This window comes from Dendropsophus ebraccatus, chromosome 1 (assembly GCF_027789765.1).
Source record: "Dendropsophus ebraccatus isolate aDenEbr1 chromosome 1, aDenEbr1.pat, whole genome shotgun sequence".
Lineage (NCBI taxonomy): Eukaryota > Metazoa > Chordata > Amphibia > Anura > Hylidae > Dendropsophus > Dendropsophus ebraccatus.
This window is the reverse complement of record NC_091454.1, coordinates 141,961,423-142,079,368: the sequence shown is the minus strand read 5'-3', so window position 1 is coordinate 142,079,368 and position 117,946 is coordinate 141,961,423. Positions and strand designations below refer to the sequence as shown.

General features: G+C 43.1%; 1 protein-coding gene and 1 long non-coding RNA gene across 4 annotated transcripts; one reads left to right on the top strand and one right to left on the bottom strand.

The window, feature by feature from the left end:
• Positions 1-6,397: 6,397 nt before the first annotated feature.
• Positions 6,398-110,498, bottom strand: HERC1 (HECT and RLD domain containing E3 ubiquitin protein ligase family member 1). The gene is made up of 79 exons (XM_069980563.1): positions 110,270-110,498; positions 91,184-91,306; positions 87,709-88,667; positions 87,483-87,578; positions 86,660-86,854; positions 85,917-86,228; positions 85,734-85,830; positions 85,331-85,474; positions 85,108-85,235; positions 84,872-85,016; positions 84,468-84,639; positions 82,902-83,036; positions 82,513-82,678; positions 82,289-82,414; positions 80,011-80,232; positions 78,860-79,012; positions 78,080-78,212; positions 77,087-77,278; positions 76,702-76,923; positions 76,258-76,431; positions 76,051-76,165; positions 75,351-75,471; positions 74,558-74,729; positions 72,582-72,906; positions 71,278-71,398; positions 70,920-70,968; positions 69,601-69,863; positions 68,474-68,692; positions 66,546-66,666; positions 65,977-66,214; positions 64,266-64,435; positions 63,129-63,284; positions 62,931-63,037; positions 61,543-61,653; positions 61,273-61,449; positions 57,612-57,851; positions 57,399-57,482; positions 56,436-56,941; positions 53,693-54,444; positions 51,998-52,196; positions 50,781-50,941; positions 44,070-44,186; positions 40,756-40,963; positions 39,240-39,364; positions 37,503-37,723; positions 36,429-36,697; positions 35,959-36,011; positions 35,646-35,846; positions 35,000-35,174; positions 34,596-34,869; positions 33,192-33,405; positions 32,896-33,101; positions 31,145-31,272; positions 30,585-30,697; positions 30,214-30,414; positions 29,277-29,407; positions 28,990-29,189; positions 20,932-21,043; positions 20,045-20,191; positions 19,839-19,940; positions 18,872-19,045; positions 18,028-18,321; positions 17,559-17,624; positions 15,925-16,050; positions 15,338-15,476; positions 14,844-15,025; positions 13,037-13,192; positions 12,697-12,819; positions 12,511-12,613; positions 12,210-12,379; positions 11,633-11,771; positions 11,344-11,513; positions 10,978-11,147; positions 10,717-10,882; positions 10,511-10,587; positions 9,520-9,772; positions 9,206-9,358; positions 7,138-7,443; positions 6,398-7,002 (listed from the first exon to the last, which is right to left on the bottom strand). The coding sequence occupies exons 3-79, from the start codon at positions 88,639-88,641 to the stop codon at positions 6,817-6,819; spliced, it is 14,502 nt and encodes a 4,833-aa protein (XP_069836664.1). The 5' UTR covers positions 88,642-88,667; positions 91,184-91,306; positions 110,270-110,498; the 3' UTR covers positions 6,398-6,816.
• Positions 35,705-63,369, top strand: LOC138799428 (uncharacterized). 3 transcript variants are annotated; one of them, XR_011364265.1, is made up of 5 exons: positions 35,705-35,855; positions 38,030-38,166; positions 54,209-54,320; positions 61,286-61,451; positions 62,660-63,369. It is a non-coding gene; the product is annotated as an uncharacterized lncRNA (long non-coding RNA). The 3 variants fall into 3 exon arrangements; XR_011364262.1 differs by lacking the exon at positions 54,209-54,320; XR_011364264.1 differs by lacking the exons at positions 54,209-54,320; positions 62,660-63,369 and adding an exon at positions 62,381-62,468.
• Positions 110,499-117,946: the final 7,448 nt, after the last annotated feature.

Below are 117,946 nucleotides of genomic sequence, written 5' to 3'. Positions count from 1 at the left end.
TTTTTTCTGTCTATCCCAGTCAACAGGTGATGTTTCTTGTTTATTTTAACTCTGTGTTGTATGTGAAAATGCATTAATAAAATCATTATAAAAAGAAATGGGGGCAACCTTGCCTGAGCAGACGGGCACAGAGTCTGTGTTTCTACATTTGTGTTCTTGTGTTTTTTGTTTTTTTTTACATATTTAGAATCTGTCGTCTGGGATGTGATCAGTACGACCAGGTGCCTCATGCTTTTTTCTGCAGTCCACAAATGCAAATGGGGAAACACGTTGAAGTGAAAAGAGCATCTTTAAAGTGTCACTGTCATTATAACTTTCAAAATCTAAATCAGCAGTAGATGTGACAAAGCAGGTTTGCAATTTACATTCATTATCTTTTTTTTTAATTATCATGGAAAACACAGCACTTGCTGTTTTCTGACTCTTTTTCTCAAAAAACAGGAAACAGTCAGAAAACAGGAAGCCCAGTGTGTCCCAGGTCATCTGGCGCTCACATAGAGAAGGCAATCATGTGATTGATGGACACATTGAGCCGTGACTCTCTGTACTGGCTGGAATTCCTGTGTTTAGTCTGTTTTTTTTCAACCAGCACAAGTCAGAAAATCTGCCTTCAGGAGACTGGACCTGGATTTCTGGTAAGTTCAGATTTGTTTTACAGCATGACAACAACAAAAAAATAATGAATGTATATTACAAACTTGCTTCATATCACATCTACTGTTGATTTCGATTTTTAAAGTTATAACAACAGTGACACTTTAAGGTCCACATACTTTTTTACTCATTAACTAATATTTTTAACTCATTTGTTTAGAGCAAAATCTCATTCATCTGAGGCACGATGTGTGAGGTCTCCGGAGTTCAGGCGCAGAGCGGCTTTGCCATGGCTAGTAGTCCGATGGATGGAAGGAGTCGTAGTGTAAAAATTATATACACCTTTATTGGAATTCCAATAAAGGTGTATATAATTTTTACACTACGACTCCTTCCATCCATCTGACTACTACCCATGGCAAAGCTGCTCTGCGCCTGAACTCCGGAGACATCACACATCGTGCCTCAGATGAGTGAGATTTTGCTCTATTTCCTCCACCGAATTCTTCGGACCTCCGGACGGGCAGCGGGCAAAGAGTTGTAAAAACCAAGCTTCAGGCGGTGTCGTGCTCGTAGTGCGGTCACAAAAGGTGAGCAACACCAAATCTTAGCTACTTTATAGCACAATCTGCTGCAGCATTACTCTATGTGCACCGGGCGCTGTCTCTTTCTTTTTCTAGTAACTCATTTGTTTGATTCATTTCTCTTTAACAGCTCTTAGAACATGCTTAGATGCTGCAAGGATGCAGGGTTTCTCTTCTAAAAGCACTCGTTATTGGGAAAATCTCTGTCTACACACAACATTCTTTAACCCCTTCCCCCAATATGACGTCCAGGGACGTCATGAAAAGCAGTGGCAGAATGCATCATGACGTCCCTGGACGTCATGCTTTCCCTGCCTCCCCCCTCTGTCCCTGGGTGAGATCGGACAGCAGGAGGAGGCTGTGTCACACAGCATCCTCCTGCTGCCACTGCCCGGAGGGGAGCCGCGCTCCCCCACGGGCAGTTAACCCCATAAACGCCGCGGTCAATGCGACCGCAGCGTCTATGGGGAGATTCAGTGTCCCGCGCCGATCGGGCAGCGGGGGGAGGCTGCAGAACGCTGCCTCCCCCCACCGCCACTCAGTCTGTGTCCCCCGGCCCCCTCCCCTCGTCCTCCGATACCGGCGGATCGCCGCTACCACCTCTTTCGCGGCGATCCGCCGGTACCGGGCATTACCGGCGCCGCCGATAGTTTTCATCTCCCCCCACCGTGAATCCACGGTGGGGGGAGATGAAAAATGTCCCCTCAGACCCCAGATCAGCCCCCCGATCACCCTCCCCGGGCGGCCATCAGATCCAAGATGGCCGCCCCCATCCCTGCTAACAAACGATGTTTGTTCGCAGGGATGGAAATGAATAAGTGATCAAAGCCCCATGCTCTCCGCCACCGGAGGTAGCGGAGAGCATGGGGCAGTGATCGGGGACCCCCCCGTGTGGTCCCGGAGCAGGCGATCGGCGGTATATACTATATACCGCCGATCGCCTGTTCCCAGTGCTGATCAGCACTTTTTATCCCCTGTCACCATAAATCATTGGTGACAGGGGATAAAAAGTGTCACCGTGCCCCCCCCCAAGTCGCCCCCCACCCCCCCAGTCACCCCCGTCCCCCAGTCACCCCCCCCTTCCGCACATACGTTACCTGATCCACGGAGCTCCGTCCTCCTCGACGTCCAGGCTGATTCTGAAGTGCGCATGCGCTCCAGAATCAGTTAGCTCTGAAAATTTAAAGTGACAGAGACCAATTTGGTCTCTGTCACTGAACTATGATTACTGTGATAGAAAATATCACAGTAATCATAGTAATACAGTGATAATTAATGTATAAAGTACAAAAAGTGAAAAACATACAAAAAAATAAAACACACACTTTTTATTATAGTAATAATTGCAGTTTACTCCCAGATTACCCCTAGCCCCCCCAAATTACCCGTAACCACCGCAGGTTGCCCATATCCGCCCCAGATTGCCCGTATCCACCCCAGATTGCCCGTAATCACCGCACGTTGCCTATAACCACCGCACGTTGCCCATAACCACCGCACGCTGCCCATAACCACCGCACGCTGCCCATAACCACCGCACGTTGCCACTAACCACCGCACGTTGCCACTAACCACCGCACGTTGCCACTAACCACCGCACGTTGCCTATAACCACCGGACATTGCCTATAACCACCGCATGTTGCCTATAACCACCGCATGTTGCCCATAACCACCGCACGTTGCCACTAACCACCGCACGTTGCCACTAACCACCGCACGTTGCCCATAACCACCGCACGCTGCCCATAACCACCGCACGTTGCCACTAACCACCGCACGTTGCCCATAACCACTGCACGTTGCCACTAACCACCGCACGTTGCCACTAACCACTGCACGTTGCCTATAACCACCGGACGTTGCCTATAACCACCGCATGTTGCCTATAACCACCGCATGTTGCCTATAACCACCGCATGTTGCCCATAACCACCGCACGTTGCCCATAACCACCGCACGTTGCCTGTAACCACCCCAAATTGCCAGTGAGCCCCTCCAGATGGTCCGTAATCAGCCCCGATTGCCCGTAACCCCGCATATTGCACGTAACCACCGCACGTTGCCTCTAACCACTGCACGTTGCCTCTAACTCACACACGTTGCCAGTGACCCCCTCCAGATTGCCGTAACCACCCAAAATTACATGTACCCACCCCTGATTACCTATAAGCACTTTCGTTTATCCGTAACCACCCCAGATTGTCTGTAACCACCCCATGTTGCCCGTAACCACCGCAGATTGTCTGTAACCCCCCCAGGTTGCCCCTAATCACATGTAATTCCCCCCAGATTGCCTCTGACCACCACACGTTGCCTCTGACCACCGCACGTTGCCTCTGACCACCGCACGTTGCCTCTGACCACCGCACGTTGCCCCCGACCACCGCACGTTGCCCCCGACCACCGCACGTTGCCCCCGACCACCGCACGTTGCCCCCGACCACCGCACGTTGCCCCCGACCACCGCACGTTGCCCCCGACCACCGCACGTTGCCCCCGACCACCGCACGTTGCCCCCGACCACCGCACGTTACAGGTTCCCATCCCAGATTACCTATAAGCACTTCAGTTTATCCGTAACCACCCCAGGTTGCCCGTTACCACCCCACGTTGCCCGTTACCACCCCTCGTTGCCCGTAACCACCGCAGGTTGCCCGTAACCACCCCACATTACCTGTAATCTCATTTTTTTTTTGTATTTTAGTAACTGCGCTATTCTAATAACCATTACTAGCTGCGGTTTTGCTCCAGCAAATTGGCGCTCCCTTTCTTCTGAGCCCTCCTGTGTGCCCATACAGTGGTTTATGCCCACATATGGGGTACCGTTGTACTCAGGAGAACCTGCGTTACAGATTTTGGGGTACATTTTTTCTCCCATTCCTCGTGAAATTGAGAAATTTTAAACTAAACGAACATATATTGGAAAAATTCGAGTTTTTCATTTTTACTGTCTTATTTTGAATACTTTCCTCTAATACCTGTGGGGTCAAACCGCTCACTGCACCCCAAGATGAATTCTTTGAACGGTGTACTTTCCTAAATGGGGTGACTTTTGGGGGGGTTCTATTCTGCTGACACTACAGGGGCACTGCAAACGCACCTGGCGCTCAGAAACTTCTTCGGAAAAATCTGCACTGAAAATGCTAATTGGTGCTCCTTCCCTTCTGAGCCCGGCTGGGTGCCCATACAGTGGTTTATGCCCACATATGGGGTACCGTTCTACTCAGGGGAACCTGCGTTACAGATTTGGGCATGCAGCTTCTCTCCTGTTCCTCGTGAAATTGAGAAATTTCAAACTAAACAAACATATTATTGGAAAAATTCAAGTTTTTCAATTTTACTGTCTTATTTTGAATACTTTCCTCTAATACCTGTGGGGTCAAAATGGTCACCACACCCCAAGATGAATTCTTTGAGGGGTGCACTTTCCAAAATGGGGTGACTTATGGGGGGGTTCTCTTCTGCGGACACTACAGGGGCTCTGCAAACGCACCTGGGGCTCAGAAACTTCTTCAGCAAAATCTGAACTGAAAATGCTAATTGGCGCTCCCTTCCTTCTGAGCCCTCCTGTGTGCCCATACAGTGGTTTATGCCCCCATATGGGGTACCGTTGTACTCAGGAGAACCTGCGTTACAAATTTTGGGGTGCGGATTCTCTCATGTTCCTTGTGAAATTGAGAAATTTTAAACTAAACGAACATATTATTGGAAAAATTCGAGTTTTTCATTTTTACTGTCTAATTTTAAATACTTTCCTCTAATACCTGTGGGGTCAAAATGGTCACCACACCCAAAGATGAATTCTTTGAGGGGTGTACTTTCCAAAATGGGGTGACTTTTGGGGGGGTTCTCTTCTACGGGCACTACATGGGCGCTGCAAACGCACCTGGCGCTCAGAAACTTCTTCAGCAAAATCTGCACTGAAAATGCTAATTGGCGCTCCTTCCCTTCTGAGCCCCGCTGTGTGCCCATACAGTGGTTTACGCCCACATATGGGGTACCGTTGTACTCAAGAGAACCTGTGTTACAAATTGTGGGGTGCAGATTCTCTCTTGTTCCTTTTGGAAAGGAGAAACTTTAATCTAAACATATATATTATTGGAAAATTAAAATTTTCGATTTCTTTAAGGCCTAATTGTGAATACTTTCCTCCAGCCCCTGTAGGGTTAAAATGCTCATTATACCCCTAGATTAATTCTTTAAGGTGTCTAGTTTCCAAAATGGGGTCACTTATGGGGTTTTACAGCATACAAGCCTCCTAAATCAACTTAAAAAAAGAACTGGTCCCTAAAAAAAAATCAGTTTTGGAAACTTTCACAAAATGTGATAATTTGCTAATAAATTTCTAAGCCCCATAACAGCCTAAAAAAGTAAAATATGTTTCCCAAATTATGCCAGAATAAAGAGGACATATTGGTAATGTGATTTAGTAACTAATTTATGTGCTATGACTTCCTTTTTTAGAAGCAGAGAATTTCAGAAGTTCATAAAATGCAAAATTTTAAAATTTTTCATGATATTTTGATGTTTTTCACAAAAAACACACAAAGTAGTGACCAAATTTTGCCACTAATATAAAGTGCCATATGTGACAAAAAAACAATCTCAGAATCGCTAGCATACGTTAAAGCATCACTGAGCTATAAGCGCATAAAGTGAGACAGGTCAGATTTTGAAAAATGAGCCTGGTCATTAAGGCCAAAACAGGCTGCGGAGGCAAGGGGTTAAAGGGCTATCCAGGCTTAGAAAAACATGGCCACTTTCTTCCAAAAATAGCCCAACTCTTGTAATCTGTTTGGGTGTGGGTTTTGCAGCTCAAATCCAAAACAGTGAATGGAGCCGAATTGTAATACCACACACAACCTGGGGAAAGGTGTGATGCTGTTTTTGTAAGAAAGTAGATGTGCTTTTTCTAATCTTAGATAACACTTTTAAAATCGGGCCCTTGCACGCGGATCAGTCATTGTTAAAGGTACCCTTTAAGCTTGACATAGAGCTTGTGTGACTCTGTACTAGGGAGCTATACTGTATCCAATCTCCCTGCCTAACCTTTACTCCATGGAGGCCACACAATGTGAAAATAATCTTCAAAATATCTTGGTTTTGTTCTGTATGTTTTTTGATTACATGTAATAACTCCTCGTATTGGAATAGGAATGTAAATATTATGTGAGAAGTGATCTTACACAAAGACATGCATACAGTAAAAACCACACAATCATTCTGTTGGGTTTATTACTTTTCCTGCATAACTAATCCTGCACAGGCAACTTCCAAATTAAAACAAAATAAATAGGAATAATCATGTAAAACTGTTTTGGAGGTGAACAATAAGTGCACCAATATACAATATTCAAGTACAGCACTGACCAGGGTTGTCTGGAAAACTTTACCAAGTCCCTTGGCCACTTACCCTGTCCCTCAACAGAATATCTGCTCTCCATGCAACTTCCAATCAGCGAGTGAGGGAAGGGCCAGTTCACTTTATCTTAATTTACAATGAAGCGAGGAGAAATTAAATTAAAATGTTGTCTCTGTTATTAAAAAAAACAAAAAAAAAAACCTTGCAAGTGTGCAAAATGCCTGGTGGAACTTCACACCTTTACTTTTGGAGAGGCGGTATTCAGAGTTGGAACTTAGTAGTCTGTGTCTGATCCTTCAGTATTATCCACATTACGGGATAGCATATAATTGTCCATGTCAATAGATCGGCAGTTGTTGATTGCATAGCGCAGGCGTTCGGCCATCACTGGCTGACTCGAGTACGGAGGGAGTCGGAGTTGAAAAAAGCATGTCTGTGAGGTAGGCAGACTGTCGTGAGGCTGTAGACAGAATAGCAGACAATAGTAATTCTGTTTGCTACAACCTTCTGAAACTTTTTATACTTCCACTTCTGCTTTGATCATAGCAAGTTATCAGAGCAAATAGCTTAAATATCTATGAATAGGTGTACTTACCCTATCAACCTTCATGATCTGGAAGCGCTGTGAAATGTCCGCAGTGTTAGCTGGAAGTCGGGACCTGCCAGAAACAAACCTCATAAACAAGACTCTCTCCTCATTAGAAAATTCATCTAACGTCTGCCAGAACCACTGCACCAGCTGGTGTTGTTCGTCGACCTCTCGGTATCGCACCACTTTCTTCAGAACTTCCACAGAGATCTCAGGCATCCCGCACACCATCTGTTCTAGTTGCCTGGCAGTGAGAAGGGAGAGGAGGGGAACTGGCACAATCCATGACATTCCCTCTCGCACAGCTGCCACCTGGCATATAAAAACAAACGCGTATGAGTACAACATGGGAATATTTCTACTCTACACCTGACCCACAATGCTTGCACAAAAGTCCGTATAGAGACAAAATGCTTTTTAATCAGGTAATAGAGAGGAGTTTGTTTCTCTAATGTAAAAAAAAATAATTAAAGGACCTGTCATTTCAAAAGATTTTTTTATCAACCTGTATGGTTTTAATCAATCATATTAACCCTTCAGGTATGACAAGGTGACTTTAAAGCTTTCACTGTTGTTACTGAGCCCCTGAGGGCCCTATTAAACAGAGGGATAATCTGCTGAATAAGTCGATTCGGCAGATCATTGTTCCATGTAATAAAGACAACAATTAGCTGATGACAACCATCATCGGCTGATTGTGTTTTTAGGTCCTGACTTGAAATCATTGGCTGACGACTGCGCATCGCAACAGGTAATAGCAATGCATGGCTGGCGAATGTGTAAAAAACAAACAAACAAAAAAAAAAACGACACCTCTCTGCTCTCCCTAATGTCCTGCCGCTCCCGGCTGTATCTGAGAGAACAGGCAGCTCAGCCAATCACTGGAAGTTGAACTATCCAGGTGAATAGACATCATCAATGTCATTGTTGGTGCCAAAGGGAGAGGGGATATGGGAAGTACACGAAGGACAGTCGTCCTGAGCTTTATGGGTGGTGAGTGAGGAGTAAGAAGCCTAGTTTTATCTTTAGAGAGGTTGTCCAACATTTTTCTTATTGGAAATGTGAATAATATGTAATCTGTCTCTTTCTCTTAGTGGTTTTCTCTAACCTTTCCTCTCGCCTCTGTGCCCCTGGGCCTGCTCCTTTGTTGCTGCTTTTTGGATTTGTGTTTGTTTACATAAAGAACTTCCAGGTCACAGGGGTCAGCAGTGACATCACAGCTCTGCACGCCTATAGCTCCACACCCTCCTCTCTGACTATAGCGTCTCCTACTCTACCCATAGGCAGGAAATGTCTGTATTACTACAAGTGTCTTTTGATCAGCATGGTGGCTCAGTGTCTGCCAATTACTTATATTATCAAATCAACTAGTTTTTTCACTCTTATCTGTTGTAGGACTACAACCCCCAGCACACCTTTACATGATAGGAGTTGTAGTCCTGGATTACACATACACTACAGTAGCCATCCTACAGGTGGGTGGCGTCTCAATGAGGCAGGATTCTGCTACCTCAGCAATAAATGGATATAATGGTGACTGCCATGAGGTGAAGTCTCCTCTCTCCTCTCCACATTACACACAGCAGCAGCTCTGCCCTAACACTGTACATCCTTACACTACAATAGTAACAATATAGGGGAAGATTTATCACAGCCTGTGCAGGGAAGCAGTTACCCATAGCGACCAATCAGATTGCTTCTTTCATTTTTAAAAAGGCCTTGGAAAATGAAACCTAGAATCTGACTGGTTGCTATGGGCAACTGCTTCCCTGTTCCTCTGCACAAGTTTTGATAAATCACCCCTCATGGTTCCTTTATTTACTGTTTATACCTCACCCCACTTTCTATAATTTGTCCTGTTCAAGCAGTTACTAACTAGTGACAATTTTCCCCAAACAAGTAGGACTAGCAGATTGATGTGAACTAGAACACCTAGTTGTGGTAAGAGGTGTATCACAAATATGTTAGGAATGACATTGGCTATTAAATAGAGAGAAATTGTTTGAGACAACTATTTAATAACCAATATAAAAATGTCATCTCTAGCTTATCTATTAAATTTTCAGTGTCTAACCTGACGGTCCATTTCATGCAGTCTGTAATCAATTGCTCTCTCTACGTATTCCTTGCGATTAGAAAAGGTCAGGGGTATGCTGTTCCCTCCAGGGATAATGGGCACCATTTTTCCATCAGCGCTTTGACCCACAAAGGAATCGAGGGGTATCATCTACATGGAGGTAAAATAATAAAAATATAAATCACGTGTATGAACTAAAGTCTGTTTCTAAAGTACATGACATACATAGGTTTACACACTTAATAGATTGACACACAGAACTGCTCCTATAATAACCATACTAATTTACCAGTGTTCTAGTCATATGGTACCTCATGGAAGGTTTCCTCAGTGATGCCACTGTCTTCAATGTGAAGAATGCTATTAAGAGTCTGCACATATAGCAGGTCGACCTCCTCAAGGTCCTCTAGAGTTAGTGGGATACAGCACAGCTGTTTCCATACCAGGGGGGCCAGGTGCAGATCAAGAGGCTTTTTTGTACGGATAGCCACACCCATAAGGATGCCAAGGAACTTGAACTGCATAAGGTGTTCATCCAATCCAGCAGATGGGTTAAACAAGAACCTTTAGAAGGATGACAGAGCTGTATTAATCTCCCAGTATGTGTAGAATTAAAATGCAACAGACATAAACATGCTAAAAATATTACATTAAGAAGAATAAACTGCAAAAAACTGTAAGAGTGTCGTATACTACTGATTCCTGATTCGGACTAACTTAGGGTTCCAATTACATTCTAAGTGCATATATAGGCTCTGCCTGGAAACTTCATTCAAAATTTATCTAACAAAACTAATCTAGATATGTATCAGTCATCAGAAAGACTAGGTCAGCTTACAGATTAATTTGCTAAAACAAGGTTTACATTCTGCACTGTAAAGACCAAATGTAAAGCCATTGTGATGACAAGTGTTCATCTGAAACCATGCTTACAGGTTTGATGCAGTAATTTGAGCTAAAAGCACTTTTGGCATTTACCTAATAAATTACATAAAAAATGCATGTGTGATTCCAACCGTCATTGCTGTGGGTCAAAGGGGTAGTGATTCTCGTTAAGGAGAGCCAGTCATAAAGACGTGTGAAGACTTACAGAGGATTGCATTGAGAGTTCTGGGAAGAAAGGATATGCAAAATAGCTCCTACATCTCTTGAGCAAAAAGATGTCCCTTTGCTCAAGAGGTGTGAAAAGCTATTTTGCATATCCAACCTTCATTGCTAAAAGCCACAAAAAAAATAAATAAAAAAAAATCTTATATTGAAAGTTGTAACTGAAATAAATAGAAGGTACAGTATGCACATTACCTGTCTCTGTTATAACCCACTTCAGCTGTTGCATTAGGTGAAGGAATAAGAAGTTCAACTACTCCGGTTTCCAGCTCCTAGCAAAGGGACAACAGGAAATATTGATGCACAACACATATAAAATGTGTGATAGTACAAGATAGAACATGCAGTTGTGAACAATGGGGCCTAGATCGTAGACATTCAGTTTAGGGTAGACAGCTCACCTGGCACATTTCAGTGATAGTATCATCAAACACTCCCCCTGCATCATCTGCACCCTCTCCTACCAACTTCACTTTCCAGGCACGAGATGGCAGGCGCAAGTCAGATGCATTCAACTTTACCACTTGGCGAGCAATCTGCACAAATATGGGTTTACACTTTCTACCCCTGAGAAAAAGATGAATTAGAAGGAAGATACATGAATGTCAGAGAGAAACAAACAAGATGCTTAGGGTGATTGTAAGTAAAAGCAGTGAACAAACCTGGTAGAAATCCTCTTTACAGTAATTTGAGGTCCATAGTTCTTCCCTTGAACCATAGTTTTCCCAATAGATCGGACCATAGGAAGTGTATAAACTCTGGGTGCCAACAGGGGCCTAAGCTGGCCCTGTACTATACCCCATGTCCCAGCATTGTAGTGGGATGTACTACTCTATATAAAGAAGAAGAAAAAAAAAACATAAAAAGGTAAGATAAATGTCATATATAAGTGGCAAATAAATAATTAATATAAATATCATTCATTACTTATTAAACTCATGACATCTATGAAACAAAAGAATTTTATGTAAACCACTCGGAAAATCCTGGTATAATTTGGCATTGTTAGCAGCGAAATGTAAGATTACCTGGTTGTTGGGGCTTAGGTTCAATAACCTCCAGGATGAATACATAAGATCAGAGAAATGATATAGTAGTCGTAGTCTTGCTCTGACTGTGTGAGTACAGATGTCCTTCAGAGAACTGTATTGTGGTGGGATAACATCAGGAAGACCCAGTTGCAATGGCACCGACACACCTGAAGATCCAATAAAAGCTAATTAAAGTTGATAAAATTGCAAGAAAGTATCAATGAAGCCAGAAAGATCTGGAAGGAAAGCAAACTAAAGCAGGATCTGTGTCATAGTGACATGTTACCTGGGGCACGTGGTGGTACAGGAGTAGCTGTCCAGGCAGCACTGTGACACCGTCCTGCTGAGATCTGACGAATGTTCTTGCCTTGCAATGCTGTGGCCAGTGTAGGCTCACGTACATGATTGGTGTGACCAAGGCCAAGCTGTCAGGTGATAATGGTAAAAGGCAAGATAAAGTTTGATGGTATTTCTTTTTTCAATAGCCTTTCCGATGCTCCAGTGATAAATTATACTATGGCTATATAACTGTTTAAAAGATCTATTCTATGGATTATAACAATCTCGGTTTTATTAAGCAGTGCCTCAATAGACAATTCTTAAGAAAGTGGCCATCTTTATTAAAATAAGTGACAACAGTAATTTTTATAATTTTCTACCCAAATGCAAACCAGAAAGACGTGAAGTCTAGATATATGATTAACCAAAGGTTAAACAGGCAGAGTTATTATTGCTTCTGCAGAATAATATTACTTGTTACTAATACAATAGTAACAATAGTGTATAGATGATACAGAGTAAGAGAAAATAAAAATCTAACTAAGAAAGGCCATTGATAAAGTGTCAGAGATGTCATCACTTACCTGACCCTCTGAGTTACTACCCCAGGCATACACTTCACCAGCAGATGAGAGAGCTAAAGTGTGTTCTGCTCCCACTGCTATGTCTTCAATGAAGATGCCCAAGAGACCTGGAACCAGCTGTGGACGATTGTGATTTCGAGCTCGACCCTCAGGTAAACCTATTAGACGGTCTGGAGAACAATCACACGTATTGTAAGTAAAGTTTTGTAGTCATTCAAGATGAGTAAATATTTAAGATTGAATAGTATTTTGGCAGTATTTTAATGTGTAAATTAGGGATATTTATCATAAAAACTATTACCTTGTCCAAAAGTGTAAACATGTCCGTCTTTTGTCAGTGCAACTGAGAACTGTGTCCCACATGCTACCTTCTTGATGCCAATCCCACAGAGAATGTCCACTTTCTGAACAGAAACAGACTATTAGGCACATTGTCAAATCAAAAGACAGAGAGCAGGTTCCACATAGAATGTCAGGTTCAATGTACCTGTGGTGAAGACTTTGCAGTCGAGTTTCCCAAACCAAGTTTTCCATAATCTCCATCTCCAAAAGCCCAGACCAACAGCCCATCAGCAGACACAGCTAACGTATGGTTCAGCCCACAGGCCACCTAAAATATAAACATTCCTGATGCACACCATTTACTTTTCCAAGCTTATGAGGATTACAGTCTTGTAAACACAGAACTGGCAGACAATACAGGTTGCAGAGATATAGCTAAAAATCTGTTTGGTAATCTTATACTAAAATTTACTTTGTTATTAAACTACAAACAATATTGTCTAAGGGAGATCAGGAAACGGTATGAATTATTCCTGCCACTTTACCTGTCCAATGTGAAATCCTTCAAGGGCTGTCACACGCTCAGGCAGTTTCTTGTTGGAGGTATTTCCCAAACCCAGGCGACCATAATCTCCATTACCAAATGTGAAAAGTTTTCCATCTGCCGTCACCACAGCTGAATGTTTGAAGCCACAAGACATCTGGAATTTGGTTGAAGATAGACATAAAAAGTTGGTTTAAAAAAAAAAAAAAAAAAAAAAAAAGAAGTGTATGAAACTAACTTATAGGTCCTGTTCACATTGGCACTAGCTTCCTATCTATTGTGTTCCTGGTACCTTATACTGACAAGTGCACAATCTGCTGTGCTTTTCTTGTCTTACATGGGGAAGCTCATTAAAACAAAAAAAAAACAAAAAACAACAACAAGCTTTTGACATATCACAGGGACAAGTCAAAAGTTTGATGGGTCTGTGTCTCAGTGCCAAAACCCAATGATCAGGAAAATCAGCTGGGAAAAAGTGCATAGTAGTTTTTACTTCCTAGCTCACAGTGAATTCTGATCAGGCTCCATAAGAAGATGATTGACAGCGGAGAATTGATGCATGCTTTTGCACGCATCTCTCTGCCTGTTTTCCTGATCAGTAAGGGTCTCAGCACTGAAAGCCTGACCAATGGAAACTTTTGACATGTTGTTGTGACATGTCAGAAGTTTTTCTTTGTGATAAGTATGCCTAAAAAAATTATGAAAGTAATAAAGTTGGTTGAAATTTAAGAAATCCATAATAAGTCAGACAGACGCAATAAAAATGGAAGCCAAGATGCTAATGTGAACCAAGCATGCGTATATGCACTGACATTGATAAAGTAAATAGAACTGACAGAAAAAAGGCGGCACTGGATAGCCTTGAACTGGACAATAATTTAAGCCGTTTATACAGTTAGGCTACGTTCACACAGAGCAAAAGGGGCGGATTACGCGAGGAAATATTTCCGCCTGAAATGAACTGACGCTGAATTCCGAGCAGAATATAAGCAGAATGTAAGCAGAATCCCTGCGTATTCCGCTAGGAAAGTGTTCAGCTTGTAATCAGCTCTTGACAAATTCAGCGCAGAATACTCGAGGAATCCGTGCTGAATCCGCATGCATTCAGTGCTGAAATTCAGCGAGTAAATTAGACTATACCAGAATATATACTAGAATCCTCCTCCCCCCTTTTTTCCCCATTTCCGCACTGATTCAGTGCGTAATTTCCGCTTGTATTACGCTTGTATTCCGCGCTGAAACTGAAAATCAGAGCCCCATTGATTTGTATAGGCTTCTGCTAGCGGAAGAATGAACATGTTCATTCTTCTGGCATAGAGCGGATTAGTTCAGTGCGGAAATTCCACCGTGTGAACTGCAGAGCAGAATTTCCATTCAACACAATGGAAATTAGCTCTGCACCTATTTTAACGGCTGAAATTTCAGAGCTGATTCAGCGCAGAAATTCAGCTGCTTTTGCTCTGTGTGAACGAGCCCTTAGTGACAGGCCCCTAAGTTCCTCTGGTCATGGCTGTAAACTGAATTTAGCGCTCTGCATGAGGAAAAGAAAAAAGAAAAAAAATTTCTTATATAAAGATATATTATAAAAGTAATCACAATATATTTGTAAAACCATTTATTGGTACATAGAACATGCCCCCTGCCTGTGAAAAAACACATGGCTGAATAGAAGATTTAGCCATGGATCAAAATGAAGCTATTGGGGGAAAATAATAAAAAAAAAATCCCTCAAACTTTAAACTAAGACAGTAATGCATTTATTTAGTAAAATTGCATTGTTGTGAAAACTCTGTAATGATAAAGCTTACCTGCACAACCTCCTCTCCTTGTAATGCTTCTATCTGCCTTGGTCTTCTTTGCCTGTCACTGTTTCCATGTCCCAATTTGCCATAATCTCCATCTCCCCAGCTGAACACTTCTCCACTTTCAGTCAGTGCCATAGAGTGTCCATCTGAACCGCAAGAGGTCACCAGCTGTGTCACCACAAATCCTATAGAAAGGAAACACAAACATTAACTAAAACAACCAGCAAGCTAAAAAACATTTTCACAATATACGTTTTTACAATTCATTGGCTTGTCAGAACTGGGATTTAACAATTAGCTGGACTCTAAACTATTTGCAATAGCAATAGGAATATAAAAAGAAGTAAAAATAAACTGTTTATGAGACAATGTGACATTAAACTCAGAAGAACTAAGCTTCCCCTTGTTTTCCTAATACTAGATTTTATTTTCCCCATAAATGTTTTACTAAGCTGAACAGCAATTGCTTGGTTTATACATTTTTAGTTCTACTTTACCTTGAAGAGCGGAGATGACTGTCAGTACATGAAGGTCATCCGAATTACCTTGACCAAGACGACCATAACTACCCTCACCACAGGCTAACACAGTGCCATTAGCTTGGATGACAAATGTACAATTTTGACCACAGATGACCTGGGAACAAATTTAGATAGATAACTAAAATAACTATGAACACTACAAAAGTTAAACTTTATAGTTCATTAAATTATAAGGCATGTAATAAAAACACTATTGGTATCTATGAACAGTTCTAGTAACTAGAGATGACTGAACCTTCAGCATACTCTGGTTCGGCCGAACCATCTGCATTTGATTAATGGTGGCTGAAAAAGTTGGATGCAGCTCTAAGGCTGCCTGGAAAACATGAATATAGTCACAGGCTGTATCCATGTTTTCTAGGACTCCTTAGGGCATGCAACTTCTTTAGATACAAGTAATCAAATGCAGACGGTTCGGCCAAACCAGAGTATGCTCAAGGTTTACTCATCTCTACTAGTAACACAGACTACTTCTACATACTGGTTCTTTGTATCACCTGTACCCTCTCTACACTCACTCTTTCGCTATGCCTAAAATATACCTGCTGTGCCTGAGAGAAAGAGGTTGCTGCAGATGGAATCATCACATTTCTGCCAGCCTCTGCTAGTTGTCCATGCCGGCCAGCTCCCCACAGATATACGTCACACTTGCCTCCAAGATGCCAATCCTGTGAAAAACATGATATTTACTATACTGGTTAAAACAACAATTTATGCAATTTTTAAAATTGCATTCTGTTTTTAAAGCAGACCTTTGTGCTTACTAAAGTAAGTGTATAATAAAGCGTCTTACCCTGGATCAGATATAAAGCTTATTTTAATTTGTTGACCTAGACAACAAAAGTCCAGCAATCTCTTATCACAATGCCTGCACATAAATGCCCACTCTATTTAGTCTGACAGGTCCAACATTGCTAGGCTGGTGCAGCTCAAGGGAACATCTTTTGAGTTTTATCTTGTAATTTGTATAAAATTCTAAAGATTACATCTTAGCACTGAAACAACAGGTTGAAATTAAGATTTTTCTCTGTTGATTCTGGGCAAGAAATCCTAATCATTGGAAAGGGAATCAAGAGGGCAGACAACCAATTAATGGCACAGCAACTAAAACAGGTATACACAAAGCACATGATAAGCCTCCCCATTATTTTAAAGCATTACTGTCACACAGACATGTCCAAAAGTTTTGATCGTTAGGGGTCTGGGTTATCAGAACCCATCAACTACTAGACAGAGCAAGGAGAAGCACTTCACTTCCCAGCTCACAGCCATCCAAGTCTTGCTGCGTAAGATGGGCTCCATTTCTAAGTCTAAGGGTCCTATTCTACGGGCCGAGGAGGGCCCGATCAACGATGTAAACGAGCAGCGATCTGCTAGATCACCGCTCGTTTACTGGGCCTATTCCACGGCCCGATGATCGTTGAGCGAGGGCTGCAGGGACATCGTTACCGATGTCCTTGCAGCATCATAAATTACCTGTCAGGTCTTCTGCTCCGCTCAGTCTTCCTCCCCGGGTCCCACGCGCTCTATCTTCAGAATGGCCTGTCAGCTGACAGGCCACTCAGCCAATCACAGGCCGCGGGGGTCCCTGCCTGTGATTGGCTGAGCGCTCCGTCAGCTGACAGGCCATTCTGAAGATAGAGCGCGCGGGACCCTGGGAAGAAGACAGCGCGGAGAAGAAGACCTGCAGGTAATGAATTACTGCTGCTGCTGTCAAATCGTTGGTCGGCCGCTGCGCACTGCTATTCAACCGTAGCGATGCGCGGTGGGGGAACGATGATTTTAGGTCTGGCCCTAAATGAACGATCAGCCGATGACACGATCATCGGCTGATCGTTCTCTCTATCTCACCGAACGATAATCGGCCGAATCGGGCCAAATGGGGCCGATCCGGCAGATTATCGTTACTGTGGAATAGGGCCCTAAGGGTGCGTTTACATAGAGATTTATCTGAAAGATTTTTTAAGCCAAAGACATGAATGGATATGAGAAGAGGACCTGTTCCCTGTTTATAGTCTCTTCCTGGCTTTGGCGTAAAAAATCTGTCAGATAAATCTCTCTGTGTAAACACGCTGTAAGATGCCTGTTTTATGTAACGAGATGGATACAGAAATTTAGTAACTGGCAAATTTCATTTTTTGCTTATATAGTGCTTCTTTAATATGGGTTAACTGACCTCTGGCCTGGAGATGGCCCAAGACATAATTTGTTCATCTGTCCCATTGATCCACTTGCTGTTATCCTGCAGACAGAATAATACACCCGAATAAAGCTCAGAAAATGGCTAACAAGCATTGGCATATGTAATTATATAAAAAAAAAAAACACACAACTTTGATTTTATGCAATAATAATTCTAAATCTGAATTATACAAAATTTCTGACACTTCTAACAAAGTTAGTTGTGTCCTATTACAATAGAATTAATTATTATACTTTGGATAACAAGCTTTAAAAAGATGTATACAAACTGAAGGAATACAAGTGAGCTTTTAAGAACATGGCTCTGGTATTGTACACTTTTATAAAGGTATTTATGGCTGCAAAAAAGTTGGCCTAGTGTAGAAACATGTTATTGTAAGTATAACCATAGTATTATAGTGCAACTCCATAATGGTTACTGACTCCCACAGCATCTTCCATACCATTAAAAGTCTTAGTTCTTCCTCTGGAACTGGTTCCAAATCAGGTACAGCAAAGGATTCTGGGAACTGTGCTCCCCTAGCTAGAGCTTCAGCAGCTTTAATGGTGGTAGAAAAGCACTCTAGCCATGCCCATTCCGCAGGGTTCCATGAGGCAGGTTCTGGTGGTGATAAGCGGTGATGTGGAGGGATAGGGGGACTGCACAGAAGCTGGTCCAGATTCAGTCCCACAGCCAGTGATGCCAGGCACTGCATGTAGGGGCTGTGCACCAACTGATCCCCGCATACAACGTGAGGCTGCAAAATGAGACCAAAAATATGAAAAGAGAAACAGTATGATGAAAGATATATGTATAGCTGCATTAATAAAGACTGATAAATGTAATCTCTATCACACATGTAAAGATGACAACATTTTCCTTTACTTAGCCTATTAGCTCAATACAACGGCCCAGATGTACTAAAACTGTCTTAGACAGTGTACACTTAAACAGGCTTCACATGTTCCAGATCTATTAAAGTGTATTAGGCTGATTAATAAATCTGGCCCATCTAAAGGCTGCCTGGTTTAAGTTGTGACCAACTATTAGTTGGTTTAAACCCGTGCCAGAGTATGCACCAGAATTGGGTGTCATCTTCAGTCATAAGCCAGGCCCACTATTTGGGCCAAGGCAGAAAAGTGTTCAGTGGTGGAAGTTTGTGGCAACATTGCAATAGCAAATCTGGGCCAGAATGTTAGTCTTGTTTACTAAGCAGAGACTGCTAAATAAGAGTAAGCTATAAAACAGATGTGTAGGATAAAGAGAGAAAGGCTTTACAGTACAGATGTTGTGAGGAGCTGCAATACCTTCTCATATGCATACTGTTCCTGAAGCATGATTGGGAGGCGCTCCAAGAAGGTCTGCATACATGGTGCCATGTTAAGTCCAGCAATTCCTTGGTTCTTCAGTGCTGATCTGCAGGTAGCCAAAACATGATTGGAGGCCATCCACTCTGGTGTACAATTTACCACCAGGACATCCTGCAAAATAGTAGACACAGACTCTTATTTATCCAGAAACTCAGTTATTCAAAGATGCTACAAAATGTTCCCAGAAGAATGCCATATTAAAAAGACACACATTTGGAGGACCTACACGCAAGCTATATAAACAGCATTTTCCCCACTAAGAAAGCTAACACAAAAACCGAACTCTTTACAGCCAGGAGCAGCTCAGTAACAGAAGCAGTGAGGTACTTTACTGCACAAGACTGTGAACCTGATTTTCACAGATTTTATTCTGAAAAGGCCAGAATTCCTAGTACATGCATTTATAGCTCTTTAATGGCACAATAATCTAGTTGTGTTTCTAAATGTAGTTTCATTTATGCACCACCAAAAGTGATCCTGCTTCTACAGTCAGACAAACTAAATAGACCAGCTGTTTTTTTTCTGCTGACAATCTTCTGTTTCTATTTAGGCAGGGAGGTGGCAGGGCATTCCAGTGCGCAAAATGTATTAACATTTTCGCCGGGAAAACAGACTAAAAATCTACGCCAGCTCAAAGTGTGCACCTCTTCATAAATACAGCAGCAAGAAACCAGGAAATTTTAAATTAATGTTGCGCAAAAATAAAAGTGCACCGGAGTGTCTGGTCATGTAGGGAGAAAACTGTGCCAGTGTAGAAGAGGTTAAGGAATATATACCTAGAAAGAGGTCAATAAATATTTACTCTCAAACACTTGGTTCATATTCAACAGTAAGGAGAAAGATTTTGCTACAAATGTAATGTTTACATGTAACCACTCAAATTACAGAAGAATGAGAAACCTACCTTGGAACGATTAGAGCAGGCAGCAACTCCTACATCAGGAATCCAAGCTGTGTTTGTAACCGCTCCAGAACCAGTCACAACAGACTGCAAAACAGAACCATCCTAAAAAAATAAAAATTAGTAAATCAATAGACTGATAAATGTGGCATGCGAAATGCATATGCAGTGCAAATACTTTTTACAAATTAAAGATTATGTGGCCTTACCCTTAAAGACCAAATATTCAATAGGCCACCAAGTCCACCAGACACCAAAGCTAGCCCATCATGGCTAAAGGCCACAGTACGAACAGGAGTAATGTGACCTTTTAACTTGTAGGCACAGCGGATGTCTTCAGGCTTCTTGCAAAACTCCTACCACACAGAGAAAGGAGTCATTATCATTGAAAAGACGACAATTTATAAAAGGTGCTTTTATTTTAGATCACGGTGATCAGATTCCAGATTTTATTTCACGTTATGTCCTTATTGACATGCTTACCCAACACAAACAAAAAGACTAAGGATACAACACTGGCCTAGTTAGACAACCCAACAGATCCGAGCAGTATGATATGATAATGCATGTTGGTTTAATAACCGTAGGCTCTCTCTCTCACACACAGTAATGCACAGATTTTTTTTTTTTTAACTGGCAAGGTAAATAGAACTTTCTTGGATGCCAACAGAAACCAAAAGCGCAAAATAAAACAAAAATAAAACAAAAAACTAAAGATGCACACAGAGAATCTCAAGGCACACTGCTTACCTGGCTCCTGGGATATGTTAAAGGTGTTATCCAGGTTTATAATAAGAGTGCGTTCTCACGTACAGGATCCGCAGCAGATTTGATGCTGTTCTTTAGATCAGATCTGCTGCAGATCTGTTGCGGATCTGCAGCATAAAATCTGCTGTGATACAGTGTGTGTGGAGCTACCCTAAGGGCCTATTCATCATCGTCTGATAGGTGGACAGTGCCAGAAGCACCACTGTGTAGTGTGTGTGTGTGTGTGTGGGGGGGGGGGGGGGGGGTTACTGCAGCTCAGCTCCTATTGAACGGAATTGGAGCTGTTTGTGTAAATAATAGGAACGGCCTAATCATTCTGATCACTGACCTTGCTAGCCATTTGCTCCTTCCAGTCTTCTGTAGTTGCTGCCCTTGACTGAAATGTTTCAAGGGGGGTCTGTGGAACTGCCCACACACACACTAGACCATTTTGGCATCCACTGCAATTAAAACATCTGTATTAGTTCTGAGTAACTCATTTTTCTTACTACATGGAAGCTGAAACAGAAATGCTATAAACATTTGACCACATAAAACAACTGAAAAGAGTCACAACATACTACTAGAAACTCTTTCAAGTTCCATATTTTTAAGACTACACAATGCACTTTTTTTTTTAGCAAGCAAACATCTTGCTAAAAATTGTCTGTCTTATAGTCCACTGCCCCAACAGCAGGCCTGAATCAGCACCTTACCCAATCACTGAGTGAACTGTGCATATATGTGTGCAGCAGAGTTTGTGTTTGTAGCAGTGCTGTGTGTGTGTTTGTTTGTGTGTGGGTGGGTGGGTGTATGCGTGCGTGCGTGCGTGTGGCAGAGCTGTGTTTGTGTATGTATGTTGAGCAGAGCTGGGTACGTGCAGGTATACACAGTAAAGCAGTGTTCCACACCCTGGTAACTTCTAGTTGTTGCAAAACTACAACTCCCCTCAGCTGTCAGGGGAAGATGGAAGTTGTGGTTTTGCAACAGAAGGACAGCCACAAGTTGGAAAACACTGAAGTAAAAAAATACTGTCTTCAACATCAAAGTAATTTAGGGAAATCACAAAACTGGAGAAACATTAAAGGCCCTATTACACGGAGGGACTATAGTTTAAAAATTTACTATAAAGACCAAAAATGTGCGATTATCTGTCCGTATAAAAACACCCAACAATTAAACGACAAACTAAAAGTCGTTAATCGTTGGGTTTCAACATGTTGAAAAATTATCGCTGGTATTTCGCCGACCGTTTGCATATCTGTACAATTAGTGACCATATAACGACACAGAGATAATTGTTCATGACAGCCATCGGTGAATGTAATAGTTAGTGACATTGATCCCTCCACTGCCTTAGCCCACCAGAAGGTTTTAAATTGGTATAAAATATTTTTCTTGTGTGTCTTATTGGGGGACACAGACACCATGGGTTATAGGCTGCTGCCACTAAGAAAAAAACAAAACAAGAAGTCTGCTCCTCCCAGCAGGCTATACCCGCCCACTGGCACCAAGCTAATTCAGTTTTAGCTTAGTGTCAGTAGGAGGCAGACATAGGTCTGGTAGCTCCAGATCAGTTCTGCCTGTGTCCTCCTTTTATCTGTTTTTCTCTTTTGTTTACAGGTTTACTATGGATGGACACGGTGGATATCCTAGACCCACACTGATCCCCCCTGCAATGCGTACAGGGAGCAGACCCTGAATATAGAGGGTCTATCTACCCTCGGACGCCAACGGCCGGACTCAGCGCCCAAGAGACAAATCAGCCCCGCTGTCTGTCTCTGCTTTGTAGACTATCCTCCGCCAGCCCCTGCCCGCCCAGCCTCCCAGAGTTGGGCAAGTCAGCGTGGCACCGTGCCGGCGAAGACTTCGGATGGTGAGTATTTCCTCAATCCCCATCCATCCCCTTTTTGTCCCTCTTTTTTCTTCCACTTATCTCCTGGGACTCCTGGTGGGCAAGATGCATCACTCTTCCTCTCACCCCCTCCTCTATCCCCCTTCTTTCTGCTCACCTCCACCCTCCTCTCTCCTGTTTTTTGTGGGTGTTAGGGACTTCTGCAGGGCTTATGCTCAGCTCTGTTTTGCAGGGGGACGGGGCCTCCGGAGCCGCAACCTCCTAAGTCTGCGGCCTCCGGTTTCTCTCTGCAGCTCTGCAGCATCTGACCTGGCCGGGCCACTTGCACTGGAGGCCTTCTCTGTCCTCACTGGCGTCCCAGGCCTGGTCCCTGGCCGGCCCGTTCTGCGGCCTATTCCGCCATTCGGGCCCGGCTTGCAGTACTTCCGCCCGCGTGGTCTTCTCATCTCCCGCACTTTTCTCATGCCCTGGCCACAGCCTTCTGCTTCTGGTCCTCGCTAGTCCTTTCCCTGTGGTGTGCGCTCCGGACCTGCTGCTCTCCCGGTGCTCACCTTCTCCTGCAGCACTCCTCCTGCTGGTGTGATTTTTTCTGCCTCCGGTCTCTGGTTCCCCGGTAAGTTCCCCCTGGGGGCCTCCCATGCCGTGTATGTGTTTTCCCTGCACTGCAATTCTGAATGCTCCCTTTTTCTTACAGTGTCTCAGCCAGTGTTGGACTGGGGTACCTCGGGCCCACCAGGGAAACTGACTCTAGGGGCCCACCCTACATACACAGATTTAACCAGCGCCATACCTATACGTTAGTACAGCGACTTTGAGCGAAAGTGAGGCCTAATGTCAACCATGAAAGGCATAGAGTGGTCATTAAAACACTGTCAGACTGACGTAAAAAGTTTGATCAGCCAGGGTTTCAGTGCTGAGACCCCCAACAATGGCTGGATCATTGCTCACCTGTCATATTGCAAGGGACAGGTTCCATTATAATGTATAGAGCCCATTACTTACAACATAACAGACTGACTAATGATCCAGCCATCAGCACAGTATATACTATGAGATCAGTGATAACTGGTAACACTATATACAGCATGAGATTAGTGATAACCAGTAACAATATGTACAGTATACACCATGAGACCAGTGATAAGCGGTAACACTATATACAGTATACACCATGAGATAAGCAATAACAGGGGGATATATACAGGGCTGGTGGTAGTGGGGATATATACAGGGCTGGAGGGAGGGGGTATATATATAGGGCTGGAGGGAGGGGGGGGATATATACAGGGCTGGAGGGAGGGGGGGATATATACAGGGCTGGAGGGATGGGGGGATATATACAGGGCTGGAGGAGAGGGGGAATATACAGGGCTGGAGGAGAGGGGGAATATAAACAGGGCTGGGGCTAGTGGGGATATATACAGGGCTGGAGGGAGGGGGGATATATACAGTGCTGGAGGGAGGGGGGATATATATACAGGGCTGGAGGGAATATATACAGGGCTGGGGAGGGGGAATATATACAGGGCTGGAGGGAGGGGGATATATACAGGGCTGGAGGGAGGGGGATATATACAGGGCTGGAGGGAGGGGGATATATACAGGGCTGGAGGGAGGGGGATATATACAGGGCTGGAGGGAGGAGGAGATATATACAGGGCTGGAGGGAATATATACAGGGCTGGGGGAGGGGGATATATACAGGCCTGGAGGGAGGAGCTATTGTGCTGTGGGGAAGGAGTATTTGCACAGTGTAGAGGGGACAGACCTCTGCACTCTGGATGCCAGCAGGACGGCTGGAGGCCATTAGATGACATTACACATCCTCTCACCTCTCTCTGTGCCGCCTCCAGCCGTCCTGTGTCGGCCCTTCCTGCTCTTGGTCCATACAGATAACAGCACCCAGAGCCTTCCTGCTGCCCTAAGACACGCCCCCTGCACAGAGGAAGCCCATAGATGCTCTGTATGCAGGAAGTGCCGTGGCTTCTTCTCTTCAAGGCAGTTCAGGGGAGACACATGGGGGCCCCTGACAGGATAGTTAGGAGGTGACAGGAATGTCCTAGGGGCCATACTCTGCAGCAGCTTATGTTGGGCCTGGAGCTGCTGAACAGGGAGCCTCCTGTTCAGGGGCCCACCAGGGGGAAGAAAGGGGGAGGGGCTCCCCGGTGGCCCAGTCCGACCCTGGTCTCAGCTCTCCGCTGCAGCACCACTGTTTGGCACAGACTGTCCGCTTTCCTCAGTTCCTGGCTCACTAGGGGGCAGATTCTAAGTTTTATTCATTTTTTTGCTCTAATCTCACATCATGTCTGACTCAAGGCCTGAAGCTTCTTGTCGCCAGCAGCTGGCTCCTACTTCTATCACTTATTACTTATGTTCTTGCTGTAACAGCAAGTCCTCATCTGGACACTCACAGCCCCTCTGCGCTGCTTGCTCCTCGCGATCCGCTTAGTCACCACCGACTGCTCAGGATGACGCACCGGTCCAGAACTCTGAGGAACCCGCCCGGACTGGGCTCTCTCTCTCTGCCGTTCAGTCTCCCAGATGGTGCAGCTCTCTGTCAGTCGCGGCGGCCTTGGATCGCCTCTCTGCTCCTACTTCAGGTACTTCTACCTCTTCTCAGGGCCGGCAGGTAGTTTAAGATGATCGCGCCAGTCGGGGCCACCCTCATAAACGCGGCCGGACCTCGTCCTCCCGTTCCTCCGCGGCCTCTCGATCTGTTGGGGTTTTAGGCTTGTGGTTCTGCCTCTCCTCACCACTCCCGCTCCTCAGCCGAACTTAAATTCGGACTCAGCTCACATGGCCTCCATGGTGGACAGTCTGGTAACTGCTATCCATGACACCTTTCAGCTCAAGGACCCTTAGGATCCGCCCTCAGATGAGGTCTCCTTTAGTAAGAGCGCTGGGCGCGTCGGTCGTTTCTTCCCCAGTCATAGGGAGTTTGACAACATATTTTCAAAGAATTGGAAAATCGCCAGACAAACTGTTTTCCAAGCCTAAACGCATGGACGTCCTTTACCCCTTTCCTCAGGAAAAGTTTGCTCTTTGGTCGGGATCCCCTTCCGTGAACCTGCCCGTTTCCTGCCTGTCTAAGTCCACCATTCTCCCTTTGGGCAATGCGGCCTCCCTCAAGGACTCCACGGACAAGTGTGTTAAGACTCTTGCCAGGTCAGCCTTCGAAGTTACTGGTGCCTCCTTGCTTCCCACTTTAGCCTCCACGTGGTTGTCAAAGGCTGTTTCGGCTTGGGCGAAGCAACTAAAGGAGGGTATCCTTTCAGGCGCCCCTGCTGATGAGCTAACAGACCTCGCGCAGCAGATTCAGGATGCCAGTCAGTATCTTTGCTCCGCCTCCTTGGACTCCAGCAGCTCTGCCTTTGCTGTGGCAAACATTGTGGCCATTTGACGTTACCCTCTGGCTACGTGAGTGGCGGGCGGATCCGGCCTCCAAGCGTTCCCTTACCGGTCTCCCCTTTACTGACGACCGCTTGTTTGGGAAAAGGTTGGACGAGATAATCTCTGACACTACTGGGGGTAAAAGTTCTCATCTTCCCCAACAGCGACCCAAGCATCCAGAGACCTGTTGCAAGTCGGGTCCTTTTTGCTCCTTTCGGACTCTACCGCCTTCCCGTTCAAACAGGTCGGCACCTCAGAACAAACCCCCTGCCTTCTCCAAGTCCAGATCAGCCTGGCAAAGACGGTCCAATCCTAACCGTTCCTTCAAGGCAGGTCCTTCCAAGTCTGCAACATCCTGAAGGTCTTCCACCCCCCCCCCCCCAACTCTGTTAAAGTGGGGGGGGGGGGCGCCTTTTGGAATACCGGGACCTCTGGCTCCATCATGCCCAGGATGCCTGAGTTTGAGACGTCGTCTCCTGGGGCTACAAAATCGAATTTTCCTCCCTCCCCCACAAGCGCTTTTTTCTTTCTCGGGCCCCCCGTTCGCCTTTTCTGGCGGCCGGTTTTTCACTGGCTCTTCTCTCCCTCCTCGACAAGGGGGTCATCATTCCCGTCCCGACTAATCAGAGGTTTTTACTCCAACCTCTTTGTAGTCCCCAAGAAGGATGGCTCTGTATGCCAAATCCTGGACCTCAAGCGCCTGAACCGCCATGTGCGTCTGTCCCATTTTCGGATTGAAACCCTGCGGGCAGTGATACCGTCCCTGGAACCGGGAGAGTTCATCTCCTTGGTGGGCATCCAAGACGCATATTTGCACATTCCCATCCCACCCCCACCAGCGATTTCTGCAGTTTGCGGTTGGGTCGGACCACTATCAGTTTGTGACCCTCCCCTTTGGTCTGGCCTCGGCTCCTCTGGTTTTCACCAAGACCATGGCGGCGGTCATGGAGCTCCTTCGAACCCAAGGGATTTCAGTCACTCCCTACCTGGACGACTCCTCATCAAAGCTGGAGAGTCTTCACATTACCCTGGACACGTTGGCTCGGTTTGGCTGGCTTCTCAACCGTCCCAAGTCGTCCCTGACACCCTCCCAGTCTATCCAATTTCTGGGGATACAGTTTGACTCAAGACAAGCTCGGGTTTTCCTCAAGCAGGACAAACTGATCTCTCTGTGTTCGGGTGTCCAGACCCCCTGCAGTCGCTGCCCGGTCCCCATATGCTTTTGTTCTGGGGAAGATGGTGGCCTCCATGGAGGCTGTTCCGCTCGCCCAGTTCCACTTTTGTCCCCCTCCAGCTCTTCTTACTGTCTCGGTGGGACAGATCTCTCCCCGCCCGAGCGAAGGATCAGGATTCCGGCTCACTTTCAGCGGGACCTACAGTGGTGGCTTTGGTCTCAGAGAATATACCAGGGATGCTCGTTCCTTCTCATTCGTTGGCACATTGTGACCACAAATGCCAGCCTGCAGGGTTGGGGCGGTGTCTGGCAGGGTCACGCGGCGCAGGGCACCAGGTCCCCTCAAGAGGCTCTTCTCCTCTCTCTCCTCCATTAGCAGGCGCAGCTCCAAGGTCTTCCTGTGCAGACCGACAACGCCACAGCCGTTGCATATATAAATCACCAAGGAGGGACCTGCAGCAAGTCCGCCATGGAGGAAGTTGCGCTGATCCTCTCCTGGGCTGAGAGCAATGTTACAGCTCTGTCCGCAGTTCACATCCTGGGCATGGAAAACTGGCTCCCTTTGGGCCGCGGAAGGAGGTTCCCCTGGCTACCCTCTCCTAGAAGGTGGTGTTCTTGATAGCAGTCACCTCCATTCGGCAGGTGTCTGAACTGGCAGCTCTTTCCTGCAAGTCCCCTTTCCTGACTAAGGAGGTGCTCCGTCCTATGGCTTCTTTTCAGCCTAAGGTGCTCTCGGCATTCCACCTAAACGAGGACATCGTCCTTCCGTCCGGCCTCCTCGCACCCTAGGGAGCGTGTTTTCCACCGGTTGGATGTTGTGCAGGCCCTGCTTGTGTACCTTACCTGTACGAAACAGTTTCGACGGTCGGATTCTCTTTTCCTCATTCCGCATGGTTCCCGGAAGGGACTGGCGGCGTCCAAGGCGACACTTGCCCACTGAGTGCACTCCGCTATCTCGCAGGCCTACCGCAGTAAGGGCAAGGTGCCTCCTTTTGGGTTGCGAGCTCATTCCACTCGTTCCATGGGGCTTTGGCCCTTCAGGTGTGCAAGGCCGCCACGTGGACTTCCCTCCATACGTTTTTCCGGTTCTATCGTGTGGACACCTTTGCGTCAGCCGATGCGAGTCTGGGTCGCAAGGTCTTGTTGGCAGCGGTGGCTTACTCAATCTAGCCTCTGCTCTCTTTCCCATCCAAGGGGCTGCTTTTGGATGTCCCATGGTGTCTGTGTCCCCCAATAAGACGCATGAGAAAAGTGGATTTTTGACTCACCGTAAAATCCCTTTCTCGTAGTCTTCACTGGGGGACACAGCACCCACCCTTTCTTTCATTAAAGTTTCTGGTTGGCCTGTGGTTTCAGGTTGTTTTTCTAATGTTGGACTGTTTGATTTATTGTTTTTCTGTTTCTCCTACTGCTTTTTTACTTCTTGTTTTATTTTTTCTTAGTGTCAGCCTCCTAGTTGCAGCAGCCTATAACCCATGGTGTCCGTGTCCCCCAATGAAGACTACGAGAAAGAGATTTTAAGGAGAGTCAAAAATTACTTTATTATAGTATGAAAAATAGGGTATATCATAATGCTAATGACTAGTCTTTACCCTGATTTCTATTCTAGTCAATGATTTAATGAGGTAGGGTTTTCTACCAGTGTAGCTTATGGCATATAACAAGAATATGCAATTACTGTCTAATTGGTAGGAATCTGATTGCTGGGACCTGGATATCGCCTATAACAAAGAAACTATAATTCTAGTAAAGCACAATGGCTCTCTGAAGGGAGTCTCTTTTGATCTACCATTTTGTAGAAACTTGTTGCTGTTCACATGAATAGGGTTGTGCTGCCGTTATGGTGACTAATGAGATAACTAACTATGAAAGTAAAGCTCCAATAAATATAAAGTATTTATGACTAGGCAAAGTTCTAGTGTAGGGTGCTACATAAAAAGAATATTTAGCAGACACTACTGCAGTCAAACCAGAGGAAACATACTTACGTTGCTAGCATAAGCTGTGGGCTGTCAGCCTTTCCAGTTAATCCACACCAGGTTATTGTGTTAACATAGGATGGATGTGTCAGAAAATATAATGTTTTCCAGATGCCATCTGAGTTCCTCCACACCTTAACAGTGTCTTCTTTAGCACAGGTAAGCAGCATTTGGCCAGTTGGATCCCATTTCAAGTTAACAAACATTTCCTAGAAAAAAACACACTTATTTTAGTTTCCAGATGGAATGCCATCAATGAGCGGGAAACAAATCAATGAATGAGAATCACAGCTTACCTTATGTGCATCAATGAGAATGACTTCTCCTTTATCAACTGGATCTTTGTTTCCAATCAATAACTTCCCATCGGCATATCCAACTGCAAATGGATGATCTTCACTAAACCAGGCAATGCAGGTAACAGCCACTGCAAACAGGAAAAAGTCATGCCATAAATCTATGACTTCCTATAAGACATGTATATTCAGTAGAAAACCATAGAATAGAATAATAGAGTGATATCATTAAGACTCTCCAATAACATCAGACATAATAGAGGAAATTAAACCTATTCCGATCTTGGTACAAGGGCTCCCCAAGCCCTTCCCCCACCCCAGCTTGCCTGCTGCCACCAGAGGTGATCAGGAATTCAAAAACAGTCAAGCTGGTTGTTTCATGCAATTTGTATACAGTTGCATGTACAGGATAGAATCGGGAGCAATGCTGTTCTTATAACTCCTGGCGTTTCATAAACTGCGAGGCTTGTGGTGCTAAGTTGTTTACACAGTACCTGTTAAAGGCAATGGGAGTAATTCAAACATTGTAAAGCAGTCTTTTGGCTATTTTTAGCTTCCCAACTACAAGCGACAACTTTCCATCAGAGCTGGGGAGCCCAAGTAGACAGATGTAAATTCTGCTCTATGTTCCTGACAGATCTGAAAAAGCTGGTGAAATTTACCAATAAGAAATATTAGGCCCTGGTTAATGAGGTTATCAAGTAGAAAACACAAGCACTTTCTTACAGAAACAGCACCATGCTTGCCCTCCGCTTGAGTGAGGCATTGCAGCAAAGTTCCATTAAAGTGAATGGAGCCAAGTTGTAATACCAGATATAACCTTAGGGCAGGTGTGACACAGATTTTGGTAGAAAGCAGTTATATTTTCTAATCCTAAACAACCCCTTCAAGAACACAATGATATTGTTATAAAAGATGTGCAATACAGGATACCAACCTTCTTTTCTGAAACAATGTTCCAATTCCAAACACTGCATACTGGTAGCATCCGTCACCTCAATTAGACCCAAAGATCCATCCATGCGACCAACCAACAAAGACTCTGGTTCATCACTTGGCCATGCACCTCCTGGACAATGTTCAGGCCAGGCGATTGAAGAGATCCAATGGGGCTGAACATCCACAAGGCCTTTTCCCCCTGTAATACACAGTTTTAGAAATGTTTTCACCTTTTGTTTGTAGACAACCAAATAGAAAGTTTATTTTCTATGCGATCACAAACTTTATTACAGAAATAGGATAATTCACTTCCTACATTTTGTATGCAAATATTACATAAATGGTTCTAAACAAATTATAGGCAGATACCATTAAGTTGCCAGATGTTGATTGTTTTTTCTAGAGCTCCAGCAAGATACCGTCCACTAACGCTCCAGCATACTGGGGACAGAGAAGGGTCAGCTTCCTCAGGTGTTCCCTCTCTAATAAGAGTAGAAGAAAAAAATAATAATTCAGGAAAATAAGAGGCGATGACAGCCATTGGTTTGCTACAGAAAGGGTTAATGAGCATGCATGGATTAAATCACATAGATTTCCTCTGTATCTTCTAGGTTATAAATACATATATTAAAACTGATTAATAAGTAACAGAACTTTGGATCTGTTCACAAAAAAAAAAATGAAATTAGATTCTTATGGCTACTGTAGATGTAGCACCTGAATACTTTGTACATACTGGATGTGATATATAATGATTCAGATTGAGACTGATATCTACATATATCTATATTGGTTCACTAAACAGTTCATGTGCTCTGTTCACACTTTGCAATATATATTAAGGGTTCCTAATGACATGGGTCACTCAGTGTCATCATAAGGCAATAATAAAGATCTCTGTATAACTGGATCTGTCAAGACATACTCACGGTTTCTGAAAAACACAGGTCTGCTGTAGGAAATACTGATTTCTGGAGACATTCCACACTCTGACAGTGCCATCAGTGCTACTTGTGGCCAACAGACCCTTCTTATTGCACCAAACAGAGGTGATTACCTGGAAACCACAGACAGAAATCACAGTAAGAAAATTGTGGAATTCAAACATTATTGGTGGAGACCTCATCCATACTGTGTCTCATCATCTGTTCTGGGGCAGGGAGCATACATTAGGCTTTCCTGACATAACGTTACGTTCATCTTTTTTGTCCTTTTTGTCTTCCCCGATGAACCCCACAAGCATTGTTTTGGGGGGAATTGTGTTGGGAAAGTGGCGGGGACCTGTATGAGTCACAGGTGGCCTGGCTCTTGAGGTCACAAGTTAAAGTGACTCTGTACCCACAATCTGACCCCCCCAAACTGCTTGTACTTTCGGATAGCTGCCTTTAAAACAAGATCTGTCCTGCGGTCCGTTTGGCAGGTGATGCAGTTATTGTTCTAAAAAAACTTTTAAACTGGCAGCCCGTGCCCTACAGGAGTGGCCTAGATTATGTATGCATTAGGCTGGCACAACCTCACTATCCCTCCTTCCCACCCTCCTCATCATTAGGAATGCTCCAGGCAGATTGTCTCTTATTCCCCCGGCACATGGGCTGGATCGTTGAGACACCTGTGCAAATGTTAAGCATGGAGAAAATGTTTCAGTGGCATTCCTAATGCTAAAGAGGGTGGGAAGGAGGGACGGAGGGGTGCTGCAAAGTTAGGGCACAGATATTCTAAGCCACGCCTGTAGGGCACAGGGCTGTAAGTTTAAAAGTTGTTTTTTAAGACAATAATTGCATCACCTGCCAAAAGGACCGCAGGACAGATCTTCGATTAAAAGCAGCTATTCGAAGGTACAAGTGGTTTGGGAGGGTCAGATTGTGGGTACAGAGTCGCTTTAACTAATTTTTTTTATTTTTCAGTCCAGAGTATTGGCCTTGTGCAACAAGATTGGAACAGCCATGGGTGAGTATAGTTTTTTGGTCAGGTAGTAATATAGGATTTTCCAGATGAGCCTTTTATTCCGAAGTATGAATAGCATGAAACCTTTTTGTCATTTTTTTCTACCCATATCCTAATGAACCTTTTGTTCCAGACATCTTTAGAAAAACAATATCTAACTCTAGGTTATACTCACGTGTATCAGTCTATAGCCTAGTGTTACTATACTGTATGTCTGATCCTGTCTCGCACCTAGGTCATTTGGTTTCATATCTAAGATGGTATTGATGAACATCGGCTTTTAATAGAGTAGGTTCTTAGGTATTTTTTTTAAAAGTTAATAAATTCCACTATTTTCTTGTGGTTTATGGATTTAACAACAATTTAATATGTTTGGGGGGGGGGGGGGGGAGACCTGTGATTTCTATTCTAGAGAAGCAGCACCAGAAGTGTCAGTAAACTTTTCTGAACAACGAGCTCAAAGCTGACTAAAATAACAGGTTGAAACTGTCTTTCTGCAATGCGACCAAAAATACAACAAAAAAGTGATCAAGCATCAAAATATGTTGTAGTAATCCGAGACTGTCCGCTCAGTGCACATACCCTAAATGTTAAATAATTGTAAGCAGATTCTACCACTCAATCCTTTATTTCCCCTCACTCCCAGTATAAAAAAAGGAGTTCATGGCAAAACAAAGTGTGGGGGCTGGGAATGCTACTAGATGGATATAGTTTTAAAAGTTTCATAAAAGCTTACTCTGTTTTGATGTGCCTCCAGCTTAGTAAAGGAACATTTCCTCAAGTCTCCAGCCATATCAGCAAGAGTTTGAGGGGCAGTCTGATTATCACGATCATGGGCAGCCAAGGTGCGTACTAACTGCTGAGCAGCCCACTGCCGATGCTGTGAGGACAGCCGCGAAGACAGGCAGCAGGCAGCCAAGGCATTTGCAAGTTCCAAAGGACCTGTGGCACAAAGGTAACAGAAAAATCAACAATTCTCCTAAATAAAACACATTCAAAATACCACCGAGGTGGAAATGCATTTCCTCATACCTCTTTTTTCCATCTCTGCTTTGTCATAGTTTGGGCGTAATTTAGCTCCTTTATCTGCAAGTAGAGCTACAAGTGCTTGAGTTACTACAAAATTGGGAGAGGTGACTAGCTTGTTCTCCTCAGCAATACCTCGTAAAAAACTTGGTAAAAATTTTCTCTGTACAGGGTCATCCACTGTAGTTAGATTTACACCAGTTGCTGCAGATATCAAATTCTGTGAAAACAGCAAGCACAAGCTACATATATAAATATAAAGATACAGATATATAATTTATTCTCACTGTGGTAATTCGACCTGAAAAAAAACTACAGTAATGTGGACAGTATAGTACCCACTTGATTTCAATGGACCCTTTTACACATCCATAGTTGCTACCCATGTGTCAAAAGGATCATGGTCTGTACCACTATCCCCAATTTCAATCAATGGGTCTGCATCTGTAGTTCTGTCCGTACATGGGCGTAGCTACCATAGAGGCAGGGTAGGCAGTTGCTATGGGGCCGTGCAGGAGGGGGGCCCAGAGGGGAAGGTAAGAGCGTGTGTCTTTCTGCTTAACCACTTATGTATTGCAGCGTGTAAACGACCCAATGTTTACTTACATGCTGCAACACAAAAAAGGTTAACAAGCAGAAGACCGAGATCTCTGTTTCACTGCTCTGATAACCCCTGACCTCTGTTCTCCAGCTTGCAATCAAGTAGGAAAGGAAAATGTGCAGAGGTCAGGGGTTATCAGTACACCAGCAGTAAAGCAGATAGATAGATAGACAGATAGACATTATATACACACAGTGCTTTGTGTTGTGCTTAGGGGAGGGGGGCCCCTTAAAATTTTTTGCTATGGGGCCCCGTGAATCCTTGCTACGCCCCTGCGTCCGTAGTTACTGATGTGTGCACAGTGTCTTATAATTCAGTTTAGCTCAGTAAACTAGTGTAACAAAATTGCAAATGACGCAAACTTTTATTTGCACCTCGCTAGCTGAGAAAAGTTGACATGGTTTACAACGTTTAGACCAGATTATTAAAGCAGTTGGACAGCTGATCGGCACAGTTCCCCGACTGATGTGCTACCCTGTGGACAGCACATTGTCACTGATTACCAGGGTGCCAACACCGAACACCTGCGCCAATTAGCTGCTCAGCGCCCATACAGTAAGAGGAACTAGAAGCAGTTGTTTCTCTTGAATAACTACTAACACAAGATAATAGTATAGCAAAAAGAAGCTTAAAATTGTGAATGTGTTTGTTATGTGAATATTCTCTGTAAGGACTGATCTAATTGGCTGCATATTACTGCACTTATTTAAACTGAGGTTATATTATTTAGAAACAGTACTGATACATACTTATTACAATGCTCTAACTGCAGCTAACTAAAAAAAGGTGTTCTAAAGTAAAACTCTAACCTGGGTACAAAGCTGGACAAGAAGTCGGGCAGCACTGGGTGTGCTGGATGCCAGACAGCCCACAGCTGTGCTCAGGTACGCTAGACAAGAGATGGGTTTGCTGGTTTTGCTGTGTAAACCTCGTGATCGGTCAGCAGAATTAGATAGGGTGGTTGAAGGACTGGTGGAGAGGCCAGCTCTACCCGCTGCAGCCAAGCACATGAGGCGGACCAAGGTGCGGATATCTGTTAGACCCAGAGACTCCAAGCCTGCTGCAAGGCTACAACTAGATCCACTGCAGGAAGATTAGAGGGACATATTACCTTGGTTAATTTTCCACCCATTCATAGTGTTTGCTATTTATAAAACAATCATTGTACATACAAATGCACAGTAAAGACATATAAAGGATAGAATGTACAGACCTAACGGAAAGTAGTGAAAGTGCACGCATCACCATGGTACGTGCCAGCAGGACTTGTGCTGCAGCTATCACCCTGCGTAGGGCCATCACACGGTCATGAGGATTTATTAGAGCTGCTGCCTGTTCTCCAAGAGTAATTCTGCCTGATGAGCTCTTCTCCAAAGCACCTTGGCAGCCTGAGGAGGAATTCAAATAAAGTGATAGTATATATAACATAAATCAGATTTATGATTGCAAACCTGCCATTATTCTGGTACAATTGGTGCCAACAAATTGGCTTGTACTACTTTTATTATGTGTTTTACAAACTTTTTTTTTTACCTCATCCAGCAAGAGGGACATGGCTTATCAGAAAAAATGTACCGAAATTTTGGCACACAACTCTAAGTTAGTTTGAACTAAAACCAGACAGTGCAAACATAGTCCAAACAGTCAAAAGATGCACCACATTTAAGTTGCATTGTCTAAGGATTAGACAGTATTAGCACCCCCACTGTGCTAACAGACAATGCTACATATTAAAATAAACAACAGACCTTTCTTTAAAGAACTACCTTCCACCACTCTACCTTAGTGAATCACAGTTTCACCGCAAATGATCGTCAATCACCAGGATTAAGGGATTTTGTATCCACACCACAATGTACCTATTTGCATTAGTGTTTCCTCCATGCTGTTGGTGGCAGTTACCATGGCTACAGAGGCCCCCAAAGGATCACTATCTGGAAATTGGACTGGTTCGGGTACAATCCTGTGATCATTAAGGCCAAGAGGACCAGCTAGAAGTTCAAATTCTTCTTCTCCGGTCAGCTTATCATCTTCATCAACATCCAGCATGTCCCAGTCTTCTGTGTAATGTATGAAATTATTGTGAAATCCAATTATAAAAGACATTTACCCATCTAGACCAATGCTATTTAATGAACGATGGTCTACAACAAGAAAGCAAATAAACTTTACCTTCATAAACACTGTCTTGTTTTCCAATCAAGTCAGGAGCATGCCCTTTGTACCTAGAGAATAGAACAGTGAATTAGATTCTTATATTGCAAGTCACATAAAAAAAGAAGTCAATTTGTTTGTAAAATCAAACCAAGGACAAAAAAAAAAAAACAAAAAAAAAATAAAAAAAAAATATATGATGCTGTACTTTCAGCATGTGTTATGTTCAGCACTCGAGTAGGTAGAGTATGGTCGAGTATGTGCACTGCCCTCCATTCAGGTGGAAGCTTTGGGAATCCAGTCTTCAAAATTATGGGAGGTCGCAATGGGTGAACACCTCCCCCACCCCCCACCCCAACAATACACATCACCCATTTTCCTACAACCCCCTTTTTAAGGACCACTACGGGTATACACTACTAACAAAGAAACAATGACCACAGCAGGTACATTTTTAGATGTAATTGTCGCAAATGTATTTATCTTACTTCTCTGATGCAGTTGTTTTACGCTTGCTCTTCAGGCTCAAATACTTTTCACGGCAACTTCCACATAACAGATAGTATGGGTTCCCACTGCCGCATTCCCCTCCAAACCAGCCATCCACATAGGAGCCATTACTACGGTATCCCTGTCGGTTGGCACTGTGCCCACAGCCTGGATGATACCTCTTCATGTGCTGATTAAAGCTCAGTACACTTGCCTCACAGAGCTCACATATTACCACCTCTTCCCTCTCATCTGTTTCACAGACGTGCTGCAAAGGAGAGAGAACTTTTTCAGTTATGTTTGAAACAAACAATGGTGGCTTTAAAGACGAGCAAGGCAGAAGCACAGCAAATCATGCATGTTACTCTAGATTAATAGTAAGCAACAATCTGCACATATAACAATCTGCACATATAACACATAAGGATAAGCAAGAAAAGTAATACATTCAGCATGCAGAAGGGGGCAGATTACATGGCCATTTCTAGAAAAATCCCTATCTAGATGTTGATAAAAAAGTATGGATTACCCATTTACTGCTAAGGATATATGCAATACAGCCTGACTTTGCAACAACTTGCATGTAAGAGCAATAACAATACTTCTAATCTTATAATATAGAGATAAACTTGCCATTACCCTAAGCTGCTGGATACGGCTCTACATTTCTTTCCATAGCATGTAACGCTATTAACTCTACAATTTACAGCCAAAAATTATTTTAAAAACAGCAGATACTAAAAAGTTGTCCACTATCTGTTTAGTTTAGAAGCTAACAATTACGCAACAAGACAATTAAATGCTACCTCATTTACCTCTGCTTTTAAATCAAGAGAAAGTTAATAGAGATTTACCCAATAATATGAAATCAAGAAAGGCACACCCTCACACGTAAATCATCCACAATAATAATTTGTTAGTATACACAAGCGAGGAGGATCCTTATAGCTAAATCTGTAGATGCAGTAGCTGAAAGCTGCATGCATCAATGCTCTTGATCTCATGCTGGGGTAAAAAGCAAGGGGTGAGGGATTAGAGCAGAGATGAGAGCAGCTCCAGCTGCTGTCACACACCCATGTTGGCCAGTCCAGTACCTCTGGGATCCACATTCCCAGAATATCATTATCGCTTGCTAGGTCTTGTCCAAACATTGCTTCCATGGCCTCATCATCGAGGTCAATTTCTAATTCTTCATCTAGATTGAGGTCATACAGAGCTCCAGGTTCCTGCTGCAGGGATACACCATCTCTTCGACCCTGGTTGCGGTGAGCCTGAACAGTACGGTATAATCCAGCTGCAAATAAGATGTACATTAAAGATCACTTCACCAAACAGATAACACTTACTGGGCTATTAAACTTATAGTAGAAAGTTATAAATGTCCATGATGGTAATAAACAAGAACAAGTAATGAGCTGGAAGTCTGTGCACACATTGTGGAAAAACATATACATATTTATGTGTGCACAGGCAGCTGTTTTTTTCCCCATAAATCGTATTGGCTATAATTTTACTGCATGTGAATGGGAAAACAGCCTTAAAGTGTCTGTCCATGGTCTCATCATTGGTTTAAACTGCTGCCCTGCTCTCTCCTCCACAGCTCTGCCTCCTCAGGTTTCTGTATAAAACCAGATCTATCACTGGCTCTCCAGGAGGTCTGTACATGGAGAACCAGCAGTAAAGAAGGAAGAGAATGGTTATAAAGTACAGAGGAAAAATTCAAGTTCTTTGTCTGCTGTAAGTGAACATAAATTTTTTTATTTTTTTTACATGTGGAGCTGAAACCCGCATAGATATAATATTAAGAGAGTCAGGTACTCCTGTATCAAGTGAAGTAAACAGAGCCAGGGCACTGTTCACAATGTTGCCATGCCTTACATGTTTACATCTCCCATAATAGATATGATCAACCTATTATGATCCATTTTGTAATGGATTGTGATAGAAGAAACAGCTAATTATGGGCACATTTCACCATCTAACCAAGGGCCGGCCCTGCTTTTAGATAATAATCTACACCAAATAAAGAAAATCTATGAGAATATACTGTAGAAATCTAAGACAAACATTTCAAATCAGAATCTCTCCTTTTGTCAAGGTTTGGAAACATTACATTAACAACTTAATAACCCATAAGGTTAGAAACAAAAGTGGACAGTTAGCTGTTAGCTTAGTAAATTTAGCTGATCTGAAACGAGGAGATATAGAAGAATGAACAAACTGTACTATCCAAATAAATTTTCCCCTTGAAAGAAAGGGTTGGACACTTTTTTTCTTAAGAGAACTATGAATTGCATGTAATTGGTTAGCCAATGTGATTTACCACTGTTACCTGCTTTCTTATTAGTCTGTTTTTTAGTGCTGAAAGACTGCCCCCCTCACACACACAGAATCCTGTCATGCAGCTCTGACAACTATTCCATCTGTAAGACTGCTACACACGGAAAAGCATGTGACCTACATGTTATGAATCCTCCATATGAATACATTTTGCACCAGTGTTGACGACATTGTCTGTCATTAAGAAGGAAGAGCACCATCAGTAGCTCTTCTTTCTCAATAATGGGAGTGCCGAGTTAATTCTGATTATCACTATTGCTTACAGTGTGCACCAGGATGGGGAGGGGAAAGCACAGTCCTTCAGCAAAGAAAAAGGCGGCACATCAGGAAGCATGTAACCCTGATAAATCAAATGGACAACCCCATTAAACCATTTTTGTTCTGCGGAAAAAGTACCATATTGCATGTGTATTACAAAAAGCAACATATGTCCTTGTCCAAAATTGGTTTACATTCACTGGATAACATACCAGCCCTTGCCAGCAGGGTTCTTGCTGCCAGATCAAACTTCTGTCTCCGAGTTACAGTGGATCTGCCTCTGGTCTGCTGCCCACTACTTGCTCCAGCGTTTTCAGATTGTTCCATGCTGTCTGGACTACAGGTCAGAATACAGGATACAATTAGAGATGACCTTATTTACACAGTATTTCTTTACAATCTATTTTACCATTTTTGTATGATGCAAGATCTGCTAAATCACAGTACTCTTTCACATACTGTGTATCCTGCGATGTATAGCATAATATTGGACTGCATGTCTAAAGACTAGCATGTTATGTTACAATGACTGCATACAATTACAATACAACAAATATGTAACAGTAAAAAACCCAAAACACACAGTATTTTATTAAATGTTATCAAACATAATGAAAAAATAAATGCCAGCAGTCTGAAGTTTAGAGATGATTGCTCTCATCCCTGAGGCCTCTACATGCCGGAAATGGTCGATTTCCAATCATCTAACACATATTGTACTTTCTAGCTGATGAGCCACTTAGGTACTCTGCCCTTTCCACTATGGGGTCTACATAAAACTCTTTTGCTGACATCCAACCATCTGATTCCTCTTTGTGACATCTTTACTAGACGACCCTGATTCCATATCTTCTTCCTGTCTGTATCCTATTCCTTTCTTCCTTTACCAGGGCAGCATACCAAGCATTGCAATTAGTTCTGTACTCATCCTGTTTTATGATACCACTGTTCTCCCATTATTAAATGTCCATCTAGCTTCTAATGTACAGTGGTCCCTCAGGTTACAATATTAAATTGGTTCCAGGACGACCATTGTATATGAAAATAATTGGATGTTGAGACAAAAACTCTATGGAAAACTGGTAATTGGTTCTGAAGCCCCCCAAAATCAGAAAAAAGGGAGAATTAAAAAAAAATAAGCAGATAACTAATATGGATGAAGCAAGTACTTACAACAGTCAGAAAGAGCAAATGGGGACTATACATTACTTTCTACGTAGAAGACTAGAGCGTTTTCAGGGTCCTGTACAGATCACACAGGGTTCCAGAAAAATAATATAAAGCCACCCTCACCTGGTACAAAAAGGAGCAACATCTCTTGGCACAGTACATGTAGTATTACACTGTACTGCAGAGGGGTGCTACTAAACAGCCGATCACTGCATGCACTTCAGTAATATTGGGGTTATACCAGTAAAATGGCCACTTATATTGGTCGATCATCTAGTTATTTACATATGTTCCACAGATCCTGACTGTGTGTAGCATTGTATGTTGAGTCTGGTTTCAAGTTACCATGATCCAGAAAGGTCCATTGTATGTTGAAAATATTGTTACCTGATGCCATTGTAAGTTGAGGGACCACTGTACTTGAGTGTAAAACTGTCAGGAGTGCAGCCTATATTCCCTCTTTTCGTTACACCCTCTCCTCCTCTTATTGTACCGTCTATTGTCTATGCGTGGATAAAAATAATAGATCCAGCATTCTATTAAACGTACAAAACTAACCTCTCACAAAAACATTCTTCCAATTCTGGGGTATCTGAGGAGGAAATGTCTCCTGTGAAAACATCACTGGCTTTACCCCCTGCACCTGAAATAGCACCACCCTGGCACTGTTCACTGGTTCTGCCAGAGTATCTTTCCTCATCATCAGGGTGTTCTATCATCCACATTGCCAACACTGTGATATTTTGGGGGTCAGCCTCTCGAGCACCTAAAAAAATAATAATATATAAATACACAATAACATATAAATACACAATAACACATTATAAGTATTAGGCAATGTCGTTCTATTTCAAGATGATATTTGACATTTAGAGAGAACATTATAAAATTGCTTTACAGTAATAAAAGACCAACTTGAAACAAATTTTAAGTGTCTGTCATTAGAGAAAACTTTTGGCATGTTGCATTGACGTATCAAAAGTTTTGATTAGTTGGGGTCTGAGTGTATAGACCCCCAATGATCATTATGTAATGCTAGGAAAAGCACATGACTGGGTGCTTCAATCCCCAGCCTTCAGTGATCTTTGTCTATTACAAAATTATGAGGAACTTGTGTAGCAAGACTTAAACCACAGGGATACAAGAGGACAAGCACTCAGCTGTGTGCTCCTCCTGGCTATATCTACAGATATAATAATAATAATAATAATAATAATAATAAATTTATTTGTATAGCGCCAACAGATTCCGCAGCGCTTTTTTTCTATGCATACAGTACAGAGTTACATAATACGCAGTTACATTGGAATAAATAAGAACATAGTAAATAAAAATAACAAAAATACAAAATACAGAGTATAAACGAGACCTGCTCATTGGAGCTTACAGACTATAATTTTCGTTGACACCAGGCATAAATGCTTTATTTGTCCATGGTCCAGCCATTGTACATAATTAGAATTACAGGATGAGCCAGTAACAACGGCAATGTCTGATGCAGGTAAACATATAAAGTGCAGGAACCGTCAAACATAGGGTAAGGGAAACAACAGAAGGGGGAAACAGTTTAGGGAACGTTATAAGCGAGCCTGAAGAGATGAGTCTTCAGGGCACGCTTGAAACTGTGGGTATTGGGTATGAGTCTGATGTGTTTGGGTAGGGAGTTCCAGAAAATTGGTGCAGCACGAGAGAAGTCTTGGAGGCGGGAATGAGATGTTCTGATTATGGAAGATGTTAAGGTTAAATCATTTGCAGAGCGCAGAGCACGGGAAGGATGGTAGGTGGAGATGAGGGAGGAGATGTATGGAGGGGCGGAGTTGTGGAGGGCTTTATGGGTGAGGGTGAGGAGCTTGAAGTGGATTCTGGATTTAATGGGTAACCAGTGCAGTGACTGGCACAGAGGAGAGACATCGGTATAGCGGCTGGAGAGGAAGATGAGTCTGGCTGCTGCATTCAGGATAGACTGGAGAGGGGAGAGCTTAGACAGAGGAAGACCGATTAGTAGAGAGTTACAGTAGTCAAGACGAGAATGGATCAGGGCCACAGTAAGAGTCTGAGCAGTGTCAGTGGTGAGGAATGTGCGGATTCTGGAGATGTTTTTGAGATGGTGATGACAGGAGCGAGAAAGAGCTTGGATATAGGGAGTGAAGGATAGATCAGAGTCCAGCAAAACCCCCAGACATCGAGCTTGATGCACAGGAGTTATGCTAGTACCACAGACTGAGAGTGAGATGTCTGGTTTAGGTTTGTTAAAGGGAGGAAATACAAGAAGTTCAGTTTTAGAGAGATTAAGTTTGAGAAACAGAGAGGTCATAGTGTTAGAGAGAGCGGATAGACAGTCACTAGTATTTTGCAGGAAGGCAGGGGAGACGTCACGGGAAGAAGTGTACAACTGGGTGTCATCAGCATAAAGATGGTATTGGAAACCAAACCTGCTGATGGTCTGTCCGATGGGGGCTGTATAGAGGGAGAAGAGGAGGGGACCCAGGACTGACCCCTGGGGAACTCCAACATTAAGAGGTAGGGGACTGGAAGTAGAGCCAGAGAAGGATACACTGAAGGAGCGGTCAGAGAGGTAGGAAGAGAACCAAGAGAGAACAGAGTCCTTGAGGCCAAGAGAGCTGAGCATGGAGAGGAGAAGCTGGTGGTCCACAGTGTCAAATGCTGCTGAGAGATCCAGGAGAATCAGCAAGGAGTAGTTTCCTTGTGATTTGGCCTTCAGGAGGTCGTTTGACACCTTGGTAAGAGCAGTTTCAGTGGAGTGAAGGGGTCGGAAACCAGACTGTAGAGGGTCAAGAAGAGAGTTATCGGAGAGATAGCGGGTTAGGCGAGAATAGACCAGACGTTCCAGGAGTTTAGAGATGAAGGGGAGATTGGAGACAGGCCGATAGTTGGCTGCACAGGATGGATCTAAAGAAGGTTTTTTCAGCAGTGGGGTTATAATAGAGTGTTTGAATGAGGAGGGAAAGATACCAGAGGAGAGGGAGAGGTTGAATATTTTAGTAAGGTGAGCAGTGACAGCAGGAGAGAGGGACTGGAGGAGGTGTGAGGGAATAGGGTCACTAGGGCAGGTAGTAGGACGAGAGGAGGAGAGGAGCTTGGAGACTTCTTCCTCTGTCACTGGGTCAAAGGCTGAGAGCGAAGGATGAGAGGGAAGGGTATCTATGGGAGAAGTAATAGGAGCTATGGGACTTTGGGGCTGGGAGGTGATGTCGGCACGGAGAGTGTCAATTTTGGTTTTAAAGAAGGAGGCCAGGTCTTCAGCGCAGAGGTCAGTAATGGGTGTCTGAACTTTGGGCTTAAGAAGAGAGTTGAAGGTGTTGAAGAGGTGTTTTGGATTGTTGGAGAGGGAAGAGATGAGAGAGGTGAAGTAAGCCTGTTTGGCAAGGTGAAGGGCAGAGTAATAAGATTTGAGGGTGAATTTGTATAAAAGTTTTTATCAATTAGGTTTGAGCTTTAAAGTGAATTTACCATCAGGTACATATTTTTAAACAGCCCTCAACTAGCGCTGCCATGGTTCTATTTTGAAAGCTCCACCTGGTTCCTGTGCTCAGTGCCAATCTTTTTCCATGCATTGGCCCGGATCAGAGCACTGGGGGCAGGCCCTGCGCCCACCCAGTGTGACGTGCCTCCATTGATTGTAATGAATCCACATCGCAGAGGGGAGGGGCCACTCAGGGCCTGCCCCCAGTGCTCCAAGCTGGGCCAATGCACAGAAAAAGATTTGCGCAACCGGGGTCCTGTGTCGGTGCCAATCGAGAAATGGTAAAAAAAAAAAAAAAACTGGGTTAAAAACCCAAATTTATATAAATGTCACATATAAAAAAAAAAAGAGCATAAACTGTTGAAATGCCACAAAGCAAAAGAAATACCAGTGGCTTCCATGGCCTTCTTGATTTGTCTTATGGAGAAGCCCATTTCTAGCAAAGGGACAACCACAGCAGGAGGCGGGGGAGATGTAGAGAGGCGGCTACTGGGATCAGATAGAGCTGTGAAGACAAATAATGAATAATAGTAAATTATGACCACAAATAGAGATACAATATGCTGTACTGTCCTTTAGGATACAGTTGTATGGTGACCCAATTTAGTTTTGTCAGTTTTTGTTCAAATTACCAAGCTTGATTTTAAAACCCTACAGGTCTTCCAGTTCAACAATAACCTAAAGACCTAAAAGTTTATTTTTGAAAGCTGCAGGGACATAACACACAAAGCAGCAGTGTGAGGGTATATTCACACAGGCGGGCTCGCAGCGAGATTCTAGCTGCGAGCCCGGCAGGTCCTGGCAGTTCCCATAAACTACATACTTGCTGCGGTCTAAACGACCGCAGCGAGTATGTAATTATACCGCGCTTAACCCCTTCTACTCCCGCCGGCTCCCCTGCTGTAAGCAGCATACATTACCTGTCCTTGCTGCACGGGTCCGGCGTCCTGCTCTCCCGCCCGGCCAATCAGTGGCTGCGGCTGGGCAACACACTGATTGGCCGGACGGGAGAGCAGGACGCCGGACCCGTGCAGCAAGGACAGGTAATGTATGCTGCTTACAGCGGGGGAGCCGGCGGGAGTAGAAGGGGTTAAGCGCGGTATAATTACATACTCGCTGCGGTCGTTTAGAACGCAGCAAGTATGTAGTTTATGGGAACTGCCAGGACCTGCCGGGCTCGCAGCGAGAATCTCGCTGCGAGCCCGCCCGTGTGAATATACCCTAACACTTAATCCTGTTTAATTAAAAAAAAAAATACATTTTTGTCACAGTGTTGTTTTCCAATTGCTCCTCCCTAATGCAGTGAGAGCGCTTTGCTTTTGCAGTAGCCTATGTGGTTATCAGTCTACAGTTCCCATCATACATTGCGGACATCTATTCCAGTTTATCTCCCTTGTATTCCTCTGGCTGCTGAAGTCTTCATTTCTTGTGCATTTCATAATATCCCTCATTTTTGATAACTAAGCTATAGATCAAAACCCTGAACAAAGAGCTATAGGGCTAGGTTCAACAGTATTTCTGCTCAGTATTTTGTTCAGTATTTTGCAACCAAAACCAGGACTGCATTGAAAACACAGAAAGGCTATGTTCACACATTGTTGTAATTTAGTGGATGGCCGCCATTTAATGGCAAATAATTGCTGTTATTTTAAAGCAACGGTCATTGTTATAAATAACAGGGCTGAGGAGTTGTTAAGCCGCAGCTCCGACTCCAACTCAGACTCCTGAATTTTATCAGGACCGACTCAGACTCTGACTCCCGATTTAGACTCCGACTCCTGCTCCTTCATAAATGGCCAGTCATATATCAGGGGAGTTATTTATCACACTTGCTCAGCAGCTTCTCCCTAATGTCCTACATGATCCTGGGGCGACTTCTGAGGGAATAAAGGAATACTGTATATAAAGCAGCTTCTTCTGTGTGTGCAGTGGATGCAGCCAGTCTCCAGCCTCCATGTCCTGAACTACTCACAACTAGACTAGATGAAGCAGGTGGTCTTTTCTGCTGACAATGTTCTATGTTTCTAACTAAATATTCACCATACTTAATGAAACACTGCTAAGGATGCCAGATCCCTGTGATATAGAGGTCAGCCATGGTGATATACAGGGGGTCACACATAGTGATATAGAGAGAGAGGTCACACAGTAATATATAAGGTCACTGTGGGGGCACGCAATAGCACGTACACACACACACCCAGCCTGCTGCAGCCATAGCATACACCCACACCGCCTGCTGCAGCTATAGCGCACACACACAGCTTGCTGCCGCCATAGCGCACACACACACACACACACACTCTGCTTGCTGCGGCCATAGCACACATACACACAGCCCGCTGCAGCCATAGTGCACACACACAGCCCACTGCAGCCATAGCACGTGCACACACACACGCGCGCACACACACACCTGAAGCCATAGAATGCTGAAGAAAAACACACAATCTTCTCCCAGAGAGAAAACACCACACTGCGGACAGAGGTTACTGCTACACTACTTATGTCTTCTCCTCCTCCTCTATATTACACAGGATATCTTCATATTACACTGCTGCTCATATACAGTCATCCAGCATCCAGAAAGAGAACAGCACAGATCTCCACCCACACAATGGACTCTTCCAGCTCAGAAACAAACTGCCAAATAGTGACCAACAACTTTCTCGTGCGTCTTATTGGGGGACACAGATACCATGGGTATAGGCTGCTGCCACTAGGAGGCGCTGACACTAAGAAAGAAACAAAGGAAGTGACTCCTCCTGAGCAGGTAATACCCGCCCACAGGCACTGAGGTAAACCAGTTTAGCTTAGTGTCAGTAGGAGGCAGACACAGGTCTGGGTTCTCCAGACCAGTTTCTTCCTTAATGTTTAGTTAGTTAGATTTTCTTTTTCCTTCTAGGTCCTATGGATTCTTGGGCACGGTGGGTAATCACCCTGATCCCCTCACTATGCAACCAGGGAACAGACCATAAATATAGATGGACTGTCTACCCTCGGTTGCCACCGGCCGGCAACGTGACACCATGGCACCAAATCAGTCTGACTGTCTGGTCGCTTTTCTGCGGACTCTGTATCCGCACAGCCCCTTCCCGCCTCGCCCCCCAGAGCTTGGCGCGTAAGGTGAGGCACCCACCAGCTGAAGACGGCAATGGTGAGTATGGGCTCCTACCTGGTGAGTATATTCCCCCTGCCCAGCCTCCCAGGCCACCACTGTATTCTTATAGACAACCCCCCCCCCCCCGGGCCATGCTTTCCTCACACAGGGATTTCTCCATTTCCCCATGCTCCACTCGCTCAGGGTCACTGTACCTCTGTGGCTCTCCCCTCAGTCAGTAACAGGCCAGCCCCCTCCTCCATTTTATTTTGTACTGGTGCCTCTCTGGGTGCCATGGGGTGTACAGTGAGGGATCTCCCACTCCTGTCAGTGCTGTGCAGGCTGCAGTTTCCCGCCTTTTTTCCCTATTGTGGCTATGTCTGGAGTACCTGCTCTGGGGGATGCTCCGCCTCCTCCGTTAGGCCCTGCCCCCTGTCGGCCGCAGCATCCCGCCATTTTTCTTAGGTTGCTGAGCCTGCACTACTGCACTGTGGATGCCCCGCCCCTCTTGTTAGGCTCCGCCCCCTTTCGGGTGCTGCGTGGGCCACAGCATCCAGCCCTGTATCTTATGTGGCCGATTCTGCACCGTGGGATGCTCCGCCCCTCCCGTTAGGCCCCGCCCCTTCACCATTTTTGTTATCTTTTTAACTCGGTGGAGCCTTCACTGTAATGCCCCGCCCCCTCTACTTCAGGAAGCTGTCCTTGGTCAGCACCAGCCACATTGCCTCTTCTCTTTGATCTGGGTGAAGCGAGGCCTCTCGGTTCCTCAGGTAAAACAGTAAAGGGTTTCTTCTACCCCTGGTGTATGTAGGACATCGACTGCCTACATGACTCACAGTGCTGCTTTAGGACTTCTTCTGCATCTGCCTATGGCCAACATGGCTAGTATTAAGTCTTCTCTCTCTTAGGCAGCTGCAGTCTCACAGGGTAAGGATTCCTGTTTACTGCCTGTACTGTTTCTCTACCGTCCTAAGCCTAGGTGTATGGTCCCTTCGTGGTCTAGCTTCTCCAAGTGTCCTTTTTTGGCCATAAGGACTATGAAGCATTGTTGTTCTCAGTTCAGGGTTTTGCAGTGCTCCCGCATACATAGTTACTCCTACGCTCTGGAGTAGCACACTGTTGTGCATGACCCCCCTATCCTAGGTTTGGTTTATTACTACTCAGTCAGGAAATCTTCAAGCAGTCCTTCTCTCCTCCGTGAGGATGGAATATTTAGTATAATAGGTATCCTACAGTCCTCCAGAGGACTGTTATTCCGAGATTGCTTCTTCTGACAGGCAGGTGTGGGTTTTCGGCCCTCACTGGCCTCTATGAGCACTCCTACTTGCTTGTCCTTGGTCTTCTTGTTGACCTGCCATGCTCTCCAGATGGGACTCCCGGTCCCCCTCCCTAATCTTGTCTCCCATGTGGAGTCCTCGAGAACTTCTCCCTTAAAGATTTCCTCCCTACTTGCAAACAGGGTTGTTCACTGGCCCATGTCTGGCCCTACCTAAGGCTCTATCGTCTCCGAACCTGTCGCATTCTGGCCAGGCTTCATTTGTTCGGCAAGTTGCCAATTCTCGATCATCTTTTCTCATTCACCATTAAAGTCCCCTTGTTTTCCTGTTGCTCTGTCCACCAGAATGCATCTGGCTCTCGCCTTTCCAATTGCCCAGGGATCCGGTTGAGCTGGTTGATCCTCTAATCTCTTCAATGTGGCCATTGGATCCCGCATAAGGTTCTTTTCTCAAGCAACGTCTCTGCTCACCCTTTGAGGCGTTGGTTTAAAGATCTAGTCTACATATGGACTCTAGTCTATGTATTACCTGTTGTTCCCATTGTCCTGTGACAACTCCCGTGCCCATCAGCCTTATCTCGACCTCCCTCGACAGTTTTCTTCTTTCACTCCATGCTCTCGAGTACCTCTAGGCTTCCTTGGAGCGGAGTGTTTTATATGATCGACCTCCTTTCTAAGACTTTAACAGCCCATGGAGTTGTTTTTTCCCGGCCTACCGGCTTCCTCTGCTCATCTTTTCTGTCGGACACTGCGGGGTACCTGGAGTACTCTTTTCAGGACAACTTGCTCAAGATTCAGATCACGGTTTTCTTTTCTCCCTCTCCTTCTTTCCCTGGACTGCATTACGCTTGGAAAGCTTTATTCTTATTAACATGTATGTGTTTCTCAGATGGGGTAACTCATGTCATAGGCCATGGCTTCTCCCAGATTGACATACTTCTCTTGTGTTCGACCTTTCTCTTCTCAGTGAAGACTGTACTTCTAGGCCTATGGAGCTTCCAGCCTGGCCATCCTTCCCTGCTCCATAGTCAGGGACACAGCTTCTCCTGCATCTCATGTGGCACCTTCTAAGAGAGACTCTCAGTCCTTTCTCCTTTATTTGACGCCTTAGGCCTCTATGTGCCATGAAGCATTTTCCAGTCTCTCCCGTCATGGTTGTATTTGCCTTTTTTCTGTTCTACCTCAGGGTAAGTCCCTGCCGCCTGTGGTCGCCTACTTGGCTGGGCGTCTGCTTTTTTCCCCACATCTAGCCTACTAGTTCTGTTGGACTCAATGTTACATCATGTTGCTGGCTTCCAGGAAGGCCACAAACCACTCTGTCTGCAGTGCAGCACGTTGCTCCAGGGACTAGACCCGCTTTCCTTTGCCGCGGACCTGTCGGAGTTTTCTCTGATGCATTCAGCATCAAACCTTGCTCTATTCCTAGTTGATGGTTGTGTTGGTGCTATTCTGTGCCTTCTCGCCAAGCGCTCTTGTCTAGCGGTTATCTTTCCCACCCCATGGACTGCTTTTGGACGTCCCATGGTATCTGTGTCCACCAATAAGACGCACGAGAAAAGAGGATTTTTTACTCACCGTAAAATCTCTTTCTCGTAGTCTTCATTGGGGGACACAGCACCCACCCATTTTTCTTTTGGGTTTTTCCTCGGTATGGTAGTTTTCTCTGTTTTGGTGTTATTCCTACTTTACCTGTTCTTGACTTCTCCTACTGCTCTGGTACAAACTGGTTTAGCTCAGTGCCTGTGGGCGGGTATATCCTGCTCAGGAGGAGTCACTTTCTTTGTTTCTTTCTTAGTGTCAGCGCCTCCTAGTGGCAGCAGCCTATACCCATGGTATCTGTGTCCCCCAATGAAGACTACGAGAAAGATTTTACGGTGAGTAAAAAATCCTCTTTTTCCATGACCACCCTTATGTAATAGGGCCAGTGTCCTATTAGAATGTTGCTCATAATATATATTCATGAGCTAAACTTGTAAAATTCATATCAAAATTCAACTCTACATTTTTTAAAGATTTTTTTAAATCTGGAGTCAGAGTCGGTACATTTTTTTCCAGCTCCGACTCCAGCCAAAACTAGCTCCGACTCCAGCCAAAACTAGCTCCGACTCCACAACCCTGATAAATAACTGCAATTATTTGCCAATAAATGGCAGTCATTACTTAATTTTAGCAGTGTATATGAACATAAGCTTTCTGTGTTTTTAATCCATTCTTGGTTTTGTTTGCAAAATACTGAGCAAAAATACTGCGTGGGAACATAGCCTAAAATCACTTTTGGGCCAATAAGTAGTAAGGAATTACTGAAGCAACTACTGAAAAATCACGTAACTACTGTATATATTGAGGATTTTTCGTTGTATCCCATGAGTTCAATGAGAGCTAGAAAACCCTTAGGCTATGTTCACACAACGTATATTTTCGTAAAATCACAGCCGTTGTACAGTGGGCTGTGGGGAATTCTGATGCGGGCACGCACGGATGCACCCGCATCAGAACCCTACAGCCAAAAAGATCATCCGGCCGGTACTGCAGTAATAGCCGGGATGATCTTTTCGGAGACCGGCCGTTGCGTGACCCGGCAGGGTCATAGAACAGCCGGTCTCTTACAACGTGTGAACATAGCTTTCTAGGACTGCAGTCAGCAAGTGTATTTCTACTTTTCTCAATGTGTTTTAGTATGAGATAGATAATTACTTGAACAATATGGTAATCTGAACATTCACCTGTACGGTTGGTGTGCCTTGACGGCTGAGAGTCGGGAGATGTCAGGCTCTGCCTTCTTCCCACTTCATCTGTGGGCGATGTGGGTAGTGAGGTAATTGGAGGGGTCTGTGCACGACGAGTAGGCAGCACTGTTGTTGTTGGGTAGCTTGAAAACATTTGTCTAAAAGAATAATTGTAAAGTTGCTAGAATATGTCAGAAACAAAGCCATTACAGACACCCACCTACAATGTTTATTTGTGCACGGGCCCTGTCAGTGTATTCCCAATAAATCTTTAATGCTTACTATTCAAAGTAATAAGCTGTAAAGGCAAATCTATTTGATTTGGGCACAAATCTCAGTAAACAACTGGCAGAGCAGGGCTAATATACTTTTAGGCTATGTTCACACACTGTAAAAACATTTATTCCATGTGAATAGCCATTGTTTAACATTACCTATGGCTGAAATTAATGAACATGATAATTAAGTCCAGACGTAGTTGGCATTAAACAGCAGCCGATCACGCAGAGCGGCTGTTTTTACAGCGTGTGTTCATAGCCTTAGGTTGCGTTTACACGTACAGGATCCAGAGCAGATTTGAATCTGTGTTTAGTCATGTAGTTATCTGCAGCACCAAATCTGCTGCGGATCGGTGACATTAAATCTACTGTGGATCCTGTACGCGTGAACGCAACCTTATAGTGTAAAGGTTTGATAAATGATACCCATACACATGTGGCAGCTGTTAGCAGACGGCTATCTCTCCTGATCCCTCCACGCAAATGAATGTTAGTCTCTGCTGCATGTTCATGTGTTCTGAATTGAGAGAAGGGGGCTAAACTGCTGCCAGGCAGCTTTGGAGGCCTTAAGGCTTGCAGCCTATGTGCTTATATGACACTAAAATGGTGGGGCATGGAGGACTACTGACTATTCACAAGATGAGCATAAAGAACTGTTGTGTACTATCTGTCTTTCCTGCCTCACGTAGACAAATGAAACAATGTTTAAAAAAACAAAACACAAAGAGCCTGATTTATCAATCTGTCAGACAAAAATGTGTCAGATTAAGGTCTCAGGAAGATAACAACCAATCAGAGCGTAATCTTCAAATGAATGGTGATTGGTTGCTATCTGTCCGAGACGAAAATCAAGACACATTTTTGTCTTGGACAATGTAATAAATCTGGGTTATTTACTTTCATACTTCCTGACACAAAATACACTTTATATAGTACCTAAGCAAGCTAAGAGGCATTACTCCAGGAGACTCAGATGCTGGCACTGTTTCCGTGTCTGTGACTGGGGTGGTAGCGGTTGTAGTGTCTTCAAGTGAGCTGCTCATGAAAGAGGTGGTGCTAGATGCGGATGGGCTGGTGGTGACCGGTGTCTGAGCTTGATGAACTTGGTCATTATCCTCTGCTTGTTGGTCCATGTCTGGAAGAAGAAAATACATTACATTATACACAAAAAAGCACATAGATGGGTTTTATTAGGAAAAATTACAAATATTACCAAAATGTTTAATAGGCACCATTATAAGGGAAAAGGTTTGAAACTACAGGAACAGTTCAAAAGTTTTGATAGGTCAGGGTCTCACTGCTAAGATTAGGAGAACGAGGCAGCAAAAGCACATGGTAAAGCATTTTACTTCCTGGCTCACGATGATCTCCATCCAGACTGCACCATACACATCTATGGAGTTGCTGGATGAAGAAGATTGACAGCAGGGGAAGTAAAGTGATCGGTGGGCGCCTCAGCATTGAAACTCTAACCTATGAAAACTTTTGTAATATCCCTGTGACAAAAGTATTTCTTAAAGGACAAGTGCCATAAAAAACTTTTTCCCAGTAATTGAAGCACATTACAAAGTTATATAACTCTGTAAGATGCTTCAATCATCTATCTGCCTCCCTTCCCTGTCTTTTTCCCCCTCCACACCCCAGCAGGAAGTGTAAGAAACTCAGATACCTAATTACTGTCGTCACTGTCACCAGGCAGCTCCTTCTTGGATGAAGATGAGTCATCAGCAGGAGGGCTGCTCTAGGTCCTGTTACAGCAGCCTCCCCCTCCTTGTCAGGTGACTCTGCTTGCTCAGCTTATCTTCTCTAGTGACATGAGTCATTCACTCACTGAGTCCACGGCAGCAGGAGAGAGTATGAGGGGAGGGGGGAGGCTGCCTATGTGCCGCAGTCAGTCAGAGGGAAGATAAGCATGACAAGTGATGGCTTGCAGTTGTTCAGCCAATGGGAGCTGAGCAAGCTGAGTCACCTGACAAGGCAGGGGAGGGGGGGAAGCTAGTGTAACAGGAGAAGGAGCTGAGAGAAGATCTTGGTCACGGTGACAACAGTAATCAGGTCTGTGTGAGTCAGGACACTTCCTGGTGGGGGGGGAAAAGACAGGGAAGGGAGGCAGATAGGTGATTGAAGCATATTACAGAGTTATATAACTTTGTAATGTGCTTCAATTACTGGGAAAAAGTTTTTCATGGCACTTGTCCTTTAACTGAACACTAAGGGTAAATGTGCATACTAATATTTTTCACCGATGAGTACTGGTAGTTATAGGGGTAAAAATGGCAAGTCGTCTGCGATTATGTAAACACTTTGCCCAAACCAGATCACCATGTTCTTTGTAGAATACTGTTATTTCCTAAGAGGCATGTGTATTTTGTTGCTTAATGGATGAAACACAAATCAAGGAGTAGATCAAAACCAAGTACACGGCCAACTTAGACGTTTTACATTTAAAATCACACAATGTATTCTAGCACTTTAACACCCTGCATGCCACCAATAAACTACACCTTGAGACGTTAATAGAAAAAAAAAAAAAATCACAAATAAAATGTATTGTAAAAGCAAAAATATAAAAATATTGCTAGGGACACAAAGTCCTAACACAGCTTCACTGTATAAATATTTACAGTATACCTGGTCTAATCCTGCTGCCAAATTGTTCTTCCAGCAGTCCATGAACCACCAACTTGTAAATCATGGCTTGTGCTCTCTCCAGATCTGCCAGTCCCAGTGCCCTCTTTATGGGAGATCTCATAACAGCCCTCTTCACCATGTGACGCATCAGAAACTGCAAGGCGGCCCTCATTTCCACATCCTCATGTACAACAGGGGAGCTTGCACAGTCGGAATTGTGCCCATTTTCTGCCAGCACCTTTGGAATGAGAAGCAGCTCTGCATATTTGCTGCAGCTTAGCAGTGCTCCTAAGGATTTCATGGCTCCTAAGTTTATGTAGGATAACTGAACAGCCCTAATTTCAGACTGGGCAACATCATGGCTTCTTGAGAGGTGGTCGTGACTTTTACGTTTCCCATCAACAGAATGGTGTTGTTGATCAGTGCCTAGGGTTTCGCTAAGAAGTGTAATGGATTCATTTTCTGATTTAGAAGCTATGTTAGTAATGATTTTCTCCTCTGTTGCTCGGTCTGTAGAGTCACTGTCGGCCTTCTGCTCTGGGTCCCCTTTCTCTTCCGATTCATGACGGTGCTTCTTTTCATGGCGTTTAGCCATAGCTTTGCCAGGATCTTCGTGGATGCCTGTCAGGTATGTAAGGTCAAGTAGTGTAGAGGCAGTCAGCCCACGGAAACGAGCCACATCGAAGGGAGGGGGATCACAGGGCTCCAGATTGTAGAGAGGAGTGTCACTAGGCGACCAAAAAGTTGGGAAGCTTTGGTTGAGAAAAAAATCAGAACGACACAGGAAAAGGCAAGTGAGGGACAGACAAGAGGAGAGTATAGGATATAATGTTGATAATCGTCAAGTAAATGACAACGAGCATTCATGTGTAAATATAGGGTCTTATTTAGGAAAATTAGTATACAATGAGGAGAGTTGTCTATAGCAACCATTTACATTATGGGGATCATGTTCCAGCTGGAAGAAAGAAAAAAATGACTGCTACAATTGGATGTTTGCTACAGACAAAAACTTCACAGTACTTAGGACTAGTTTTCATAAATAAGTGTTCATGTAAAATTAGAACAGCAAAGATTAAACCAAAAACCACAGATTCAGCAGCATAGGACAGACCAAACAACAAGACACATCATGAGACATTAAGGATAAAGGAAAGACAGTGAACAGGTAAATCTAGAACAACATCGTCATTGAGGAAACATGGGGGTGGAACACAGTATAGTAAGCTTTCTACATCTACAGCAGTCAGGTTTGCAAAAACAGGGCTGCAACCCAATCATTTCATGTAATTTTGGGAAAAAAAAAAAAAAAACTATAACTGGCTATGTGGTCACGGACGTGTGACATAATAATCCAACATTGTTTAGACTAGTCAACACTAATTTTCTTGCCACTAAAATTACAGCAGGAAACCATGTGCCATTGATTCCAAATACGGCATCAGTTTAGCCCCACTGTCAAACATGCAAAAAAAATTGTAGCAGTCAGACATAGTCGACGCACAACTCACATGGAAATTGCCTCAGATCATACACAGCAGTGTATTTGGTACAATGACATAACAATAAGGTAAGCTGATTCAGATGATTACACAGCCAGTTAAAAAACAAACAAACATAGGCAATGGAATATTTGTGGAGGGGCTCCTCAACAGATGATGGCTGGCCATAGCAGAAGTGGGACAACATGCAATCAGCTTATGAACTGCTAACAAAAAGGGATTTAAACTATAAATACTTCTTCTTGCTACAAACAGATTAAAGGGGTATTCGGCTCAAACACAACTTTTCATATGTTGCTGCCCATGGTGAGACTAACAATTCATTTCATGCTCGTTATCTATTCAGCGTCCTTCCCCTAGCTCTGAGCTGCTGCTTTCTGCTGAAGACACAAAAATCTGTGTGAGCCTTTCCCTCTGTCTCACCCTACTCCCCCCTCACATCTGAAATGCCTGATGTAAACAAGTCCCAAGCCGGCTTTATCTGCAACTTTGTAATGCTGGAGGGCTAAATTTCAGGTCACGTTGCTAATGAACTCACTGATTAAGAGGGTCTCCACTGAAGAAAATGTAACCCTGTTGAATTCCTACCCATAATATATGCTTGTTTGTAATAGGTTTCTGTTACATAAATTGGGCCATTGGTCTGCAGCACATCCTAAATCACAAGCTGAGGCTGCTGAAAATCCTCACTTCCTGGTCTCCGATCCTTTGTCCTACCCTTCATTCTGAGACCAAAGTCACATGATCTATCTCTCTGTTGCCAGGCAAGCTGTAAAACCTTATTTGTAAGTCCGCCAACCATTGACATCACACCAATTAGTGAGCACCTGGCTAGAGAGGGGAAACAGAACAGTGCTCTGAGATGCAATGCTAGTTTCCTAGCTGGCGCCATCTTAGATATAGAACGGCTTTTAGAAAAACTTGTAACTCAGGAAAGACAGCAGCTAGAAAGAAAGAAGATGGCTCAAGATACCAGGGGACTAGGTTTGGTGGCACTTCATTTTTTAGATGTTGGGTGGAATACTAATTTAATCCTCCTAGCATTACTTCAGCAGAAAGCAGCAGAACAGAACTGGTGGAAGAGACTGAAAAGATAATAAGCATGGAATGAATTATTAGTCTCATCATGGGCAGCAACTTATGAAAAGTTATGTTTGCGTGAATTACCCCTTTGAGGACACTTCAAGGTAAACACATATACACAGCAGTACTTTGAAGCAAAAGTAAGGAAATATTCATACCTGATCGTGATCTCTGCTTCATCCCACTGAACTTTGGCAGAAGTGCTGCCCTCCTTCACTACGCCTAACAGAGTGGCATGACGACCAGTCTGCTTATGTACACATCTGCCACCCACCCTAAGTCCTGTGTCCACTCCTCCAATGACAGCCAAAACAGGCCACACTTCCACACAGAGAGTTTTCAACTGAGTTTCACAGAGCTCTGCTAATCCATGTCTAGCATGCTTCCCCTTCTCTTCCTCTTCTCTGGTTTCATGCTCTTCCCTACTCTGGACTGAACGACTTTTCTTTAACTTGGAGCCAGCTTCTCTTAAGCACCCTTTAATTTTCTGCAAACGCTCCACCATTTTTTTATTGATGCAGTGGGTCCAACGTTCAGTGCGATGTAATATTCGGAGAAGCTGTACACTTGACTCTGCCAGTACAGTGGCTACAGGACTACAGATAGGATCTCCTGGTAATAAATCTCTTGGTGTGCCTCTCATTTGCATATCACAGATTTTTACCTAAAACACAAAAATCCCTTTGCTGAACAAAAAACATCTAATAAGATGTCATATTTTAAATTAGGCGTTTAAATGGGTTTATTCAGCCTGTAAAAAAAATTGATGGCCTATTCTTCCCTATTGAGCTCATCCTTCCATTGCCATACTTTTTTTTAGAGGCAATAACACAAAAAACTGCAGCATGTTGATGCATACCTTACTCCTCAGCATCCCGGGCATTATGGGGGGCTATCAGCAGGTTAGATTTGTCTAACCTGCTGATAGTTCCCCTTTAACATGGAAGAGGCTGCACACTTGCATAAGCCCTACAGCCCCTTTAAACAGATGACTGGCGGGTGAGCCAGGATACCGATCTCTCCTGAACTAATGTTAATGGCCTATTCTCTAAACAGACTACCAATTTTTGCAGGCTGGATAATCCCTTTAAATGTGCAAAAACTAAAGCAAATAAATTTACCTTCTCTCCAGGATTACTACTGTAAAACATTACACAAGGGTACAGCTCTGCTGCATCAATATCTTCAAATGCCAGTTTAGGTTCCTGTAAATGAGAGGAAAAAAATGCTGCGTAACAATTCACATAGCCATAAATATGCAGCTATAACAGATACATTAGATACAGAGCTTTTCGGTTGCGCAGCACAAAAGCATTAAAAAAAAAGCTTCTTACCTCTCCATTTTTACCAAATGACACAGTACGAGCCTCCATGTCAAGGACACAGGTGATAAAGTCTCCCTGAGTAAAGCTGGGTAAGGTCAGAGTCTGCTCTCCATTGTGATACAGGTTGCCACTGTATGCTCGGTATAGCCACATATCAGAGGTGGTTCGGTGATTGAAGTCATGCACAGGCCACCGTGAAACACCAACACATGTGCCCTCATTGCCACGGTTTTCTTTCACAATATAGAACTAAAGAAAAGAACCCAGTAAGATAATATTACTATATTTTTCATTTCTTTATCTCCACATTATTAGAGCAACAACATACACAGCTGTGTGTAAGGTGTATATTTAATGGCACTTTCATGGCATTTGGGGGGTATTTATGATTTATCAAAATTACTGCAATATAAGACTTTAAAGACTTCTGTCCATTAAAAATTACTTTTGATGTATGTGTTCTAGTTTTTATCAGTCAAAAGAACGGGCAGGGAGAGAAGCTCGCTGCCACTCATCTCTCTCTCCTCTGTGTCTACGCAATCAGGATAGCCCCATACACTGACATTATGAGTCAGTTTTGGTCACACGACACAGAGTTGGGAGAGGAGACACCAAGCACACTCCTCCCAGCTCGTTCTTGTGAACACTCAGGGTATAACAAACCCCCCGACCGATAAAAACTTTTGATACGTCCCTACAATATACAGTTAACAAGTTTTTTTTGTAATGGTACACTTTAAGGCTATGTTCACACTACGTAAAATAACGGCCGTTGTTTTCACCGGACGGATTTTTGCGACCAAAACTACATCCGTAAAATTACGATCGTACGGGCTAGTCGTGAAACTACAGCCATTGTTTAATTTTGATTCCTAGCATGTTTATAAGCGGGATGAAGCAGGTCATTTACTTTAAAAATACTGTGCACAGCTCAAGAAACCACTCAGAATTTTTTTTACATCAAAATCAAGTTTAATTCGGCAGATATAAGTTTTGCGTTTGTGGCCGCATTGAAATCCACGGCCGTTGTTGCAGTATTACCGGCCATAAATAATTGACATGTTCATTTTTCACGGGGACGTATAAACAACAGCCGTTATCTGATAAGTAGTGTGCATTCAACGGCCGTAGTTTCATTGCATTGCAGTCATTATAGGGAACCTCAAAACAACGGCCGTATTTTTGCGGCGCAGACAACGGCCATTATTTTACATAGTGTGAACATTGCCTAACTCCTTAAAAGTGTACCGGTCGGTAAACCTTTCAAAATCTAAACCAAAAGTAGATGTGATATAAAGCAAGTTTGTATTTACATTCATTATTTTTTTTTCAGTTATCATGGAGAACACAGCACTTCCAGTTTTCTGACTCTTTTTTTTTCTCAGAAGAGTCAGAAAACAGGAAGTCCTGTGTATCCCAGGCCATCTGAGGGCTCACAGAGAAGGCAGTTATGTGATTGATGGACATATTGAGCTTTCTGTACTGGCCGGAACTCCTGTGTTTAGTCAGAAAATTTGCCTTCAGGAGACTGGACCTGGATTTCTGGTAAGCTCAGCTTTGCTTTACAGCATGATAACAAAAAATAAATAAAAAATAAATGCTTATTGCAAACTTGCTTTATTTCACATGTATTGTTGATTTAGATTTTGAAAGTTACAATGACAGGTACACTTTAAAAGCTAGAGACACCTTTGAATGCATTTTATTTTATTATTGCTTTGTACTTATTACGGTATTATGAAACCCCCCTGTCCCCTTGCTCTGTGTCTTCTATCTCTTCAATCCTAGAGAAATTTCCTTCCATTCTATTGTTCCATTCTCTTCTGCACTTTTAAAGGGGAACTCCACATAAGGAAAACTTGTTTTCTCTTAAAAGTACATTAGAAGTTATATAGATGTGTCTATATAATGTATTACCATATATGTACGGTTCTGCCACACTGGTACAGTAGCTGATAGAAATCCAGGAAGTGAAGAAAAATGGCCTCTGTGCCAATTCACATTGTTTCCCGCTCCTTCTGCTATCCCCCCTTAGGAGACAAATCTTCCATGCCTCTGTCTCACATTGTGTGTGTTTGCTGAGATCAGGCTGATGATGCAGACAGGGGGCAGGGTGTGATGTCACAGGAGGCTTGGCTAGATCCCCCAAACCCCTGAGTGATTCACCATCTCTGACTAGTCAGAAGCAGCAGCTGCTGCATTGATTTTGCTGTACAAAAGTCTGCAGTGAAATTAGGGCTGTGTTCACACATGTTGGAGTTTCATTGCAGTACTGCAGCGTAGTCACAAAAATGATGCAGTAACACAAGTAAATTATGCTAAATGGCAGAGAGGATGAGAGCCGGCACTGCCAATCCCACCTGGAGAAAAAAACGAGACATAAAAAGTATATCTCATGTAAGATAGTATTGGATAAACTCCTCATTGTGGGGCTCAACTTAAAGATAAAAGATGCTTGATCATAATATGTGCGTGGAAATGAAGAGAAAAATTAAAATTGAAAAAGTTCTTTACTTTATTCCAATATCAGCAATAAAGGTAGAGAATGCAGCGTGTTGTGTGGTGTTACAGGTAGAGAATGCAGCGTGCTGTGTGGTGTTACAGGTAGAGAATACAGTGTGCTGTGTGGTGTTACAGGTAGAGAATACAGTGGGCTGTGTGCTATTACAGCTAGAGAATACAGCGTGCTGTGTGGTGTTACAGGTAGAGAATACAGTGTGCTGTGTGGTGTTACAGGTAGAGAATACAGTGGGCTGTGTGCTATTACAGCTAGAGAATACAGCGTGCTGTGTGGTGTTACAGGTAGAGAATACAGTGGGCTGTGTGATGTTACAGGTAGAGAATACAGCATGCTGTGTGGTGTTACAGATAGAGAATACAGTGCTGTGTGGTGTTACAGGTAGAGAATACAGTGGGCTGTGTGCTATTACAGCTAGAGAATATAGCGTGTTGTGTGGTGTTACAGGTAGAGAATACAGCGTGCTGTGTGCTGTTACAGCTAGAGAATACAGCGTGCTGTGTGGTGTTACAGGTAGAGAATACAGTGGGCTGTGTGCTGTTACAGCTAGAGAATACAGCGTGCTGTGTGGTGTTACAGGTAGAGAATACAGCGTGCTGTGTGGTGTTACAGGTAGAGAATACAGCGTGCTGTGTGGTGTTACAGGTAGAGAATACAGCGTGCTGTTACAGGTAGAGAATACAGTGTGCCTTGTGGTGTTACAGGTAGTACCTGTGTGCTGTGTGGATGGGACCACAATGAAATGAAACTGCAATGTGTGAACACAGCCTAGATGTTCTGCAAAAGAATTGGGGCGGGGAATGGGCAGGGTGGAGGACTGTGATGAAACAGCTGAGGGAAAGCATTGCATTCTGGATCCAGTACTGCATTCTAGGAACTGCTCAACCAGGAAGTACAGAAACACAATACAGAATAAACCCCCCAAAACAAATGGATTTTTGGTAGTTTCAAAATGGGATGGATAGGTATGTAATGCTATATGCTTCTGCATTTTTTTAACCTCTACCTGGAGTTCCTCTTTACATTTTAACCCGCCCTCACACACACACACACGCTTTCTGCATCTCAGTACATAATTGTAATAATTGTACTGTGTAAGATCACTAAGGATTTTTACTGTTGTATCTCTTCTTAATATCTGTCCAATCTTACCTTCCACTGATAGCAACCTGATGTTACCCCCGTTGATGCCAGTCCGTATCCTTTGCCACCACTTCCATGAGTTAGAATTTGTCCATTTTCCACAAGGCAACACTGGGCTTTCTCAGGATCAAATGAAACCTCCTGAATAGGAAGGTCTTCTTCCTCCTCTTCAGTTTCCCCTTGCTTCTGTAAGTTGATTAAAGATGTCAACTGTTGCTTTTTTATTTTGTACTATAAGAAGGTTATACTTTATTATTTTCAAAAGTCAATCTGAATTACCTGCAGTCTTGATTCTTGCTCTTTCTCCTTCAATTGATGAGAATGTTTAGCCTGCGCGATGGGCGTTTCCCACATACAGTCAGATAAAAGAGAAAAGAGTCGCTCTACCACCTGTAAATGTAAAAACGAATGTTGAATACACAGTGTGCAGCTTTCCAATATATTTGTTATTTGGGTTATGAAGTTTGGAAACATTTCTTTAATTGCACATCTTTTAAGTGTATATGTAGTTTCAGGTAACTTTTCAATATTTGCTGACGTATGTACCAGAGGAAAAGTGCTATTTCTGTCGGAAATGCAGAGATGTCCACTTTTGTCACCACTGGGTTGGTGTGTGGTCAATAGCTGCTTGTCTGTGTTTTTATAGCACACTCTTAGAATCAGCAGCAGCATGGAGGAAATTGTAAAGAAGTACGGAGTAGTGTAAGCTGTAAATCAAGCACTGAGATGAGGCAAAACACTAACTAGGGCTTTTAAAGTGACTCTGTACACACAATCTGACACCCCCCCCAAACCGCTTGTACCTTTGGATAGCTGCTTTTAATCCAAGATCTGCCACTAGGAATGCCCCTCGAACAATTTCTCCTATTCATCAACTGGGTGAACACTGTACACGAGCTGGATCGTTAAGGCACCTGTGCAGTGTTCAGGTGATGATTAGAAAAAAACCTGCTCGGGGGCCTTCTTAGTGATGAGGAGGGTGGGGAGAAGGGATGGACAGACCCCAGGACAGATCTTGGATTAAAAGCAGCTATCCGAAAGTACAAGCAGTTTTGGGAGGGGGGTCAGATTGTGGGTACAGAGTCGCTTTATTCTCCACTTCCGTCTCACTTTGCAGCTCCCTCCTGAGAAGTTTAGAAAGAAGAAAGGGGATAAATGAAGCCCAATAAAAAGAGAAAGAGGCATTTTTCTCTAATAGTGTAAATTACTAAATGTCTTATATTTGTACTGTATCAAGGTTTGAAATATGCCTTTTCTTTATATTTTACTGTAAAATTATTTTATATATTCACATACCTTAAATCATAAAGTTTTCTTGACATGTTTATCGTTAACACACAATGCTATACGGCATAGATATGGGCTTTTAAACCTTTTTCTTCTTGGACTTCAACAGCTGGAACGCCTGGGCCATGCCAATGGTTGAGGACCATGGACAAATTGGAATATTTATCTAATATTATATATATTATATTTAATCTTTTATTTGTCTCCCCGGTAAACTATACTTTAAAATTTGGAGAAGACCTGTCAAGCATTATGATCATCTTCATCATAATGAGCCCCGCAAACAGGCCGGTCAGAAAGACTGAAAAGCACTGGCATATATCCCTTAAACCCTGAAACAACCATAAATTCTGCTCATGAAATTTTGAGAAAATCCATACCTGGGCCATCTGGTCATCATCCACGCTGGACTCACATGCCGGCAAAACAGCCTCAAGGACATGTAGAGCCAGAAGTCTTGTTCTTAGATTTCCCACAAGTGGTATGCCTAAAAGAAAAGATTCAAGATAAAGAAATACTCGTAAACATTTAGATACTTACTTTAAGCCTATAACAGTAAATGCTATATAGACAAATACCAGAGCTGCATTTCTGAGAAGCAATATTCAGTAAAACTTCTGTCCATTTGGGAGATGCCATCTTAGACTGAATAGCCTTGGAAGACACTACTCTGCGAAGGAAGACTAAAAAGTCACCAAGATGAAGCTCTGCTGTCCGTTGCTTCCTGAGTGTAGCTGAAAAAAAATTATTGGGTTACATTTTCTGCTACAAAATGTAAAATATAATACTCAAATTGCATTAAGCAGTGTATATGTACAAGAGACACCATCGCAAATAAATTTATGTCCAGTTGCTTATATAGGACCAACATATTTCACAGTGATGTACAGTCCCTGCCATGTCCCCAAGGGCGTCCACAATGTAATTTCCTTACATTAGACACATACAAAAGGCCAATTACATATAAAGTCAATGAACCAGTTAGTCAATGAATCAGTATATTGAATCAGTATAATTTTGAAGTTTGGGAAGAAACCCCATGCAAACTATATGCAAATTAAACATTTATTTAGATCTAAACACAGGACCTTGAGGGTGCAAAAAAAAAAAAAAAAAAAAAAAAAAAAAAAAAAAAAAAGAGTTTCCCTCAGCTTAGGTTTTTCATTCCCAACAAGTTTAACAACTTAGAATTTTAGTCTGCAATACCAGCAGACTACAAAGCTGGATGTACAGGCATGGTGGGAATTGTAGTTTTGCAACAGCTGGAGAGCCAAAGGTTCCCCACCCTTGCACAGTCTATACAGTTGTCTTGGCCAGAAAGCACATACAAATCTGCACCCACATCCCTGCTAAGCAGTGCTGCTGGACTTTAGGTTCTAGCATAGGATGCTGCTCTGAGCCATTGGATTAATCTTTATAGGTACCATCCTATTCATCTCTATAACAATTCTGCACAATGGCCTGAAATCCTTTCACATACATACGTTGCCTGTTGCAGAGACATAGGCCAGAAAATTCAGGGACAGAGACAAGCTGAACATGAATAGGCATATATGTTCGAGAATCAGGTAAGAGTTAGGCCTTGCTACATAAAATAATGGAAATTCATGGCACATAAGAAGATTATGATAACTGGAGAGGATGCAACATTTTTAACTTTTAATTGGGAATCAAATGAAAAGTGGTCACATTTTTTTTTTAAGTGTAATTGTTACCTCTAAAGTCCTTTCTTTCACTCTCCCCTAATAGCTCTGATTTCTTCTCCTCCTCATTTTCACCAATGGTGGGCACAACTCCAGCCTGAGAAAGAAGGTTCTTCAGCTGGCTACAGAGCAGGTCCAAAAGAGACTGTACCACTTTAGGGCTTAGTTTATCGGCATAAGTCCTGTAAAGAAATACCAATCTATGCATAAACCTATATTTAGTACACCTTAGTAAACTGCTTATAAAAATTATGTCGCACATACTTTTAGAGCAAAGCTATTGCCTATACTAAAAGGTTTGATTGATGCATAGCACCAAAAAGCATGCCAAACGCACACACATTATCCAGAAAAGATAAGCATCTTTCCCCCATTACTGATGCATATGCACTTCAATAAATACATGTCTAAGGCTACGTTCACACAGAGCAAAAGGAGCGGATTACGCAAGGAAATATTTCCGCCTGAAATCAACTGACGCTGAATTCCGAGCAGAATATAAGCAGAATGTAAGCAGAATCCCTGCGTATTCTACTAGAAAAGTGTTCAGCTCGTAATCAGCTCATGACAAATTCAGCGCGGAATACTCGAGGAATCCGCGCTGAATCCGCATGCATTCAGCGCTGAAATTCAGCGAGTATTTGGTGAGTAAACTAGACTATACCAGAACATATACTAGAATCCTCCTCCCCCCCCTTTTCCCCATTTCCACGCTGATTCAGCGAGTAATTTCCGCTTGTATTACGCTTGCATTCCGCGCTGAATACGCGCGTATTCCGCGCTGAAACAGAAAATCAGAGCCCCATTGGTTTGTATAGGCTTCCGCTAGTGGAAGAATGAACATGTTCATTCTTCTGGCGGAAAGCGGATTAGTTCAGTGCGGAAATTCCACTGTGTGAACTGCAGAGCAGAATTTCCATTCAACACAATGGAAATTAGCTCTGCACCTATTTTAACGGCTGAAATTTCAGCGCTGATTCAGCGCAGAAATTCAGCTGCTTTTGCTCAGTGGGAACGAGCCCTAAAACAAAGAAAGAGCATAAGCTAATCCCTTATGTCCCAAACAATAAAATGAAGGAAGGTTGCACACATATAGCCACCTGTCCATGGGGACATTTCACCTCAAGATTAGCAGGGCTCAAGTACTCTACTAAATATGTTTAGTTTGAAGGCCATATTACACAAAGCAATTATTGGCCGTATTCGCCCGATATCGGCCTCTACAGCAATAATCGCCTCATGTAATAGAAGACAACGATCAGCCGACATGTACGATGTCAGCTGATCGTTGTCTTTCAACACATTGAAAAATCAATGATCATGATAGAAGCAATCTGCTGGCCCCCCGACGCCCTCCCTGAGCTTTTACCCGCTGGCTGCCAGCACGGGTAATAGCGTCGGCAGCAAGCGGGAAACGAGGCGTAAGCGCAGATCTGACAGGTCAGCGGTCGCTTGCTCCCTCTTGTTGCCCCGTGTAATAGGGGCTTTAGTATTTTGCATGAGATGCTACCTATGAATAAGCATTTCTATAAATGCTTTGTTAGTGACAATAAGCTGGTGTAAAACTGTTAAAAAGTAGAGATGGGCGAATCTGCTCTAAGTTTGGCTGCATCCAGCTTCTCCAGACAGCAGGATTCACATGCTGATCGTACAGATTCCTGAAAACAAACTTTTTGCAGGTTAGCTTATCTCTATTAAAAAGTAGTAACTTGCAAATACTCACCCTGTAGTAATTGCAAGGATCTGGAGCAGCCTAGTGCTAGCTACTTTAAGTGCAGTGCTCAGCTGAGACACTCCAGACTTTGGCAGCAGTTGGAGAGGTTGTCCAAGCATAGTCTCTGTGCCACAGAGTTGGGACAGAACACTAAGTAAGCCAGTGGAAATCGCAAGAGAAACATCCACTGGCTGATAACGGACACTAAGGGCAAAGACTGTCACCAACAGAAGGCGTTGCTGGGCTTCTGAAACAAGAAAGATCAGCTTAGAAGTATACTATAGTTTCTACACAGACAAAATGAATAATCAGCAATAGCTGACTGTAAATGTACACTGATTGCCGCCATCTCACCAGAATATAGGATTTTTTTCATATATAGAATATAGGATCACATAATAGAAAATAAACATTGTACCATAAAAAGATATAGTTTTAGGATGTGCTTTGGATTTCACTTTCAAGTCAGGATGTCTGCTCGCTTTTCTTTTTTTTTTTTTTTTCAAATGCTGTGTAAATAAATGTTTCAGAATGCACTTCTTAACAAGCCCTAAAGATGGGCAACTGAAGCAACTTACCCACATGGTGTTTGTTTGTCTGCAGAGCCCGGTCTAGAGTAGCAGAAAGTTGTTGATAGATTTTGTGCACAGCTTTCTGGATCTCAATCTGTATGGCCCTTTTTGAAGCCCTTATTCCATCCTGAAAAAATAATACCATTACATAATAATAAGCGGGCCTCGATATGTTGTGCAGTGCATATGATTGACTTCAAGGTTATAGTAAAGTGTAGATGTTATTTAAAAAAAAAAAATTGCCATGTCCTATAAACACAACCCTATGTCTCTCCTCACTACAGGAACTTTAATATATGTATAGTGGTGCCTTGGATTATGAGCATAATTTGTTCCGGGACTGCGCTTGTAATCCAAATGACTCTTAAACCAAAGCAAATTTTCCCATAAGGAATCATTGAAATGCAGAAAATTGGTTCCACACCCCATAAATAATGATTTTGTTTATTCTGAATAACATGTAGAACAGATGAAACAAACATTTAGAAAGCTGGATATGTCATATTATAAGTTACTGTACAGCACAGCAATCAGCATGTGTATTATGTAGCAGCAGTTTGTCGATACAGGATGAAACTGCAGATCCCCATAATGCAGTAGCGTAGTACAACAGGCTAGAATAGAGAAGCAGGGCTGCTGTCAGAGGTCTGTGTGGTCACATGACCACAATGGGGAAGGGGTGTGTGTTCAGCATGGACCAATCAGGAAAAGAGAATCACAGAGCTGTACAGAAGGACAGTGACAGGAAAAAAAGCAGTGTGCATAGCAGAGTGTAAGTGCAGGCACATTATAGCAGGAATGGAGAGGATGGGAAACAAGGGCTGACAGAGACTGCAGGGAGCATGAAGGAATAAGCAGGTCATATGAGGGCACATAAATGCAGCACTCCAGGAGCTATGAAGAGATTACCTCCAAAGTCCTGTCCCCTGACGCAAGCCCCGTCTGAAGGGAATCTGCTATGATTTGGAAGGTGAGGGAGACTTCCTGGGGCACAGTACAGTGCTGTAGACGCCGCTAAGCAGACCATGCCCCTCCCAGACTTTCCCTCCCACCCAGTACAAGGAGCACTTAGAATAAAGCAATGCTCTTAAACCAAGTTACAATTTTGAAAAACTGTGAGCTCTACTTGCAAAACCCTCTCAATCCAAGTTAAACCAAGGTACCACTGTATATATGGCAATAGCACTTAATTTTATCTATAATAAGTCAAAATATTCTCCCCCCCCCCCCCCCCCCCAAGTTCATTTTTATTAGTAGATCAAAATGTAATCTAAGTGACATTCACATCTTCTTCTATCATTGAGAATTCATTGTGCTACACTAGAGAACACTCAAAGCAGGGTTGCAGGCCTGGTTTTCCTTTTTCTCTGGTTAACTTATTTCAAAAGTTAGAGACAGTCAATTTTTTTTTTTTTACTACAACCAGACTGGATAACCAAAAGGAATTATAAAGATAATAAGCTATAAAGGTCTATAGATCAAAAAATTAGTATGAAGGTAATATTTAGTATAAAGCTGTAGAATGCTGATTATACCGATTTATTATTTATTTTTAAAGCACCTTTGATTCCAGAGCGTTATACAAGCCATAAGGGTTAACAAACAGAATGTTACAAAAAAGAAACAGAAACCTTACAAGAATAAAGGTAAATGGCAGAATGGTAAAAATGGAGAGAGGGTAAAGAGGTGGAGATAAACAACATCCCTAGTTTTAAGATATCACAAATGAAAAAGTTTTTAGTTAAAAAAGAAAATGTTAATTAATTTACAGACAACAGGCAACCCTGAGTGAAAGGACACTGAATTATTAACTATTATTAATTATTAACACGAGCAACAAACCTGTTTGCAAGGGTTTCTACTTTAAAGATTTATTCTGTAAAAAAACAAAACAAAAACACACACACACACACACACACACACACACACTTTACCTGGTAATGATGAAGGTGGACACTCTCTCCTTTAGTGCCTGTGTGGCCAACTGTACCTAGTCCAAAACACCCTGCAAGAAACTGTAGCCTCACAGAAGTAAGTAAGGATGAGGACTGAAAGGTAGTAAGTGACTGCCGACTGCCTGATGTTTGAGCATTTTCCTTCTCCTCCATCCCAGACAGAAGAACAAGGATCTGGTGCAAAGCCTCCAAGCGCAACTAGAAGGACATAGTATATATTGATGACATGCTATCGTTTTACACAAACACTACTGTATACTTGTATTACTAAATATAACTTTTCTTTTCTTTTACAGTTTCTGTAATACCATCCACCCCAAAGTACAGTATATATGAAGCTAAATGTATTAAGCACCTTACCATCTACACCCAAGACTTCCTATACCCAAAAGTGCTTCCGGAATATGCATAACAATGGAGTATGTGTACCTGATACACAATTAGGCTATGTTCACACTACGTATATTTCCGGCAGTAGTGTGAACCGCGAATATACGCACGTAGTTTTGAGGTTGATGCGTTCGATTGAAAGTATACGATATACGCCCGCACAATGCACACTACGTATGAGCCTACGGCCGGATTGTATAAGGCGCCGTGAAAAATGAACACGACCATTGTTTGAGGACGGAAATGTTCCAACTCACGGCTGTGGATTTCCATGCGGTCCCGTACGGAGTACTTATTTCAGCCAAATTGAACTTGATTTTTAGAAACAAAAGGTTCTGTGTGTTTTATTGGGCTGGGCGAAGATTTCCAAGTAAATGACCTGTTTCAGATCGCTTCGAAACAAGCTAGGAAGCATAACTGTACTACGGGCGTATGTTCGCGGTTCGCCCGCATGTTCGCAATCCGGCCGCATGTCCATTTTTCCCACGGCCGTAGTTTCAGCCGCACATGTCCGGCGGCGTACGAACTACGGCCGGACATATATGTAGTGTGAACATAGCCTTAAAGAAGCAATAAACAAATAATTTTGCATTCAATAAGTCTAAAAATGTCTTCTATATTCATAAAATGTCGCAAGAAAACTTTTTTATGATGAAACACGCAACAATACTATAAAACACAACAAAATTAGATTTACAGAGTATAAAAAGGAATACCTCAGCACGGAGCTGCTGCTGTTCCATTGCAATTACGCATGCCTGGGGAGAGCTAGACATTCCTTCCTCTGGCTCTTTAAACCCTGGAGAGCTTCCTACATCTCCACTTACAAAGCTAAGAACATTGTCAATTAGTGTATGCACACCAAGAGATTTGCTATGTTCTGCATCAGTCTCAAAGCCACAAGATAAGCCACACAGCCAATCCCGATTGTGCTTCAGCCGGGCCCAAGAATCATTGGCAGGATGCTCAGATGGGGACACTGCAGAAAAATGGAGATTAAAACTCAGGGAGGTCTGAAGATGTAGAGCCGATGGGTATTGATGCTTTCATGTATAATGATACTGAGTATGTCTGTTGTTAAAAATTAATTTATAGCAAGTCAGGTTCCTGAAATGAAACAGACTTCCATAGAAGATAATGTTAGATAGAACATTTTAAAGCCATTTAGAGATTGAGCTAAATATTTGGCTTCTTTCAAGCCATTGTGTGAGAACACCTGAAGGTACATACTCATCATCTTTATACGACATGGCATTTTTGTTTTTTCCTTTCTCTCCCTGCTCAGCACAGTTGCTTTCATAGCATGTGCTTATGAAGCGGATGATATAATGAAAGCTCCCTTTTAGCAGGCCAAAGCACAGTGAGTTCATACAATGAATAAAATCAAAAACTTAAACATGAAAGGCAATAAGCTAGCTTGAAGGAAGCCAAATAGACGAGGATAAAAGGAGAACATGCCGTTAAGTACTTGCTTGGCGATCTTCTTTTTCCGGGGGCTCAACAGGCCGAGGGGGGACAAGTGGACTAAGGACCCGGTATCATCAGAGAAAACCACACGTTTTTATAAAGGAAACACAGAGAGGAAATGGAAAGGAGGTCCAGCTTACCCCTGTTAATTTCTAATGGAGTGACAGAAATGTGGCAATCTAGCCTTCTTGAGTAAAGAGTATATTCTCCCTTTCATTTAGTAATTTCACAATTATTTTACATCAGCTGACTTATGCATTTCTGAATAAGTATCTAAAGTATATGGAAAACACTCCATAAAACTACTCTCATTCAGTAATTACACTATGAACTGCTTTTCACTAAAACTTTTTATGTTTGCTATCTGTCATAGATGTGCCTGAATGCAGATTGTTACAGCAAATGTATTCTGATGTCCATTTCAGTGATTTAAGTGTGGATGCCAGATAATATATAGTTATATACACTGCCACCATAAGTCCATCCATGCTTCACTTTGTGTGACAATAAAAATGCAGACAACATGACATACAGAAAATGATGCTTTATACAACTGGAAATGTCTCACCTCGTTTTCTATGAGATGAGAGGTCAGAGTCTGTGTTCTGTCTACCACTCTGTAATGAAATGTTTAGAAGAATTATGAATATAAGTAAATACATTATAAATAATACTTCAAAATTAGTGTCTTGAGGACAGAATGGAAACATCTAGTTATAAATTGCATATATAGCAATAAAGTAATAAAGTGGTTAACATACAGAAAAGGTAAATTACTTAAACAATTCACGATATAGAAAAATTCAGATTTTCAATAGTAATGTTTGTTTGTTTTTTCAAGTAAATTTTCTGGTAATCTTAAATGTTTCCACAACTGCATAAGTGCATTTCAATGGATGTATACAATCTCCCCAAAAAACCCTCACCATGGCATATCCCTCCTCATCAGATTCAGGCTGGGAAAGGTCAGACTCGCTCCTAGATTTGATAAGTCTGTAGCTGGGAAGTGAATGGACGGTTCTCCTCTCTGCTGTTAAACTTTCACTCCTGGAAAAAAAGGCAGAAGTTTAATAAAGAATGATAAACCTGCTACATACTGTTATTGCTTAGTCATAACATTAAAGGGGTAGTGCGGCGCTAAACATTTATTCACTAAATAACACATTATAAAGTTATACAACTTTGTAATATGCGTTATGTAAGTGAATGGCCCCATTCCCCGTGTTCCCCCCCACCCCGGAAGTGTGGTGCATTATACTCACCGCATTACTGTCAACCCCCGACCGCCATCTTGGGACAATGACGACATCTTCGGGAGGCCGGCCAGCCGTCCCTCATGCTGGCCCCTCTCTGCCGCGTCATTAGCTGCTCAGCCGCGATTGGCTGAGCAGAGTTATGCAGTTGTATAACTTTGTAATGTGTGTTATTTAGTGAATAAATGTTTAGCGCCGCACTACCCCTTTAAAACCACTGGAGTAATAAAATAATTATTTAATGAGAATAGCAGCCGTCAAGATGTGGGGGATATATTAAACAGTAAGTAAATTAGCCAGTTCTTGAGGCTGATGTCTTGGAAGAAGAAAAATGGGCAAGAATAGATATGAAAAACTGTGACAAGGGCTTTGTCACTGTAAAACAGTATCCGAGCATCTCCAACATGGAACATCTTACAGGAAAGTGGGGTGCTCTCAATAAGTATTGGTTAATACCTACCAAAAGAGGTCTGAGGAAAGATGCCCCAGACTCACTGATGCACAATGGAAGCAAAGGCTAGCCAGCCAAAATTAATGCTGGCTATGACTGACTAAAAGCTATCACAACACACAGTGCATCGCAGGATGCAGCATTTAACCAGTAGGAGCATCCATACTGACCTCGAAAATATGCACTAGAGCATCTATACCGTACAACAAGGCAATAAAAGAAGATGGATTAGTCTGAAGAAGCACATTTTCCTTTACATTATGAACATCTGCAACTGTGGAATGTTATAAAGAGTTTAGGGTGCTGATTCCGCCTCCAGACTACCTATATTTGTATCTGATGATAACCATGAAGGTTACACCCGACAGCATACAGGATGTTTTTGATGAAAGATTAGAAAGATGGTCTTAATGTTCTGGCTAATTGTTGTATGTTAAACATTACACCTTTTTAACTCTTGCCAATTTGTGACAAAGAATTGATCAGGGCTCTATGAAACATCACACTTTATGTTCAAAACTGCTACCTTGTCATAGCTGCTGTAGCTTCATGGGTTGCCACTGATGAAACTTGTTGCTGTCCATCTTCTGTTGGTGTGTCCAGCTGATCAATTACAGGACTGATGCCAAGCAGAAGAAGGGCACAGCGGTGGATGACGGAATTACAAGCTGCGGTGTACAGGTCCTGACCTTCTGCGAGTTGCCCACTGTCCCTTCTTCCCTGCACCAACTGCTGCTGTGGCTCCTCCTCTCTGGCACCTGGGCCAGTGGTCCCAGTTGAGCCAATGCTCATTCTGTCCCGTTCTCGGCTGCGTGCCACCTCGCGGGCTGATAGGAAACATTGAAATATTTCTGTAAGGTGCAACACAAGAGAGACAGGAGGGGAGCTTAGGACAGGAGAGCAGTAATATGATTGACCTGGGGTGATATCACTATCAGAAGGGGCATGATGAAGCAGTATTATTTTTTTGTAATAATATATTTTAGGATTAATTCACTTAACTCCTGTCAAAACCTTGCTCCCCTGGATTAAAAAAAAAAAATATAATACAAAAGATACAGGTCCCTGAATATGGATTTAGATATTTTTTTTTAAGCATTTGTGTGTTTGACAATTACTTTAAAAGCTATGTGGAATTCTAACTTGAAGCTCAAAATATGGGACACATATGGGGCATAAGAAGTTGATAGGATGACAAAGGTTTCCTCTACATTAATGAGTTTACTTATTCTTAAGAAAACATGGACAGGGAAAACAAGTCACCACAACAACAACAACCAAACGTTTGTATCCATAAAGCAATGTCAGCTACAGAGAAGTGGCCAGAAGACATTGCGGATGACACGGCAGCATACTGTATGTGCTACATACCTTGTTAAACTTTCAACAAAAGCACTTAAAGAGAATAAATTACAAAAAAAAAAATTGTGCCTGAAGCTCTAAATAAAAAATATAATCTCCTGAGCTGCATCTAAATTATACGTATGTAGGTATTGAGGCAGTCCTTAGCAGCTAAGTAGTCACAGCGGGCAGGAAACGTCTTTGGTAATCACGTCTCTCTGGGAGTGTCTGTGCTTAGGTGGGAGTGTCAGCCCCCTCTGTGATGCTACTGGCTCCTATGCTAAGAAAATGTGTGATTACACAGCTGTGACTACTTAGCTTAGGACCACCCAAGGCCCGCATAGGTATAATTTAGATACAGCGCAACACACTTAAAAAGTACATTTTCCGCTTGTTTACATTTATTATCGGGCCTTCATCGGCCCGTGAAATAGTACCCTAACACTGATATCGATTACTTATACGGTTGGAGACAGTGCTGGTGCTATATAACACGATTTTCTTGTGATTGGTTCCCTTTAACAGGAATCTGTTAGCACCCAGTCCTGGAGGTGGCTAGTGTTCAATCCCCTGCCGTGACGTTTCGGGAGGCAAATGAGTAATGGAGCTCTGCCTCCAAAAACATCACAGCAGGGAAGGAAATGCTAGTCACTCACAGTACTTGTAACACACAACTAGAAAAAAAACTGCATGGTTGACAAAGGAATAAAAGTCTACTTGAAGATCACTAAAAAGTGAGTGATGCTTCAGATTTTTATTTTTATCTATTGGCAATTAGAAATATTAAGTAGTCTAATGTTGTGTTTAAACAGAGATATTTATCTGACAGATTTTTAAAGTCAAAGCCAGGAACAGACTATAACCAGGGGACAGGTCAGAAGGGAAAGACTGAGATTCCTCCTCTTTTCAAATCCATTCCTGGCTTTGACTTAAAAAACCTGTCAGATTAAATCTCTGTGTGTAAAAGCAACATAATAAATGCTTGTCTTTTCATATGTTATTATATGTGCAGGTTTTGTGTGTGTGTGTGTGTGTGTGTATAATCAATGCTGTATACATTTCATACAGTCAATCTTCTATTTCATCCATTAGATCTAACCAAAGAGCTAAACTCAAAAAAAAAAATAATATAAATAATAATAATGATATTTAGATACTCACTGCCAGCAGTAAGAAGTTCATGTTCACGGTCTTCCTCCTCTTCTTCCTGTTCAGGATGTCCCTCTTCTCTTTCTCTTTCTGCTTGTTCCTCTAATTCAGCTTCCTCATCTATTGTCCTAGTAAAGGAGTTTTCTTGGGAGCCTAAATCAGCAGATTCTTGGTTTTCTGATACCTGACAAAATGCAAAAAAGTAGTACACAAATATCAAGACTAGAAAGTTAAAAGATTAAAAGAATCCTCACATTTTTCTTCTCAAATGAGACACATTTTCTTCTCAAATGAGACAATGTTTGTACTGCTGCTTCATTCATAGCCTATGGGAACAGCCAGTATTAACCAATGTCTGCCACTCTACTCCCATAGGAGACTAGGCATCTGGTTCTCAAGTTCTGTAGTGGTTTCAAGTGAAACCCTCCTTTCTTTTGATCATACACTGAACTCCTATTCCTGTGCATAGGGAATAAGTGTTAAAACAGGGACAACTGGGTTTTTCCCTACATGATGAAGTGATGGCATAATAGTAGGATATAACATCAGTTTTTTGAGCTGTGAAGACCCAATCTCTGGGACCCCCATGTTTATAAGAAAGAAGAGAACGCATCACAGGTGTAGTAAGGTTTTTCTCTGCACACTGGTGTTTCTGGAAACCTGGCTTAAATGAGCTGAAGCAGGCTTCTGGCACTTGCATGGGGTTATAATGCAGTGCCCAGCTGTGGGCATTAACCATACAGCCACTCACTTTACCCAGAAGTAAAAGGTCCTTATGTATTTGCATAGCGCACCCATAACATACCCATCTTTCCCTAGATGATGAGCGAGTCTGGATCAGTTCCATATTCTTGCAGGCAAGTAAGCGACTTCTAACCTTGTATACACATCGGAATACCTCAGCCAGTGCCTTCCCTGGCTGGTATCTAGGTAGACAAATAAAAATAATGAACATAATAAAGCAAAACTACTGAAACATCTCAGAGCAGAACACTGCACAGAATTATAATGCATATAAGTAAATATGTGACTTTTTTTGGGGGGGGTGTAAATTTTACTAATCTAGTATGTTACCCCATGTATTCATGTTACAGTTTCCTAAAATCGTGCAACTCTGTAGGAACCCATTACAAGCGTGGGCGGGAGCCATGTGATGACTTTGATAGATTAGATGGTAAGGGAAGTAAATGGAGGAGAAGATGTCCAGAACTGTAGGAGAAGGCTAATTTTCCCTATAATTGGCATGTCATAATTTTTTAGGAAGTGCTAATTGTGAATGTGCTCTACGGAGAGTATGTTTGTTCTTGTTTTTGGTCAATTGTGTAATTTTTGTTGGAAAAGACAAAACCGTTCTCCAATATTGTACGGTTTTTAATAAAAATTATCTAATTAAAAAGAAAAAAAAATACTGAGCAAATTACGCAAATTTGGCCACTTAAATGACTGCTATGAGCACATAAGCAAGAGTACATATATTTATGGTATAGCTAGAACACAAAACTGACCTGCTTTCACCTGAGGCTTGTGCCAGAAGCCCTGTATGCTTCAGAAGTGCGGCAAGAACAAAGCGTGATACAGTGTCCAGCAGCGACTCATTATTAATTGCAGCACTGTCCCAGTCTGGCATAGAGGAACATAGGATTATTCTTTATTATTTATTCCTTTATGGTGGAATACATATTAGGCTCAACTTTCATTTGATGTTCGTGTACCTTTACTAATGGCATAATCCTGCATACTAATCCACAAGCTGCGTGCTGGCTCCTTGGTGGACCCAACTGCTAAATCAACCAAAACTGAAACGTCTGGTCTCAACTTGTAATCAAATGTCTTCTGTTCTTCATTAGCAGATAATGCCACTTCCAGCAGAGCACTCATGCACTTGTCTATGGAAGATATATATTAATTACTGTTCTAAAAATAATACTGTTATTAAAAAAAAGCATACTGAAAATTGAAATAATTAAAAAGATTTTCCCGCCTTAGACATTTTGGCATATCCAGAGGGGAAGAAGAATGTGCCCAATTCTTTATTAAAAGCATCTTTCAGCCATTTATGCCACATCCTGTGGATATGCCATGGCTAAGAGAATATCCTTTTTAGCTTCATTTAATTGTATGCAAATTTTCAAGCTATGTCCTCTCCTCTAACTTACCCAACTGAGGAACATCCATCTCAATACCATTCCCAAACAGTGGTGTCTTTAACCAGTAGGCAGTATCCTGTTCCTCTGGTGATGTGGGGGATCCTTGCAGCATACCCCCTAAGCAGCGTCCAATAAGCAATGTAACAGTTCTCTCCAAGTCCACAAGCCAGACCCAAGACTGAGCTGGTGCAGGCAGCAATACACCTGCAGGGTCAACTTGTTCTGGTCCTCCTAAGTGTAACAAACAAATGTACAATTATAAAGTAATTTAGATCCCATATGTACTATCAATGTAGTAAGGGCTATTGCTCTACTTCCAGACTCACTTAGCATTTTAAATAAAATATTCATATGTCAGGAAAAACATAAATGCATGATAACACTGATCACTTACCATGAAGAGGCCATTGTAACTCCTGATCCTCCAAAAGAACAGCTGCAGGCAGCAACCTATTGAGGCAATCTAGTGGGGGCAGCAGGTCCAGTAGGTAACTTAGCAGGGGTCTCGCTACCCAAACTGGCAGTAACAGCAAGGCATTAATAAGCTGACATAGCATGCTTCCTGCTGCAGACACATAGACGACATCTAAACAGAGAAGATAACAAATGCAATGAGATTTCACATGCATTGTTCCCATGCTCTTGTTCCTATGTAAAAAAAAATATCTAGAAAAGTGTAGAAAAAACAATAGTAGGTGGTCTATACCTTCACACACACCAGGGTCATTTACTTAGAATTAAAAAATAAAAACATATGAAGTAGTATGCGTATTTACATTTGGAGTCAATGGGTAACAGCAACATACTTCAAATCTTTTTGCCAATGGTATATGTCAAGACATCATTGTAAGGTACACCTCTGAAGGTGGAAGGCTAAAGCGCACGGTACAGGCTTTGCATTCAGTGTCAGAGGTTATAATATAAGAGAAACAGATTGCTGAACTCAGGGAGACCAGCCAAACGACAACACTGCCGGCTGCTAGTGAAAGCGCTCAATGCAGTGAAGTCCTAGGTGCATTGCCCCCTGGGAAACAAATATGCAAAAGAGGAGCCCGTGGAGCCTCATTGAAGAGTCTCAAAACACAGGACTAGCCAGACATCCCTCCGGGAAGGACCCAGCCAGGGGGCAGCTCCTGTTAGGAAACCACCATATTAAGGGGCCCTATAAGTCAATGTAATGACAAGGGATAAACCAAGGCTAGGTAACCATCCATATTATTTACATTTGGAGTCAATGGGTAACAGCAACATACTTCAAATCTTTTTGCCAATGGTATATGTCAAGACATCTTTGTAAGGTACACCTCTGAAGGTGGAAGGCTAAAACGCACGGTACAGGCTTTGCATTCAGTGTCAGGGGTTATAACACACCTGCAGCATCACTTACCACGCAGTTTTTCACCCACACTTCCATTGCAGGGGCTATCTCTCAAAAGTGCAGCAGAGCGGGAGTAGATGTCTGTTGCATGAGGAAGCAGGAGCTGCAGATGTTTGTGAAGCAAAGCAACACTACTGGAGTTCTAAGGGAAAAAAAATGCACATTGGAAAATGTGTAAGCAATAGCATCCAGGTAAAAGTGAAATCAAACTGCAGAAACTTGTCCCCATTCTAAAGGAGAGGTTGTAAAACTACAACCCAATATTGGAGCATATAAAAGCAATTAACTGGAGCCACTCTGCTTAGGTCCTCGCACACTCAGTCCTGTGATGCATATGGTCCCTGTGTTTATAGTTGGTAAACCCTTTTGACTACAATATGTGGGTAACTGCACTGTTTGACACCTCTTATACAGGCCTAAAGCCTTAGTTTCCATTTGTTACTGGTTACATATCTGAAAGTACAAATCCATTACAATATGAAACACTGAACCAAAATAGAAGACTGATGTGCCATTCTAGTAATAAAATACCAGGAGTCTAAGCAATGGCAACAAGTTGAAGCCTTGCTACTTTTTCCCCATTGTAACTGATGCAATTGAGTAAAATGTATTCACACCATAGTTGTCAATTTTTTCCTGACAGATGTAACTAAGCATGGGTTTTCTTGTAAGGCACCATACATTTATTACAGACAACAGGCAAGTTATCGAAAGATCCTATTTTTGCTGAATACCCGATCACACTCACTATTGTACAACTACAATTTTGTAAGAGACAATATTACATACCTCACTTATGTTGTTGGTATGGCAATATGCTAGAAGCTGTTTCTGCAAAGAGCAAAGCAGCTCATGCAGATGAGCTGGTTGGCTATTTTCTGAAGAGGAGGACCCCACAATTAACTTATCACTGTTCTTTTCCAATTCTCCAAAAGCTTGGTCCTATTAAAATATAAAAGATGAATAAAAATCCAAGCCAAAGCAGAACACAGAACAGGTTGCCATTAAAGATGGCAAAGAAATGCACAGAATGGCCCACATTTATCAAACAAGACCACCAGCAATCTGTCTCAGACCGATAGCAACCAATCGCAGTCCATTTTGAGAAATGAAAACTGACAAAGGTGTCCCAGATTCTTGTCTCAGACAGACTGATAAATCTAGGCCAATGTTGAAGAGCATTGAAAGCAGCCTTCGCAGGAGTTTCCGGGGCTATGGATTACAAACAAAAAGTATAGCAGCAAAGTAAACCAGAGAGCAAAATAATAACAGCACCCCAAATCAGTGCTAGAGAGCCACAGAAATTATTAAAAGGGAACAGGGTCTGTGAAAAACAAGAAAACAAGTGAAATATGAGCAACCAGGAAAGCAACCAGGTATGGGGACAACAGAGCCTCAAAGTGCTCTTTAGGAACTAAGGGCAACAATGTTCTTCTTGTACAGCGCATCAAGAGAAACACATTTCCAGATAACTTCCAAAGATAAAGTGGAGGTCTTTCTTCTCACTGTGAAATGCATATTAGCTGCAAGGGCTACCTATTGTATAAATACATCCCTTACTATAATTTTAAACTTTTGCTTGTGCAGCAGGATACCCTTTCAAAATTCCAACAAGTTTGTAATCTGCTCCTAAAGTGAGCTGTGTACAGAACTGTTAAATGTGCCATAGACTTGCATTGTAAGTATATTATAATACACGTCTACGACGCTTCTAGTAGTTCAATAGACCAATCAACTTTAGGAGTGGCCAATGGACATTCTGGAGCTTTAAGAGGGTATCCTGCTGAGTAAGTGAAATGACAGGTAACCTTTAAAAGGTAAGCTGTGCCAAGACCATTGTTAGATCAATCTAGGTAAAGTGTGAATGCTCATCATGATTTTAGTCTCTCAGCCTCAGCCGGCTGAATGTTAATAGCTACAATACTTTCATCTGTTCTTACCGTGTAGAAGCCCAGGTTTCGGAGAAGAGTCTTCATCAGGATCTCAGCCAGGTGAGTGTCAGGATGGCTGGTCTGAGAAATGTAGCTAGGATCCAAGCTTGAGCCATAAGAAAGAGGCAAAGATGAGTTGTCAGAGGAATCAGAAGGAGAGCTGTATCCCAGTAAGGATGCCACATGTGTGTGATCCTGCAAGCTTGTGAGGATGATATCCAGCTGCATCCGCTGAGTCAAACAAAACAGGGAGATGAAAACTTTATATTTCACCTACAATCTCAGAACAGCTTTATAAGGTAATTCATACCCTAGCTTGTCATTCATTTTATGTTTGTTTTTTTTTTACTGGTCAGAGCTACTAATTCTAACCTTTTGGTATATTTTTATAGGGCTGCCACCTTACTTGAGTTATTTTAACAGCATTCAGAAATATGTTTTATAGCAAGTCCCATGGATCATTGGACAAAACAGTAAGAATCGGTCCAATTCAGATTCATTGTGCATGCTCAGTGACCTTTACAGAGGTCATTCAGTGAGGGTGTATACCTCTGTTATCTATATACTGGTGTCACCTGTCATTGTACTCCTGTATGTGATAACAGGGAGGGCATTGTTGGGAAATGATCTTTACGAAACACGCTTAGTGGCCAGAAAGGATAATAACCGATTTAAGGATTATTTTAAAATAAGATATTCCTGTCACTGAAATGACGCAGTACCGTGGAAGCAAAAAAAAATGCACTATATGAAAACAGTATTCTAGTCCATAAACTGTACTCGCTTCTGTTCCTTTTTTTATTTATCAGAACATAAATAAATAAGACAGCTACATTAAAGGAGTACTCCAGGCACCCCCTGTAAAATCTAAACTCCTCACACACTGGGGGATGGTTACTGGCTTCCTCTCGGTCACATTTCTTCCCACTCTGGCTGCTCTCGCTGCCCCCTGCACTGTTCTCTGTTGCTGCTGATTACATCTCCAGCTTCCTGTTTGGACCAGTGCCTGTGCGCTGCATATTCCTACAGTCCCCACAATGCCTTGTTTCCCTGGCCTGCCTCTGTAAACCTCCCACCTCCTCCTCCCACCCACAAACATGCCCACAACCTCGCCCCCCCATCCCTAGCTCCTCTATTCCCTGCCTCCCTCCATCTATTCCCCTCCCACTGCACAGCTTAGTCCCCTACACAAGCAGTAATGGTAAATACTGACAACCCAGCCCCCTTATTTGGGTGTCCAGTGAATAAAAACTGCAGCCACCATTGTCTACTTTTAATATGGCATGATGCTGAGGGTTGTGGTTGTGCAACCTGGAGTTGCACAGCTTGAAAAATTACTACCAGCATCTTGTCCAAGAGACAATGATGGTGGTAGTAGTTCTGAAAGCTGTGCAACTCCAGCTTGCACACATACAACCCCCACCATCATGCCATGCTGATACTTGGTGATTGTGCTTATGAAGCAGAGGAGACCTCGGACAACAGATTCAGCTATAAACACATAGTCCAGCAGCTGACAACAAGCAGCAACATCTTTCAGGAGCTTGAACTCGGCCAGGATCTTCCAGGGAGCATTGAAACAAACCCTTTCAGCTCCAGAAAGATGTTGCTGCTTGCTTTCAGCTGCTGGACTATGAGTTATAGCTGAATCTGGTGTCCGAGGTCTCCTCTGCTTCTTAGTCATTCTGGAGGAGAATCCTGTAGCATCAGACACCAGTGATCTCCTAGCAGGCATCTGGCATTGAAAAGGTGCCAAATGCCTCCTATTAGATCTGACATCTGATGCTACAGGCAGCTGCCGATCTCCAGGATGACTGAGAAGCAGAGGAGACTGAGATTGTGCAGAGGAGGGAGCCTGACAGATAATATAGTATGTATTGTAAAACTGGGCTGGCAGAGGAGGAGTGGGGCGGGCAGAGGAGGAGTGGGGCGGGCAGAGGAGGAGTGGGGCGGGCAGAGGAAGAGTGGGGCGGGCAGAGAATGTGTTGAGGGCCGGGTTTCCCTGTGACAGAGAGGAAATACATCACGTCTCAATATGGCACCTGTGGAACAGAAGTTGAGACGTGATGTGTTTCCTTCTTCCTGAACTACAGAACTTCCTGTGGGACTTTGATTCTTTGAAAAACAGGTAACAAATCAACAGGTAACAAATCAGCTGTCCTAATGTGTGTAAATGGCAACGTTATATAACTTTCCTTTTTAAGTGCAGTGTTAAGTTATGTAATTTGCCCGGAGTACCCCTTTAAAAGAACGACACAAAGAATATTTTATCAGAAAATGTAGATACCTGGCCTTTAGAGAGACTTTCCCATCTATCAGGCCCCTGAGGCAAGAGAGAATGCAGCAACTCCATCCTTTCCCGTAAAGGAGGCAGCAGCATGGTTGCTCCAACTGAAAGAGTCTCAATCACAACCTAAATATATAAAGATCATAAAATGAGGACAATCGTAATAAATGATACACAAATGTAGTAGCTAAAAATATGACATAAATGAATGACCAAGACATTACCTCCTGAATCTCATCTGGCACACTTGCATCCATTAACCGGAACAGTAAGTTGCGAAGAGGGCCTGCTTGACGGCCCAAGATGCTGGTAGCAACTCCACCCGCTAAAGCAAGGGCTAGATGATTTGAGAGCATTTTCAGGCACAGCTTTAGGAAGTGATGATGTTCTCTTTAAGAAACAATAGTTACAAAAATTATAAAAAGGTGTGAAAAAATATGACAGATATTATGGCAGTAAGTCAATTACGTGCAAGTAAGCCAGTAAGACGTGAACTCAAATGGAAGAAGTTATCAAAGCAACATTTTCAATTAAAAAAAGAAAAAAAAAAGATTAACAGATATCTATTAAATGTAAACGTGTTTTTCTATATCCCTTATAACATTATGGATACCTGGATGATGGGAAAGGTGAAGGTGGGACATCACTATTTATCTTCTCACAATATCGTTCCAAGAAGGATCGCAAATGGAAGAATGTGCTCTCTTCTAGATCAACACAATAGGGACGATGCCATGCAACCACCTGTCTAAAAGGGAGAGGAGCAGAAGTGCTAGTTGACAAACACACTATGGCTTCACTTAACACTATGGATTCACACATTCGGTCTGTAAGCGGACTGTATAACACAGACTGAGCTGCAAAACAGTTAAAACTCCACGCTAGAGTACTGACATGGCTGTGTCAGTTCTAAAGCACAGAGGTTTAACTGTTTAATGAATTATGATGCAGTGAGATCTGAAACCATTAAAGCTCAGCACTACTGTACTGACACAGACATGTCAGTACTGTAGCATGGAGTTAACTGTTTTGGAGCTCGCTGCATCATAATAAATTATGATGCAGGGAGTTCCAACAGTTCAGTCTGTGGCATATGGGCTGCCTACAGACCATATATATGGAAGGTGTGTTTGTGCCCTATGAATAAACCATCATCTATTACATTTTCTACAAAAACAAAGAAACTAAATAAAAAGATTGAGAAACAAATTCTATCATCTTTAAATCTATTTATACCACTATAAATTATATACTAAGTACATATTTCGACCATAATACAGCACCCACGTCTGCTGCAGCCGTTATGTATTGATCACCTGCTACACTATGCAATAAAGAAGTCAGGCATTGAAATTGTGAGTGCTTTCTCGATTTCTTTATTTTCGGGTAAAGCTGTGGTGAGCAGTCTAAACTGTGTATAAAGCCCTGGGGCGAGAATAGGCCTGTGTAAAAGGGCCAGAGATCACTTTTTGTGTGGCACCATTTGCCCTTTACAAAGCCACTGCTGTAGCGAAATGCTGAGTGGGAGAAAAACGCTTGTGTTTTTAAAGCAGGGCATCTGTCTAAAGCTAGTATAGCTACATACAGTTTATGGAGGTGTAGAATAGTGAGTACCACTGGCCAGTGGACATAATAAATTGTTACTATACAAGAGAATAGGCAGATAACCTTGGCAATTTTAAACAGTATGGCATAATAAAAATTATTATTTTAGAATTATTTAGGTAGATAAAAAAAAAAGTGTATATTGAGACTTTACAGTCTCCCCTTTTCTGCTGTAAAAATAAGCATTATTGGCTGCACCGCTCTCTGTCTAAAAACAGAAGATGTGCTGCTGATAAAAATGCAAGTTAATGGCCGCATCAACAATGCGGCAATCGTTCATGCGGCCTTGTGATAGCACTGCAGAAGAGAGCCTATTTTGCGGGTTGGTGTTTTGTTTGTCTGTACATGGTCTGTAAAAAGAGCATTAGTTGTAATTTGAGCTATCTACAGGATGATAAGAAGCTGATTCTTCAAAGTGGAAGACAGTACAGTGTGCGTGTGTGTAGGGGAGAAGATGCTTGTTCATAGGAGAAGGAAATTTGTCTGATAACATATTATAAAATTACAGTATGTCCTGCATTCATTGTATAAGAAACCAATGCCAATGTTATCACTTACAATTACTTGTGCTTACCTGTCTCTAGGCAGAGCTGTCCATGCCAAGCTGTGGGATGTACCTGCAGAGATCTGCTGTATAGCCACTCCATCCAGTCCACTCACTTTTTTTGGTTTAGTAATGGGGCCAGTTGAATTACCTTGTCCACATTGTCCCATAGAATTATTGCCCCATGCATATACTTCGTTATCTAAAGAGGAAAAAAAAAAGTTTTACATTATCACCACCAATGCAGAAAAAAGAATGTCTAACCACATTCCATGGTATGGTCAGATAAGTTTATGTTATGCATTGAAAGAAACTGAAATCTACAAATTTACTTCAACCTATACACTATTTCTACCCATTACTTCAACCTATACACTATTTCTACCCATTTCTTAACTACATAATAAAAACAGAAGGGAAAAAAAACACAGTACCATGTGAAAGTGCAAGACAGTGGCTGTCTCCTATAGAAATGTCCACTATTCTTGTGGCAGCTAGCTCTTCAATAAGTTTGGGGCGCAAGGCAGTTGCTTCTGAAGATCCACAACCCAGGCAGGCTCCACAGCCCCAAGCATAAACCTTAAGACAAGACAATGGTTTCTACATTAGAGATGAGAAATAAAAGAACGTTTAGGTGTTTAGGTTATGATAAAGAATGTAAATTCTATACCTGTCCAGTTGATGTCAGCGCTAGGGAGGACTGACTGCCAGCACACACCTTGCGTGTGAACATTCCCTGAAGTGCTTCCACCACCTTTGGTTTGTATACCCTGTTAGTGTCTCCATGGCCTAACTTTCCTAAAACAAATATGCGATGAACAAATGTTAAAACTAATTCAGATTAACATACAGTGATACAAACACTTTATTGCAGATTAAAAACATAAACATACCATTATCTCCTCCACCAAAAGACCAGACAGTTCTTCCATCTTTAGACAAGGCAATTGTGTGAGAGCTCCCACATGATACTTCACCTACATTACTTATATCCTTTACTAATGTAGGGATGTTCCGACTATTACTGTCTCCATGACCTAGAGAAATTCACAGAAATAATGCATATTTACATATATAGCTCTACAAAGAATGATTACTTGTCAAAATGCAAAATTATAGCACATATTAGGGGTGGACAATATGAGAAAAGGCCCTTGTGCAGAAATAGGAGGCCTCTCTCATATAGAGCTTTTTTTTTAATGAAATCTTTAATATAGAGCATATTCTTACTTAGTGTTCGCTAATGAAATACATAAGAATGAAAGTGAAGATGGTCATATTATTTGGTATGGTTACCTAATCTTCCAAAATCTCCCTCTCCCCATGTATAAAGCTCTCCATCTTCTGTGACAGCAGCACTGTGCCTGTACCCAGCAGAAACACATACTACAACCTGACAAGAACAAATATGAACAGTTATGAAGCAGAATTTATTAGCATCACTGTACTTGTCATTTCTAGGGCTAAAAAAATCATTACCTTTCCTTGTAGCGTCCCTTGAATAAGCTTTGGATATTTTTGCGTTGAACTGTTTCCATGGCCCAGCTTGCCATAGTCACCATCTCCCCAGCTGAAAACCTCTCCCTCAGTGGTGAAAGCTAAGGTATGGCCATCGGACCCTTTGGAGGAGGACACCTTCTTGATAGAACGGTGAGGTTCAAAGGTAAGCTTCTTCAATGTGGACTGGTTGTTTGAATCCCCGAGACCAAGTCTCCCATAACTCCCCTTTCCACAGGCTCTCACTGAGCCATCAGTGGATATAACAAAAGTGCAGTACTGTCCAGCTTCGATCTGCATAACAAATAAGTAATGTATATGAATAAAACCATAGGCCCAGATTTATCAAACAAAACTGGTGTAAACTGCCTACAGCAACCAATCATAGCTCAGCTTTAATTTTACTGGGCCATAGACTCTTGACTAAAATAAAATTAATAAAATGTTCATGCAATTTAAAAATGAAAAGAAAGGCAACTCTGCTAATAGTTCTGATTAAAACTATCCTGTTGATCGGGCGACCAGGTTCTACAACAAAGTGCCATTGACCGTGCAAGTCCCCACCCAGGTCCCAAACATTGGTCTCTGCTGTATCAAATCAAAACTTCTTAACACACTTTTGAACATTGGTTTTCTAACAAAGTCTCTAATAATCGTAACTAGATCAGACACTACACTAAATATTATACTATAGACAGAATCCTAAAAATCCTAAAAACACTTACTGTCTGCGCATCTGAGAAACAGGGAGCCAACTTTGGCTGCAATATTTTCTCTTGGGTCCCCTCCACTAGCTGGTGGCTGCTATTACTCCCCCATACGTATACTTCACATGTCTCTGATACCACTGGATTTTCTCCAGTCTGGATGCTGTCTGGGCTAGCACAGGTTCTTGAGTAGTCAGAGGCCATTTGGCACACCTAGATAAAAAACGTAAGTAAGTGAAGTCAAGGATGATGAATGGAAACCAAAAAAAGAAGGCATTACACAGAAGCTGGGGAAGAATTATTAAATGGTTTAATTCTGAGAAAAAAATTGTGTGAATTCACAGTGATCCATAAAGTAAAAATGCTAAGTGATTCAAGGACGACCATTGTAAGCTAAAAATATTGTACGTTGAGATTAAAATTCAAAACTGGTTCTAAAACCCCAAAATGTCAACCAGAAAGAGAAAATAAAGATTAAAAATATTTCAGTGTTTTATTTCTTTAAAAAAACAATTATAAATCAATCGTCAGTATCTTATCTCTCCCATCCCATCCATTCAGGTGCTGCAGATTGGTTGCAGCTGTCATGTGACATCTGCTGCAACAGGCCAACCAGGTTTCCAACCAGAGCCTGAATTATGTATCCCCGTGTGATGGAAGAGACAAGTTACTGATGGTTTGCTGTTATTTGTTTAGGGCCCTTAAGGAATTTTTAAAAGTGGACAACCCCTTTAAATTGGAAAGTGTGGAAGAACAACAGTACCATTTAAAAATACTGTATAACCATGACACATAAAAGACTAACATAAAATACTATATAGCTGTAGACTTTTTACCATACCTCCTCAAAGAGACATAATGCAGCTTCATACAGAGAGCAGAGACCATCTGCTGTTCTGGTGGGCTCTCTCCATTGACTTCTGTCTGCAGAAGATCCCTTCAAAATATCACAGATATTATGTTGAGTTTCATGAACAAAAATAAATAAAAAACAAATGTACAAACGGCTGTAAAACTGCAGAGTGTGAAGGTGGCCTTGTGGGTAAGAGCACACATCTGACACTTACCAGGGACCTTCTCATCTGCTGAAGGATGCCAATGAAGCAGTCGCAGCTGATCATGCCTTCCTGTGTTGGTAGCGTCTTGTTCTTGTCTGCCTCATTAACCAAAGCAGAAGCTGCCAGTGCCATTTCAATCCACTCTAAGAGGTAGCGGAGGGAGCCACGTTGAGAGGCAAGGCCAAGGAGTAGTTCTGAAACCAGGCGTCTCCCCAAAGTGTCTGCACCAGAATTGGGAACAGTCACACCTTTCAGGAAGGTGGTGACCTGGGCCAAGCAGTCTAATCCCATAGGTGGTATTTTGCTCTCATTGGCCAGGGACAAAGGGGGCAGGGAATTCACCACATCAATTGCTGTTCGTATAACATCATTACACAGATTCAGACCAGATCCAGCAGTTGGCAGCATCCAGCTTTGCCGCAGTAGAGCAAAGAGAAGGCTCAGACCAGTCCTCACACCCATTTCAATCAGGGCATCAGTACTTGAGCGTGGTCGCTCACTAACAGACAGGGTATCTGCAGAGCCAGAACTGCTTTCAGGTGAATGTTGCTGTTGTTTAACTTTGCCTTTGTCATGATACTTATTAGAAAGAGCATAGAAAACCCTTTGGAGAACCAGTAGTCTCTTCCGTAGCGCACCAGCAAAAGGAGAGTCAGAACACACCACCTTGGCCAGAGCCAGCTGGCTGCTGAGTAAAGCATCCAGGTAGTGATCCTGCTCATCGCACGACAAAGACTCCCTCTCAAAATCTGGGAGCTGAGGTCCCTTGAGGCATAAGACCTGTTGTGGAAGTGGAACCACCTCTTTGTTGCTGACCAGCTTGGCATACAGAACAGAGACACCTTCCCGGGTAGCTATTGATTCACTATCTTCTGTTATCCAGGAGCTGTTCAGGTGCTCCAGCCATTTTAACTTCACAGGGGGCATCATGCCAGCCATCATTGTTCACTCTACTGCCATGGGTCCCTCTGCAATAAATAAAATGAGGAAAAGATTACCGGATATAAAAGTAACAATGGAAAATAGGCTGATGGTCACAGCAAAGTATAACCGAAGATTTGAACACATTAAAGGTTTTCTATTGTTCAAGCCTGGCTGTATGGTAAGCGGAGCTAAGTTGCTGTGATTGTGCAAAGTGGAAAATACTTCAAATTGTATAGTTAAAGAACTCTTATTCCTTTTTACCAACTTAGGACACATCAGTTTTGTGGTGCGGTTCTTTTGTGGTGCTAATATGTACAATGACTACAAAATGAAGGGACAGAGATGCTCGGCTAAGTGTTGTACAGTGTTGCACACCTCTCCTTGAAAAACCAAGCATGAGGTATATAGATTTGAAGAAAGCCTCCAACTTTTTAAAAATCTGTACACTGCTTGTTCTGCTCTCAGAGAAAAGCCAAAACGACCAGAGACTAAGATCAACATTTACATTTAATTTTTATATTCATTATTTTTTTTTTATATAGTTATCACGCTGTAAAATAAAGCTATACTTACTTGTATCTAGGTCCAGCCTCCCGAAGGCAGCTTTTTAGTCTAGTGGTGGTTGAAGAAGAAAAAAAAAAAAAAAAGACTAAACGCAGGAAGGCACAGAGAAGGCAGTCATATGATTGATGGACACATTAAGCGGTGTACTGGCTGGGACTTCACGTGTTTAGTCTCGCTTTGTTCAACCAGCAGAAGACTAAAAAGCTGCCTTCAGAAGACTGGCTCTGGAAATAAGTAAGTATAGCTTTGTTTTATAGCACTAATAAAAATAAATAAAAGTAACTTGCAAACTTGCTTTATGTCACATTTACTGTTGATTTAGTTTTTGAAACTTATAACGACAGGTACACTTTAACCCCCTCTAGTATAATGGGTAATTTGTTTGTTTCTGGTGTTAAGAGGCCATTGGTTGTTTGCATAAATTAAGCAACTTTTTAGACCACTCACATGTGAATTTCCCCTATATCCTTTCCCTGCAAGTGTGTCTCTTTGCTATTCTGATTAAAAAGTTCAAGTTACACACTAGATTTGATTTTTTTGTATTTGACTAGAAAGATAATCATGTCCTGGAAATCAACCAACGTTTCTTTCCTTTGCTACTGGCTCAGTTTGGTTATTAAGCAAGTATGTCCCTCCATATAACAAAGATATTGTACATGTCCAGGAAATGTCAGCAAATATTTGAGAACTTGTGGTCCACTTGGTTGGAGTGTGAGGCTACACTATACACTTGAGGCTGCTGACTGTATACCCCGTTTCCCCCCCCCCCCCTCACAGTTTTGTTCTAGGATGGCAGGGATGAGATATGGGTGTGTGTATCTGACGGGGTGTACAGTGTGATGGTTTTCAGTTGGCCCTGTCATATCTTTCAATCCTTTTCTGCCTTTGTATTCCCATATGTTGCTATTAATATGCTTTTCTTTTGTCAGATTCTGTTCTTGTGTTATAAAGAGACAAACAATATAGTTTCGAGGTTGAGCAGCTGATGACGCGCTGGAGGGGGGGGGGGTGGTGGCATGAGGAAGGGCTGAAGCAGTCAGGTAGGCCTCCTGAAGAAGATGTGATAGTCCCAATATGGCGGCCGGGGGTTGACTGTGATTCCTTACGTATAGTGTATGACACTTCTGTGTCCGTGGTCGGGGGGCTGGGGGGGGCAGGCAGAACATGGGGAAGGGAGCCATTCACTTAAATAACACACATTGCAATGTTGTATAACTTTGTAATGCGTGTTATTTTGTGAAAAAAAGCTTTAGACCGCACTACCCCTTTAAGGGTAGCTTCACACATACCGGATCCGCTGCGGATTTCACACTGCAAGTTTCATTCCACTGCGAATATGTAACCCGACCCCTTTAACCCCCACCACCCCCGGCCCGGTGCATACATTACCTGCTCGGCACCGTGGCTGTGTGTAAGGCTCCCGGCTCCCCTCAGCCAATCAGTGCATGGCAGCCCTAAGGGTGCGTTAACACGTACAGGATCTGCAGCAGATTTGATGGCGCAGATTTTAAGTTGCAGATTTAAAGGAAATCAAATCTGGGCCATGAAATCTGCTGCAGATCCTGTACGTGTGAACGCACCCTTAAAGGGGTTATCCAGCGCTACAAAAACATGGCCACTTTCCCCCCTACTGTTGTCTCCAGTTCAGGTGCAGTTTGCAATTAAGCTCCATTTACTTCAATGGAACTGAGTTTCAAAACCCCACCCAAACTGGAGACAACAGTAGGGGGAAAGTGGCCATGTTTCTGTAGTGCTGGATAACCCCTTTAAACTCTAAAACGTTCACACCTACAACTACATTGCATTGCGGTGTACTGTTTGCTTTGTCATTGCTTGCGTGCAGGGATATTCTAGTTTAGCAAATAAAGCGTAAGGATAATGCAAGAAAGTTTTATGCTACTTTCTAGTATATGCTGTGTACTAAATCCTCCCCATTTTGAAGACCCAGCTATTATCCACAGTATAAGGCATGCTGTCCATAATATATGAGCCTTACTTTTAAAACTTTAATGTTGCTGAAGTCTCTTCAGAAGACCTCAGATGCTGTAAAGCTGGGATACTGCAACCGCCATTGTATCGCTATAAATTGTTCCAGCATGTGCAATGGTTGTGTCCTCTTCTGTGGAGAAAGAGAGAAGTTTACTCTAAAACACAATTATTAATTGTGAAGGAAAGTGACAGTATCAATAAATGTCTATAGCTGAATTATTGTGGTTGTTAAATTTTTTTTTTCCAGACCCCAAGTCACTAACAATTTTGTACATTTCTTACAGACTTTACAAAATGTAAGTGTATCTGTTTGCACAGATTTACTTGCACAAGTATAAAACACTCAGTACTACTTCACAAGTTTAAGATATCAGACGGTTCTTTTACAATTCTTCATCCCGCTCACCTAATTCATTAGGGTCAGTTGTTCAGGGACCATGCTCTATCCTTAGCTTCTTTTGGAAGGAGTGAGTTAAACCCAATACTCCTCAATAGTGTCACCCCTGAACTCTGACCAGTGCTCAAACCAGCCAATGAAGATACACTACCCAGACACTGTAATAAATAACCAATGTAGAGATAAAGTTATTGATCAATCTACGGTGAGATCAATCCTTATGTAACTGAACAGCGATATGTCCTCAGGTTCACTTTAGTACACATGTAAAATTCCACTTACAAAACCAGCAATATACATTGCAGAATGCTTTGAGAAATAATATATACATAAACTTATATAAAACAGTATATGCAGACACATTATGGCCACTAGACTTACTGAAATAGCTGAGCACTGTACTCAACTACGATCTTTAACAGGCCAATACACGGTAAATGCAGAAGCCGTGCAAGTTTGGGCACAAATCCAGCAAGAAGGACAGTTTTCTGCTGTAACCAAAATTCCTAGTAGAGCTTTCAATGTCTATAAAATATTCTCCTTGTCTAGCACTAAAAACAAGATCAAACTGGTGCAACAATCTACAGCACCATGTATCATAGCGAGAGGAATGGGGCAAGAGGAAATGGTGATAAACCTTCAGTTCTGTTAACACAGCTGGACTGTATCCACAGGGTATGACGCTGCGTCTTGCTTATCTCTGCAGCCTTAACCAAGCCTCTTAACCAACCCTTCTATAGCAGACAAATTCACTAAAGTATATCAACAAAACATAACTTTTAATTAGACAAATATAAAAAAAGTTCCTAAAACAGCTTAGTATACAAAAAATTATTCCTAACCCCATAAAGAAAGACCAAAAGATCATAAGTTTGAGTCTTACCCTTCCCAAAATGCTGAGTTGTAGACTCTAGAGCAGAGTGGGACATCAAGCTGCTGCAAGTATGATGCATCATATGCGTATGGCAACCATACATGCAGCAGCTCCCCACATTAGCATTAGCTTTCTGTTATCCACTGTTTTCTATTTGTGGTGTGATACATTTTATCCCCTGGGAATGTAATTCATAGGGACTTGCATCCTACCAACTGTTTTTGGTAGCCACTGTGTATTTAGGGTATATTAGGGCTTAGAAGAGGGATGGAGTAGCGGAGTCGCCCCTATTTGGATGGGAGCTCTGCCTGGAGGACTAGACCTATTGAGGTTGTGGAAGGGAATAATGGGGACCGGCTACCATAACCTTTGCGCTACATACATTTCATCCTCCCTCGAAGTGTAGTTTGGAGCGGATATCCACATGTTTAGGGAATAATTCAGAATGAAAAGGGGAAGAACCTGCAGCTCATCCAAGAATGGATGTCCCACTCAGCCCTAGAGTCTATGACTCAGCATTGTGGGAGTGGTAAGACTCCTATTTATGATCTTTTGGTCGTTATTTATGGGGTTAGGAATTATTTGTATACTAGGCTGTTTATCTAATTAAGAGTTATATTTTTTCAATATAATTCTTCAGTTAATTAGCCTATATGTCTTAAAGTATTACTCAGTCATTTCTTAGTGAGAGATTAAATAGCAGGCACATAACTCAGTGCTGCAGAACACCCTCCAAGTTTAAAATAACTATCCTTGCAGCATTCTGTCATCAATTTAATAAGGCTACCCCTAAAATAAACCTTGAGACAACTAATGGTGTGCTCACATGGACAGATTTGGGGTTGTTATTGGTGAAAACAAAGCCAGGCATGGATTTGAAAAGATGAGAACTCTGTCTTTCCTTTATGACCTGTTCTCTATGTATAGTCTGTTCCTGGCTTTGGCTTCACTAATTGCATTGGAAAATCTGTGTAAATACACCCTTAAATCAATGGGGTCCATTAGCTGATGGATAATGGTGCGTTTACACAGGCAGATTTATCTGACAGATTTTGGAAGCCAAAGCCAGGAATGGATTTAAAAAGAGGAGAAATCTCAGTTTTTCCTTTATGACCTGTTCCCTGTTTATGGTCTGCTCCTGGCTCTGGCATCAAAGATCTGTCAGATAAATCTGCCTGTGCAAATGCACCATAAGGGTACAAACACACACACACGGCATATACGCTGCGTATTCACTGCTGCGATACGCAGCAGATTAGATCTAAATAACTGAACACAGCATCAAATCTGCTGCGTATCTGCTATGTGTGTTTGTACCCTTATACCCTCAAATAGAATTTATGAGATTGCCTTACAGGCCAGGCTGCTGGATTGTTCATGCAGGCCCTTAAATTTCATCATCTTCATTCGCACAGTCTCTGTTCACACAGGGCAGCCAACAACAATTATTAGCCAAAAACAGTGTTCATAGAAACACTCATTCCTAATAATTGGCCTGTGTAAAAAGTGTCAGAAATCAGCTGAAAAACTAGGAAATGCTTGTCCATTGGCAGATTCCACAGGAATTTATAATAGTTCTTATCAGGGTACGTCCTGTGTAAATAAGTGATATGTGGCCAACAATTATGAAACTAAAAAGGGGTGGCATGAACACTCAAGCGATCAGTCTATATGGCCTTTAAATGACTTTCAGGGTACAAACACACACAGCATATACGCTGCGTATTTACTGCTGCGATACGCAGCAGATTAGATCTAAATAACTGAACACAGCATCAAATCTGCTGCGTATAAGCCGTGTGTGTTTGTACCCTCAAAAAAAGATTTAACCAGCATTTTCTTAGTTGTCAGCTGTCTACTGGCCCTTTTTGGTTGTGTGCACACATCGCGGTTGCATTGCAGTTCTGCACAATCACAGTACAAACACTGCATAATCGTGACAGTACTGCAATGAACAGCCAAGGTGGAACAAGCACAGCCACAAACATTCATTCAAAGGCCTTTAGGCTTTGTTCACACAGGCATCATGATCTCTATTCCTGCATTCTGACTCCTGATCAATCTGAAGGATTTGTTCTAATACAGAATGGTCAGTTAACATCTGTTTTATGGATACATTTATTCTCTTTATTGACTTTTAGGAGATAAAAAAAATATATTTCCTTGGGTTATTACACCCCCCCTCCCCCCCATAGCAGATGCTGCACAACTGAAACCTGAACTTTATAGTAGACGCAAACTGGATGAGATTTTAAAATCTCACAAAAAAACCACATCGGTGCAGAAATAATTCAGTGGTGCCGATTTTAAATCTGTATCATGTCAGTTGCTGTACCAGGTCTGATGCGGACATATTGCAGATTTTTCTGTGGATGTACATCAAAATCCAGAAAAGTAGTTTTGCAATATATATAGGCAGTGGGTCTGAGGCTCCCACTGACTTCAATGGGAGCTCCAGCTCGTAACTGCAGGGAAAAGGAGACATGTTGCTACTTTTCTGTGTGGATTCCTTCAACAGGGTGCATGGTGTGCTAGTTCTTGCTAGACTTACCAGCCCTCCCCTCAAACATGAATGAAGAAGAAAAAGAAAGAGAAAGAGAGAGAGAGAAAGAGAGAAAAAGAGAAAGAGAAAGAGAGAAAGAGAAAGAGAGAGAGAGAGGCCTCTGCTTGAGAGATTCCATGCAAATGCTGCTGTGGTAAGCACCATAGACAATTCCCTTTCTGAACGCAGCACCTGAGGCAATCAGCTGGTCACCCTCAATGCCAGTCGGATTTTGCTGGGGAAAGCCACAGCCAAGCCAGCATTTCTCTTGCAGCTGTAGGGTAAATGTACTGTCATACACATTTTTTTATTCTGCCAATTCATGGGACTGGTATGTATGGCTTTGTTTTTTTCAAAACAATCACAAGCATGTCAGAAAACCACTTTAATTTGGCTCCAAGCGATCACGGAGCATTTGCTGTAATCCATCCAGCAGATGGTGCGTTTACACGGAACGATTATAGTTTGAATTTTCGCAATAACGATCGCATTTGAGCAATAATCGGCTCGTGTAAACACAGCGAACAATGAAGCGACAAGCGAGAAATCATTCATTTTGCTCATTCAACATGTTCTCAAATTGTTGTTGGTCGTTCACTAAAAATTCACACATCGCTTCGTGTAAACAGTCTTTTACAGATTCACCCTGTGTGTGAGATGGGTTTAAGTGATCTTTGTCTAAACGCTGATCATTATAAAAACAAAATTCTTGCTTCAAAATCGTTAACCAATCGACTTGGTTACTGCTTTGTGTAAACGGACAAAGACAGTATCCAATTTTGTTGCTACTATTTTATACAAATTTAGAAGCCAAACATACTGACCACCCTGGAGCTGAGGCTACCTGAGTTTATCTGCCTAGTCTAGACTGGATCTGTAATAAACTGTACAAGAGATGCAGGATCTGACAATGAGCGATTTAGATGAATTTCCGTCAGCACATTGGATAGCTGCCTCCAGTGGTCTGCATGCAATGCCCTGCTCTCATGCACGCGTGCTAACAACAAACAATCAAAAAGTAAGGATAACTGGGGGGCTTCTAGACAAAGCAATACAAGTCAATCAACACCAATTGTACAGTACCTGTAACAAAAAACACATCATAAAATATACAGGTTTCAACACATTTGTCCACTCAGCTGATGAACCAGACAGAACATCTTTCTTAAACCTGCAGTCAATATAGACTAGTATAATTCTACTGGCCAAGAATTTTTATCTAAATAGCAAATGTCCATATATTGGACTGAACTGCACAATGTAATGGCAAATATGAGACAGTATGGAGTCTGATCCTACCACCCCAATAAAATGTACTTCCCAAAATAAAATGTTCCTTGGTTAAAATTACTCTAGCTGTGAAACAGAACATTGCACACGGTAACAAAGAGGAAGGCGTACGACAGAGAAACAGTGTGGCATTCAGCGGAGTGTGTGGGCCGGGAGAGCACAGTTATTTTAACCTCCCTGTTAATACATTAATCCGCTCCACAATAGAGTCTTTCTTGAGCTAGAAGAACCCTAAGGACAATGGAAAAGCAGTAAGAAGCCCCATTACCTTGGATTTAAAGGGGTTTTCCTACGATTCTCTCTTAAAATAGTGGATAACTATCGGATTGCAAACTATCGGGCTCAAACCTTCAAAGAACATGGAAATGGGAACCCAAGTTATGCTGCGTTTACACGTAATGATTATCGTGCGAATTTGCGCGATAACGATAACAAATTCGAACGATAATCTTACATGTAAATGCAGCGAACGATCAGACGAACGAGAAATCGTTCATCTTTCAACATGTTATCAAATCGTCGTTCGTAATAAATTCGCCGATCGTTTCGTGTAATCAGTCGTCGTGCGACGGCTCGATCGCCACCCCCGCCGCTCCGATCGCCCCCGCCCATACGTTACCTGCTCCGCGTAGCAGGTCTTCGACATCCCCGGCTCCCCTCTTCAGTGCATTGATTGGCTGAAGAGATGAGCCGGGAGTTTCAAACGGCTCCTCTTCAGCACTGATTGGCTGAAGAGGAGCCGTTTGAAATTCCCGCCTCCGTTCTTCAGCCAATCAATGCAAGGCAGCACTGATTGGCTGAAGAGGAGCCGTTTGAAATTCCCGGCTCCCCTCTTCAGCCAATCAGTGCACTTAAAGTGTAACTGTCATTTCAGGGTCATTTTTCTGAAAACATTAAATATCAACAGTACAAGCGATTTTAAGAAACTCTGTAATAGGTTTTATGCACTAAAAGAGTTTCCTTCTGTACTGAAAAAGCAATCTCCCAGCCTCCCCCCTCACATCAAATGAAGCAGGATTTCTGTCTCCATTATGTGGCTATGGAGAGGGGAGGGGCTGTTAGGAGTGACTGAGCACGGAGCAGTCCTGCACAACACAACACCCTGCAATCTTCTCTCAGTAAGTTCATAGATAAGCACTGACCTTTCTGACCCCAGAATCCTACAAACAGCTGACCCTCATGTCACCTCTTCCTGCTCCCTCATCTCCCTCAGCCCCTCCCCCCTCCATAAGGATAGAATGGAGAGAGCAGAGCCCGTCTTCACTGGCTTCTCTGTAATGAAGACGTGTTTGCCTGATAATGCACAGATAAGAAGTCAGGGGGGGGGGGGGGGGGGGAGAGGCTGGGAGATTGCTTCTTGAGTACAGAAGGAGGCTTTTTTGGCTGATAAAAACTATTACAGAGTTTCTTAAAATCGCTTATACTACTGATTTCTGCAAAAAAAACAACAAAAAAAAACACAACATGACAGTTACGCTTTAAGAGCGGATCCGGTGATGTCGAAGACCAGCAGGTAATGTATGCTCGCAGCCGGGCCGGCGGGGGCGATCGTCCGTTGACCGTCCGGTTGACCGTGGGGCCGGGCGCGGATAAGCGGAGGGCCGGGCTGCGGGCGCGCGATCGCAAAACGATTTTTCTGTACTATATATCGTACCGTCTAAACGCTGATAGTTATGAAAAAAAATCGTTACTCCGACATCCTTAAATCGTACGATTGGGCCAATTATCGTTTCGTGTAAACGCAGCATTAGAATGTGTCATTGCACTATTCATTCTCTATGGTTGTATTCACACATGCAGTAACACAATGAAAATTCATCGTGAAAGCATTACATAATTTCCTTGCATTACTGCACCACTTCACTGCAGAAATAAATCGGCATATTTAATGTCTCCCAACATCTATAAGACTTTCAATGCAACCGACATGTCCGATAGACCCTCCTCTGATAATGCTCACTAAAGAGGACAGGAGAGCCACAAGGTGAATAAACAAAAAGAGGGAGCTCCGATATAAAAGGATGGTCAGAGAGAAGCGCTGTGTGGGGGAGGTTCTCTTGTTTGGAACTGTGCTCATCCACACCATCATTCTTTAGTAACCGCAGTTGTAGTCCTCCACAGCCAACTCATAATTCTTAGATACAAGGAGCATCTTTCCCATGATCACTGAACCCCAGAGCTTGCTGAACAGCAGCCACCCAAAGAATAGACAATCCCAAATTATACAGACATAGGACATGAAGTGGTGAATATTTATGTTGTGGCCCAGTGTACAGAGAACTAAATTGCATTGTATGAACACTCAACTAAGGGGGTGGATGTACTAGTATCTTATATTTATCAAAACTGAGACAACCAATCTTATTGGCTTGTAGCAACCAGCAACAACTCAACCTGCATACTACTAGACTAATCTGAGAAATGAATGCTGGGCTTTCATTGGTAGCCATGAGAGATTCAGGCAGAATGATAAATCCACAACAGTCTGAGACTAAAATTGGAGGGCAGTCACAGGGGGTGGGTAAGAAAAGTGAGCATAGTCTTGTGTCATTTTAAATATTAAGGATTTTCTTGCAGATTTCTTCTTCTTCCCCACTGATTTCAAAGGGACAAAAGCAAAACAAATGTAAACACTTTCCACAGCAAAAAAGGATACTCTGTGGATTTTAAAATATGCCATTCCATCAATCAATTTCCACATGGAACTATCCTGCTGTATATAAATGAGGTGAATAACATCATATCTACATGAACTGCTCTGTAACCCACTACTGACTGTACATGCGCATGTCGCAATTCCACCTATGTGAACATAGGTCTGAGTAGATCGAGACCATAAGCTGTTCAGACGGGCGAGCTGGTGAGTAATATATACAACACCCTGTATACAAAGAGTACTACATGCAGTGGAAGACATTTTAATGATCCAGGGGAGTCACTCTCAAAAGTTTTTAGGCTTCCAACACAGTATTTTACTCTGCATTTTGCAACCAAAGCCAGAAGTGTCAATCCCCAGAAAGGCCATGTTCACACAAACGGAAGTGGATGGTGTCATTTAATGGCAAATAAATGCTGTTGTAAAAAAAAAAATAAAAAAAAGCCATTATTTGTCATATAAGTCCCACCAAAGCAAAAATAAATCTCAGGTAGGCAAACTGCAACATTGTAACTTTTTTGTAATGTTCTGAGGTTGCTAAAGAAGTCACTGTGATTAACCCTTCCAGCATTACAAAGAAGCTACAATGTTACAGATAAAGCCAGCCTGGTACTTGTTTACATCATCTGTCTCAGGAGGGAGGGGGAAAGAGGGAGAGACAGAGTATGGAATGAAAAACAGGTATGGAATGAATTGTTAGTCTTACCATGGGCAGCGACATATCAAAAGTTATGTTTGTGTCGAAGACAGTTAAATAGGTGCAGGGGGAGCAGAATTTCCCTTTAAGTGTACCTGTCATTATAACTTTTAAAAACAGTACATAATTTACATTCTTTTTTTTTTTGTGGTTGTCGTCGTCAGGGCCAATTCACACGGAGTAAAACTGGCAGAATTTTGTGGCGGACTTCTCCGCCACGGAGTCCCGCCAGCCTCCTTGTCATACTGGAAGTCTATGGGAAGCTTGCACCTTCTTTTCCACGTGGAGGAATTGGCGGAAGGCTGCAAAGAATTCCAGCGGACAAGGCTGGCTAGGACTTGTAGTCCATAGAGCTGTGTTGTCTGTAGTATGTCCACAGTGGTGTCTATTTTATTAGAGATGTTTACACGATCGTTTTTACTTTGTTGTTTTTTACCAGACGGGCCCTTCGCTAATTTATTTATGTAACTGTGTTCTCAACTAAATTCTTAGCCTGCTTTATTTCATTAAATAAGTACAATTTTAGGCTGGGTTAACACTACATATATTTCAGTCAGTATTGTGGTCCTCATATTGCAACCAAAACCAGGAGTGGATTGAAAACACAGAAAGGCTCTGTCCACACAATGTTGAAATTGAGTGGATGGCCGCCATATAACAGTAAATAACGGCCATTATTTCAATATAACGGCCATTGTTTTAAAATAACAGCAAATATTTGCCATTAAATGGCGGCCATCCACTCAATTTCAACATTGTGTGAACAGAGCCTTTCTGTGTTTTCAATCCACTCCTGGTTTTGGTTGCAATATGAGGACCACAATACTGACTGAAATATACGTAGTGTGAACCCAACCTTAACAGAGATACCTGTGCTATTTATACATCTGAGATCTACCTTCATTCCTACACTCACTGCTTTGAGGACCAAGCACATTGTTGTTTTTCTTTAACCTACTGCCCATTTGGAGACTTGGGGGAAGCTTAGTTAACCTCAGCCAACTAAGGGCCCTATTAGACGGGACGATTATCGTGCGAAAAATCACTATATCGTTTGAATTTAAACGATAAACCTTCGGTGTAATTCCAGGCAACGATCAAAAAATCGTTCATATGTTGTTGATCGTTGATTTAGATCCGAACCTAAAATTATCGTTAATCGTTCACTGTAATTCCACGTTCGTTTAAGTTCCACATTTTTTCACTAATTGTTCAGTGTAATAGCACATTGTCCATTGTTTTCCTAAGATCAGAAGGAATAAACGATTGCAATAACGATCGTAATAACGATCGTATCTAACGCCCATCGTTCTGTGTAATATGTAACGATTTCAGGTTAACGATAAACAATCTCGTTTGCGATCGTTTAACGTTAGTCGTTAAAAATCGCTCCATGTAATAGGACCCTAGGGGAGTAGTTAGCTACATCCCATTTTTGTGGATATCATTATCAGCAGTACTCAAAGTACTTACATTCAGGAGGCTCTTCGGTTTAGATAGTTAGGAATACATTTATTTAAACGAGAGACAAATGCACAGAACCTTAAAGGGGTACTCCAGCGGGGGGGGGTTGAGGGGAAAAGACCTCCACTCACCTCGGCGGGTCCCGCATCGCGGCGCTCCGGTGCCGGTCGCTTCCTGGTGTCTGAGCCAGTCAGTGAAGGAGGCGGGATCTGAGCAGACTTGAAACGTAACCCGCCTCCTTCACTGACTGGCTGAGCGGACCCAAGACATCACGTCTCGGATCTGTGTCAGACACCAGGAAGCGGCCGGGAACCCGCTGCTGGAACTGGTTAGGTGAATGGATGTCTTTTCCCTCGTCCCCGGTCCCAGCGAAAAAGTGTCCCCCCGCTGGAGTAACCCTTTAAGGGTGGTCGGATATGAAAGAATCCTTCATTTACCTTTCAGGCACAGTGTTGACCTACTAAATGAAGCAGATGGGCTTAGCTTCTAAACAAAGTCAAATAGAGAGAAGTAATCTGAAACAGAGACCATTTACAGTCAGGACTATGCTTATTCGAAAACACAAATTATCTTCTTTTCTATCGTTCTAAAGTGTGCTCTTTGGGTCACCATCTGCTGCCCTTTACTTGCTCCTGTAAAACATTATAATACACTTTATTGTTCAGTTAATTACACTGGTCAACAAGTTTTCAAAAGTTGTTTTAGTTCAGAAATAAAATTAGCCATCTCTTTATGATTTTTATGTGCTGAATTCAAATATCACAAGGAAAAATGTTAATTGGCTCTAGTTTCTATGATATGGAAGAGTTCTCATGTTACGGTTTTGTGAATTGTATAGAACAGTATAATAGCCTACATATTTATTACTTCTGCAATCATAAGGAAGAAAGTTTACTGTTCATAAACTTTTGAAATATATTCATAGGAATAATTATCAAAAGAAATTCAGACACTGAGGCAGCAAAGCAGCCCCAACCCGTAATGTTCCCTTCACCATGCTTTAGGGTAAATTCACACGGGCGCATCCGCCGGGAGTCTCAAGCACGAAATCCGCAGCTAATCCGCAATACACATATTATTCTTATTATTACTAATACGTGTATTGCGGATTAGCTGCTGATTTCGTGCGTGAGATTCCCGGCGGATCCGCCCGTGTGCATTTACCCTTAAAGGGGTTATATAAACATGCCTGTTTTCTTCCAAAAACAGTACCTCTCCTGTCCACTTGTACCTTCGTATATACACCTACAACCCTTCAAAATCAACAGTACAAGACCAATCAGTTTAATAATATACTTTATTTTAATATCCAAAACATGTTTTAAAAACACCCCTTAAAATCATAATAGACATACAATGTGGGGTCCCACCACTACATAAGGTGTAACAGAATTTGTTTACAATAATAATGATACCAGCAAACTATAATTCACACATGAAATAAAGTGCATAATGCATAAAGAGCCAAATGTGTCATTACATTGTTCCTAGCCTGAACACAAGTAATAGATATGGTTTAGGTCCAAATATGTGAAGGCGCAGTGGAGATGTGAAGGCACAGTAGAGATGCAGAGGGCTGAGTAGAGATGCAGAGGGCTGAGAACAGTATGCAGAGTAATATGCTATATAGCACCAAATGCAATACTGTAACCACAGCCCACCACAAAACACTATATATATTTCACAATGGCCCACTGGATCCTACAAAATCCCACAAGGCAAAAGGTACTGAAATATTCACCACAGTTTGCTGGTACTTGTACCTTCAGATAGCTGCTTTTAATCAAAGATCTGTCCTGGGGTCCGTTCGGCAGGTGATGTAGTTATTGTCCTAAAAAACAACTTTTACACTTGCAGCCCTGTGTCAAACTGGCGTGGCCTGGAGTATATATGCCCTAACTTTGCACCACCCCTCAACCCTCTTCATTATTAGGAAAGCCACTGACAGGATTTTTCCTATTCCTCTGCAGTGAACACTGCACAGGTGCCTTAACGATCCAGCCCATGTGCAGTGTTCACACAGCAGATAAATAGGAGAATCCCTGCCTGGAGCATTCCTAATGATGAGAAGGGCGGGGAGGAGGGACAGAGAGGTTGTGCCAGTCTAATGCATACACACTCTAGTCCACGGCAGTTTGGCACAGGGCTGCAAGTTTAAAAGTTGTTTTTTTAGGACAATAACTGCATCACTTGCCGAGCGGACCCCACGATAGATCTTGGATTAAAAGCAGTTATCTGAAGGTACAAGTGGTTTGGGGGGGACAGATTGTGGGTACAGAGTCACTTTAGGTGAATAAAGCAATACCACATGCAACCTGTAGACATGGATGGTGCTGTTTTTGCAAGAAAATAGTTGTGTATGTTTTAAACCTGGATAACCCCTTTAATGTTTAGAGGTTCAATTTTCTTTTTCCTCCAAACATAGAATTGCTCATTTATACAAAGTTCATCTTTTGACTCATCTGCTCACAGAACATTTTCTCAGAAACATTGTAGAACATCCAGGTCTTGGAAAACATCAAACAGGCCACAATGTTTTTTTTTTTGTTTATTTATTTACAGCAGTTTCTTTTGGCTGTTCTAATAGTAGACACACTACTTTCAAAACCACCTTTGGGCTTTTAGGGTGCGTTCACATGTAACGGATTCGCAGCGGATTTCTCACTGCAAATTCGCAGTGAGATCCGCTGCGGCTGGGCAGACAAACTCTCAGCAGGATTCATATCACGCTGTATGTCCACAGCCCACCCCGTTAACCCGTGGGCCGCTGGAGCGTATATATCACCTTCTCCACGCTCCTGCTTGCTTCGGGACTCCCGACATCTTTACGTCCCGATCAGCCAATCAGTGCGCTGCAGCGGGGCAGCGCACCAATTGGCTGAGCAGGACGTGACGGGAGCGCTGACAGCTCTCCGTCGCCCCATGTAATAGGGGCTTTATGTTTTTCTAATCCCCCTTAAATGAACACCCAGTTCTAAAGGGAGCAGAGCAAAATCCTGAATTTTCTTTTTTTTCTTCTAAAAAGATATGCACCCAGGCCTTTTGTAGCCTCTTAGCTTCAGGCTCCTCTCCTGAAAGTTGTTTGCATCAAAGCATGGTTCACGCTAACCAATCTTGAGAAGAACAGAATGGTCAGTAAGTGGTCTTTAAAGGGGAACTCCGGCTAAGAAAAACTTGTTTTCTATTAAAAGTTATATAGATGTGTCTATACAATGTATTACTGTATCTGAGCGGTTCTGCCATACTGGTAGCTGATAGAAATCCAGGAAGAAATCCTGACGTTTTTTTTTCATTAGCTACAGTTGCAAGTAGCTTACCACAACCATTGACAACTAAACTGCTAGTAGCTGAAATCAATATGAAAATTGAATATCAATGCAGCTAAAACTGCACTTTGTCCAAGGCAATGGGTGTATCTGCTCAGGCTGGCATGCCACAAATAGCCGAATACATGACCAAACACGGGGCGGTCAGTGCCAACAGCAAGCAGGTAACTGCAGGGGGGCCATGGGGAGCTACGAGAGGGGATCCCCCACAATCTTTAGATCATCAGGGGAACCCATAGGAGATAGTGGCGGTCTGCTGCCGCTGCTTCTATTGTATGGCACAACAGCAGCAGATCGTGGCTATCCTAGTCGTCTGTTATGACGGCCAACAGTCGGCCAAATACGGCCTATAATCGCTTTGTGAAATAGGGCCTTTATCTGCAAATCCCACAGCCAATAACAGTGATAGCATTTGGTTACTATTTCTTTTGAGTGTACTAGCGAGTTAGAGGAGTCACAGCGAGAAAATGGGTGTAATGGGTAAACCAGTCGAACATTGCCATATTACATGGAGGTTTTACACGGTTGGATTTCTCCAACATACAACACCTGATGGGGCATCCTTTTTTTTAGTAGTAAATGAACATCCTGTATTTCCATAGCACGCAGCAAACTGCATTCACGGCTTAGGGTCTTGCATGCGTCCCTGTCTATGATGGCCAAGAGTGTTCAGAAGAGGTAACATCAGAGCAGTTACACTGTGAATTTTGGTGCATTTGGAAAATATTACACAACATATCTTACTCACATTTGATAAGATTGGTTGAATTATTTCCAAGCCTTCCAAGTGACATGATGACTGATAGGTAACAGACTGTTATATAAAGCATCTCCAGATACTAAACCTGTTTTCATTACGAGCCATGTCACCTTCTAATCTTGGCCACGAGCCAGACACCAGGCATTTCATCATCTGGACAATTTATTTTTACTTGAAGCATTGCAACAGGCATGTTCAGCCAGGGATGATCAGCAGGAGCAAAACAAGTATATACAGTACAGGCCACAGGCCGGTCATGACAGGACAGGGATGCTACTAACAGGAATGTTCTCATTGATACAAACTACCATTCTTCTCTGTGCTTTCCAGTAGCATCCAGAGAGGAACCATACACAGCACTACATACAGCTGTGCACCACAACAATGCAAATACACAACAGGGGAACAATAGAACAATATCAACAACTGCACCCCAAAACGCCATTGTGTCTCAGCCGAAAACGGTCCTGACATAGTATATAACAGTGCGACGTCTCTCTGCAGCTGAGAGATTTGCATGAAGACAATTACGGTTATCTGTGGTTCTGAACTATCTTTAGCAAATCAGGGCATTGTCATTTGCATTGTGCAGACAGAAGGACGTCGGGTACATCCGCATTGTAACCATTCATTTCTACAGTGACAACATCTTCACATGCATATTGCTATACATTTCCAGGTAATACATTTTTATCACACACAATTCATAGTATGATACATTAGGAAGGAGCCCTACCCATGTGAGCTCACCGTCAATAAGGTCGATTCAATTACAGTAAAATAAAAAAAAGAAAAGGTCAAGTAAAGACTTCAGACTTGATCATATCTGCATTCAGAGCTCCCCATCTGTAATGTAAATGTAATAGCCAAGAGAGTACACCATGCTCACGCTCTTTCTGTATGAATGACGCAAACCTATAGGGAACTTATTATAAGCTAATGGAGTCCGTCATTGAGTTGGTGTCACCTTTAGAATTTGTTGCATGAAAGATCACATGCAAACTGGCTTTTCTGATATACATGATAAACTATGATGAGTCTATTTCTAGGGGTATATAATCTGCCTGACAGTGTCACAGTCTGGTCGAGTGCACATGTTTGCACAAATATAAATATATATATCAACTTCCTGTCTCCCCAATATTGGATATCCTGGTAAAGAAGTATTCAGCATCGTGGATTTTAAAATGTCCCATTGTCTCTTCACACAGGAGAAAAGACTATCGGGGCGTATTCCATGCACAGTCTGTATACATGGAAGACGCGCTGTGGTCGATCAGTTTAAATTGTCCTAATGTACTGACACAGCCATGCAGCTGTGTCAGTATAGCAGTGCAATGATTTAAAATGATTCAGGGTTTCCAGCATCGTAATGAATCATGATGCCAGGAGCTCTGCGATTCTAGTCCGTAGCACATCTTCAATGCGCGGATCATGTGAATGCCCCCTATGTCCTATTCTACTGTTCCCACTGGCTTTATAAAGAGTCTTCTAACCACCAAGCAGAGAACCGTGTCTCAAGCAATACAGCTATCAGAAAGAAGGCCAGGTTCATAAATATGCAGCATAGTTGCCAACTCACAAATGTTACATGCAAAGTCATGATGAGCTGTTCCAGAATTATCTCAGGGAACCCATGTATAGTATACACAGAAATACACCAGTCAGGAGAGGCCACAGGTCGTCTTAGGGGAAATATTGTGGAGCAAAATATTACTAAAAAGAAATAAAGAGTGAGACAAGAGCCTATGCAGCACAAAATATCACTACAAAGCAGAGGCCCCATTCACACATGAAGACCATAATATTACCAGTGCTGCCATGTGTGCCACATTAATTAAATAAGTTAAAGTAGTAAAAATGGTCAGTACCAATGCAAAGCAAACACATACTGTATACTGTGGCATGCCATGCTATATGTTAGGGTCTGTTTACAAAGGTCAGTACTGATAAAGTGCTGCGCCAATACTGTATACCACAAATGATCTCTGCTGAGGCTTCTAGTTTTTAAAAAGATACCATCCTTGAAAACAAAACCAAACTCCTACAAAAAGCATATCATGCTCTTAAAATCCCCTACATTATGACCACGCTTCTATAGAATACATGCATATACTGCCAGTGACCTCTCTTTATTCTTGCTATGTACTTTACTATGGTGCAAAAAAAAAAACATTTTGTCCATAGGTCTTCATTTAATATTTTGCTTACTTTTTCTTCTTCAGCTTGCTGTGTGAACTTTGCTTTCTTTCTATACTGGTACACAGCCTATATCATCAGTGTCAAACCTGTGCCCCTTGCTTTGCAAAAGTTGGAGGGCTGTAGGTTTGACACCACTGGCCTATACAATACTCCCTTGCAGTCTACCTTCTGTTTTCTCTCCTCTCTCTCTACAGCCTGTGCCAGCTGTACTGCAAGGTATATCTACCTCTCTTTTTGCAACATCAGACAGAAGAGAGGAGAACAGCATCAGAATACCTGTAAGGTCCTGGGGCTGGTGTGCAATTTCCCCTGTGCAGTAGTATGGGGACATTTCTGCTTCTGTATTACAGGTGCATATCCTAAGAAAGCACACTAACACTATATGGACCTCTCATGGGTGATGCAAGTAACTTCTATATTGCTCTTTACTCTTATATTTCTCAATAGTGACAAAAAATATGGTTCTCTTGAAGAACAATCACTGATTGGTCCTTTATAGGCATTACTTGCAGCATTTACCAGGATACTGAATATAGTCTGTGATAGTAACAAATTTTTCAATAAGACCAAAAGGAAGGAAGGGCAGAAAAGCCACAATGTATTGCAAAACATCTTCTTTCTTGCTCCCCCTTTTTGTGGAACGTATGGCTCCCCTTTAGGCTGAGGCGCACAACACAAGAGCAAATGGTCACGCTGCTAAAATCACAATATTCATATGAATGTGGCCCCACAACTGTTGTGTCATGGTAAGAACATGAGCACATTCACTACTGCTAGCTATGATGTGGCAGAAGGACATTGTAATCCTATATCTTGCAGCCACAAGTCACTGTCTAGCCCTTGTCTTAAAAGGACACTCCAGCGGTTTCTATTAAAATAACTCAATTAGGAAATCCTGGAGCAAGAATATGTCAGTACATTTATTTACGCACTTGACCTCAGACTTTCATTTCTCATACTAAACATATAAGAATGACATCTTCCAGATGTGAGTGCAGAATATTTGCCTCCATATTTCAGCCAAGTCCTGGTCCAGCAGGTCTTATGACAGCTGTCAGTTTGGGTCATTGGTCTCAAGGTCAGGTCAATACTTATATCCCAGATGCACACACATAAAAACATCCTCATAGCGCTTGTGTGACACCAGCCTAACACACCTGAGATGTTTTGCAAACAATAGTGTAACCCAGCTGTATCTCACCATAGGGCCTCAGGTATGGTCATAGGAACTGGTTACAATACAAACACACCCTGACAATAGTGCTGACATATCCTAACGCCAGGTTAGTGCCAGTATGGATGGTAAAATGGCAGTACATCAAATTCCACACAAATCTTATATCTCATTTCATGTGTGTGAGGCCCCGACCAACACTCAGAGCTGAGTGTGGCTCACAAGGTACAAATGGCTGAAGACTCCTAACCACTAAGCCAGCCTACACTCAGGATCTTTAGATCATTAGTGGAATAACACACAACCACTAAGTGATCTGCATCAACAGACACATCTGATCCAACATGGTACCATAACTAAAGGGGATAGCCTGCAGTTCCTGCACAGCACCATGCTGGAAGTGGTGCTGGACAGCCCAGACATCTCTGCTTCCCCTGTCTTCAAAGGCGAGTTCCCATGTGTTGGTTATGTAGGGGATAATTCCCACTGTCAAATCCTCCAGGAATTTCACACTAAATTATTCTAAAATTGTAAATTATCTGCTATGAAAACAAGATATGCCACACTCCTGGTGCCCCCTGGCAGCGTTTATCTGGTCCCTATACACCTGGCCTCCAGTGATGGCATTTTATCATGTGAACCTGCTGTTTTTGGGGCCCATACATGGGTAATCTGCAGCAGTTCTGCAACACTTTTGTTCTGGATTTTAAGGTCTCCATTGACCCCAGCAGGGAAACCTGAAACCAAATGGCATCACCAGTTGACATGCTGCAGATTTACTTTAGTATGTCATGGTTTACACATGGACAAGGCCTGCAGTGTGCGGGGAAGAACTGTTCAGATCTCATTCACTGTGGTGCTACTGTATCGGGCTGTGGATTTTCCATAATAAATTCAACCGATGGCAACATACCCTTAGAGATCACAGTGGTCAGACCACCAGTTAGTGATGAATAAATTATTGGTATAAGGGCACGATCACAAAACACCTTAGGCTTACACACCGCTGCCATCTTGGTAAGGATGGCGCTCCATCAGGTGAATGTAAACTGATGGGAGGTAGAAAAAAACATAGCAGGGGCACATCTAGGGACAGGGGCACATCTGGGGACAGGGGCACATCCGGGGACACAGGTCCCCCCTTTTCAGCAATGACTGGAGCAGATTTGTGTCAAGAGCCGAATATCCAGCTGACAGATCCTGTAAGCAGGGAGGAGACTGAAGCATGCAGCTAGGGCTGGTGATCCTATACTGGCCTGGCACTACACATCCATGCTGCTGCTCCCACCCATACTAATAGTACTGCACAATGCAGGAGCTGGCCATCACACTGGACACAACCTATGGATCACCGCTATCAGACATAGCCCTGCCAGGCACATCCTGCCATAGCCCTGCTGGCACTGCTCCATAGACAGGTGGGTGTCAGGTACACAGAGCTGGCAGCCATCTGATGGGGTGCTGCTGGGGTGGATAACCTGGCTTCTAGCTAATCATTAATGGAGCGCGGTGCCGGTGCCTCCCCCCTGCTGGCAGCACACTGTGCCGGTGTAGTAGGAGCTGTAATATACTGTATATATGTGATGGAGGCCTCTGTGGGGGAGCAGTGCAGCTGTGCCATCACATACAGCCTCCCCACAGTGGCAGCAGCTGTGCCCCTCCCCTCCCGTACCGTTATGTCTCCCCTACCGCCCTCTCCACAGCCAGGTACCTGCAGCTCCGACCGCCGCTGGACCGGAGGGACCCAGATGTGACAGGCCGGGGGGCGCCGTCGCTGTCCGTACACCTCAGCTCAGCTTCCGTGTGACAAGGCGGAAAACAAGGGACGTAGAGGCCACAACCCGAGGAGGGATGCTGTCAGAGGCGGCGGGGACACCGAGGAGCAGGCCCCTGACTGCAGCTGCAACAGTGCTACTTGTCATAAGAAAGGAAAGGGAGGGGACACGTGACCACACCCAGGAAAAGGAGGGAACCCCGAGAGCACGGCCTGCAGCCGCCTTACATAACCGGGCACCGGCGGGCACAGCTCCTCAGAGCCACCCCACATAACCGGGCACCGCTCCTGAGAGCCACCCCACATAACCGGGAACCGGAGGGCACAGCTCCTGAGAGCCGCCCCACATAACCGGGCACAGCTCCTGAGAGCCGCCCCACATAACCGGGCACAGCTCCTGAGAGCCGCCCCACATAACCGGGCACAGCTCCGGGGAGCCGCCCCACATAACCGAGCACAGCTCCTGAGAGCCAACGCACATAACCGGGCACCGAAGGGCACAACTCCTGAGAGCCGCCCCACATAACCGGGCACAGCTCCAGGGAGCCGCCTCTACCCGTGTAAACCAGTGCTGTGGGGGTGACAGGGAAAACGCTGACTAACATTCCTCTGCTACAGCACAGCCGGTGTGGTGACGGCTCCAGGGCTGCTCGGCCACTTCCCATTATCTATACATAGCCATATGTCACCAGCAACGGAGACCACCCGCTAATATCGGGGCGTGTGTGGTGATTAGCCATAGCATTAAAACCACCGGCCTTCGGGTCTGATCACGTTACATTCAGGCAGTACATTAGTGGAATACCCTGGCACAGCAGCTGACAAATACATAACGGGTATATAGAGTATACATACCTCCCAAGTGTCCCTCTTTTGGAGGGACAGTCCCTACTTTTCACCCAAGTCCCTCTGTCCCTTTTAAACCCTTACATGTCCCTCTTTTGCACCTAGAAATGAGATTGGCATTAATAACCTTTCTATGTTGCTCTAGAAAGTGTCTGGTTTCCTACTGTATTAAAAATAAAAGTGCTATGGCTCTTAGAAGGCGGGGAGGAACATTGCATTAACCCCTTAAGGACCGGGCCTGAAATGGCCTTAAAGGAGAAGTCCGGCCAAAATTAATTTTTGATATGTTGTTACTTATGAAAAGTTATACAAATTTCTAATGTACATTAATTATGGGAAATGCACATATACTGCTATTTCCCTTAATTTAGTAGATCAGGAAGTGTTAGAAATATCTCTGAAGAAGTGACGTCACGACCCAGGGTGTAATTCCTATGGAGTGTCCAGCAGGGGGCGCTCTCTATATAGAAGTCTATGGGACTTTATTGTTTCTATGGGTTTCTATGTAATGTAATGTAATGTAATGTAATGTAATGTAGTGTACAGTGCTTTATTGAATGAATACATCTATGGAATACTTTGGGGAGCAAGTGTCCTTGCTCCCCAAAGTATTGCATAAATGTATTCATTCAATACACAGTAAGCCCGCCGATCCGCCGCATTTCCGCCGAATTTCCGCCGCATTCCCGCCGATCCGCCACACGCTGATCCGCCGCATTCCCGCCGATCCGGACCATATACATTGAACTACAGCTCCCATCATCTGCTTATAGTATGAACAGGTGATCGGAGCTGTAGTTGGGTAAGGGATATGACATGCCGCCGGGCGCAGGGGGGAGCCGCTCAGTACACAGCAGCTCCCCCCCCTCCTCCTCCTCCTTCCGGGATAACTTCCGCCTATAGCACTGCTGAGTCCCTGCCTGGCCGCCGCTCTCCGCTCACATATACCGGCTCCCGGCATCAGCGCGGACACCAGGATGCATCGGGAGCCGGTATGTATGGGGGGAGAGTGGAGAGCGGCGGCCAGGCAGGGAGTCAGCATTGGTATAGGCGGAAGTTATCCCGGAAGGAGGAGGAGGAGGGGGGAGCGCTCCTGTGTACTGAGCGGCTCCCCCCTGCGCCCGGCGGCATGTCATATCCCTTACCCAACTACAGCTCCGATCACCTGTTCATACTATAAGCAGATGATGGGAGCTGTAGTTCAATGTATATGGTCCGGATCGGCGGGAATGCGGCGGATCAGCGTGTGGCGGATCGGCGGGAATGCGGCGGAAATTCGGCGGAAATGCGGCGGATCGGCGGGCTTACTGTGTATTGAATGTATTGAATGAATACATTTATGCAATACTTTGGGGAGCAAGGACACTTGCTCCCCAAAGTATTCCATAGATGTATTCATTCAATAAAGCACTGTACACTACATTACATTACATTACATTACATTACATAGAAACCCATAGAAACAATAAAGTCCCATAGACTTCTATATAGAGAGCGCCCCCTGCTGGACACTCCATAGGAATTACACCCTGGGTCGTGACGTCACTTCTTCAGAGATATTTCTAACACTTCCTGATCTACTAAATTAAGGGAAATAGCTCTATATGTGCATTTCCCATAATTAATGTACATTAGAAATTTGTATAACTTTTCATAAGTAACAACATATCAAAAATTAATTTTGGCCGGACTTCTCCTTTAAGGACCGGAGCAAATTTTATGAATTTGACCAGTGTCACTTTATTCATTAATAACTTCGGGATGCTTTTACCTATCCGGCTGATTCTGAGATTGTTTTCTCGTGACATATTGTACTTCACATTTCTTGTAAATTGGAGTCGATACTTATAACGAATCTTTATGAAAAAAACCAAAATAGCGTGAAAAATTGTGAAAAAATGCATTTTTCCAACTTTAAAACTTTTCTGCTTATACAGAAAATGGTTATACCACATAAATTATATATTAAATAGCATTAGCAACATGTCTACTTTATGTTGGCGGCATTTATTAAACTATATTTCATTATTTTTAGACAATAGGAAGCTTAAAACATTAGCAGCAAATTTCCAAATTTTCAGTAAAATTTCAAAATCAGATATTTTTAGGGAACTGTTCAGGTTTAAAGTGTATTTGAGGGGACTGTGTGTTTGAAAGCCTCACGAAGCACCCCATTTCAGAAACTGCACCCCCTAAACTCTGCAAAAGCACATCCAGAAAGTTTTTTAACCCTTTAGGGGAGTCACAGAAATAAAAGCTAAGTGTGTAAGAAATTTGAAAATTTTAATTTTCTGTGCAGAGATTTTATTGTAATCCAATATTTTTCATAATTATAAACCTATTACCAGAGAAATGCACCCCAATATTGATTGCCCCGTTTCTGCAGTTTATAGAAATACCCCATATGTGGCCCTATTGCGCTATTTGACGCAACCACAAGCCTCAGATATAAGGGAGCGCCTAGTGAATTTCAATGGCTCCGTTATTTTTGGTCATTTTTGACTGTACCACTTCAGGTTGGCAGAGGCTCTGGGGTGCCAAAACCTAAAAAACACCCCTAAAGGGACACCATTTAGAAAACTACACCCCTCAAAGAATGTAACAAGGGGTGCGGTGAGCATCTGGACCCCACAGGTGCTTCACAGATTTTCCAAACAATATGGCTTGAAAAAAGACTAAAGTATTTTTTACACTAAAATGTTGTTCTAGCCTTCAATTTTTCATTTTCACAAAGGGATAAAAGGAAAAAAAAAACACAAAACATGTAGCGCAGTTTCTCCCGAGTACGGAAATACCCCACATGTGGACATAAAGTGCCAAGCGGGCGCAGGACGAGCCTCCAAAGGGAAGGAGCGCCAATTGGCTTTTGGAAGCTGGATTTCACTGGAATGGATTTCAAGGGCCATGTCGCATTTACAGAGCCCTCGTGCTGCCAAGACACTGGAAACCCCCCACAAGTGACCCCATTCTGGAAACTACACCCCTCAAGGAATCTAACAAGGGGTGCAGTGAGCATATGGACCCCACTGGTGACGGGCACAAATGTGGAAAAATGTGACGTGAAAGTGAAAATTTTAATTTTTTCACTTTCATGGCACAAATGTGCCCGTCATCCAGGGGTCCATATCCTCACTGCACCCCTTGTTAGATTCCTTGAGGGGTGTAGTTTCCAGAATGGGGTCACTTGTGGGGGGTTTCCAGTGTTTTGGCAGCACGAGGGCTCTGTAAATGCGACATGGCGTTCATCATCCATTCTAGCCAAATCCAACCTCTAAAATCCAAATGGCGCTCCTTCCCTTCGGAGGCTTGCCCTGCGCCCACATGGCGCTTTATGTCCACATGTGGGGTATTTACGGACTCGGGGGAAATTGCTCTACACATTTTGTGTTTTTTTTTTCTCTTTTAACCCCTTGTGAAAATGATAAATTCAAGGCTAGACCAACATTATAGTGTAAAAAATTTAATATTTCATTTTCACGCCACATTGTTCCACATTTGTGCCCGTCACCAGTGGGGTCCATATGCTGACTACACCCCTTGTTACATTCCTTGAGGGGTGTAGTTTCCATAATAGGGTCACTTGTGGGGGGTTTAACTGTCTTGGCAACACAGGGGCCTTTTGAATGCAACATGGCCCCTCGAAATCCATTCCATCCAAATCCAGCCTTCAAAAACCAAATGGCGCACCTTCCCTTTGGAGGCTTACCCTGCACCCGCATGGCGCTTTATGTCCACATGTGGGGTATTTCCGTACTCAGGGGAAATTGCTCTACACATTGTGTTTTTTTTTTTATCTTTTAACCCCTTGTGAAAATGAAAAAATCAAGACAAGATCAATGATTTAGAGTAAAAATTTTAAAAAAATTACACTAAATGTTGGTCTAGCCTTGATTTTTTTTCATTTCCACAAGGGGTTAAAAAAGAAAATGAACACAAAACGTGTAGGGTAGTTTCCCCTGAGTACGAAAATACCTCACATGTGGACATAATTTGCCATATGGGCACAGGGCAAGTCACCAAAAGGACAGAGCGCCATTTAGAGGCTGGAATGGGGGATGGAGGCCATGTCGCAATTACAAAGCTCCTGTGCTGCCAGAACAGTAGAAACCCCCGACAAGTGACCCAATTCTGGAAACTACACCCCATAAGGAATCTAACAAGGGGTGCAGTGAGCATATGGACCCCACTAGTGATGGGCACATGTGTAGAACATGTGCCGTGAAAATAAAAAATACCATTTTTTTCATTTTCACGTCCCAAATGTGGCCGTCACCAGGGGGCCATATACCCGCTGCCCCACTTGTTAGATTCCTTATGGGGTGTAGTTTCCAGAATGGGGTCACTTGTGGGGGGTTTCTACTGTCCTGGCCGCACAGAGGCTTTGTAATTGCATCATGGTATCCTCTAATGGGAATGGCGGCCATACCTATTTAGCTGGGGAAAAGGGACAATTCTAATTTATTCGGGGGTATTAGGCCAATTATTAGTTTATAAGGTTGGAAATGACAGGTGTCCATCAAATTCAACCTGTGTTGATCCAGAGGAAGGCAAAAACCCCTCGTGAGGCAGACGACAGTAGCCTCATCACAGGGGAAAAATTCCTTCCCGACTCCATATTGGCGATCAGAATAATCCCTGGATCAACGTGACCCCTGAAATAGGAATAAGGGACAGAATTTAGATAATGTAGAACCCCAGTGACGTGTGGTGCGCCTTGGAGCGATCCAGTATACAGAGGCCGGGGTGATCAGGACAGGTGTCACACTGGTAAATGGTGTCCTTCCTGATCCCCCTGTTACGCCACACTCTGCACTTCTTCTGGGGTCTCCCTTTCTCCAGTGTGGGGGACGTCACCTGGAAAATGTTGTCCTGGTGCGATACGGGGTCCTTCATATCCAGAAGCGCTGGGTCCGCTCCATGGCTGCTAAATATTAGGGCTCTATTACTACTTCTGATATGTTAGGATCGTGCCGCAAGCTACAGTAGCTCGGGCAGCGAGGGACCGGAAGAGGGGTGCTGGTATAAAAGTTATCCCCGTACAGGTGGTGACCTTTATCCAGCAGTGGGAAGATCAGTTCCCGGACGATCTTCCCACTATCTCCGAGGATGGGGGGGGGGGGAGTGGGCATCTGGGGGCTGGATTCGAGTGTCCCTTCCTTCATACACTCTAAGGGTACGTGCACACTGCGGAATCGCGAAGGATAACCCTTTGTGCATTCCGCAGTTGGCACCCGCCGGCGGACTGATGCAGGCGCACGTCTCCGTCCGTGTCGTAGACTCCATTCTATGCACGGGCGGATTCCGCTCTGCGTCCAACGTGTAGATGGAATGACGGATGATGGAATCCGCCCATGCATAGGATAGAGTCTATGACACGGGCGGAGACGCGCCCCTGCATCAGTCCGCCGGCGGGTGCCAGCTGCGGAATGCACGAAGGGTTATCCTTCGCCATTCCGCAGTGTGCACGTACCCTAAATCTGTAAGTGTACCCTGAGGTACTCTCACAGAGTTTGTAGAATTTCACGCCATACCGTCATCTCTTATTAGGACGGTACTGGCAGAAAAGACGTGTCTGGGGGGCAGCGTACGCTACGCTACTCCCAGACACGTCACTGGATGATGAGGAGGATGAGGATGAATGGAGGAACAAAGGACCCCCCATTCATCCTCACTGGCTGTTTCGGTGTCGGAGGCAATAATAATGTATGCGTCCGATACCGAAAACACCCTGGGGGCCATCTTTATATGGGGATTGGTATATGGGGTATATTGGGGTATGTAGTGGTGTAGTGTAAAACTTTATTCAATGTAGTGTGGTGTAATGTAGTGTTTTTTTACGTGTTTTTTACAGTAAGTATACAAAAAAAAACCTACGCCAAAAATGGTGTTGCTGATAAATGCCGCACTTATGTTCGGCACTTATCAGCAGACCGTGGCAGTAGGATATAAAAAAAAAAACACCCTACGCCAAAAAGGAGGAGTTGCTGATTAGCAGCGCACTTTCGTGCGATGCTGATCAACACTCAGCGGCGATAGGGTGCGGAAAATAGAAAAAAAAAATTTGGGAAAAAAAAAATTTTTTTTTACTACATTCTGAACATCCCTGTAGTGGCTGATACGTGTATTACACTTATCAGCCGCTAGGGGGCAGCAGAGCGCAAGATCCGAAAATAGACGACGCTGGAGCCGGAAAAATACGAAAAAAGGCGACGCTGGAGCCGGAAAAAGCCGATCGGGACTCACGGAAGAAGCCGAAGTCCCGACAAGATGAAGAGGACGCCGGGAACCCGGAAGACGCCGATCAGGACCCCGGGACAGGTGAGTAATGTACAAATACCTGCTCCGGACCCCTCTGCTACCTAGCTGAGGGGTCCGGAGCAGGTATTTATTACTTGTGGGGATCGGGTGATACCGTGACCACCATTACTTTTTACAGTAATGGCGGTCGGTGCCGTCCTCGGACAGCACCGACCGCCATTTTTTTCCGGGTCATCGGGCCACCGATGGCCCGGAAAGGTTCCGATCGCCGCTATGGGCTTATCAGCCAATAGCGGCGATCGTCGGCATGGGGGGGGGTTAACAACCCTCCATGCCGACAGGGAGAGATGGCCTGCTATGTATTATAGCAGGCTATCTCCCCCGATCGGGACCCGGCCGGCCGCGGCGCCCGCCACTCTCCACTCTCCCCCCATACATACCGGCTCCCGATGCATCCTGGTGTCCGCGCTGATGCCGGGAGCCGGTATATGTGAGCGGAGAGCGGCGGCC

Excerpts from the sequence above, each read along its gene's own strand:
- HERC1 (XM_069980563.1), bottom strand. The coding sequence starts at position 88,641 with ATGATGGCTGGCATGATGCCCCCTGTGAAGTTAAAATGGCTGGAGCAC. Across the intron at positions 39,365-40,755 it reads GAAGAATGTTTTTGTGAGAG|TCCAGACAGCATGGAACAAT; the intron begins GTTAGTTTTGTA and ends TCTGACCTGTAG. Across the intron at positions 9,359-9,519 it reads CTGAGGAAACCTTCCATGAG|ATGATACCCCTCGATTCCTT; the intron begins GTACCATATGAC and ends ACCTCCATGTAG.